The sequence below is a fragment of the Suncus etruscus genome, chromosome 16 (genome assembly GCF_024139225.1).
Source record: "Suncus etruscus isolate mSunEtr1 chromosome 16, mSunEtr1.pri.cur, whole genome shotgun sequence".
Lineage (NCBI taxonomy): Eukaryota > Metazoa > Chordata > Mammalia > Eulipotyphla > Soricidae > Suncus > Suncus etruscus.
Genome location: NC_064863.1, coordinates 63,120,416 through 63,264,594, shown reverse-complemented (window position 1 = coordinate 63,264,594; position 144,179 = coordinate 63,120,416). Strand labels below are relative to the sequence as shown.

Sequence of the window (144,179 nt, the reverse complement as noted above, 5' to 3'; positions counted from 1 at the left end):
TGATTCCTGTCCACAGAGGGGGAAGGTGTTTCTCAATGACCATTTTATACCCTGAGTCCTGAAATAAGGAAGGTTTCTTTAGAGTCCACAGTCTCTCCTAGGATTTGAAATCTGTTCTTGCCTCACCTCTGGTTAATATGCACATATCAATCATCCATGACAGCAGGGAGTTTTTGTGGTTGATCTATGACAAAGGGCATTATTTTACATATTTTAAGGAAAAATTATTTGCATATAAAAACTTGCTTATATCTCTAAGCACATCAAGAAAATTCTTTAACTGCATGAAGAAATTTAATAGTTTAAATGAAGTTTGTCCCTAGGACCCAAAATATAGTGAGAAGGAAAGAAATTGAGTAGAAGAGTAGAGTTGAATAGAGGGAGTAGAAACACAAATATGAAAAACTGAGGGATAGAGACCAAAGGGTCTCAGGTGCTTAGTGTTAAGAAAGGACAGAAATAAATATCCAAGCCAGACTCAACAACAATTAAATCATGCAACCAGAGTATCACAACCAAAATAAAAAACAGGCTTGTTATGATGGCAGGCTAAAGAGGGAAGTGGTGGTAGCATGGAATGGACTCTGGGAACAATGGTGGAGGAAAGGTGACAATGATGGTGGAACTGGTTCTGAAATATTATATGTATGAAACCCAACTATGAATAACTTTGTAAATCTCAATGGTTTAACTAAAAAAAATTCAAGTATATTTTACTTGAACATCTTAAAGGATTATTGTTTATTTTCTTGAATGTAAGAGTATATGTGATTGCAATAGGGAATTCCCTTATTTTTTTCACCTGATTAGCACATAGGATTACAATTCATAATGTCTATAGTATATTTTAAATGACTTGGCACAAATATATATAAATAAAGGTAACATGGGAAATGTAAAGAACTGCTGCTTTTAAGTGGTAAGTATACCCGTACAAATTGCATTGTGTTTTAATTTTCTCACAATAAAATATTTAGGAAAAATCCTCCCAAATGAGCAGCCATTCTCCAACAATAATATTTTCCACATAAGTAGAGGAAAAATTATTATATGGAATTTTCACAAAAGCTGTATTTACTTCGATGTGACCTTGATCAAAAAATTGTCTTCTTTAAGACTCACTTGACATAAATGTGGATTAAAGTAATTATAATAATATTTTCTAACATTGTAAATGCTCATAAATAGTAGCTTTATTATACTATTGCATCAACTTGATTTGTGAAGAGATAATAATGAATAAAAAATTTGTGCAATTCTATAGGTATAGATTCCATTATTTCCCTTAGGCTTTGGGACCTGATTAACAACTTCTAAAATAGCAAATATAGTACAAAGTCTTGTTCTATTATGTCTTAACTGAATTTCAATCTGGGTAAGATATTCAATATGTTAATAATATCTAAAACAAAAATAATTACAAATACATGACTTATATATGTATACTATGGCTAAATAATTTTATTCTTTGTGTTACTATATAATCATAGTCCCAGTTTTTATGAGTTGTGTTTTGTACGCTGTGGGTGTTGCCCACATTTGAAACATTTATGATTTTTAGTTTTGGCAGTAAGTGAAATACAATGATGGAACATATTTAACTAAATGGGTATTCTCTAAAGGTATAGCTTTTTAATTCTTAGAAATTAATTACTTATGCTTTTGTACTCTGAAATGTATAGAAAAAGCAATAGAAATTTGAGTCTAACTTTGGGAAACAAGTTTCTAAATTTACTCCTGAACAGAGAGGGCAGTGCCAAAGGTTTGGACTGAAATGTAGAATCAAGAAGATTAGCAAAGCTAGATTCTGATGAATTAAATTTCAACACATCCCCTTTACACTGGCAGATGCTAGTGTCCTGATGTCATATAGCTATGATGTAAGCTAGAAAGAGTGGTATTTTGCAAGAGGGGTTCTGGTATTCCTCCCCAGGATTGCGGGCTGCCGAATATCAATATTTACATCACAGCACAGAGAATGTTTACATTTTGCAACTCAGAGAAGTTAGATGGCTTACTCATAATATCCTGCATAAAATAGCTGTTCTATAGTCAACATTAAATACTGAAATTACTAGTGTTTGCCTTGATATTTTCCTAAGACATTTTTTTTCATTTACATATTATGAATGAAAATTTCCTTCATGTCAATAATGCAATCATATATAAGGAACTTGATTTGCATTGTGCCACAAAACACTAAAAGAGAACTGAGTTAAAATTTCATCTAGTTCAAATCTTATGAAAACATTATCAAAGATTATCTAAAAATAGCAAGTGGGAGAATAATATAAAAATAAACAAATTTAGTGTTTCAAGTAGCAAAATGAAATTATAGTGTTTGCTTCTACCTCTACCATGTTTCCAAACTCTAATAAAGTACTTGTGAAAACTGATGATCTAAGAATGTATTATCAAAGAACTAAAGGATAGACACTGAAAGGATACAACCTAAGAAACAAAGTTTCTTGGCCAGTATGCTTCAAAGATATGAAAATGTGTTGTCATTTCTTTCCTAAATGACCCACCCCATCTAATGATCCATAGATTGTCAGGTGAAAATGGAGACTTGACATATGGGTTCACTAGTAGGACTTTGTTGTTGTTGTTGTTGTTTGTTTTGCTTTTGTTTTGGGACCACACCCGGTGATGTTCAGGTGTTACACCTGGTTATGTGCTCAGAAATCGCTTCTGGCTTGGGGAACCATATGAGACACTGGGGATGGAACTGAGGCCCGTCCTGGGTCAGTTGCATGCAAGGCAAACGCCCTACTACTGCGCCATCGCTTTGGCCCCAGGACTTTTTTTTAGATCTTTAATACATACAGAATAAAGGATTTATTATTATTATTATTATTTTATTGTAGAACAGAGGTGGGAGTGATAAGTACAGGGGGTAGGGTGTTTGGCTTGAATACTGTCACCAGAGTTCAATCTCTGGCACTCTGTATGGTTCCCTGAATCCCACCAGCAATAATTCCTGAGCACAAATCCAGTATTGAGCTTTGGTCATTTCTGTGTGTAGCCAAAAATATAGTAGAATTCCTTGTATGCATTTTCTCCAACTAAGGTTAAATATATGTAAAAATGACCAGATTTGAGACTGGAGAGATAGCACAGCGGTAGGGAGTTTGCCTTGCATGCGGCCAACCAAGGACCGATGGTGTGGTTCAATTCTCAACATCCCAGGTGGTCCTCAGAGCCTGCCAGGGGCTATTTCTGAGCTCAGAGCCAGGAGTAACCCCTGAGCATCATCAGGTGTGATCCAAAAGCCATAAAAATACCAAATTTGATTCTACAGGGATGCCAACAATTTCTTCCCACAAAATTCACATAAGGACTTAAAAGATAAGGGTTGTTTTTTTTGTTTGTTTGTTTATTTTTGACAGATTCTAAAGTGATAGTTTATTGTGGGCCAGTCTTTATATTCTACACCTACAATGTCATTAAGTGGATTTCATACTGTCAATGCATATCCTTCCCCACATGGGTTAATGGGCAGTGAGGAAAGAAATTCTCCATTGGTTTTGATTTTCACTTGGTGATTAAAGAATTTTAATGATCTGATTTTTTTTCAGTTATTCTATATTTACTCTTTAGGAATATTTATATCAAGTCAATATTTATAAAATTATATGTTATCATATTTCTAGACTGCCATTTTCCTTTCTTTTGTCAGGATGCAATTCTTAGCTAAACTTTGTGTTTCTTTCTGAATTCTCCCCAAACTTTTAACACCTTTTGGAAATACTTTAGGAAGAGCATAGCTTTCAAGGTGCGGTCTGGAGTCACTGGGAGGAACCTTAACCTCCCCACTCCTTGGAATGATGTAACCCTTGCATACTGTGTGAGGGCATGCAGAAAGTGCTGATATGCAATTCCTGTGCATTAAATGACTTCTGAAGAAAAACCAAAGCAAGTGCAGTACTTTCCACTCAAAGAACAGAATATTAAGCTTTTGTTGGGAACTAGATGAAACAGTGATTTCATATTTTTAAAGGGGCTTTTAAAGAAATTGCCATTGTAGTAATATCCAGATTTGAATCACTAAACCAACCTCATAGTCAAAATTATTTTTCTTATCTACATCACAATGGGGAAAAAGACTCCACAATTTTAGTTTATGTAAAAGAAAATGTTAGTATAATTCTTTATTTAGATTTTAATTCCTTTCAACACAAATTCTTAAATTATTATATTACAAAAAAAAAAAAAGGAAAAATATACACTTTCGATAAGATCAGTGGTGTGTTTGGGACTTCCAGAAGGACTTGGGGACAGAGGTAGGGTGAAGATTAATCCTAGATCACAGATAAAAAAAACTGACAAATTTTTGAGCTGGCAGGAAAATAAAGAATAGTAAATAAACCAAGTCCAAAGAAATTCAAAGATCTGCATAAAACTACTTGAATTATATAAAAGAAATGATTTTCAAATGAGCCTAATTTCAGAATATTTACACCACTTTTAAATTTTATTCATGTACAAATATGTTACTCAAAAGTGGTAAAGAAAGTTTCCATGTCCTTTTGACTGGTGAAAAATTCCTATGTTTAACTCTTCAGTTTCTGTTTCAGGGACAATTGTAGAACTTAATGTATTAGTAGAATACTAGAATACTGACCCAAATGGCTAGTCACCCAGTAATACTACTAACACTAGGAAGAAATTATAAACATAAGAATTTGAGACCAGTGAGTGTAATGCAATATTTTATAATCCACAGAGAAACAAAAATGTTTTGCCCTCTCCATACATAATTATCCAGATAGCTTTCACTTAAGAGAAACTCTTGATCTTATTTTATATTTCACAGATACAGGATGTAGTATTTTCACAAGCTGAATATCAATTATGCTCGTCTTAGATATTGCATTTTCATTTCTCTCAGGCTTCAGGTACCTATTTTTATAATAAGAGGTGCATAACACTTAGCTATTAATATTACATTGTTGTTCTAAACACCACAAAAGCAGCATCCTTAGGCTTAGGTTCAAAATGTTGGAGGCAAACACATAAAGAACCCAAGTTTAGATTTCCTTTAACCTGTTGCTATGTTGATTGTTGTCTTGAGAATTCACATCCAATGTGGTCAAAAGTCAGTCAGAAGCTCAAAAACACAAAACTCCGAAGCACAAAAATTCAGTCTTTCTGCAGTGAGAACAATAACAACACAATAACAGTCACAAACTCAGAGACTCAGTGTAGGACTATGAACTTGACTTCTGTCACTATAGCTTGTTCGCTTGGCTTCCATAAAAGACAATGGCAGTTGAAAGATGAATGTTGAATATCTTCATCATGAGCACAAGTTCCATTATTTAAAGTCCAGTGAGTATGGAAAATTTTGGTGATTCATTTAGTTTTCATTTTTTGACCCCACTGATTGCTATAAATACCTTGTGAAGATTTACAAAGGTCTCACAGAGATCTTCCTCCAGAACAGATGTTGTAAGGTGATTTTGATTTTAAACACCTAAAACAAAGCATTGGTTTTCATATGAAACTGGCTATAATTCACACATCTTTTTTTGTTTGTTTATTTTTCGACTACACCCGATGACACTCAGGGGTTACTCCTGGCTATGCGCTCAGAAATTGCCCCTGGCTTGGGAGGTCATATGGGATGGCAGGGGATCGAACCGCTGTCCGTCCTAATGTAGTGTGCGCAAGGCAGATGCCTTACCATTTGCTCCATCGCCCTACACATCTTATTGATGATGGTACTAATGTTCTGGGGCAACAGTTGCTCTTGGGATTGAAGCAAGAATACAGAAAATGGGGTGTTTGCCTTGCATGCAAGGCATTCTGCTTTTAGGCCCAGCACCTCATAAAACATCCCTTGAGTCTGCCAGAAATTATTCCTGAATTGCAAGAGTAACCCCTGGGAACTAACAAGTGTGGCCGTCCAGTCAAGACAAAACAAAACAAAACAACAACAACAGTTGCTCTTGGAACCTCATTTAGTGGTGAACCCCTAACCTAGCAAATATTGGTAGTAATAGTAACACCATATATCCTTTCTGAGAATTGCATTGGCCAACAGGTCACTTTGCTTGAATATTCTCAGGAGATTCTATGATTCTGTCCACTGTCCTACCAGCAGTATCTTGCCACATCAGACTTGGAACTAAAGCAGATCTCTCATCTTCTTAAAACTGTGATGCCATTTATGTTCTAAATCTCTATATGGAAAGAGGCTATAACTCAGGGAAAACCCCAGCATTGTTTACTTACCCCCTGCTCTAGCTCTCTTTATATCATATTATGATTAACCTTAGAGAAACCCTTGAAGTGCAGAAGAATTTCCATTTTAGGTTCTGCTTCTAGCAACTTGACCTCAGAAAAACTGTCATACAACAAAAGATATTCCCTTTGCTTTTTTTCCTGGTCAGGATATATAATTTTGATATATAATATATGATATTGATATATCACATATAAACCTGATGTTTCTTTCTTGGCAATTGATATTATATAAATTTATGATTAATTATATATATTATTTATGTTAGCTTAACTTTATTTCTTCTAAATTGTAATTTTTTATTTGTTTGTTTGTTTGGGGGCCACACCCAGTGACACTCAGGGGTTACTCTTGGCCACGCACTCAGAAATCACTCCTGGCTTGGGGGACCATATGGGACACTGGAACATTGAACCAAGATCTGTCCTGGGAAGCCACAAGCAAGCAAATGCCCTACCACTGTGCTATCTCTCTGGCCTCAGAAGTTTTAATTATTTAGCAAACAAAATTTTTCATACATGGTAATTAGTCTTAATAAAAATAAAATGATTTGAATACTAGAATATAAGCATAAAGATAAATATATTCATAATTTTATTTAGATTGTCTTGTGTTATTTTTATCTTTTTTTCCAGGCATATGAATTTCATGAAAAATTAAATTTAAAATTTAAATTTAAATTAAATTTTATTAAAACTTAAAAATTAGTGTGAGTAAACTAAAGAATATCAATACAGACATAATTTTTACTTAGTGGAACAAATTGAATTTCTGAAAAAAATAAAAAAGGTTCAGTTTTTTTTTTGCTTTTATAAACAACTAACAGTGGTGCTACTTAACAGTATTTGCTAAATGCAGAGCCAGGAATAACTCCTGAGCACTATTGGGTGTGGCTTAAAAATTAAAACAGAACAATAAAAACAATTGTCAGTGATTAGAAAATACTTCTGACTCTGCTCTTTGGAATCACACCTAATAGTGCTCAGGGTACCCTAAGCAATGCCAGGGATCAATCTAGGTCTGAATACATGCAAGGCAAGAGCTTTATATGCTGTAGTTATCTCTCCATTCCTCCTTCTGAAATGTTTAACAGTAGGTAGTATTTTCTGACTATATCTTCAGTTGATGTCTGGTGAGAAAATGATATTATTTACATTTTCATTCACATAGCATTCACTTCTTGATTTATTCATGGAACAATTAAATACCAAGACTACTACAGGCTGGACACTGTTTTGGGTATCATTTAACTGAATATCCAAAACATCAGTCTCTATACTTTTTTTTTTTTTTTTTTTTTGGTTTTTGGGTCACACCCAGCGGTGCTCAGGGGTTATTCCTGGCTGTCTGCTCAGAAATAGTTCCTGGCAGGCACGGGGGACCATATGGGACACCAGGATTCGAACCAACCACCTTAGGTTCTGGATCGGCTGCTTGCAAGGCAAGCACCACTGTGCTATCTCTCCGGGCCCGGTCTCTATACTTTTAAGACTTCCTGTCTTCTCATTTACAGCTTAGATATGAGAGAGAAAAGGGGAAAAATTGTAAGCTGGAACTACCCTATCTCATCTTCAGGTATATTTTTACCACTTTTCTCTAATTATAAGACATAAAAACATGTATATAGATAGAGAGTTAACAGATTCACAGCTACATTTTTTGTTTTGTTTTGTTTTGGGCCACACCCAATGATTTTCAGGGGTTACTCCGAGGTATGATCTCAGAAATCGCTCCTGGTTTAGGGGACCATATGGGATGCTGGGGATAGAACAGAGGTCTGTCCTGGGTCAGCTGTGTACAAGGCAAATGCCCTACAGCTGTTCTATCGCTCAGACTCCGTACAGCCATGTTTTTACTAAAAAAAATATTATATGTAAATTCCTGGCACATCATAGGTACTCAACAAGTATTTGTCAAATAAGTTTTTAGTGATTCGAATTTTATCTTTTTTTCATACCTGTTTTTTAGGTGGCAGTACAAAGTAACAAAAAATACACTGAATAATAATCCAATGCCAATCCCAATTGATATATATTTTTCATAAGTATCCATGGCTTGTGAAGTTAAAGTCAAGTGCTCACATCTTTCTCCAGTATAACCAGTAAAACACCTTAAAAAAAAGAGAAATATGTACAATTTAGGATCTCCTGATGATGGTAATATAAGGAAATAACTAATTTCAAAGACAGAAAAAAAATAGTAGAAAGGCAACCACCAGTTTGCAAACACGCCAGTTTGTCAAAGGTATTGAGAAGCTACATATTTTACATTAGTAACTTAAACCCCTATATCAATACAGCTTCCTTCATTTAGTACAAGATAAAATGATACAATGAGTTAATCTAGAAAATTGTTAATTTACTTTTTCATAGAAGGGGCTACACTAATCAAAAACCATCAGTATTTATTATTGGATCCAGAAATGCATATATGTGAGGTATTTTTGCAATAATCTATTTCATTTTCTCCTATAATTCATCTTTAAAAACCTGGATTCATCTTTACATATTATTAAAAAATGTAGATTCTGATTCAGTAGCTCTAGGATAGGACATAAGATTCCATAAGATTCTGTATTTCTAAGAAGTCCCCAGATTATGCTGAGTCACTAATCTAATAACCATGTTTTTTGGGTATTGAAAATCAGGTAGCTTAGCAAAAGACTCCATTAGTTGTTCAACTGTCAAGTTGGTCTCCTTTCCAGATTATGTACCTTTTATACTAGATAAGTACATCTGATATATATATATGGAAATACACCTAAATATTCTATATGTGGAAATACACTTAAATATTCTATATAGGGAATTATACCTAAATATTCTATATATGGAAATATATAGTAGATATGTGGTAATATACCACAGACAAAACAATAAGCATAAATCTAACTTTTTATATTATGGACTTTGAAAATTCTTTAAAATACCTGCAGATGGCTTTTTCCAGCTCATGGTGAAATGCACAAGCACCATTGATGCAGTAACTATTATGGTCTTCCAGGCAAGGATGTGAGAAATTCAAGGCTAAGTTTCCATCTATATAATCAGCTAGAAAAAGGAGATAAAAGATCAAGTGGGCTATACTTTTATTGTAAATTTGTAATACCAGTTACAATTTTTTTATTCAATTAACAGTGATTTGTGCTGATAGAAGGCTCAAAGGTCAGGAGCACATGACTTGCATGTGAGGGCCTTGGGTTCAATGATCCCTGGGACACTGAGGAGAGCAACCTCTGAGCACTGTATTAGAAGTAGCTTCCAAGCATTACCTAGTGTGAATACCAAACAAGAACTAGTAATACTGGTATATAATATTGTGTATGTGCCAGGTGTGTATAATTTAATTCAGCATTAATACTTACTATGTTATGACCCAGAGAATTCTAATTTTCATTCATCACTATACAATGTACCCTCTTTACCAGAGTTATTTTTTGATCCTCTCTGGTGCCCACCATTTTTTCTTCATAATCAAAGTGTTCATCTTTGCTTTATTTTTTTATTCATTTGTTTTATTTTAAGTTTCAGGTAAACATCTTTGTATTTTGATATCTACACATACTACATTATAATCACTAATTAAAGTCCAATTTCCATCTATAACCAAGCATTTACTCTTATTACCCACACATCATCCTTCATCTCCTCTGGTAATACCATTTTTTTTTGTTTTTTTTTTTGGGCCACACCCGGCGGTGCTCAGGGGTTACTCCTGGCTGTCTGCTCAGAATAGCTCCTGGCAGGCACGGGGGACCATATGGGACACCGGGATTCGAACCAACCACCTTTGTTCCTGGATCGGCTGCTTGCAAGGCAAACGCCGCTGTGCTATCTCTCCGGACCCAGTAATATCATTTTTAAAACATAACATAAAGTATTTATTGGTTTTATTTCAAATTGCTAAAATAATCTTAGGAAAAAGCACAAAAATTAAAGCATCACACTTCCTGATTGATGTTAAACAGTGCTACAAAGTTATCATCACAGATATGATGTTGGACTAAAGCCAGAGACATCAATGAAACAGAATTGAAAACCCAGAAATAGACTCACACATATGGACAGTTAATTTAGGAAAAGGACTAAGAATGTAAAATGGATAAAGGAACATCTCTTTAATAAATAGTGTTGGCAAAATTAGATTGTACATACAAACAGATTAAACTAGACTACCTTTACAACATACACAATAATTAATTCAAAATATTATACCTGAATATAAATAAATAAATAGGCTTGAATATGCCTAAATATAAAACCAAACCCAAAAGATACACAAAGCCTATGAACTCTCAATATTGACCTTAGAGCTATCTTTATATAGTTGTCAACAATAACTTGACAAACAAAAGATTCATAAAAAGATAGTAAGCATTACTTTCCATTATGGAAATCAAAATCAAAAAACTATGAAGAATGACATCACACTAGTTACAGTAGAGAGCTAGTTCAGAGGGTAGGGTTGTTGCTTTGCATATAGCTGACCTGGATTCAAACTCCAGAACCCATAGGTCCCTCCAAGACCAATAAGAATAAATCCTCTATGCATAGCCAGAAGTAATCCCTGAGCATAGCTGGCTGTGCCCCCCACTCAAGGAAAAAAAGGAAGAAGAAAGATTAAGAATGATTACCTTTGAATGACTACTTTTTGAAAAGAAAATAGAGGAAAGAAAATTTGCACACTGTTGGTGGGAGTGGAAGTTGGTACGGCCTCCAACAAAAATTCAAAATAAGAATATCATGTAGTGCAGGGGCCAGAAAGGTAGCACAACAGGTAGGGCATTTTCCTTGCATGCTGCCAACACCGGTTCCATCCCAGACATCCCTTAAGGTCCCCCAAGCAAACCAGGAGTGATTCCTGAACACAGAGACAGAATTAACTCCTGAGCACTGCTGGGTGTGGACCACAAACAAACAAACAAACAAACAAAATATCATGTAGTCCAGCAATTCTTTTGCTATATGTCCAAAGAATATAAAAATACTAATTTGAAAAGATATTTGGACCTGTGTTCATTGCAGAACCATTCATAATGCCAGATAAGGAAACAACTAAGTACCTCTTGATGGATGAATGGATAATGAATATGTGTATATGCCCACATGTCCTTACTTAGTTTGTACATACATACACAGAGAGAGAGATACACACATATTGGATTTTTACTCAGCTAAAAAGTATGAATTCTTGCCAATTATAACATGATGGATGAGATGTGGCCATATGCTAAGAAAATAAGTTAAATGGAGAGAGACAAACACTAAATAACTTTACTCATGTGGTAGATAAAGAAATGAAACCTACAAGTAAAACAAAGAGACCTTTATTTTAAAGAATATATTTGGGTGTACTAACTTCTGAACTATTGATGGATTCCTTTGGCAGGTTATATTCACCAGGGTCAGGCTAGTTTCCTTTAGACAAATCATTGACTAGTTAAAATGTGGAATAAATTAATAATTATTTATTCTTTGGAAACTACATAATGAGATATAGATATATTTGCTAAATTTATTTAAATGTATAATTTAAAATTATAATTTATTGTGGTCTTAGCTTAGAATGTTTTCCAAATATGTGTCTGAATGCTAATCAGTATAAATTATGCCAGTCTTTTTCATTCTCCTATTTACATCTAAGAGAGAGAACATAGAAAAAATTGGATCTACACTTCTTAAACCATCAGTTTTATTTAATTTCCTTCCTCTCATAAGTGTGAGAAATCCCTTCATTTCACTACCATGAGCAGCTAATTTGAAAAGAGGCATTCCTGTGACAGAAACAATACATGGCTGATTTAGCAAAGTTAAGACAAGATCTTAAAATATTAATAAAAATTTTACTCAGGGAACCAGACAAATAGTGTATGATTTAAAGCACTTGCCTTGAATGTGACTGGTTTAGATTTGGTTCTCTAAGCTCCAGTAGGAGCGATCCCTGAACACAGAGGCAAGAGAAAGCAAGCCCTAAGCGGAGGGGTTATAAGAGGGAGGAAAGCAATGGATTGAAATTAGAAAACCTGTGTCTTAATTTTTATTATGTATTGGATGAATACATTGGGCAAAGCTTCTGTTAGCAGTGTTGAAAAGCTTCTCTATCAAATACTTCATTTTGAGATATTACTATGCAGCAAAAGATATATTTCCAAATGCCTGTTTTTGAATCCCTGTTATATATAATAAAATATATAATATAATATAATATATAATATAATATAATATAATATAATATAATAATATAATATAATATAATATAATATAATATAATATAATATAATATAATATAATACATATAATTATATTATAATATAAATATTATATAATATATAGAGAAATGTAGGGTGAGTTGAATGAAAGCACATATCTTGGGGAGTATTTAATTATAAATTATTGTCAAGATAAATTAATGGGTTTAAAAGTACTTTTCTTTGGAAGATTTTTGAAGAGAAGTGAAACACTCGGCAAAGCTCAGGAGTCTCTCATGACAGTACTTGAGGGACCATAAAGGATGTTAGGAAGCAAACACAGGATGGCTGCATGCAAGGCAAGCACCCTACCTACTGTACTATCACTCTGGCCTAGTGGAATTTTATTTTGTCATTGTTTTTAACATATCTCCTTAGTTATTATGATTTACTATATTTGGCATAGATTAAAATAGTCCCATTTATTTGTTTTTAGAAAGAAAAAAATTAAAAAATACATATTTTAACATTGAAAATACCTCATCTCTCAGTACTATGAAAGTTCAAGACAATATGTTGTATAACGTCATTTTGTTTGAGAACAACATAAATTGTTTTAAATTCCCATTTATTTTGTGGACTAGGTTGAATCTAATGCTCATTTTAATACTAACTCTCTGAGGCCTGTGCATTCCCCAATATCCCCAATATAAAGTATGCTAGGTTCTTCCTACTACAGAACTAAATAAGTTCAATGAAGAAGTCTGAATTAATCAAGATTTGTTCAAATAGGATGCGCTAGAGAGGTTTGTTGTTCCTTCCTCATAGTAAATGAATATTATGTGTCCATTTATGAAAGATGTCTTAAGATATAGGTGATAATAGATTATTATCATTATTATTATTAATTTGGTTTTGAGGCCATACCTGTGATGCTTGGGGGTTACTTATGGCTCTACTCTCTGAAATTACTCCTGGCAGGCTCAGAGGACCATATGGGATATCAGGATGGATCCCTATTTGGCTGCATGCAAGGCAAACACCTTACCCAATGTGCATCGCTCTGGTCCACATATTAGATTTTAAGTAAGCAAAATGTAAAAAAAACATCAAGTTCTTTGTCAATAAAATGGTAGAAACTACAGTTGTGAAATATTTATCTCCCCTTTTCCATTCTTTTGACCTAAAACTTGGAAAACAGATTTGTAGTTCACAGTAAAGAGACGAAAGAAGCGACCAGAGCAAACTGCCTGAAGTTTATCCCTGGAAAGATACTGTTTTCTAAATTTTCGACAATTTTACCTTCTAAGGAAGATGTTTCTTGTCTTTGTTCAGAAGGCATAAAGCTGACTAAAAGTAACTACAAACTCTCACTCTGATTTTATTTTGCAAATTGTTAGAATTCCTAAAGGTAAAATTGGATGACATATTTTCAGTAAATCTTTGAACATTAAAATTATTGATAAAATAGATAAAATGTTTGCCTTGCCCTTGTGCCAATCTGGCTCAGGCTATTCCCTCCATGCTGTCATATTACCACATTACCCATCAGGTGTGTGAATGTGACTTCCCTAAGAATCACAGCCAACCCAGGACAGAGGTCTGGGCTGGGTAAGCTTCCCAAGTTCACCTCTAAAAGTTCAAACAGGTTTGTAAAAACCTGATGCTCAACACCAGCCAGATCTACTCAAATAATAATAACAAGGTAGGAAAGAAAACATAACATCACCTTCAGCAAACACTCAGAACAAGCGGTTAGGAAATAGAGCACTTGATAGTATAACCACAAGAGCCCCAGCCCCGACGTCCCCACCAAAAAACAAACATGAGAAAGATCTTTCTAAAGATGAGAGAAAGTTGATGAAGGCTTCATCTTGTAACTAAATTCATTTGGCTGCAAAGCTTATAATAATCACTACTCAAAATATGATGTCACTCGTTAACAATGCTGAAATAGGGACAGACTGCCTCCAGACACGCCTGGCATATTTGGAACCAAGGAGAAAGCAAGGAGGAAAACGTGGCATGTTTTACATTCAGTAGAGCAGCTGAAGTCAGGTGTCAGCTTCTCTCAATTTACTTCCTATTCTTTTATAAAAACAGATTCATATTCTGGTTTTTCTGTAGAACATAAAAATCCTTCATTTTTCTTTTTACTAAAAAGATAAATTTGTTGACAGAATTACCTGACATTTCTTTTTTTTTTTTTGCCAAGAGTTAAACAAATAGAGATTTACAAATTTCCAACATTGCTTCCAGCACTGTCCAAATTTGTACCAGAAGTTAAAAAGTTGCAGGAAATACAAACATGCAAAGAAAATACCTTCTGTTGTGTTAAGTGTCCAATTACTTTGCAGAGCTGTGATTTGGGGTGTTATAGTCACAGCTGTCTCTTCCGCCAATGCTGTCATTGCTGTGTGAAGGAAGGAGAAAGCATCTGAACATATGCAAAACCTTTGTACAAGCCACAGGGAATTCTCACTTCTGGTCTATGTTTTAATTCATTTACATTTGAAATCCATAGTCTCAGTAATACCCTGAAAATTTCATCTCCATAGCAGTCCCTTTGCCAACACCATAATAATATAGAAAACATAAAAAAGTTAATTTTTCAGAGGATGCTATTGCTGTCAGTATGTATCAATTACTCTGATTAATATTATAAAGCACTTTAAAGATCTCCCAAGAAAAGAAGTCAAAATAGGCCTGAAGAGGAACATAGTATTACACATGAAACTAAATTAATTCATAGATTTTCTGACTCGCGTCTTCATTACAATAAGCAACTGTTAAACGTCAACTCATAATTTAGAGAAAATAAACCCCATTTATACTTTACTCATACCAAATTAACAAGATGAAAATAAATGACTTACCATTGACTAAAATGTAGACTGATATCGGAACTCCAAAAGCCATTGCCTGTAGTTGTTAATAGTACTTTCCTTTCCCTTATCCTATGAGACTGCTGGGTGGCAGGTTTATATTGCGCTGACTGAGTCTTTCTTGCATTTATATTTCATGAAGCGTCATCTGGAACTTCTTACCAATCAAAAAAATATGCACTTCTGGCAGCAGCATAAAGCCTCCAGGCTCTCACGCACTTGTTTAGGATACCTGTGTTATCTGGAAATGTGATCAAGCTTTCTTTTGAAACACGGGTTTCCTGTTACCTGTGGGCATAATCATGTATGTAAAAGTACTAAAACAACAGCAACAAAAAAGAATATAAATTCAGGAAAAGCCCCATTGGTGGAAACAGACACAGATAAGTTCAAGGATGCTAACAACCTCTTCAGTATTTAAAAAAAAAAAAAGGAATTTTGTCCTTGCCAAGTAAGTCATTGCTTATACCTGTTGACAAAAATAATATGCCTGACACAACAGTTATAATATGCCTGACACAACAGATGAACTTCCATTGCAAATCAAGATTTTATGAATTAGCAGCTAAAAATGTTATAGAAAAATAAAGGTTTACCTAAAATTCAATACAAATAATTATTTGTAATAACATAACCTTTACTTTAATGTCACTGTAACCATTTCACATACTTCTGGGTAAATCAAATATAGTACCTTGTTCTAGGATCAGCATTGCCTAAATTTGTGCCTCAATGTCATGAGAGAACCAATAAAATAGCAAAGTAATAACAACAATAATATTAACAATAAAAATCTGCATTAAGATTAAATGAACATATTTATATTTGGTATAGCTATGGTTTCTATGAATGGAAAGTTTTAAATTTAATATAATAATCACATTTTTCTCCCTGTACATCTTATTATAATTACCAAAGTATCATTTTAAAAAACAAAATATATTATTATTACTATGATTTTGTGACTGTGGAGCTTCCTATTAAGTTTTCTCTTTTCACAAATTATTATACTTTGTTATAGTTTTGCTATTTAACATTGAATTCAATTGGCTTATATTTTTATTGCACCTTGGAAATCTATTTAAGTAAACCAAAAGAGACTTTTAATTGCATCACATTCACCAATCAAATTTGTCAGAAAGTATTTTTGCTATTTAAATTTATCTTTGAAAAATCTCAGAAGAAAATAATTGTGCAATTAACAATAGGAATCATCTTTTTAATATTAATAAAACATATATAGTACTTTATTTTAAATGTAACTACAAATTTTATTTTAATTTCTGGGATTTAAAATTATTTATCAGACTACTTCCTAAATAAATAATATTTGAATCAGCTAATTTTTTGCACCATTAATATTTTTTACTTTTTTACAAGTATTTCAGTTATATTTAAGGTACATCATGTCAATGAATTAGAGCAATTCCCCATCACCAGTGTTGACCTCCCTTTACCCCTGTTCCCAGCATGCATCCCATACTTCCCCCCTTGGTCCCCTGGACTGCTAGTGGAGCTGATTCCCTTTGTATATAACTTGTTGTAGATCTTAATTCTGTTGTCATTGACTTTGTCAATTTGTCAATTCTGTTGTCATTAACTTTGGATTTGGTATTTAGGCCTGATCATTATTTATTTCCACTCAATGTTCATGTGACTGTTTGCTCCTGGTATCATTGACTCCCCCCACCCTTAATTTATTAAGCAGAACAAGATAGTTAAAATTCTGTGCTTTTGTTGGAAAAAAACTGGGAGGAGTTCATCTAGGAGCTATCAATATCAATTTAAAAAGAAATAAAAGGGGGAAAAGAGAAATAATGAATATTGAACAACAACACACACAAAAAAAGGAAGAAAAACTGGTGAGGTGAGGTTTTGTGATTTTTTCCATGGGTACAGTAAGTATTGGGGAAATTAAAAAGGGAATTTTCTTGGCCTAAGAGATACAAGGTTTCTCCATCCTTGAAGCATAGTCATGGCAACAACTACAGTCTCTGGATATCCTCATTATCGAACCCCAAGGTCTTTTATGTGCACTATTGATATTTTATGTAGAAATTGCTTCCAAATTGTTTAACTCTTAATAAGGCAGTTGTGGTTTCTATAGTGGATGCTAAGATTTACATCACATGTCTTTTTTTCTAAAACAGACATTGAACAACCATGTTGAACATCTTGGAAATAACTATTAAATAACAATTGTATATGGATTGAATCTTACAGGAATTTTTCACATATAGCTCTATACTTTGTTTACCTAACTTAGTCCAAACCAACCCAGTGCCTCACGAATATTCCATGAATTTTCTTGAATGAATAAAATGTAAATAATAGAACCAATACTTGGCCTAGTTCGCATTTCAAGTCACATGCTTTTTCTAGCAACATAGTTACATTCTTTGCTAGGACTTAGTGATGGTACAGAGGTAGTCTGCTATTTGTCTCTAACTGTAAAACTTTAAATATGTTATCTTCACCACAGAATTGAAATATAAATGCACTGTGAATTTCACAGATTTGGGAAATATAAGAATGAAAAACTTTCTCTTGAGAGTTCTGCTGTGGTGAACTGGGTCACATTATATCAAAGCTCAACTGTTACTACAGGCAAAGATCTATACCAAAGAACAGCACTAAGCCCACAGGTTTCTTATATCGTAGGATATACACCTGTGTGTCCGGCCTTCCTTCATTCCTTCTTTGCTTCCTTCCTTCCATTCTTCATTGTTTTCCTCCTTCCCTTTCTCCTTCACTCCTTTCCTTCCTCCCTCCCTCCCTCCACCTATCTCTTCCTCCTTCCTTCCTTCCTTCCTTCCTTCCTTCCTTCCTTCCTTCCTTCCTTCCTTCCTTCCTTTCTTCCTTCCTTCCTTCCTCCCTCCCTCCCTTCCTTCCTCCCTCCTTCCCTCCCTCCCTCCCTCACTCCCTTCCTTCCTCCCTCCCTCCCTCCCTCACTCCCTTCCTCCCTCCCTCCTTCCCTCCCTCCCTCCCTTCCTTCCTCCCTCCCTTCCTCCCTCCCTCCCTTCCTTCCTCCCCCCCTCCCTTCCTTCCTCCCTCCCTCCCTTCCTCCCTCCCTCCCTCCCTTCCTTCCTCCCTCCCTCCCTTCCTTCCTCCCTCCCTCCCTTCCTTCCTCCCTCCCTCCCTCCCTCCCTCCCTCCCTTCCTTCCTCCCTCCCTCCCTCCCTTCCTTCCTCCCTCCCTCCCTTCCTTCCTCCTTCCCTCCCTCCCTCCCTCCCTCCCTCCCTTCCTTCCTTCCTTCATTCCTCCCACCCTCCCTTACTCCCTCCCTCCCTCCCTCCCTTCCTCCCTCCCTTCCTTCCTCCCTCCCTCCCTCCCTTCCTCCCTCCCTCCCTCCCTCCCTTCCTTCCTTCCTTCCTTTGTTTCTTAATGTGATTTACAAAATTATTGATAATTGACTTTTCTGCATATGTTCCAACTCAAATCCCATCCGCATAGTTCACATTCCTCCAATAACCCTAGGCTTCCTATCCTTCCCCATTCTGTTTCCTAAACAGGCATAATTTTTTTTTTTATTGAATGGTTGTACTTAAATTTCATGGTTGTAGTAGTGTTAGCTCTAGTGATTTAAATTTATACAGATACCTCGCCTTTACATCAAAGGTGAGTCAAAGATCTTTGACCCTTGTCCCTGCATGTCATTCTCCCTTATTCATTTCTCTTATAGTCTATCATATTTATTTAATTTGGGAGGCCACACCAGATGATACTCAGGGGTTACTCACTATGCACTCAGAAATCGCTCTTAGCTTGGGGGACCATATGGGACACTGGTGAATCAAACCTTAGTTTGTCCTAGTCCTACATTAGCTCAAGGCAGAGATACCTTACTGCTAGCACCACTGCTCTGGCTCTTTTCTTTCTTTTTCTTTCTTTCTTTCTTTCTTTCTTTCTTTTTTCTCTTTTTTCTTTCTTTCTTTTCTTCTTCTTCTTTCTTTCTTCTTTCTTTCTTTCTTTCTTTCTTTCTTTCTTTCTTTCTTTCTTTCTTTCTTTCTTTCTTCTCTTCTTTCTTCTTCTTCTTTTTCTTTCTTTTTCTTTCTTTCTTTCTTTTCTTTCTTCTTTCTTTCTTTCTTTCTTTCTTCTTCTTCTTTCTTTCTTTTTTCTTTTCTTTCTTTTTTTTCTTTTCTTTCTTTTCTTCTTTCTTTCTTTCTTTCTTTCTTTCTTTCTTTCTTTCTTCTTTCTTTCTTTCTCTCTCTCTTTTTCTCTTTCTTTCTTTCTCTCTCTCTTTCTTTTTCTTTCTTTCTTCTTTCTTTCTTTCTTTCTTTCTTTCTTCTTTCTTTCTTCTTTCTTTCTCTTCTCTTTCTTCTTTCTTCTTTCTTTCTTTCTTCTTTCTTTCTCTCTCTCTCTTTTTCTCTCACTCTTTCTTTCTTTCTCTCTCTCTTTCTCTTTCTTTCTTTTTTCTTTCTTTCTTTCTTTCTTTTCTTTTTCTTTTTCTTTTCTTTCTTTCTTCTTTCTTTCTTTCTTTCTTTTCTTTCTTTCTTTCTTTCTTTCTTTCTTTCTTTCTTTCTTTCTTTCTTTCTTTCTTCTTTCTTTCTTTCTTTCTTTCTTCATAATTTTTGGCCACACCTGGTGATGCTCAGGGATTATTCCTGGCTACGCATTCAGAAATAGCTCCTGTCTTGGGAGACCATATGGAACACGAGGGATTGAACCGTTGTCTGTCCTGGATCAACTGCATGCAAAGCAAATGCCCTACTGCTGCACCATCGCTGTGGCCCTATTTATCTTTTTTATTTATTTTATTTCTAAAATTTTACTTTTTGCATATGGTCATCAGAAAAGTCCTTTCTCTGTTTGTGAATAATCTGGAGGGGGGATATTGTAAACTACGTAGCCTTACTGATATAGTCATTCATTACCAAGCCTATATAGCAGTTAGGATGAGGAGGGGAAGACCTAATAAGTGTTATCATTAACTTTGCTATCATTTCCACCCTCTATCCCACCACACACACCCACGATCTTATTATTGATTATTGCAAATCACTCTGGTGATTCTTGGCATCAATGTTCATAGAATCACCAAAGTCCCACCCAGCAGGTACAAGATAATGAAGTGCTAGAGGCCAAACTCAGAGTCTAGCATATCCCAATAAAATATTCTACAATTTGAGTTATCTCCCCAGGTCCCATTCTCCATCTCTTTAAATAATTCATCTCTTGCTTCAGTCTAAGCATCTCTAGAATATTTTTCTTTTTATTCCCGCTCATTTTATTTCCCCTTCTCTTTCCCTTTTCACTGGGGGAGGAGTATTTTGAAATATTTTCAATGGGTGGATTGGTGTGGGAAACAGACCATATTCTGCTATACCCAAGGATATATTGTTGGATTTTTGCTCAACAATCACTTCTTGCTCATCTCGGGGACATTTTATAGTACAGAAAATAAATTAGAGTCAGCTGCATGCAAGGTAAGGACCTTAAACCCTATACTGTCTCCCTGGTCCTCCTTTCCCTTCCTTTTACTTCTTTTCCTTAATTTACTTCCTTTTTGTTTGTCCTTTCTTTAATTCTATCTAAGAGTATCACTGCTCACTGGAAGAGAATGAGCATCAACTTTTGCTTCTCTTAAGCTTATTCTGTAATTCTCATTTGTTACACTTATTTACTTGCGCAAAAATGCTGAGTGAAAAAAAAAAAGCTGAGTGGCTGCAACTTCCATTGCATTGACCGAATACAATAGCTTCAGATCAAAACACAATTTATGCATGGGTGTTGATTTTAAAACTAAAATTCACTGATGAAAGTACATAAATAATGACAGTATTGGCTAGTGATATGCCAATAGTGCATTCAGGATGAAATTTAGTCAAACTCTCATGGCATTTTTTATGGTCAAATTAAATTTGAGTAAATCCTAAATAACCACTAGAGTTTGAATATAGAGTGATAACAAATACTATTCTAGGTTGCAGTAAAGGTATGGTAGAGGACAGAGTGGTATAAGTCAAAGGATTGAGTTCAGGTTCATATTTAACCGGCCTAGATTAACTGCAAGAATGGGTGACAGAATCCTCCCCCACATATTTCCTGAGAATCCTGAGAGAGATGAAGGAGAAAAAGAAGTAGTAGTAGTAGTAGTAGTAGTAGTAGTAGTAGTAGAAGAAGAAGAAGAAGAAGAAGAAGAAGAAGAAGAAGAAGAAGAAGAAGAAGAAGAAGAAAAAGAAGAAGAAGAAGAACACTAACAAGAAGGAAGAGGAGTAAGAGAAAAAAGAAGAAGAGGAAGAGGAGGAGAAGGAAGAAGAAAAGGAGAAGAGGAAGAAGAAAAGGAGGACAAGAAGAAGAAGAAGAAGAAGAAGAAGAAGAAGAAGAAGAAGAAGAAGAAGAAGAAGAAGAAGAAGAAGAAGAAGAAGAAGAAGAAGAAGAAGAAGAAGGAAAGTGCTATAGAGACAATTTGGGGGTGGGGAATGGAGAAGACAGGAGGGAAATGAGAAATTGGTAGTGAAATGAACACTGGTAAAGGGAAAGATGTTGGAACATTGTATGGCTGAAACACAAATATTTACAACTTCTAAACTATCTCATGTTAATTTAATAAAATTTTTAAATAAATGGATGTGGCTGGAGCAGTGTCATAAGCTGTTCGGATCACCCCTGCTTCCCATATGGTCCCCCAAGCCAGGAGTGATTTCTGAGCATATAGCCAGTAGTAACCCCTGAGTGTCATTGGTAGTGGCCCAAAAGCAAATAAATAAATAAATATACAATTGAATAAATGAACAATGATAACAACAAAAATCTATGGCTACTTTTACTGAAAATGGGGAGGTCTACTCCCAAGTAGTACTCGTGAGGGACTGGGGCAACTGCAATTCTTGGCCGATCAGGACAATGAGTCCAAGAACTAGAAGGTACAATGCTATTTTGGCCCTCTGGATACTTGATCACCCTGGTTATGTTGGGGCCCACCAGGACACATGATGGTGTTCAGTGTACCATGGTAGTACCATAAGTTGAACCATGTGTTACACACTAGGCATGTATCCTGATTCTTATATTATGCACCTGAAATATAAAATTACATACGGAAAAAGAAGACAGACATTCTTCTTCAAATTTATTTTATTATTCAGTTGAGATACTATTATTTAAACCATTTAGTCTAGTTCACATACATAAACAATGATAAAGACATGCATTAGTAAGAATTTTTATTAGTACATAAACATACTAGATCTGGAGCATGAAAAGAACAAACATATGTGGCTAGAGTAGGCTCAAAATATTCATTAGCCAAAATGTACCTGTGTTTCTAATTTAAATTTATAATTAAGATAGCATTTACTCTGAGAAGCAAAAAACTGAACAGAAGAAGGAAGAATTGTGGATGGACAATAAACCAGTAAAATTTTAGCCGTAGCCAAAGACTTTTGCTTTGACACATTCTAAGTCAAGTTTTTCCATTAGATAATTTAATTTATAAACCAGTATAACAACTCAATGAAGCCCTTACTAATACTATTTCATACTTTGGGGAGGATGAGAATCACGCTTAGTAATTACTTAGTGATTACTCCTAGCTCTGTGCTTAGGGGTCACACTGATCACACTCCTGACAGTGCTTAGGGGACCATAGAGGTGCTTGATATCAAATTGGAAACAGCAAAGAACAAGGCAACTGCCTTTTCCTTTGCTATCTCTTGGCCTTATACCATGCTTTTTGCATAGTGGCATAAAAAATCTAATACTAGTTTTGTTTATATATTTATTTATTTTGGATGTTCCATTATTCCTCAATGTAGGCACTGTCCAAATATTTCTCTGAGAACAAAGAAATTACATATATATAACAAATTATTTCATTTTTACAATGAGCATAATTGAAATTCTCATTTTCTATTCAAGTATCACTGCATTTTTTGCCTTCTCTCTATACATTAAATTTTTAAATAGAATACAATTTCTCATTAACATAATCACATAGGATGCATTCAGGACAAAAATAAGATCATGAATAATTTTTTGTTTGTTTTTAGCCTACAGTTGGCAGTGCTCAGGAGTTATTATTGGCTCAGCACTCAGGAATTTCTCCTGGTGGGTTCAGGGGAGATTTTGAGATGCCAGGAAATGAACCCAGGGTTAGCCATGTACAAGGCAAATTCTTGTCCACTGTATTGTTCTGGCCCCAGTAAATTTATTTTAATAATTCAAATGTCTTTAAGTAAGCTATTTTAGTGTACACTGTAAAATGTAAGATATATACATATTGCATATAAAAATTACATTTTATATGAATGCTCATTTGTATGTTTAAAAACATTTGTTGAAAATCGACTGTGATATTTAATTATGTCAAAATATGTTCATTTACTATTAGTCTTTTGTTGTTTTGTTGATGCTTCAGAGTATTTACAGAATAAACAAATATTAGCATATTTATTATCAAAATTGCTTTATCTTTCCCTAAAATTCAAAATCCATTCACCAGAAATGCATAAAGTTGGGTGAATCATCTGATCTGGAATGATTCACCCCCATGAAAAAATAAATATGATGTAGAAATAAATAGTTTGTAGCAAAATATAAAGGTATAACCATTTGTGAAATAAATATCATGGTTTCAATTTTCTTTATTCTTTCATGTAATCTAGTAAATAATTTTTTTGGCTGCCAACAGGGTGTTCTTCAGAAGCATCGCCACTGTCATAGGTCCTACACCTCCTGGTACTGGAGTGATAAAGCTGGCCTTCTTTTTAACAGCTGATGGAAGAAACAAAGTAGATATAATTACTTTTGATTCTCTGAAATCTTACTCCAAACATATACAACTGTTAAAAGATAAACAAAGGCAAATTAAAAATTGGAAGAGTTCATCTGAGCATTTATCTACTTGTATTAAGAAGTGCAATAATAATTTTCAGGCACAAAAGAGAAAAAAGCTGGAAGTTACAGCTCACCTCATGAAGCTCACCGCAAACAGGGATGAGTTTAGTTAGAGAAATAACTACGTTTTGAACTATCCTAATAATGAGAATGTATGAGGGAAATAGAAAGCCTGTCTAGAGTACAGGCAGGGGTTGGGTGGGGAGGAGGGAGATTTTGGACATTGGTGATGGGAATGTTGCACTGGTGATGGGTGGTGTTCTTTACATCAATTAAACCCAAATACAATCATGTATGTAGTAAAGTTGGTTAATAAAAAAAAAAAACTACAGAAATATAAGATATGGTCCACAGCAGGAGACTGAGCGGCAGCGGGTCATTAAATGGGAAAGTAAAGTGAACATGCGTGAAACTTTATCAGGAACAGTGTTGTAAATCATGAGACCTTATATAATATTAAAATATATGAAAATAAAAACAAAACAAAAATAAAAAAAAATAAGTGCCAAACAGAAAGTGGATAGGAGTGCTCCAATGCACAAGAGCTACAGTAGCAAAGTAAGATACTAATCGGATGTAGCTTAAATTACAATGGTCTGTTTGGAATTGGATCCCCTTTGATTTTGTAAAATTGATTAATTTGTAGGCTTAGATTTTTGTTTGTTTCTTTTGGAGGTACATCAGTTTAGGTTGTATAATAATAGTCAGTTTGTTATGCCCAGCCTCTGTGTTTAGATCAACAAAATACAGTAGAATTTTTTTGCTTGTTTTGGGGCCACACCCGTAACATATAGGGGTTACTCGTGGGGCTCAGAAATCTCTCCTGGCTTGGGAAAACATATGGACACCAGGGATAGAACCCAGGTTCATCCTGCTGTTCAGCTGCGTGAAAGACAAATGCCCTACCGCTGTGCTATATATATAGCTCTGGCCGCATAAATACAGTAGAATTTTTAACATCAAAATGGACTTATAAAAGTTCAAATCATTCTTAGGAAAAGTAGGCTATAAGACACACTCAAAAAAATTCACACTTAGATCAAGATTCTGTGCATATCTACTGATGATAGAAAAACATATAACGTTAGAGATCTAGGTTAAACCTCTAAAGAACTCTATTATTTGTTGAAAATCTATAACCAGTGATACATCCAACTATAGGAATGATCACTGAACAAAGAGTTTGATTGAGCACAGTTAGGTGTGGCCATAAAACAGAGGAAGGAAGGAAGGAAGGAAGGAAGGAAGGAAGGAAGGAAGGAAGGAAGGAAGGAAGGAAGGAAGGAAGGAAGGAAGGAAGGAAGGAAGGAAGGAAGGAAGGAAGGAAGGAAGGAAGGAAGGAAGGAAAGGAGGGAGGGAGGGAGGAAGGGAAAGAAAGAAAAGAAAGCAAAAGAAGAAAGAAATTAGGAGAGAAAGAAAAAGAAAAGAGAAAGCAAAAGAAAATAAAGAGAAAAGTTAAAGAAAGAAAGAAAAAGAAAGAAAGAAAGACGAAAGAAAGAAAGAAAGAAAGAAAGAAAGAAAGAAAGAAAGAAAGAAAGAAAGAAAGAAAGAAAGAAAGAAAGAAAGAAAGAAAGAAAGAAAGAAAGAAAGAAAGAAAGAAAGAAAGAAAGAAAGAAAGAAAGAAAGAAAGAAAAAGAAGAATGAAGGCTACTGAGAATTTGAGCATATTTAATAATGTTTTTGCCACACCCAGTGACCCTCAGGGGTTACTCCTGGCTATGCACTCAGAAATTGCTCCTGGCTTGGGGGACCATATGGGACGCTGGGGGATCGAACCTAGGTCCGTCCTAGGCTTGTGCCAGCAAGGCAGACGCCTTTCCTCTTCTCATAATATTTAAAAATTTAAAAATTCATTGTGTGTGTTTTTGGTTTGGGGGCCACACCTGGTGACGCTTGGGGGTTACTCCTGGCTATGTGCTCAGAAATTGCTCCTGGCTTGGGGGACCATATGGGATGCTGGGGATTGAACTGATCCATCCTGGATCATCAGCATGAAAAGCAAACGCCCTACTGCTGCGCTACCACTCTGGCCCTATTAAATATATTTTAAGAATATTTTTACACCCATAGTATTACAAATGAGTGACTCCAAGCATTAACATACATGTTTCTTGCTTATCATTAAAATAATAACAAAACAAAACTTTTCAAATAACTCAATCACATAATATAGCTTTAATCATAATCTGATGTTATTAATCACATTATATAAATGCATTGCCTTTACAAGTTTGTTTATACATACATTATAAATAGAAATCAAGCAATTCCTTTTAGCTCTTTAATATTATTTTATTACCTCTTCATTATTTAATACTATTTGTGTTGTTTAATATTATTCACCTTATTTAAAATGTACTGCAATATTTTTATAAGCAGACATAATATTTTGTTAGTTGAATAAAGTCCAATTAAGCCTTGAGATATCACATTCAGACAACCCAGTTAGAGTGTGTTATCCTCAGCATCTAACAAAAATAGATAAGGACACTGTGATTTGTAAAATAATCTAGTTTTCCAGAAAGCCCTTCTGCACATGAAGCATGTCTTCTGTTCTACTTTAAACCAACTGGATCTGTGCTGAAGAAACACTAAGCTAAGTCAATAATTATTTTTATATAGCTATGTTTGAATCATTAGTCCTTTCTTCCTTTGCCTTAGCTATCTCTTCTACCTGGAATATTTTTCCACTTTACACAAAGAAGAATCTCATTATTCTATAAAAGTCAATAAAATGGAACTTTATCAAAAACTCATTCTTCTAACAATTATGGTAATTAAATATTCCATATCTTTATTTTCAGCAACTTGTCAATTTTCTTAGACATAGACATAGATGTAAGATACCAGCATGTAGAAGGTAGGAACCAAGCCTTTGTGACGGTTGTTGCTGTCATTTTTAATATTTGTTTTAGGGCCACACCTAGCAATACTCAGGGATAACTCTTGGCTTGGCACTCAAAAAATTTTAATGAATTCTAAAATTAATCAGAGGGCCGGAGCAGTTGTGCAAGTGATAGGGCGCTTGCCTTGTATGCGCTAACCTAGGACAGACCGAGGTTTGATCCCCTAGTGTCCCAATAGTCCCCCATGCCAGGAGAGATTTCTGAGCGCATAGCCAGGAGTAACCCCTGAGAGTCACCAGTGTGGCCCAAAAGCCAAAACCAAAACAAAATAATTAAATTAAATTAATCAGATTGCCATATGAAATAAAATATACATGACTACTATTTTCACTGATAATATATAATAAAGAATTTATAAACAACTATCTTTAAAGTAATAACAAAAGATAAATAGCTATAGAATTATATGTAATTTAAGAATAAAGTACAGATTAAATCTTTAATGGAAAACGAATATTTCACTATCAAGTAGATAAAATTGGTATTATGTTGAGCAAAATGACTCAGAGGGAAAGAAATAGACAAAATGATCACAGTAATTTGTGGGATATAAATAAAATGATAGTATGGTAACAGTACCTAGAGACAATAGATACCAGGGCTAGGAGGACCAGTTTATGGTAGGAAGCTTCCCACAAATAGAGAGTGCAGTTAGGCCAGAGAAGGCACCACTATGACAATGATAATTAGAAATGATCACTCTGGACAAGAACTGGGTACTAAAAGGAAAGAAAGTAATAGGCATGATATCCCTCTCTAACAATATTGCAAACCGCAGTGTTTCAAAGAAAAAAAGGAAGTGAAAGTAAGAGAGAGACAAAGAGAAAGAAAAAAAATGTCTGCTTCATAGGCAAGGATGGGGGAGGGCCGTAGGGAAACTGGAGACATTGGTGGTGGGAAATGTGTACTGGTGAAGGTTGTTAATACATTGCTTGACCAAAACTCAATCATGAATCAGTTTGTTTCTTTGGAAAAAAAAATAACTGATTATTGGGGCCTGAGTTATGGTGCGGAGTGGTGAGGCATCTGCCTTGCCAGTGCTAGCCTAGGAAAGACCTCGGTTCGATACCCCGGGGTCCCATATGGTCCCCCAAACCGGAAGCGATTTCTGAGTGCATAGCCAGGACTAACCCCTGAGCATCACCAGGTGTGGCCCCACCAAAAACAACAACAAAAACTGATTATGAACATCTTTGTAACCATAGGGTTTCAATAAAGTACTTAAACCATTTGGTTACAACAAGCAATTCATTGAGAATAAGATTATATAACTTGGCTTTCAACTTTGTAAGGTGAAGCAATTCAAAATTATGAGTATGCAGGTAAATAGAGAAAACCATAGTGTTAACTGAGTACTTCTATGGATTTTATAAGTATACTATTGGTATTATAGTAAAACTTTAGTAATTAATATTCAATTGCCATTTTTATATCAATTGATGAGGAAAAATGTGCTCACTGAGGTTAAAAGACTTACCACTCACCAAATGGCAAAGGCATAATTCACACCTAGGTTTGAAACATTATATGATTCCATAAATTCTACCCCTTCCCAATGCAACTGTACTGCAATCAACTAAACAAGTAGAAAAAGCCCCAAGAAAAGTACATATGACAAAAATTAAGTGTTCCTCAAAGGGTTAGAATATTCTGAGAAAAAAAGAAAACAAAGAGGAAATGTTTGACATTTGTAATTATCCTACACTTCTACAATAAGTGTTCATAGCTCTACATATTTGGAATTTACATACACAAAGAACTTCAAATTATCAGTTGGTTTTAAACTATTTGAGTTGTTTCCTTCCTGAGAAAGCCAATCAAATAAACCACTACTATGATCAGTTACCATAACCTTTGTCTGTCAAATTATTTTTTTCATAACAAATGATTACTATATTATTTTGTTTCAAAGTGGGGTTTTGGGTAGAGAAAGAGGAATGGGGATAGCCATTGAACTAAATGCTTGCCTGAAATACATAGCAGATGCCTGAATTTCTGCATACTTTCCTAGTAGAATCAAACAAGTTTATTCAGCCTTGCCTATTACTTCCCAGATTATATATTATGTGATAATAATAGGTCTTAATCTGATCTGTACCTTGGTTTCTCTGGACATTCCTAAACACCAGTTGCATCAATATTTAAATTACCCACTAGGCAGAAATTCTTACAGATTATTCAAATTCTTGGTTCAAATAATTTTATAATCTCTGAAGTGAACATAGGTAAAATTGAAGCTTGGAAACATACATGAGGCAAATAGAGAGTGACCAAAAACAAACAAATATGATCTCTGTTTCTTTTCACTAGATTTTATGAGAATCTACCATGTCAAAGAAACCTGTTTACTGATAAATATATCATTTGTTTATGTACATAAAAGGTAGAAAATAAAAGTGAGTGATTTTTATTTCAAGAAAATAACAGCAACCATGTCAGATGAGATGCACTCAGATAAAAATTCTGATTTTTGTGAAAATGCCCCAAAGAGAGAAATCAGATATAAGGACCATAAACATTTATAAAGTGATAGAAAAGCTTCAAAATTTTATTGATGCCCAAAGGAGTAAGAAAATAGGTGAGAACACAATACAGACTTAAGGAATAATCCTAGCATTATTAGAATAATAAAAAACATTAGAATAAATGTTTAGAATTAGAATAAAAACATACACATGATTTTTGGCCCTAACAATGGATCTGTTATAATGTGGGGAGCTTAAAAAAAGTTCATTTAGAATTCAGGGGTCTCAAACTCGCAGCCCGCGGGACGTTTGCGGCCCTCCATACAACATTTTGTGACCCTACCCTAGAGGAATCTTTTTTTTTTGTGTTGTTTTGTTTTAGTTGTTTTAGTTGTTTGGGTCACACCCCCCAATGTTCAAGGCTTACTACTGACTTTTGCACTCAAGGATCACTCTGACTTTGCCTCCTGCGGCCCCCAGGTAAATTGAGTTTGAGATCCCTGATTTAGATAAACCACCTGGTGCAAGAGTTGGGAGACAGGGGTCTGGGGAAGTGTTCACACACAATCTGAACTCAGGTAAGAGCTCAAAAACTAAGTTGTTTCTTTGTCACCAGGGTGTCATATGAATCTATGATAGCTCAAGTTGGTGCCTCCCCCGGGACCTCCCCTGGAGGAGGGTTGATTCCTGGTGCTGGTGCAGGAAACTATGCCAGTTCTAAGGTTAGGATCTGGGGTTCGGGGTTAGACGGTTAGTGTCTGATTATTTGAGATCTAAGATGAGTCCTCATGATAAATGTTCAGGGTGGAAGGAACCCCTGTGTCATCAAATTTGTTTCCATACATAGGATTTATCCCATTTTAGTGTGCCTATGCGAAAAGGAACAATGCTATATTATATTATTGGTGTATTTGGGAGTAAAAATGACAAGCTATACAATCTCTGTGCACTGGTTTTGACCTGAGCTCTTATCTTTAGCAAAACTTTTCTACTAGAATTTCTTACTAAGCAGAACCAAAACAAGAAAAAAAAATGAGTCTAAATATATTAGCAACCCCAATAACAACCTTGCTAAGAACAGTTGCTGGTATAAAAAAAACTTTCTATTCTTTGATCTTCAGGAAGAACTTCTGGAAGGACTCAGGGAACAATATATGGTGCCAGATATCAAAATGGAGTTAGCCACATGCAAGATAAGCATATTGTACTATCTCTCCGGTCCCAGAAATGAAGCTCGGCCATCAACTGTCCAACCTGATTCACGGATCCTAACCTTAAAAACTGGCACACTCCCCTGTACCAGCACCAGGAATCAAACTCTCCCCCAGGTACCACTCTGGGTACCAACTTTTCCAGCATAGGTTTATATGACACCCTGACTTTGAAAAAAACAGCAACAACTTCATCTAAGGGCAGGTTGCCCTACCTCATTACCTAATGGTAATCTGAAATCAGGAAAATCCTCCATCTCAGGATCTGTGCAAAAACTAAGATCTCTAATTACAGAGGACTGACTTTGACAACTGTGACTGAATGGAATGTGTCCTGGAACCATAAAGAAAGATCTTGGGGTTTGACAATTAACATGTCTGGAGCCTGTAGTTGGTCTCATCAACTAAATCAATGATAGAGACACCCAGTATTTCTTAGGCCAAGGGAATTTCCTTTCTAATTTCATCAATATTTACTGCACCTATGGGAAAACAAAAACAAAAACTTACCACTTCTCCCCCCCCCCCTAATTTTTTTAAATTTATTTTTCTTTCTTCTTTTTCTTTTTTTCTTCTTTTAATTTTTTATATTTATAGTTTCTAGACAGGGTTTTTTTTTTTATAAAGAACCATTGAACATGAATCATCTTGTTCTGCCTTATATTTATGTCTTCCTACAAACTGAGAAAAGAAAATTAAAAAAAAAAAGTGGGATGAAACCCAGCGGCCAAGTGGGCCTCAGGATCATAGTGAGAATAAAAAATGATCAGACATAAATACCCAAATCAAAGTCAGTGACAATAGAATGAAGAGAACCAAATTAAAACTATACACAAAAGGGATCTGTTAAACTAGCAGTCCGGGGGGACTAAGTGTGGAGATATGGGAGGCATGCCATGTACTATGGTGGAGGGAGGTCAACACTGGTGGTGGGAATGGCCGTAATTCACTGTATGTGCCTGAAATAAAACTGTGAAAGACTTGTAATTCACACTGGTCTCAATAAAAATTAGAAAATCTAAATAAAATAAAATGTGTAGGTAATAAAAAAGGAAGAAAGTAAGGAAGGGAGGGAGGAAGGAAGGAAGGCAGGAAAAAATGAATGAAAGAAAGAGAAAGAAAGAAAATGAAAAGAAGGAAGGGAGGAGGGAATGATGAAAGAAAGATAAAAGGGAAGAGGATAAAAGGATGGAGGGAAAGAAAAAAGTGTAATGAAAGGGACATCAAGATGGAGAGAAAGGAGAAAGGAAAGAGGGAAAAAAGGAGGGAGGATGGAAGAAAAGAAGGTGATGGAAAGAATGAGGGAAGAAAAAAGGAAAGAAGGAAAGATGGTAGAGGAGAGAGTCAATAAAAGAGGAAGGAGGAAAGAAAAGAAAGAATGAAATGAAGTGTGGAAGGAGGAACAGAAGAGAAGAAAGTAACATAGAAGGAGCAAATGAAGGAGAGTAGGAAGAAATGGGGGAAAGATGAATAGAAAAAATGAGGGAAGGAAAGAAGGGATGAAAAAAGGAAAAGGGAGGGAAGGAAAAAGAGGAAAGGAGGAAAGAATGAATGGAGGGAATGAATGGAGGAAATGAAGGAGGAAAGACAAAATGGAGGAAAAATAAAAGGAAAAAGGCAAGAAAAGAAGGATGGAAGAAAGTATAGGAGGGAAAGGAATCAAGACTGAACAAAGAAGAGAAGAGTGATGAAAGAAGGAAGAAAGAAATGAAGGAAAGAGAAGGAAACATGGAAGGTAAAACAGAGAAGAAAGTCGGCATGGAAGAAGAGAAGGTATGAAGAAAGGAAAAGGCAGGAATGAAGTAGAAAGGAGGAAGGAAGGGTGGAAAGAATGGAGGGAGGAAGAAAAAGAGGGAAGACTAGAGGGACATAAGGAAGGAAATAATGAGAGTCTAGGAAGGAAGGAATGACATAGGGTAAGATTGAGAGGATGGAAGGAAGGAGAGAGGAAATAAGGAGGGAAAAGGGCGCATGGAAGAAGAAATGAAAGGAACAAAGGGGGTAGAAAGGGAGTAGGGAAGAAAAGGACAAAAGGAAAAAGAGAAGAGCAAGAAAGCAAGGATTAAAGGAAGAGAAGAGAAAGGAAGGAGAGAAAGAAGGAAGGGTGGAAGGAAGAAGAGAAGTGTAAGGCATTAGGGTGGAAGGAGGGATGGCAGGAAAAATGGAAGGAAGAATAAAAGAAAGAAAGAGGAAAAGAAAGGAAGGAAGGAAGAAAGAGAGAACAGAATAGAAGAAAATAAAACAGAATGAAGAAGTTAACATTGTTCACATGCCATGAAAAAATTGCTTGTGAAGCATACCAATGGCGACATAAGAGACATTGAATTTCCCTTTAACGACTTAGGTGAAAATAAAGGAGAAATATATCATATTTGTGTCTTAGCACCGATAACCCATGCTTTATGATGGGTGTCTAATTTTTGTGGTCTGTTTTGTTACTTCCTCTGGAAATTCCATTTTTCCTAGTAGTCAAGACTGAGCTTAAAATGCTAAACTCTTCCTAATTCTTTGTGTGCCTGTATGTTTTGCTTTGGGGGTCACACCTGGTGGTGCGCAGAGATGGTGCTGCTGCTGGTACTCCTGGTTCTGTGCTCAGAAAATACTCTTGGCAAGCTCGGGGCACCATATGGGATGCCAGGGATTAAACCCAGGTTGGCTGCAGCAAGGCAAATGCCCCCCCCCCCCCCGCTTTACTATTGCTCCTGCCCTTTTTCCTAATTCTTAGACAACTTTCTGCTTCAGTAGAATATATAGTACAGTTCAGAAATGTTGAAATTTCCCCCATATACTTAATTTTGCTAGTATAATTTGAAAGTTGTGTATTTTGGGAGAGTACAAAGTGTTATTTTATACTTTATAAATCTAAATCTATTTAGGGAGAATAAAAAATCATATCTCAAGCTTCTGTACTGTTGTTTTATATCTCTTTGCAATTGTCCAATTATTTGCTTCTAAGGAATTATGCCATATAGCCCATTTCAGATTTCTAACAAATCTACAACCTAGTATTTAAAACTAACTTCCTTCTGCAAATTTACAGGAGTGGGGGAAATCATGCTTTATGTGCAGCAAGGCAGCAAAAGAAAGTCTTATTTCTCTATGTGAATGTGAATTTAAGTCTACACATGTGTAATTGTCTAAATTAAATGCTTGGCAAATTTCCCCATGCTTCTAAATGCAGGCTATTTAGGCATGATCTCTCAAACATCCACTGTAATGAAGGGGAGTCAAGCTTCAAGAAAATGAAGTTCATGAATAACAACCAGAAAAACCTGACTAGCCTAAGACTGGAGAAATAATATGACTCAGGAGGCAATATGGAAAACATTCTATCTACTTTCTCGTATGGTTAGTATAAAAATAAAACTTAGTGTCATGATGAGCCAGGAAGAGAAAAGGGTGCTTACTCTTACCAGAATGGCTAACCATTAAACTCTATTTTTTTTTTTTTTGACTTTTGGTTTTTGGGTCACACCCAGTAGTGCTCAGGATTACTCCAGGCTCTGTGCCTGGAAATCGCTCTTGGCAGGCTCAGGGGACCATATGGGATGTCAGGATTTGAACCACCGTCCTTCTGCATGCAAGGCAAACACCTTACCTCTATGCTATCTCTCCGGCCCCACCATTAAACTCTTAAAAAGTAACAAGGTTCGTGCCCACCCAGGGAAGCCAAAAAAAAAAAAAAAAAGTAACAAGGACTCAGTTGCTTCAAAGCAACTTACTATGCTTTCTCTTGATTTAATTACTTGGTTGCTGGAGGTTTCATTTTATTTATTTATTTTTTTACAACCAGAGTGGCTATCAACGAGTAAATGTGTGATACATATTAAATATACATATCATAATATTTCTAAATCATAAAGGACTTAATTTTGCTTTGTTATTAATTATAAAATATTGGCAAGTTACAAACAGATGTATTGTTGATTTTACGTTTACATTGTTACACACCACCCTTCTTTCTTCCTTTCTTTCTTTCTTTCTCTCTTTCTCTCTTTCTTTTTCTTTTTCTTTTCTTTTCTTTTCTTTTCTTTTTTTTTTATTTTTGGGTCACACCCGGCGGTTCTCAGGGGTTACTCCTGGCTGTCTGCTCAGAAATAGCTTCTGGCAGGCACGGGGGACCATATGGGACACCTGGATTCGAACCAACCACCTTTGGTCCTGGATCGGCTGCTTGCAAGGCAAACGCCACTGTGCTATCTCTCTGGGCCCTCTTTCTTTTTCTTTCTCTCTTTCTCTCTTTCTCTCTCTCTCTCTTCTTTCTCTTTCTCTCTCTTCTTTCTTTCTTTCTTTCTTTCTTTCTTTCTTTCTTTCTTTCTTCTTCCTTCCTTCCTTCCTTCCTTCCTTCCTTCCTTCCTTCCTTCCTTCCTTCCTTCCTTCCTTTCTTCTTTCTTTCTTTCTTTCTTTCTTTCTTTCTTTCTTTCTTTCTTTTCTTTCTTTCTTTCTTTCTTTCTTTCTTTCTTTCTTTCTTTCTTTCTTTCTTTCTTTCTTTCTTTCTCTCTTCTTTCCTTCCTTCCTTCCTTCCTTCCTTCCTTCCTTCCTTCCTTCCTTCCTTTTTTCTTTCTTTTCTTTCTTGGAGGTTTTAGAAGTTTTCTCCATATATCAAGGCAATTTCATACAAATTATGCTGACTTTGAGAGATCAGTGAACTGGACTTAGAAAAGTGTTCCTTACCTGTTATGTCATCTGTCTGTTTGTGTGTAGAGGCTAAACATTTAAAATTGAGTTTACAGGGGCCGGAGAGATAACATGGAGGTAGGGCATTTGCCTTAAATGCAGAAGGATGGTAGTTCTAATCCTGACATCTCTTATAGTCCTCTGAGCCTGGCAGGAGCTTATTTCTGAGTATAGAGCCAGGAATAACCCCTAAGCACTGCCGGGTGTGACCCAAAAACCAAAAAAAAAAAAAAAAAGTTTATTACCTGTTTTATTTGCCTTTATCTCTATAGTAAATCATATTTAGATATATTGCAATAGTTTTCAGAGACAAAAGAGCGGAGGGCTGGAAGTTACAGCCCACTTCATGAACCTCAGCACAAAGAGTGATGAGTTTAGTTAGAGAAATAACTACACTGCGAACTATCCTAACAATGAGAATGTATGAAGGAAATAGAAAGCCTGTCTAGAGTACAGGTGGGGGTGGGATGGGGAGGGGAGGATCTTTGGGACCTTGGTGGTGGGAATGTTGCACTGGTGATGGGGGGTGTCCTTTTATATTACTGAAACCCAACCACAATCATGTTTGTAACCAACGTGTTTAAATAAAAAATATTATTTAAAAAAAAAGTCACCCAGATCATATCACCCAAGGCTTTTAATGGGAGCTAAAAAGAAAATCAATCATCTGGTTGCCTAGTGAAAGTATGAACTTGAACTTGTTTGCTCTCTGTAACTATGGCCAACTAGTAGAACCGCCTTTCTGACCTTGGATCTCATGTTTCTGTGTAGATAGTAATATGGGTCATTGTGCTAATTCTAGTAATGCCTAAAAAACGCATGCCTTTCAAGAGTTATTTCAGCAAAATTATTATTTATTACTGCTACCACTCAATTCTTTTTCTTCCTCAAATCTTTCTCCTTTTTGTCTCTAACCAATTAACATCCCTATTTGCATTTGTAAATCTATAGATTAAGTGGATTATCTGCTAATATATTCCAAAGCTTTTGGTAGGTACTTAATCTCAGCCATCAGCTATAATTGACCAAAATTATCAGAAATAAAATGTTCCTCCTGAAGAAATTTGTATTTTAATAAGGATCCCTGAGACATATCTATAAATAAATAAGCCTTCATTCTAAGTACAAAAGAAGAAATACTCAACGGAATGAGGTCTTCAGCTTATTCCTATGGCTGCTTATTTGAAGCTTCAACTTTCATAAAGTTACAGCATTCAAACGCAAATACTTTCTGGTAAATGATTACATTTATAAAGGTTGAACTGATTTCAAGGACTGAATTTCCCATGAGCATCTTGTGTCTATCATTGGCAACAAAGAGACTACTAGTGAGCCTCACTTGTTCTATTTGTAGAAATAATAACCTCGTTGAGGTGCTGTGATTATAGTATTATAAGGTTAATCCAAGAGAGGTTTTGTCATTTTCATCAAAATTTTCAAAATGATTAGAAGATATAACCTCTGAGCTAAAGTATAAGTTATTCAGTTTTACTAATTTCAGCTTGGGGGCTACTTTATTACAATCTATCATAAAAAGATGTTTTGAGTCATATTCACAGAAATACTTTTCTGTGGACTGAATATGTATATGTTCCACCTCCCCCAGAATCAAATGTTGAAATCCTAATAATGTTTAATGTGATGGTATTTAGGGATAGTATCTTTAGGTGGCTATTGGGGTGAGGATAGAAACTTTATTAATAGTACTAATGCCCTTATTAAAAAAAAAAGTCCAGGAGCTCTCTTGCTCCGTAAGTCATGTGTAGATACAAGAAGTTAGCTATAGTAAGCAAATGGGTCTTCACCAGGATCCAAGTATAATTACACCATGATCTTGCACTCCCAGTATCCAGAATTATAAGAAATAAATTATTGTTGTTTATACCACTCAGTCTGTTGTAATTTGTTAAAGTAGCCCAAACTAACTAAGATACATATCATCCAATTAAATGATTAACACTGAAAACTGGGAAGGCAAGGAGTCATTTTAATTTGAATGTTTATAATGTCACAGATTAATAGTCCTAGAAAAGTGCCATAGTTCAAAACTAGTTATATTACTTAGAAATTGTTAATACCTTCTTATTTTCCCATCTATACAACATGCACTTGGGAGTAATTTATGTAAAAACTACTTCCAAAGTCAGTTTATTTAAACATATAATCTTATGGCTATAAATTCCATGGGAGCAGGAACTAAACAGAGCAGACTTTGTCTATCAATGCCTGGCTATATCCCTAGTAACTTATGTATGCTGAATGAGAAATATATGCTGAAGAAATCAATGAATGATGCAATCAATGTATCATCACCGGATATGAGTTGTAGAAAAATGTGTTTGATGCTAACTTGATGGGACCTTTTGTTCCAATTAAGACGACTTTAAGGAATTGCTTCTGTAATGTAACCTTAGAGATTGTAAGTACAGAGGATAATCACACAAATGACCAATGGTATGACTAAGGAGGCTGAAACTTGACATGGGCTGAAGATACAAAAGAAATATAGGACATGAAACTTAAAGAGGCACACAGTAGTAAGAATATTTAAGTAAAAGAGCAATGTAGTATAGGATTAGGAGAAAAAAAAACTCAGGCAGACAGACCTGCCATAGTTTGGAAAAGATAGGTATAAGTCTGAATGATTAAAAGTTGTTTCATATAAATGTAAAGAAGATCATAGAGCCAGGATGATAACTTAATGGGTTGACAGACATGCTATAGATGCACTAGGTTCTGAGTTCAACCTTTGCAACATATATCAACCGCCTAGCACCACTGTGTAAAGTCCTGCTAGGATAATCATGGAGGCTCCCACTATTATTGTGTGTAAGTAGAACCCTATCTTCAGTTCCCAGCTCTGAATAATACAGTTCAGTTGGGTATCACCAAGAGAGAACCCTGAAGACTGCTTGAGAAACACTCAGATGTTTTCTACACCCCTAAAATATAAACTTATCTAAAGATATTTATGGTCAGAAGAGTAATTTGGAAGAGGATGGTAACTAAAGTATGTATTTATATGTTTATGGATTAGTATTGTATTAAACATAAAGAACAAAGATGAATAATGTACATATGAACACTATTTCTGCCAGGCATTATGCTCAGCAAGTCACATACATTAATTCATGTGAGGTGATTACTTCATTTAATCTTCATAACAACTCTATAAGACAGGTATTATTATCTCAGTTTTTCAGTTGATAAAATCGAGTCTCAGAGAGGTGAAGTGATTCGCCTCAGATCCTAATTGTTCTAAGCAACAGAGCTAACATCCAGATTCTGATTCCAAATCATAGAAAATATCCAACCTAATAGAAGAGAAAAGAAAACGCTAACTTCCAGATTACAAATGTAGAATTCTGTGTTCATACTGTACACATGGAAGCCCTTTCAGAAAAAAAAAAAAGAGAGAGAAAAGATAGATTTTTTAAATCTGGTTTAAAAGCCCAAGGAAGGGCAGGAGTACAGTGGACAGGGCAGGAGTACAGTGGACAGGGTACTTGCCTTGAATGTAGCCAATCTGTGTTTGATCCCCAGCATCCCACATGGTCTGCCAAACCCGCCAGGAGTAATTCTTGAGTGCTGAGCCAGGTGTAACCCCTGATCATTAATGAGTGTGGCCCCAACAAAAAATAAAAACAACAACCAAAATATATAAAAACAACCCCCAAAATATAAAAACAACAAACAAAAAATATAAAAACAACAACCAAAACAAAGTCACCAAAGGATTAGTCTCTCTAGTTTCTTATTTCCCTTCCAGTTTTTTTTACAGGAATAATGTTTGGCTTCTATGGGATTCCAGACACACTTGTATCTTAAGCCTTGACTACTAAACTGGGAATTTGAAGAATAATCTTGACTATGAAGCAACAGATGATAGATAGACCCTTAAATACTGCATAAACATTTCCTAAACTAGAGGATTATTATTTTTTTTAGAATAAACATCAATGGTGGTAAGGCATTTGCCTTGCATGCAGAAGGTCGATGGTTCAAATCCCAGCATCTCATATGGTCTTGTGAGCCTGCCAGGAACGATTTCTGAGTCAGGAGTAACCCCTGAGCTGTGCCGGGTGTGCCCCAAAAACAAAAACAAAAAAAAACAAAAATAAAAAAAAGAACATCAAGACACAGCTATTTGGGTTACAACTCACAATAGTCTTCAGTATCAAAAGTCTTTCTTCCAACAATTTAATACTTACTACTTATACTTACTCCTCCTTGCTTTTGATCTACTTGTTCACCTTCCCATTCTATCTTCCCACTCTCTACATACTTGGAAGAAATGCATTAATCTTTTAAGACTAATTTCAAAGTGATTTTAGAACTGACATTTGCATTATCTACTTAAAACCTCTGGAAATCATAATGGATTTTTCATATTTAAGCATATAGTTAATCATTCCAACCCTGCCTTTATATTATATCTACCACTTTTAATACTGCTTATTATCTTCTCCTAATACCACCCTGGTGTATACCCTATCTGAAGTAATTTCTAACTTAGATAGTTACAATAACCTTCTCATCGGTACCCTATTTATATACTTACCTTTCTAAAATGTATTAGTCAGAGTAACTTGCCAAAATTTAAGTCAACTATCACTTCTATGCCCCACATCCTCCAGTACCTTTCCATTGCACTTAAATACAAATGGATTTTTTTTTCCAAATCTCTACATGAAGGGATACTCTCCTATTATCTCTGAAGTGTTATTTTCTGCTACCTACCCCTTATTTGCTCTTTTTGGGTTCCAGTAGTCTTCTTGTCCTTACAAAAACAAACTGCAATACTGAGCTCTTTGCAATCATCGATCCGTGTACCTGGATGATTCTCCCCCCAAATCCATAGGTCTTTTCCTCACTTTTTGTTAGATTATCAGTGAGTCTTCTCTCTTCTCTCTCTCTAAATAACCTCACTCCACAATATTTAGAACCCCTTATCTTATTCTATATTGTGACCAACCACTACATAATATGTGAATATGCATGTGTATGTTTTAGTAACTGTCCCCTCCAACAAGAATGTAAGCTTTTTGTGGGTTCTTTGTCAATGGGGGTTACCATGCCAATACAAGTAACTTTATGACAATATCTGACATAACGATATTTCCATCCTCTAGTTTCCACAGACTTCAGCACTGAACTATGGGGTTTTTTTAGGTTTAATCCCAGGCACTGTCTGCAGAACACTAATACTATTGCCTGTGTATCATTTTTGAGCCCAAGCATGCCAACCAAAAGTTCAATCTCTAGCACACCATAACCAGCACCACCACTAGGTATATGAGCAGCACAATCAAGTATGTGACTCCTGAGTTACTACAATAACAAAAAGGAAAGGAAAGGAGGGGAAATAAAACAAATAAATGATAAAATTATTAAGGGCTGAAGAGATTGTAGAACAGGTTGTATATGAGAACAAATGGCTCCTATTATTACAAACTGAAATTTTCAACAATTGATATAGCTCCAACATTCCTCCAATGTGGCAATTGATTTTATTTCTTAAAAATAATTTTCTAAGTAGGGCCAGAGTGGTAGCGCAGCAGTAGGGCATTTGCCTTGTGCTCAGCAGACCCAGGACCAACCTTGGTTTGATTCCCGGCATCCCATATGGTCTCCCAAGTGAGGAACGATTCTGAGCACAGGGCCAGGACTCCCAGGAGTATCCCCTGAGCATCACTGGGTGTGGCCCAAAAACAAAACAAAAAACAAACAAAATAGTTCTCATAAGTATAATCTTAGATTGAGCTATCTCACTTCTTTTTTTTCTTTAATAATTTCTTTATTTAAACACGTGGTCATAGAAATGTTCATAATTGGTTATCCCATTTCTTTCTCACTTTTTCTTTCTTGTGAGTAAAGGATTTCTACAAGGACAATTTATTTCATCACTTGCTTTTACCTACATATATTTTGTTTATCTTGGCCATAGCTATAGTGAAACTTTCACCGATACTCATAAGCAGCCACAACTTCCCCATGGCAATTTGCAGTCAAATGCTACCTATATGTTAGTGACATAGGCCAAGTTAAAGTCCCTCCCTCTCAGCTGTGGAATCATCCTTCACCTCAGGTTAAGTTCTGATGAACAACCTGAAGAGCAACATGTCAAAACCTATCACTAGCCTGCAACTCAGGATGGCTGAGTCATTGCCTTGCTGGGAAGGTCTTTTTTATTCCATGTCCAGTGCTTAATTAGGGCTCAGTCTCCATGAACAAGTTAATATATCAATCAAGTCTTTTTTCTTTATAAGAAAACACATTTATTTAAAGGAATAGGGGAAAATAAATGTCAATAGTGTGAAAAAAATAAGTGGAGTACTTTTTTCAAAAATTATTATCCATAGAACAGACATTAAGCTAGAACAGGACTAAAGAACACATGACTAAGCATGCTGGGTAGATCTCCTCAAAAAGACATATTATAAGAAAGATTAAAATAATAATAATTTAAGTTGAAGCCAGCAGGTGCAAAAACCAACTCTTCAAAGTTCAGACAGAAAAAGTAAGTTAGAAATGATATAATGCAAGGAAATTTCCCATCTTGATGAAGATGGAATTGCTTTAAAAAAGATCCTGCATGCACCAACATGATAGATTAAAGTGATCCACACCAAGGACATTATCATGTTTTTATAGATCCCAGGACAAAATGTCACTCATAGTGTTTCTGGAGTGACTGACATAGGTGATCACAGGAGATACACAGCAATGAAAAAACTTCCTTGGCAGAACAGACACTTCAAACCATGGCTAGTCTGATAGTGTGAAGAGCTGTGATATGGTCATCAATGCTGTGGGTAATCTAAGACACTGTAAAAATGCAAGATTCAAAATTATGTTTTGTGTTGTTTTTAACACTTACTCAGATTTCAGAGAAAGAAATTGGAAGTTATCCTCTCCTAAAACTAAGAAATAATTATTTTTGAATTATAATAATATCTTTATTTAAGCACCATGGCTACAAAAATGTTTGTAGTTGGGTTTCAGTCATTCACCAGTGCAATCTTCCCACTGTCAATGTCCCCCATCTCACACCTCCTTCACCCCCTACCTGTCTTTGAGACAGGCATTCTATTTCTCTCACTCACTACCATTGTCAAGAATGTTGTTAGTGTAGTTCTTTCTCTAACTGCAATCACCACTCTTTGTGGTAAGCTTCATAATCGTGAGCCAGTCCTTCCAGCCCTCATCTTTATTTTCTCTGTGTATCATTACAAATTTTTCTTAAATCCCACAGATGAGTGAGACTATTCGGTGTCTATCTATCTTACTCTGAATTATTTCATTCAACATAATAGTTTTTATGTACATCCATGTAAAGGAAAATTTAATGACTTCATTATTCCTGCCAGCTGCATAGTATTCCATTGTATATATGTACCACACATTTTATAACCACTCACCTATTGTTGGGCATCTCGGCTGTTTCCAGATTTTGGCTATTGTAATAGCACTGCAATGAACATAGGCATGCAGGGAACATTTTTGTATTGTGTTTTTGTTTTCTTATAGTATATCTCTAGGAGTGGTATTGCTGAATCATATGGGAGCTCAATTTCCAGTTTTGTGAGGAACCTCTAAATTGTTTTTCAAAAAGGCTTAATTAGACACCATTCCCACCAGCAGTTCCTTTCCCCTCACATCTCTGCCACCATCACTGATCTTGTTCTTGTTTTCTGTGATATGTGCCAGTCTCTGTGATATGAAATGGTACCTCATTGTTGTTTTAATTTGAATCTACCTGATTATTAGCAATGGGGAACATTTTTTATATGACTCTTGGCCATCTGTATTTCTTCTTTGAGGAAGTGTATATTCATTTTTCTCCCTTTTTTTGATGGGGCTAGATGTGTTTATCTTTTAATTTCTATCATTACCTTGTATATCTTAGATATTAGTACCTTATGTGATGGATATTGGGTGAACAATGTCTTGTTAGGTTACACTTTATTTTATGTAAAACAAAGAACATCCCTGGTTCCTTTGTATGTTTGTTTACAACTTAGATTTACCTCACAACAGAGATTCTCTTACTTGTAAATCTGGATGGGACTGGTTCAGAATAGCCTGAGCTATCTATCCTTATACTTCCTTACTGCCCCACTCAGGAGTGGTCTCTGTCCTCAGTAAAAATGGCAGTTCTGGCAGGCTGAGGGGAGATACAGGTAGAAGACTGCCAGACTATACACTTACATCCTTAGCCTGGTTTGGATCATTTCATGTGTGACCCTGATTCAGACTCGTTCATCTGGGGGTGCAGATATGATATGTGGGGTAATTTTACAGTTTCTTCCATCCTTTGGGTGGCCTGTGTGTCCTAGTCACTATATCCTTTGAGGTGCAGAAGCTTTGTAGTTTAATTTAATTCCATTTGTTTATCTTTGCTTCCACTTGTTTAGACAGTGGAGGATTAACATCATTAAAATGGCAATACTCCCAAAACATTGTACAGATTTAATGTAATTCCTCTAAGGACACCCATGACATTCTTCAAAGAAGTGGATCAAACACTCCTGGAATTCATTTGAAACAATAAATGTCCACGAATAGCTAAAGCAACCGTTAGGGAAGATGATGGGAGGCAACACTGAAGCAGCATGGTATTGGGATAAAGACAGACTCTTGGATCAATGGAATAGATGAGCATTCAGAGACATACAATTAATTAATCTTTGATAGGGCAAGAAACACAAGATGGAGCAAGGAAATCTTCAAAAAGTGTTGATGGGACAACTGGTTAGCCACATGCCAAAAAACAAACTGGTATCTAACACCATGCATAAAGGTCAAATCCAAATGAATTAAAAACCTTGATATCAAATCCAGAATCATAAGGTATATAGAAGAAAACAGAGGTAAAACACTTCATGACATTGAGACTAAAGAAATCTTCAAATCTGTAGTTTTATAAAATCATAAAAATATGATAGTTTCAAATTTCTGTGTTTCTACAGACTCATTTAGTCCAATTCAGTTGAAATTTCAAGATGCACCAAACATCACAGCTGAAAAGAATCAATGATTGCACTGAACCTGATAACAACGCTCATGGTCATGACTATGCAAAGCTATCAGATTACAATAAAAAGAACCTCTAGAGTCTAGATAGAAGAACGTCTTCTATGGACTGAAGAGATAGCATCAAGTGTAGAATACCTGGTTTACATAAAACCAACCCAGGTTTAATCCCCAGCATACCATAACAGCCCCCTGCATACTACCAGAACTCATTCTAAAGTGCAGAGCCAGTATCCCTGAGCATCATCAGGAGTGTCTTCAAAACAAAACAAGACAAAACAGAAACTCTTTTAAAGTCTCTCAGCTTGTTATTCATTCCTGTTTATTATATATTTTGGTATCTCAGTTGTTTCCGTATGTTTATATATGTATATATATAAAACTATTATTTTAATCAGTGTTTCTCTACTGAGGGCTGCACAGCTCTATGTGGGGCTCCAATATATCCCAAGAAAGCAGAGATAAAGAACTTTTAAATCATGGTCCATGGAATTAAATTAGCAACTCATCTAGTAGGGTGGAGAGAGTCATAAGAAGAAACAAAGAAGGGGACCACAATGAGAAAAACAGTGATAAATAAACAACCCAGTGCAATCTGAGGCCTATACTTCTATGTGAGTCAGCACAGACATTCCAAATCCTTATTATTTTCAGAAAAAAAAACCTGTGGAAAAAAAGTTACGCTAAAGAAAAACTTGAATGAAAATAAATAACTTGAAACCAATGAAATATCCTTAGAGGAGAATCACAAAATGAGGTTATCAAAGGGTAATTTTGACTTACAGGAGGCCAAAGAAATGAATTGCAAACCTCCTAGATTTTTGTTTTGTTTGTTCTCAAGCCAGTTAACATACATATACTGCCTTTGCCATCCAAGAACATCTTAAATGTGTAAGGGTTTTGCAATAAACATATGTAACTATAAGGTTTTTAGAAACAAAATGGTAGGGGGAAAAATGTATAGGTTAGCCTTAAAAAGGAAATCTGCATTGCTTCAAAAGTACAAATAAGTGATTGCTATCTGACCCATTGATTGAAAAAACAAATAATAAATATAATAATAATAAAATTAATAACAATAAAGTTAATGAAACAGGTTAATGACAAACTACATACTAGCTACACATATAGTACATGTACACTACTACAAGTGCAGCTAATATTGACCCACATACTCAGAAGACTCACGTTTCACTTATTTCACCCATGTCTAAATACTGGAAACTTCAATACTGACAGGGATCCTATGAATGGCATCCTTATCGAATGGCAGTGTGCTCTGTGGAAAGGTACATCTATCTATATTTTGTTCTTGTCCACCTCTGTGAGTTCATAGTGTGTGTGTGTGTGTGTGTGTGTGTGTGTGTGTGTGTGTGTGTGTGACTAGCTTTTCATTTCCCTTATCTTTTTTTTAGTACCAGGTTCAAATTGCCAATAAAGATCTGGTCTCTCATGCATCCTGGAATCTCATCAATGTAGGAACAATACCTGATGAGACTTCCATGTGGTTTCATTTTAAGTTTAACTTAAAACTTCTAGAAAACTTGGATTATCCACCATCTGATAATCATTTCAAAGCAAAATTGCAAAATATGAATTATTTTTAAAGTAACATCATCTATTTCCTTCTATTAATCTGTAAAGGTACACTTGTAAAGGTATAACATAGTTATTGACATGACCCTAACTTTTTCTCAAAAAATATATATTCATGTCTAATATAAAATGTTTTCATTTACTTTATGATAGTCATATCTTACTAGCCACCTAAGTTTCCTATATTATACAGAAATTCTTATATTACTAGTATCTGACAGAGATACAGGTGGCAAAACTTAATTGAGGTGAGGAATCTAGAATTATATCTGTCTTAAAGGACTCAGTTTTGTTACTAATAAAAATGCTTTGGCTTATACTTGGTTAATTGAAATTATGATTACACATTGGGTGCCTAAATCCTTTTATTATCTTAATCTCTTTCATAAAAATATTGACCAAGTTCATTTTTCTGGTTTTCTTCAAAAGACAAGTAGATGTTGACTTAAATTATTTAGATAAATTTCCAGATATGAAAAATATGTAGGATTAGTAAATACACCCTAAAAGACTTCTGTGTCAGGGACTGACTGGCTGTATCTGACTTCTCATCATCACAACAACAAAAAAGAAAGGTAAGGTAGTCTGAAAAGTACTAATGGTCCTATCTATTATAATTCCTTCCTAAGATCGGAGAGAAGAAAAAAGAAGAAAGAAAGTGAAGCTTGAAAGAAAAAGAAAGAGGAAAGAAGGGAAGAAATAGATCTAATTACTTTTTTCTGTTAAAAACTTTTATTATAGTTTAGATATCATGGTTATAGTAGTTAATGCTAATGGTATTGATGTACAAAATTACTGCATTCATGTTACTTTATTTCTTTACAAAAAACCCATCTGATTAATAACATCTTTAAAATCAAAACTTTTCGTTGTACCATCTTTCTTTCCTTAATTAATTTGTTTGTTTGCTTGGAGGCCACACCTGGTAGTGCTCCAGGCTTATCCAGCTTCTATGTTAGAGATCCTTTCTGGGTAGCCAGAGGGTGCTAAGGGTCAAACAAGGGTCAGTGGCAAGCAAAGTAAGCACCCTACCCATTGCACAATTTCTCCCGGCCTTCTTTTCTTTACTTATTTTTTACATATTACTTTAGTTATAGATCATGTATTACATAGTTGCTCATAATACATTAGTTCCAAGACTAAGCCCACAACCAATGTAAAATTTCCTCCACCATTGTCCCCAGATTCTCACCCATTCCCAAACCTACTCGATTGGCAGGCATAATATAATATAATACTATATTTTTTATTGCTTGTTCAGTTTATTACCTTCAAAGTCCACATCTCCAACTAATTTTGTCTTTCCTGTCAAAGGGTCAGGGACATAATTGATGCCCACATCAATTACAGCAGCACCATCTTTAACCATATCAGATGTAATCAGCTCTGGAACACCTGAAAGAAGAAGAGTTGTAAAACACTCGACATTACTTTAACTTAAATGCACAGATTTATACATATAACATTTTATTGTTATGGCCCTTAAATATATAAACAGTTCACTGTTCCCAAGGGAGTAAGATCACTGAACTTTGATTATTTTTCTAATTAAGTAGAACAAAAGCACATGGAGATGTCTGTGGATATAATCCTGGCAGGAGTTATTCTTTCCCAGACTGCCCTCATCTCCCCTCTATTTTATTTTATTTATATTATTTTTGGATTTTGGGCCACATCTGGTAACACTCAGGGGTTACTCCTGGCTTTGCACTCAGAAATCGCTCCTGGTTTGGGGGGAGCATATGGGACGCCAGGGAATCGAACTGCAATCCATCCTGGGTCAGACGCATGCAAGGCAAACACCTTACATCTGTACCACTTCTCTGGCCTCATCTCCCCTCTAGATGTATACTTTCATGCTTTCATATTTTCACTCTGTGATGTATACTGGGATTCTTCTGCTATTGGAGAGGGCTGTGTAAATGTACTCCCTGGGACTACCTAGTGCCTACATGAACATGTCAGCCACATTTCCCCTCTTGAGATGTATGTATTCATATTTTCTACTTTAACTCTGGGACATGTACTAGGCTCATTCCACCTTTGTTGAAGTACACATTATTCTCTGTCTTATCCTCTCCCATCATCTCCTTACTCAGAGTTTCCAAAGAAAGCCTTTTTTATTTCAAGAAAAAAAGTCATTGAAAGAGAAAATGGGGACTGGATAGTATAGGGCTTAAAGTACTTCTCTTGCCCCATACATGATCCCAGGCACCTACATATGGTCACCGAGGATCACAGAACTCACAAAACCAGAAACCCTGAGCACAAACAGATGTGTTCTTAAAACATATATACATAAATGCATACATTATATAATTTTATATAAGGTAGAGTCCAGATACAATATGTAATTAAAATGTAATGTTTTCCTACTATATATTGATTTTTTTCTGGAAAATTTGGTAGTATTCCAACTGGGAATGGCTCAGAGAACATTCAGGTCATACAAAATAAGTGCCATAAAACCATAAAACTAGTTGGTTTAAAATGTTTTCTGCTGGTCTGAGACAAGATATTAAAACAAAACAAAAACAAAACAAAAAAAAAAAACAAAAAAAAAACTTGTTGCCACAATGTAAATCAATTATATCACTATTAATTTAACTATCTTAATTTCTTAAAAAATTTTTATTGAAATCAATATGAATTACAAGTTTTTCACAGTTGTATTTCAGCCACATAGTGACAGTGAATTATGGCCATTACCACCACCAGTGTTGCCCTCCCTTCACCATAGTTCCCAGCATGTATTCCATGCTTCCACCTTAAGTCCCTTGGGTTGCTAGTATAACAAGCCCGTTTTGTGTATAGCTTGTTATGGTTTGCATCTCTTGATTCTATTGTCATTAACTTTGGTTTGGGTATTTAGATTTGACCATTATTTATTGCCACTCAGTGCTCCTGAGACTGCTTCGCCCCTGGGTCCCATACACTTTGTAATTTTTCTTTTCTCAGTTTGTAGGAGGACATAGAAATATGAGGTAGAACAAAATAATTCATGTTCTGTGGTTCTGTAAAAAAAAAAAAAGGCAGGAGACCATATCTATAAGCTATAAATAAAATTAAAGGAAAAAGATGTGGGGGCAGCTGTGGCTTTTTTTTTTATTGCATAGGTGCAGTAAATGTTGGGGCAATTAGAAAGGAAATTCCCATGGCCTAGGAGATACAAGGTGTCTCTTCCCTGGAAGCATATTGTCGTAAACTGAATACAGGCTCTGGGCATGTTAGTTGTCAAACCCCAAGTTGTCAAACCCCTTTATTTTTTCCCAGGAACAATTCTGCCCAGTCACGGGTCAGTCTTCTGTAATTAGAGATCTTGGTTTTTGCGAAGATCCTAGAATGAAGCCAGGATATTATGGAGCATCTTCTGATTTCATCTCACCATTAGTTGGTAAGGTAGAGCAACCTGCTCTTTGATCAAGTTGTTGATGTTTCCTTGTCATTAGGATGTCATATTAACTTACCCTGGAGCAAGTTGATGACAGAGAAGTATTAGGGCTTCCCCTGGGAGGGACTGATTCTTGGTGCTAGTGCAGGGAATTGTATCAGTTCTAAGGTTGGGGTTTGGGGTTCGATGGTCAATGTCTGATCAATTGAGGTCTAAGTCAAGTCCCCATGACAAATATTCAGAGAGGAAGGTGCCCCTTTATTATCATAAAATGTATGGGTTCTTATCCCTATTAGATAAGAACTTGTTTCTATACATAAGAATTTCCCGTTTTAGTGTACCTATGCAAAATGGAATGATGCCATATTATATTATTGGTAAATTTGTGGGTAAAAATAATATGTTATACAATTTTCTAAGAGCCAGGTCTTCAATGAAGCTAGCAGGTGTTGATTTGCATTTGCCACAGGCTTCTAATGCTGTAGACATATCAACCTTGCCTCAATTCACCCAGAATACCACTGAAATAGAGGAATGAATGAATAAACTGACATATATCTCTAAGAAAATACATAAAAATAAATGTAAAATACAATAATTGTGATAATAATATGTTGAAATGAATAGGGAGTCAATTTATTCTACATGATTTCAGAGAGGGTATGAGAAGAAAACAAAAGGAGAGTGACAATTTTAGCTTAATATAAGGAATACTTGAAATACGATAAAATATGTCAAAGAGAGATACTTTATTATTCTTTCCTTACGCTTCACTGCAAATATTCTTATTACGGTAAGAATGGTATTTATCTGAAGTTAGTGATGCTTTACATTCCATGAGCAAAATATTTACTTTTTTTCTAATTATAATTCATTATATAATTTTATAGTCAATTCATTTATATTATTTTTAACATAATTTTTATTTTAATTGTAGTGGCATACATATCATTCACAGTAATATTCCAGGTACATATTTACATTGAATCAGGAAAATTCCCACCCACCGAATTGTCCTCCCACAACCGCTCCCATCCTGCCTCCCATATCCTCCACTCTCCCTCCCCAGGGGCTGCTAGGATGTGTGGTCCCCTCTGTGTCTAGTTAATTACTTAGTGGGCTTATAACTCTTTGGTCTTGGAGCCTCCATTATTGCCCCCTCTAGTTGGGAGGCGGGACTAGAAAGAGCAAGTTATGTGGATTTGTTTGAGGAAGAGAAAGAAAGAATAACAAAATTTTGTATTTATTAAATTTCTAACAAAATGTTTCTATTCAGGCAGGGTAAATATTAGAGTTTATATGCTTGTCTTATTCAAAAAATTACTGTAAATATAAAATTATAATACTTCAATATTTTTAAATTCTTGTAATTCAATAACTAAAAATCACATTAAAAACTATTTAAAGGGCAGGAGAGATAGTATAGCCTGAAATGTGCTTGTCTTGCATGTGGCTGACAGGGGTTAAATCCCCAACATCTCTTATAGTTTCCTGAGCACCACCAGGAGTAATCCCTGAGTGTAGAACCAGAAATAATCCCAGAGCACTGCTATATGTGGCCCCCCCCCAAAAAAAAAAACACAAAAAAACTATTTAAATATTTGGTCTAAAAAAAGCACACAAAAGTCAAATCATAATGGATTGATGGTCTTTATATTAAACCTGAAACTAAAATATACGTAGAGGAAAATAGAGGGAGAATGCTTCATGACACTGAAGCTAAAGGTATTTTCTTTATCTTTTTTTATAATGATTTTTATTTTGATCAAGGTGGATTACATATCTTTCACAGTATTATTTTAGGTACATATTGACATTGGATCAGGGGAATTCCCACCACCAAAGTTGTCCTCCCTCCACCCTTGTTCCCAGCATGCATCCCATATTCCTCTCCCTTATCCCCTGGGCTGCTAGTATAAGTGGTCCCCTCTGTGTCTATCTTGTGAAGCTAAAGGTATTTTCAAGGTGCATGTGGAAGCAGAGATAAACAAACGGGACTACATTAAACTAAGAAACTTTTCCACTTCCTAGGAAATGTGACTAGTATAAATTTATATAAATATAAATTTAATAATTAAATACAATTTTATTATTTGTTCTTTTATAAAATGAATAGAAATAAAAGGCTGTGAAAATTATATAATGAATTATAATTTGAAAAGAAAAAATTATTTTAGTCATTGAACATAAAGACTTCCCACAGAATGGGAGAAACTATTTACCCATCTGATAAGGGGTTAATATCAAAGATAGTACCTGTAGAGCTTAACAAGAAAAAAAGTCTAACCCCATCAAAAAATTTGGGAGAGAAAATGAATTGAAACTACCTCAAAAAAGAAATAGAGATGGCCAAATGTCCCATATCATTAAACATGAGGGAGATGAAAATCAAAACAACAATGAGATATTATCTCATATCCTGGAAACTGATACATATCAAAAAGAACAAAAACATCCAGTGCTGACATGGATGAAGGAGAATGGGACTCTAATTCACTACTAAGGTAAATGTAGGTAGACTGACTCAGTCTTCTGGAAAACAACGTGGACATTCCTCAAAAACCTAGAAATGGAGTTACCATATCATCCAACAATAATGCTTCTAGAAAACTTGGTTCCCGAGGAACCAAAAAAACACAATGCAGAAAAGGCAAGTGTATTGCTATGTTCATTTCACACTATTCACAATAGGCAGAATCTGAAAAAAACAGTCTGTCCAAGAACAGAAGAATGGATCAAGAAACTGTGCTACATCGTCACAATGAAATAATACACAGCTGTTAGAAAAAAACGAAGTCATGAAGTCTGTTTATATAGAGATAGATATGATCAGTATTATGCTGAACAAAATGAATCAGAGGGAGGACAGACATAGAATGATTGCACTCATTTACGGGATATTACAAAAAAACCCAACAATATGAAATTTGAATATCTAATAGTTTGAATTATTCCATCACCAAATATGTATCTAAAGCACATAATAAGAATCATTACTGGTAGAGTAAACTTTTAGATTTTACAGAAACATTTACTGTTGCAAACTACCATTTGGACATTGAATAGCTATGAAAACTCATAGTATTTGTCTAAGTTTCCAACAAAGCATATCAACTTTAAGTTCAATAAGTATGGCAGTGAATTGTTATATATTCATAATCTTTATTTAGAAATTCAAGTCTATATACAAGGAACAAGGAAATCGTGCAATTTACTGAAACCTGGTTGGAACTAAAAGTTATGTTCAGTGAAGTAAGTCAGAAGGAAAAGGACAAATATCGAATGATCTCACTTATCTGTGGTACATATAGTAAATGGATGAGGAAATAAAATGCTGTATAAGGGATTCCAGAGTATAGGGAAGAGAAGGATAGAGAAGAAAAGAAATCAAGAGAAGAAGATGAGATAGGGAAGTGATGAGGGGACTGAAGTCAGTAGCAACAGATGTACCAGTGATGTGAAAGAGTGGTATAGTTATATAATCAAAGTATAGACTCAACAACACTGAAAATATGAGATCTAAACTGAAAAACACCAAACTTTGAAGTGTACCAGTCAAGGTTGCACACAAGGTTTTGGGAGTGAGCGGTCTCAATGGATGGTAGTATGGGAGTATGGAAACATTGGTGGAGCGATGTTAACACAAATGGTGGCCTTGATGTTAGAATATTGTATGCTTAAGATTCATTTATCGAGGGTGGGAAGGTGGCGACAGAGGTAAGGTGTCTGCCTTGCAAGAGCTAGCGTAGGACAGAGAGTGGTACGATCCCCTGGTGTCCCATATGGTCCCCCCAAGCCAGGGGCAATTTCTGAGTGCATAGCCAGGAGTAACCCCTGAGCACCAAACAGGTGTGGCCCAAAAACCAAAAAAAAAAAAAAAAAAAGAAAAAAGATTCATTTATCAACAGCTGTGTAAATCATGTAAATCTAGCTTATAACTATCTTATTTATCCTAAAGCTCAAAGCTAGTATATGAAGTCATAAAGCTAATGTTTCTCTCCCCAAACAAATTAATCCATCTATTAATTAAATTCTAGCAGAAGAAAATGCTTATTATCAATGTAAATATCCAAAAAGAATTCCAAATAATTTAAATAACTTTAAATAGTAGTTTTATAAACAGTTTAAATAATAGTGTAAATAATGAAACTCCTCTCATCAAGTTTTATTGTAATACAGTAAGATACTTTATGATTTCTCTATTCTGCTAAAATTACCTCTGGTAAGTATACTAATCAATGCATAATCTTAATAGAATCACTATTCTAAGGAAGTGACTTTATAACTAAGTGATTAAAAATCTGCTGTATTATGATTTCTTATATGACATATAATGAAATAAATCACCAACATCGCCTTAGCAAAATAGTTTCTTTAGCATTATTTGCTTTGAATACAGTCATATGATGGTTAAATGGATCAGAGCTCAGTATAACTACTTTAGAATTAAGAGTACCTCAGTGTCTTACCCCAGGGATCCTCTTGCTACATAAAACAACAAAAAGTCAGTGGTAACGATCACAGAAAAAATAGGATTTCTCTGGGGCCGGAGAGATAGCATAGAGGTAAGGCATTTGCCTTTTATGCAGAAGGATGTGGTTCTAATCTCGGCATCCCATTTGGTCCCCCGAACCTGCCAGGGGCGAATTTTGAGCCTGGAGCCAGGAGTGGCCCCTGAGCACTGCTGGATGTGACCCCAAAACAAAACAAAACAAAGCAAAACAAAAAGAAAATAGGATATCTCTCCTCCTTATCTTCCTAATTTATTTGGTTCCTGAATAAATAAATGTATCAAAAGCTATGCCAATACCAAAAGTACACCCAAGGCATAATTTTATAGCCTAGGGTCTAATTTTCCTTGATGTGAAGACATAATAACCATTACTCTTTTAGCATATGTAAGACTATATTTTACTCTCATTAGCTTGAACCCAAGTTGGGGGTTCAAAGTGAAGAGATGCTAGTGTGTAAGATGCTTGCCTTGCAAGCAGTTTAATCTCTGACAAGGAGTTATCCCTGATCAAAGAGCCAAAAGTAATTTTGAGCACAGATAGGTGTGATCTCCCAAACAGGGAGAAAACCCCAGTTGGGTAATTCTATATGCCTATTTGACAATATCGGTTTGAATTTACAACAAATTAAAAAATTAATTCTTTCCCTATAATTCCTCCATATCATAGTCATCGTTAAGTCTCCATGAAATGGTTCAGTCCATGCATCCTGATAAAAAGAGAGCTCTATATTTACACATCAATTTAATTAGTAGAGTTCAAAGGACTGTGCAAACATTATCTAATTAAACTTCACACCAATTCAGTGAAGCAAGAGAAGGTTTACCCATTATCCTCATTCACAGAAGAAAGATTTTGAGGTGCTGAGAGGCTAAATGATTTCTTAGTTTCACAATGATGAGTCAGAGTTGAGGCTGGGAACAAAACCAGAATCTTATTCAGATATAAAAGTAACACCATGGAAATGCTTATTCAGGTGGATCACTCCTTCAGCTGGAAGTTGTCCTACTACATAAACAACTAGTGTAACTGAAATGGAATTTATATGAATGTATATGTGTCTAGATTAGAGAAAGTTTCCTCAGCATTATTTGCTTTGGATACAGTCAGATGATGGCTAAATGGATCAGAGCTCAGTATAAACTACTTTAGAATTAAGAGTACCTCAGTATCTTACCCCAGGGATCCTCTTGCTACATAAAACAACAAAAAGTCAGTGGTAGTGATCACAGAGAAAATAGTATTTCTCCCCTCCTTATCTTCCTAATTTCTTTGGTTCCTAAATAATTATTTGCTCTGATGCCTGTCATAAGAATCATACCTAGACCAAGGACAACCTCTATTTTTAATGATTCCTTCTAATCATCAGAGTGCCAGAAGAGTGCTAGTTTCCTAATGTCAGTAAAATCCTGCTCTTTGTCATAGCATTATTTAAGAGATGACATTCTATTATGTTCTCAGAAATACAGAAATTCTATCAGTTTTTTTTGTCTTGAACCATTTCTCTGTTAAAGTTAGCAAAACTGTGATAGAAAGGAGAAGATACATGTCTTTCCTTTTTTCCTCTCATCAACCAAAAACTGTTCTTTCCAAATAGACACTGCTACATATGTAGCATGCTTAGAGGTTAAAAGCCATTAGGAATAGGCAAGCATTCATAATAATAACTTCATGCTATATAACATGTTGAGGTTGAACTGAGTATATTTTAAACAAAATGTAACCTTTCCTTTGAAAGGGGAAATGTTTCTAAGTCTCAGTCTGTAAAATTATTAAAACAACGGTATATGCTCTAAAAAGTAAGGTTAAAATAATTCTATGTTTAATCAACAGGCTCATGAATGCACCAGAGTTCAGTCTAAAGCCCAAAGTGTCTAATTCATTTGTTGTAAAGAAGTTGTTCCTGAAGGCTAGATGGTCTAGAGATAATATAGACTAAAGAGACCTGATGTTTAGAAAACACAAACGTTTTTAAAATCCAAGACAATTCCCTTATATATCATAGTAGACTTTCCATTGTCAACTTCCTTTAAGCACTATAATAACCATTTAGAAATTTCTCTGTATTGACTCAAAAAAACAATACAGACAAGAAAGAGAAGCAGAGAATAAAGTCCACCCTAGATTTTGGACTCAAGACAAAAACTTTAGTAAGATAAGCTCAAAAAAAAAAAAAAAAACCCAAAACATGAAAAACTTACGTTAAAACATTAGAAGATTTGGAAGAAGTGGTCAAAGTGTAGATTTAAGAAGTTTCAAGGGAGAGGATGATATTAAACAAGATTTGGATGTGTGTTGGAACAATAGACAAACACACACACACACACACACACACACACACACACCACCACCACCACCACCACCACCACCACCACCACCAACAACAACAACAACAACAACAACAACTAAAAACCAATCAGGATTGATTTATGGTATCAAATCGGCCTCACCGCCTATAAAAAAGCTGAGAGAGTTGTATGGCCCTAAATAATTAAATGATTCCAGGAAGCACCTAAGCATATCCCTAAGATTCTTCCTTAGAATTTCTTTACGGAGGGGCCAGAGCTATAGAACAGCAATAGGGCATTTGCCTTGCAAGCGAATGACCAGGCCGGACCAGGGTTCTATCCCCGGCCTCCCCTATAGTCCCCCAAGCCTTCCAGGAGTAATTTCTGAGTGCAGCTGGTGTGGCCCAAAAAACAACCAAGCAAACAAAAAAAAAAAGAATTTCTTTAAGGAAAAGACAAGACTACTGGAAAAAATGCATTAGAAAGGCAAAACAAAGTTATGGCACCTTCAGAAGCTCATGTAAAATTAATTGTCCATAGACTCTATGAGACCAAAGCTAAACCCTTGGATGCCAGTGCAAAGCCTTAAGAACTATATGATCCTTGAACAAAAATTCAGGGAAGACATGAGAGTCAAATAGATATGTTTTTTTACTACTTAAGATTAACTTTAATAAGTGTATTAAATGAGAGGCTCAATAAATATGGAAGATGATGTTAACAGCATATATAAAATAATCTGCTTAATGGGACAGCAGATTATTAAAACATTTTCAGAATTAAATCTAATCAATAAATATCAAACTCTGAGAAATAAACAATTGATGTAACATTGGGGAAACCAATTAAATAGTGTTTTGGACTCTCAAGTCATTCTCTTCAGTTCACTATTCTTTGCCTGGGTCACCCAAATGGTTCTTAATATTTTCTATCCAGTTCTCTAGGGCAATCAAATGGATGGTTCACCTTTATTGTTTCCTATGTCTCAGAGATCATCTCTAAGCTGTTAGATATCTGCTGAAAATAAATGACAATATTCAGGGTTTTTCTAGGTGAAATGTAAATCTAATCTGCTGCTACAACTTTGTCATAAGCAGAAATACCATGTCTTCATTATTGTAAACACTTTTATATAATGATAGTTCATACAAGTACCTAAAACCTAGACCATTTATTAAAACCTCTGCCCATTGTACTGTAGATGCACACGAGTTTTATCTTTTCCAACTGGTAAACATTTGTTATATTTCCATTGTTCACTTCTAAAAACAAAAATACAATGACAATTTCTGTATATGTATATGAGAGTTTTCTAAAGGAAGAGGAGAGATCTCTAAGTCACATGTTGAAAATTGTTTTTATTTATATTTTTTGTTTTTTTTTTTTTTTGTTTTTTGGTTTTGTTTTTGGGCCACACCTGGCGTTGCTCAGGGGTTACTTCTGGCTGTCTGCTCAGAAATAGCTCCTGGCAGGCACGGGGGACCATATGGGACACCAGGATTCGAACCAACCACCTTTGGTCCTGGATCGGCTGCTTGCAAGGCAAGCACTGCTGTGCTAACTCTCCGGGCCCAAAAAATTATTTGTTTTAAGACCATTTTAGTTATACTGGTATGCCATTTTTCCTCACTACTAGTTTTTTTTTTTTTTTTTTAGTTTGCTGGTTGTCATTTATCATCTTTGTTAAGTGTCCAGAGTCCTTTTATCTGGGATACCCACTCCAAGGTCATCTGGTACCTAATAGGAAGCCAAGAAAGCTATATAGCATAGGATCCAGTATGGTCTGGCTCTAGAGAAGGTTGGCACTCAGGGCTTTCCTCTTCACAGGTCCATTTACAGACTTGCTCCTGCTAAGGTTCACATCCAGACTCCCATAAGGATAAATATGTTCTGCAAAAGCCCCAAACAATATGACAGAAGGTGCTGTTCTAAGATCAACTGAAAATAGAAAGTGGCACCTTCAAACAAAGTAGCCAATGTGGCCCTGAGCTATGTATGTAACTTGTGTTGCCACAAAGATGCCAGTACCTTTTTCCAAAAATTAATTTAGGTCCCAATTCTCTGCTGCCTCAGATTGACATAACAGGTCCATACTATTCTAAACCTTGCGTTGTTACTGATTGCTTTTTATTTTAGAGAAATATTCTTATGCTAGCCTACAACCTCTTTCTTGCACTTCTAGAAAAAATACACCTATACACTTTTATGTTTTTTTAAAATTTTGTTGTTTTGGGACCACACCTGGTGATGCTCAGGGTTACTCCTGGCTATGTGCTCAGAAATTGTTCCTGGTATGAGGGACCATATGGGGCCCAGGGGATAAAACCGCGGTCTGTCCTAGGTCAGTCATGTGCAAGGCAAACACCCCACCACTGCACCTCCTTTAAATGTTTTAAACAACCAGTGACGCTAAGAACTTACTCTTATCTTTGCACTCATGATTAATCCTGGTGGATTCAAGTACCATATAGGATGCCAGGGATTGAACCTGGGTCAGCTGCATTAGGCAAACACCTACATGCTGTACAATTTCTCTGGCTCACAGTACCTATCAATTTTAAAAAGATAATTTAATATATAAGTTTGGAACACATGTTTCAGCATATTCTCAGCTCACTTTGTTGACCAGAAGAACGTTTCTTTAAGTAATATATATTAAATAATACAATATATATAACAAATATTACAGATAGGAGATATAAAAGATCTTTCCTTTAAAATTTTGGAGTATGCTTTATGCCCTTCTGGGACAAACTACTATGATGAAGTAGCATTATTTCTCACCTGCCAACTAACCTTCATGCTGCTTTACTCAGAAAGCTCTAATACATTGATGAGAGTGCAGTTTAAGAATTATGTGTTGAGGCCGGAGCAGTGGTGCAGGTTGTAGGGTATTTTCCTTGCATGCACTAACCTAGGACAAACCTCGATTTGATCTCCCAGCTTCCTCAAGTCAGGGGCGATTTCTGAGCACATAGTCAGGAATAAGCCCTGAGCGTCAGAGGGTGTGATCCAACCCCCCCACTCCAAAAAAAGAACAAAGTGTTAACAGCAGCCACCATTCGTGTCATAGAGATGGCATGCCATTTCCCCATATGAATATCTTCTGTGGGAAGAAGATGATGAGTTGGTTGAACTTGAAGAGAAGATAAGAAAACTGACTAAATATGTTAAGGGGTTTGAGAACTTATTATAAGTTCAAAGGTAATTGAAAAGGAGTGTGGCATAATTAAAAAGAATGACACATGAAATCTCTAAAGTTGAGCCCTACAAAGAAATATCAAGATGGAAATATTGTCATTATTTCAACTTTTATTGAGTTAACAGCCTCTATGTGCCAGTTTCTATAGTAGGTGATGGGGAATAAGGAAATAGACATGTTGACAAAAATCTCTTCTCTAATGGGGCCTATATTTTCAGAGAAAAAAGATAATCAGTAAGCAAATAAATAATTTGTTAGATGATATAATGGCATGATAAATGCCAGAGACATGTATTCCCTCTAAATATATATCATTTCATTAGACATGAATGAAAAGAATTGTTATACAAATTCAAGTTCTCAAAGTTTGGGGTTTCTAAACTACTTTATATGATCAAAATATACTGAAGCCCCTGAGGATGGATAAATAGTATAGCTGGTAAGGTTCTTGCCTTGAATGTGTCTGACCCAGGTTTGATCCCTGGAACCCCATAAGTCTCCTGAACCTGCCAGGAATAATCCTTGAGTGCAGAGCTAGGAGCAATATCTGAGCACAGTAGGATGTGGCCCTAAAACAAAATGAAAAAATATTTCTATACTAAAGCCCAAAAGAACTTTTGACCTGTGGCTGCTATTATCTATTTTATCATGTAAACAATATAAGTTGATATTTTATTTAAATGTGTTTAAATTGGATCTAGTACATGTTAAAAGAAAAATAAATGTATATCCCCATGCCAAAGAAAATATAGTGAAAAGAAAAGCACTGTTTTGTAATTATGAAAAATTTGGGGGGGGGTCACACCCGCTCAGGGTGCACTCAGGGGTTACTTCTGGCTCTATGCTCAGAAATTGCTCCTGGCAGGCTCAAGGGACCATATGGGATGTTGGAATGTGAACCACAGTCCTTCTGCATGCAAGGCAAATGCCTTACCTCCATGCTATCTCTCCGGCCCCAATTTTTAAAATTTTTTAATGTTCAACTTTATAGAAGAAAACTGGAATTCCAAATTTGTTTCTATGATCAGTCTTACACACATAGGTACCTGGAAAAAAGAGTGATGTAATATCATACAAAGATAACCGGCTATCTTTCTTTGCATCTACACCAAAACTTGTAAGCAATAGTTTCCTAAAGGTTAGTTACAATGTGAAATTTGAAGCCAGCCATTTAAATGACCTTCCCATAGTCCATAATATTAAAGTCCAATATTGGGGCCAGAGCAGCGGTGCAAGCAGTAGAGCATTTGCCTTGCAAGTGGCTGACCTAGGACAGAACACAGTTCAATCCCATATGCCCCCCGACCAAGCGAGGAGTGATTTCTGAGCGAATAGCCAGGAGTAACCCCTGAGTGTAACAGGGTGTGGCCCAAAAACCAAAAAAAAAAAAAAGTCCAGTATTGGTCTAGCTTACACAAATTTCATTGATTTGGTAATATCCTGTATATTTATTTGGGAAATATACCATTTCACTGAATTATGAATATCTTCTGAATTCATCCCATCAATATTAAAATATGCTATTTTAATTAGATAAATATTAAGTTGTCAGAAGAAGACTTCTTTTACTTTAAAACCAAATTATAGTAAGTACAAATATATACTCATTCCAATGCACCTCTACCAGTCTACTCACTACCATTCTGTTCTTTGATATTATCTTTCCCACTATCAAAGAAGTCCACTGAGCACAATGACCCAGTCCTAAAAGGTTAACAGAAAGTTCTATTTCTACCATCAGGCAAAGATTTCACACCTAATCCATCATTCTGAAATTAGACTCATCCTATTTACAAATAGGAAAGATTGTAAAGACTGCAATGATGAATATAATAAGTGATGTCACTCTTCATTTGAGACCCAACCCCATAAGCAGGGTGTGACATTTTCTCCCACAGGCCCAACCTTAAGTGTATAATAATCATGCAACAACAATCGGTACAAATAGTAACAAGAGGTTTTCTCTGTCACACCTATCAACAAACTGAGTAGTGTGATTTCTAATTTTAGTTCTCTATAAATCAAAAACCAGATTACAAATCACTGTTTGGGATCAAATTTCACAAAGTTCACTTGATCAGGGAGTCAATCAATCAGAAAAAAATCATTTTGAAAAAAAAGAAAAAATTCCTCTCTGTATTTCAGGGATTTAATAGGTGGCTCTGTTACCTTGCCTACAAGCTTTGTTTTGGGAGAATTACTACTTGCTTATAATAGGCTTTGTAATGTTTTCTATTTGTTTGGTAGCCATAAAACTATAAGTCAACACACATATATTCATTAGGAAATACTAAGATATTCAAAGCATAAAACTCTCAAGAGGTCTGAGATAAAACATGGAAATCAAAAGAATGTGTTACTAAATCTTATTAAAATAAAAAATAAGACAAAACAATAAGACCAAATATCAAAAATGGGCAAAAGCTTGTTCTAACACATGAATAAAATTCACAATAGAAAGCTTGAGAAAGTTGGTTTTATTTATTTATTTATTTATTTTATTTATTTTTTGTTTTTTTTTGGTCACACCTGGCAGTGCTCAGGAGTTACTCCTGGCTCCATGCTCAGAAATCCCTCCTGGCAGGCTTGGGGGGACCATATGGGATGCCAGGATTCGAACCAATGACCTTCTGTATAAAAGGCAAATGCCTTACCTCCATGCTATCTCTCCAGCCCCTGCTTGAGAAAGTTTAAGAATTTTTTTCTCAAATATACCAAAAATCTTTTACACTATTGTTTTATTGCCATAAAATGCCTACTATAGCCAAATACAAATGTAATAAGACTATATACTGGCATTTCATGCAAGGATAATTGATAAAAATCCTTACCCCAGGAAACTCAAACACAATACAGTGAAGATGATTGATAAAACTTCAAATAAACTAATTAAAAAGATAGTACATCTATATAAGGTACATATTTAAAACTGATGTAAAAAATAAAAGAGGGTACCAAGACCAAACAGTCATCTGAACATCAAGTGGAAATAAAAAATGATCAGACTTAAACACCAAATCCAAAGCTAACGACAACAGAATTGATACCCAATTTACAACAAGCTAGACACAGAGGGGACCACTTACACTAGCAATTCAGGGGGCAAAGGAGAGGGATATGGGATGCATGCTGGGAACAGGGGTGGAAGGAGGACATCACTGGTGGTGGGAATACCCCTGATTCAATGTCACTATGTACCTAAAATATTATTGTGAAAGATTTGTAATCCTCTTTGGTCAAAATAAAAATTATTTAATTAAAAAAAAGAAAAAAATACTTCTCATATATAAAAAATATAAAGTAAAACTGGGAAAGTCTTCTTGCTTATTGTTAGTAAAGTGTCTAACAGTATATCAACCAAAATGTCACCATCTCAGAGAGACTTTCTATGGCTACACAAATCTTAACTGAATATTGGAGATTTTGTTCAATATAAAACAGTTCCTATTTGTTCTATCAATTTTCAAAGTATGCCATTACATTTGCATATATTTATTTGACTAATATTCAATATAAATATTATTCTATACATTAATATAAATTTAAAATTAGATAAAAATTTTTAAGGAACAAAATTGGAATTTGTCCTTGATCAAATAATATAGAATATATTAGTTAATCTGAGTGGCACTAGGATACTAAGATAATAAGAATGTGCTTTGGTGGCAAGGAAAATGAGGTTATAAGGACTCTATATTTCATATAAACTCTACAAGATACACATGAGCAGAAATTCAATATTTTTGCATAGTCAGTACTGAACACAGTTCCTAGAGCTATAATTATTCACTAAAAGGGTTCAACAAATATAGATGTAGCTATAAACTATATTAATATTCAGTCTATAAAAATGGTGAATCATTTATGAGAAGATCAGCAGAAAAATTCCCAGTAGAAAAGAAAAAAGTCAACTAGGAAAATCATATATACTTTAACAGTGAAAGGAAGTTCATGAAAAACAAGGATCATTTAAAATATTTTACAAATAAATTCTTTAAATAAATCACTGTGAAATACAGTTACTAAGTTGTTCATGACAGTTTCATTCTTACAGTGTCCAACACACAAAACCAATCCAAAAGGTAACAAAAGCAAGAGTCTGTTTTTTTCAAAAGGTAAACAAGATTGATAAAACATTATTAGTAAGACTCACAAAAAAAGAAAGAGATAATAAACTAAAATAAACTTATATAAATAAACCTTCTATAAACAATAGATTTGTATAGTAATGTGGCATGGTACAAAATTAACACCCAAATGTTCATGATATATTACATACAAATAATTAAAGAAGAAAAAGACATTACAAAAAGAAAACATTCACAATTGTGCCTCAGATAATCAAGTTCCTTAGAGTCAACTTAACTAAAGAGGTGAATGGCCTATGCAAAGAAAACTATAAAATACTACTTCAATAAATAAAAGAGGACACACAGAAATGGAAAAATTTACCCTATTCATGGATTTGGAGGAATAACATCATTAAAATGCAATACTTCTTGGAGCCAGAGCAATAACACAGTGGTAAGGTGTTTGTCTTCCACGTGGCTAACACATGAAAGACCCTGGTTTGAATCCTGGCCTCCCATATGGTTTCCTGAGCCTGCCAGGAGCGACTTCTGAGCATAGAGCCAGGAGTAACCCCTGAGTGCCACCAGGTGTGACCCCAAAACAAAACAAAAATGCAATACTTCCAAAGCATTGTACATATTTAATGAATCCTTCTAAGTATACCCATGATATTTTTAAAGAAGTGGATCAAACACTCAAGAAATTTGTTTGGAATAATAAATGCCCATGAATATCTAAAGTAATCTTTTTCAGAAAGAAGATGGGAGACATAAGTTTTCCCAACTTTAAACTGTACTATGAAACAATAGTAATTAAAACAGCTCAATAGGGCCGGTGTGGTGGCGCTAGCGGTAAGGTGTCTTGCCTTGCCAGCGCTAATCTAGGATGGACCGCGGTTTGATCCACCGGTGTCCCATATGGTCCCCCAAGCCAGGAGTGACTTCTGAACGCATAGCCAGGAGTAACTCCTGAGTGTCACTGGGTGTAGCCCAAAAACCAAAACCAAAAAACAAAAACAAAAAAGCACAGTATTGCAATAATGATAGACCCTCAGATCAATGGAATCGAGACGTATTCTGAGACTGACTCCCAGGTATACAGCCAATTAATCTTTGACAAAGGGGCAACAAATACAATAAATAGTGTTGGGAAAACTGGTCAATTATGGAAAAGGTGAACTCAGATTTCTCTTTAACAACATGCATAAAAGTAAAATCAAATTGGTTAAAGATCTTGATATCATGACCTGAAAACGTAAGTACATAGAGGAAAGCAAAGGCAAAACACTCCCATGACATTGAGCCTAAAGGAATCTTCAGTGAGGAAACGCACTGGAAGTAGTAATATACAAATAGGACTACATTAAATTGAGACGCCTCTGTGTTTAAAAGAAAGCTGTAACTAGAACACAAAGGCTACCTATGGAATGGGAAAAACTATTCACCCAATATCCATCTGATTAAAAGCTAATATCTAAGTTATATAAGGTACTGAAATAACTGAACAAGAAAAAAATCTAACCCCATCAGAATAGCAAACATTATATTCATAGGAAAAAAAACTAAAAGCTTTTTTCCTAAGATATGGCACAAGGCAAGGTTGCCCACTCTGACCACTTCTATTCAATATAGAAATAAAAGTTCTTGCCATAGCAATTAGGCAACAAAAATATATCAAGGGTATCCAGGTTGAAAAGGAAAAAGTCTAGTTCTCGCTATGGATGACATACTATATTTAGCAAATCCTTGTATAATATTGTATTATATAGTAAAGTGTCAGTCTATTGAATTAATATGCAAAGTCTATGGCTTTCCAAATATAAATGTTAAAAGAGAAGAGATATTTTAAAAAATTCCCATTCTAATTGTGCCTCAGAAAATAAAGTACCTTGTACCTTAGAAGATAAGAGGAATCACTTTCCCACTTACAAATTGTAATACAAAACAGTCATCATTAAAACAACATGATATTAAAATAAAGACAAATAGAATAAACTTGAATATCCTGACAGACCCTTAGGATCAATTAATCTTTAATAAAGGGGCAAGAAATACAAAGTGGAGCAAGGAAATGCTTTTCAACCAAGTGTTGGGAAAACTGGTCATCTATATGCAAAACATGAACTCAGACCTCTCTTTAATATTGTATAAAAAGTCAAATAAAAATACATAGAAAACTTTAATGTCATACCTGAAACCATAAGGTACATAGTGAGAAAGTCAGGTAGAACTTCCATGATATTGTAGCTAAAGTTAACTTCCAGGGTGAAACACCACTGACCAAACAGAAGCAAAGATAAACAAATCGGACTGCATTAAACTAAGAAACTTCTGTACCTAAAAGGAAATAGAGGCCAGTATACAAACACTACCCATGGAATGGGATAAACTGTTCAAATAATAGTCATCTGATAAGGGGTTAATATCTAAGCTATATAAGGCACTGGTACGACTTAACAAAAATAATCTAACTCCATTCAAAAATGGAGAAAAGAAATGAACAGAAACTACCTCAAAGAAGAAATATAGATGGATAAAATGCGGATGAAAAAAGTCTTCATATCAATAATCATCAGGGAGATGCAAATCAAAACAATAATGAGATATAAGCTCACGACAGTGTCTGGCATACATCAAAAAGAACAACTAGTGCTGGAGTAGATGCAAGGAAAAAGAGACTCATTCACTGTGGAACTGTAAATTGGTCCAACCTTTTTGGAAAACAATATGGACATTTATCAAAAAACAACTAGAACTAAACTCCCAAATTAACCAGCAATACTGCTCTTGAGAATAGACCCTTGGATCAAATAAACACAATGCAGAATAGGAATATGCACTTCTATGTTCATTGCAGCACTATTTATAATAGCCTAAGTCTGGAAACAATCCAAGTATCCAAGAATATATGAGTGGATAAATAAACTGTGATATCTATACAATGAAATACTAGGCAGCTGTGTGGAAAAATGAAGTCATTAAAATTATTTATACGTTGATATATATGGAGTGTATTATGCAGAATGAAATGAGTCAGAAGGTCATACAATGATCGCACTCATCTATAATATATATAAAAAAGATAGTATGATAAAAAATATCTAAAGACTACAGTAGAGATGAGGTCCATCCATGGTAGGAAGCTTGCCACAAATAGCAAGGGACTGTAATTAGGGCAGAGAAGGACCACTTTGACAATGCTAGTCTGAAATGATCATTTTGGACAAAAGCTGGGTGCTGAAAGGAGGTAATGTGGTATGCATAACACACCTCAAGTAACAATATTGCAAAACACAGTGTATAAAACGAAAAAGGAAGAGGGAGACAGGAAAAGTGTCTTCCTTCGAGACAGACAGGGGAGAGGGTAGAAATAAGGACATTGATAGAAATGTACACTAATGAAGGGATGAGTTTTGGACACCGTATGGTTGAAACTCAGCTGAACAACTTCACAAATGTACCTCACAATTACTTACAGCACAGAGTACTAATCACATCCGATCATGCCACCTCACAATTATTCAATATAATTAATTTTATTTAAGTAAACAAATACAAATGAAAGCAAGAGAAATGAAGTACACCAGAGTAATAACATAGTATGTAGGGTGCTGCCTTGTACTTGGCTAACCCAGATTTAATCTGGGGCCACACACAGCATGTATCCCCTGAGCCACTCCAGGAGTGATCTCATATCATAGAGCTAAAGTAATTCCTGAGTACACTGAACACAGTGTGGCCCCAAAATAAAATAAATGTCTCGATGACAAAAGGAATTGGAGATGAAGGGATAATATTTGTGTCTTTGCATAGATAGACAGTGAATTCCCAAAGAATGTGAGCATCATTTTCTGGATGTCTACTCCATCACTATTCACATTGAAAGGGACACATGTGTCAGGTTGTATTTTGTGAAAGCAGAATTGTAGTAAGATGCAGTAGATCTCTACTCAGAAGATGAAATGCATTTACTTACTTACATGCTATTGAAATACATAGAAGTAAAGTGTTATTTATTGATAATGTTATATACTGACAATTTATTGGAATTTTAGTCACAACTCTGCAAGTCTTGCAGTGTTTTTTCTCCTAAAAGATGGCCTTAGTTTCTAGTAATAACTATTAGTAATAAAATATAAAATATTTTGAATATTATTAGAAATTATTAATAAAGTTATGCATGTCTGATAGCTGACCTATCAATTAAGTCAACTAAAGATGAAGAAACAAGGAATCAAAAGCCAGAGCACTAGCACACCAGGTAAGGCATTTATTTGCCTTGCACATGGCCTACCCAAGTTTGATCCCCAAAGCAACTGCCAGGAATGAACCCTGTGTATAGATCAATGAGTAACCCCTGAGCATCTTGGATATAGCTCCAAAACAAAAGAAACAAGGAAGGGGGGGGGGCATTGGTGGTGGGAATGTTTCACTGGTAAAGGAGGGTGTTCTGTTTATGACTGTAACCCAACTACAATCATGCTTGTAATTATGATGCTAAAATAAAGATTTTTATATATTAGAGAACAAAAAGAAACAGAAACAAAAAGCCTTATACTCTCTAAACTCATGGCAAAGATTAAGTGAAGAAAATGCACTCTGTAAAATATGGCAGTAACAGAAAAAGAAAATGAATCAAGAACAGGGGTCTGAAAGATCATGCAGCAGGTACCGTATTTTCTGGCGTATAAGAAGACCGGGTGTGTAAGACGACCCCTAATTTTAGATAAGAGCCTCTCTGACTCTGGCCAATCTGAGCAAACATTTTACAGTGTAGATTCGGTACAAAACATTGTCTAATTCGCATGCATCAAAAGCCTGCTTGGATTGGCTGAGTTAGAAAGGCGGTCCGAGCAGCCTTGCAGTGATTGGTGCAGGATCGTGTTGGAAAATTCGTTTCGTGGCAATATCCAGACGATTTTTGTTTAGTGGCATATCGAAACGTTTTTAGGGATATACTCGGCTTATAGAAGACCCCTGATTTTCGGTTGACCTTTTCCTTTCAAATGTCGTCTTATACGCCGAAAAAATATGGTAGGATGCTTGCCTTGCACACAGCTGTCCCTGGATTAGTCTCCAGTGCGGAATATGCTCTCCTAAGTACCAACAGGAATGATTCCTTGTAACACTTCCCTCAAATTATTTTTTTCCTTAACCTCTTATTTGTTATGTAAAAGTCCACCTGTATTACAGAACCCCCATCCCCCACCCAGATGGGTGAGGTTCTGGATAATAAAGAGAGGTGTCTGGCTTTGGGAAAGAGAGAAAGCACATGGCATTGGCAGCACATGGCAGAGGCTCCATATGACAGAGAAAGGCCGTGAGGCAAAAAGCAGACTAACTCAATGAAACTCCCTGGATTGGTGTCTTATTTTTCCACTGCTATCTTGCTTTATCAAACCTGTCGATGTGAGGGGTTAGAAAGACGGTGCCTCGGGTGGTCTCACCCAACTCGTGGATATATTTTTATTTTTATTTTACAATACCTAAACACAGTACTAGAAAAAAGCCATGATTCTGACTCCCCACTTCCCCAAAAAGTCAAGATCATGGGTTTTATTGTAATACATCCATTCTCATCTTGATTCATTCATTTATATATCCTGGGCAAATCAAATCAAATTAAGTCTCAAAATTCTCCACTAATACTAGATTAAATAAGGAAAACAGGTAGAACTAATAGTACAGTGGATAAGGCAAATGGATAAGGCAAATCTCCATTACCTCATATGGTTCTCTATGCCCCACCAGGAGAGATCCAAGATAAACTCCCAACCTAGTTTGGGGTCTTTTGTGACCAAAATCATTTTGAGAGAGCGAGAGAGAGAGAGAGAGAGAGAGAGAGAGAGAGAGAGACAGAGACAGAGACAGATAGAGACAGAGACAGAGAGACAGAGAAACAGAGAGAGAACCATACTGACCTTATAATTATGTGTAAGCTTAAAATAATGTATTTTAGGATATTCAGCAATAATTAGTAATTACTATAATAAATACCATGAATTCTGTTGTTTAATAAAATAAAATTAATAAATGCCTATAAAATGATATATTCAAAGGTATTTTTACATTTGATCTTAGCCAAAAGGCCGAGAAGCGATCAAAGGTATTTTTTAAAAATATTTGATGAAACTACTAAATTTCTATAGAGTAATACTAATGGTTCTCAAAAGATGATGTTTTTGTCATTTAATCATACAAAATTAAAGCAAAATTTAAATGTCCAGGCATATGTATTTTGTTTGTTTGTTTGTTTTTGTTTTGGGGCCACACCTGGTGACACTCAGGGGTTACTCCTGGCTATGCATTCAGAAATCACTTTTGGCTTGGGGGACCGTATGGGACGCTAGGGACTGAACTGAGGTCCATCCTGGGTCAGCTGTGTGCAAGGCAAATACCCTACTGCTGCGCCATCACTCTGGCCCCTCATGCATTTTTTTAAGAAATATTAAGGACTGGCTTGTGCTCAAGTAGAAGAGATGAATGATGGAATACATTTGAAACTAGATTTTACTAGGCTTTTACTAATACTGATATAGGGATTAAAAAAGGATATTCTATTAATTACAAAGCTAGCTATTGTTAAAATCTGTATTTGCCCTTGACTGACAAGGTATTGATAGCATTTGAGTAACACTATGGGTTGGAAGTAAGAGGAAAAAGCTGCCACAGCAAGAAAAAAAAAAAAAAATTCAAGAGAGAATGAAAAAGGCAGAATCAGGGACTCAAATAAGAGTATACAGAAGTTTTCTATTGCTTCCTTTTATTTTTGCTCATTTTCTTGCTGTACTCCTTACCTTTTAGCATATTTGGGAACAAGACAACTTCACACAACTATTTATTTGTAAAAACCTTCAAGTTTGCATTCTGAAATTTTTCTATGTCCCTTCTAATTTTTATATAAACTTTATATATACAACCATTTAATCCTCATCTACTTCCATTTCTCTTTAATCTCAAGCACAACCACTTAATCAATATATTAGGCATTTGATAGGCATCTGACCATGTTGGACTAGAGTAGTGTGTCCATAGGTCTCTATATTAAAATGGTAACAGCAGACTCCCAGCACCCAGGGCCACCACCTTTCCTTCTTGCACCTGATAACTGGGATGCAACTGCGGGTGGTAGCGGGGTGTAAAGGGAGCTAGCCGATAGGCCCCCTGAAATAAACCCTATAGCAGGGGTATGGGACAGCCAGGCCAGGCCTTTACAGTATGGCTGGACAGGTGGGTCCGGGGGGTTATGGGGGAAAGGATCACCTAACTCCTCCCACTGGGTATAAACAAGGCTGTGCAGGCGAACTTCTTGCACCTGGGGTCCTTTCTCATCAGTCCTCATTTCCCAAAACCCGAGGGCACTATCGCACCTGCATGACAACTGTATTTAGTTTACCATGATACCACAATGCTCCTAATTTTAGATTGATTTTAGGAAAGGAAACGGAATGCTCAAGACCCGCTGGATAAGACTCTATGTGCTTAACTCCTCACAAAGCAGAACATCTTCCCCACCCCAGCCAGATGCCAACCAGTCCTCAAAGTGAAAAGATAGATTCTCTACATGGTAAGAAACCGACACTCAACTGCTATTGATTCGCTCTCAGCAGCCCCTCTTACATCACCTCCCTCTACCTTGCTACCAGATTCGGTGGCTGAGAAGTCTTCCACTTGAGGATACTTTATGATGTGTGACTGCTGGGAGCCATCTTCCCTAGACCCCACAAAACCAACTCACAGGTTGAAGCTAGCTTCCAGATCTTACCCCTTCCCCACCTATTTCAAAAGACTTAAAAATGACATATAAATCTCCTTGGTTACATTCCTTTAATAAGCATAACGATGATCAAATATCTTCTCATTTAGCATCAATTCCCCCCATTCTCAGGATCCGTTAATATGGAATTCTAGTAGACAAGTCTTTGTTTAAAGGCCATGTAAGAAAAGGTTATGGGGATTATTGTTCTTGATACTTCAACCCCCATATGCATCAGTAATACCTTGTGGCATTGTTCCTTTTTGCATAGGCACATTAAAATGAGAAAAGATTACATATTCAAACAAGTTCTTATCTAATAGAGATAGGAACACAGCATTTTAACCTGCAATGGGACCTTATATCCTGAATACCTGGCAGAGTGACTTGGATTAGACTTCATTGGAAGTCAATTCAATTGTCTAATGGTCACTGGACATTGATCATTCACCTCTGAACCGTGGACATCATCTGCGAAAACAAATATGGTTTCCTACACCATCACCAGAAATAAGAACTTTAACAAGGAAGGCTCCATTACTGCCAATGACACTAACTTACTCCAAAGATGGTATTTATGACACCATGACAACCTAGAAACAGCAATAGTCTGCTTTTAGGATAGGATTCTCTGCAATGCTACATAATGGTGAGATGAAACCAGAACATGCTATATACCACCTGGCCTTTGACATAGGACCTGTGACAGAAACCAGGATCTGTAACTACAGAAACTCAACAGCAACAACTGTAATAGTGGAGAACTGTTACTGGGACCACAGAGAATATCTAAGGGGTTGGACAACCTAGTAGGTCTGGAGCCTGGAGTTGGTCTTTTGCCAAAATACTTCAAGGGTGAGGTCTCCCTGTTTTTTAGGCCAAATGTTTCTCCTTCCAATTTCTCCCATATTTTGCTGTGCCTATGCAAATAACAACTGCCACACACACATTTCTTTTTATAGTGCATCTACTATCTTAAAAAAAGTGTACTAAAGCTTTTGCTATTATATGACAGTATATATATATATATTATATTATATATATTATATATAGTATATATAGTATATATATTATATATAATCATATATCATTTACATCAAATATATTTACAAGTTTTTCCTAATGTTGTGCCATGGTATATTTATGTTTTGAATTTCCTAAGCTGTGCTAAAAATCAGCATCATAAAGTAGAAAGAAGATCTCTTCTAATAAAGTTTTTAGATTTTCTAAAACTACATCTGAGATTAAATCTTGAAAAAAATTTCATTCATTTTCACATAGTATAACACATGGTTTTTAGGATGTTTTTTTGACTTTGGGGCCATACCTGGCAGCACTCAGGGATTATTCCTGGATCTGTTCTCAGAAATTATTCCTGGCAGGCTGAAGAGGTTATATGGGATGTCAGGGATCTAAACTGAGTCAGCCGCATGCAAGGCAAATCTCTCTGGTCCTTATATTTACAAATTCCTTGACCAACTATCTCTGAAAAGATGCTTGTTATGTTCCTTTTAACTTAGTGTGTGTATGCACATTTTCTAGAGGCAAGAAAATTCCCCAGTTATCTTTAAAACAAGTCTGAATTATGCAACACACAATAAAAATCCAATAGAAACATCACTGAAAAGTACCTGTTGTTTTTGTAATGTAATATCTGATCCTGATATTCATTATTAATTTAAAGTATTGGGCATAGATTATTAAGACTCTAAGAGGGAACAGATTGGATTTTAATCTGCACACTCACAGAAGAACTATGACTTCTGAATGTGTTCCAACCACAGTCATAAAGCCCACACAGGTATTAACACTCATTAATCCTCAAGTTTTGTAATAATGGTAAGTCATTCTGAACTAAGTAAATATTAATTAAACAAATCAGAAATAAATGTGAAGAAAATACGCCTGGGTGAAAGATACAGAGCCAATAACCTTTCTCTCTTATATAAATGGGTAGAAAGGAAGGTCTTTCATAGAAAGTTACATGAAGAAACATAAGCCAACATAGTGATTTTTTTTCCTTTCTCATGACTTTTCTTCAGAACCAAAGCCACACCTACATCAGGTAGCCTAGAGCCCAGTGAGACTCTCCATGATGCCATTCACCCACTGCCTCTCAAAGGATTATTACACAGGTGTTGATGTGTAATATTTTGATCCCTAATTTTTTAGTTTTCAATTTTCCTGAATTTTAAAGAGATGTGGAGATGCTAGTGCAAAGCCACACTGAATGATGACTCACTCCAGGTCAAATGGAATCATTTTACTTTATGCCCTTCAATACATGTTTGAAAGATCTTCAACAATACCAATGCTCAGAACATACCACAGGTATGATGACTTCACTTAAGAGCTCAGATTCCTACCCACACTAGAAAGCAAAGCAATGGCATTTTCTCATTCTTTTATTGAAGACACTCATCATTTCTCAACTGTTTCTCTGTCTCCTCCCTACCTTACCTGTGAACTCTGCAGGTGCAAACTCTGAGTCAAAAGTGCTGATGAAATGTCATATTAAATATTAAATAGTCATGAAGTGGAACAACTCTAAACAAGGTATAGGGGTCTTAAAGTAGATATCACTGACCCCTATGATAAGTCTTCCTCAACTTCTGAAAGTGACAGGTAGGAACTTAAACTAAGACAACTTAAACCTGATTTCTAATGGATTTCTTCAGCATTGACTTCCTATTCTACAGTCCAGGTTTTTCACTAGATAACTAGAAATACACATGTAATAATATTGGAAGATGGGTTATAATTACTGAGGGTCACAGAATAGTGGGTATCGAAAAAAAGAATAGTGAGCATCACTTGAATGCTTCAGTGTGGCCAAATTTATACTGTCCCAGTGTCTTACTGTTCGCTACTCATCCCATAGAGCTCACCAAGATCCTCAATAACTCAGACACTCCATGTTTCCTCATGTTAGCATGACAAATTAAAAATTCCCAATCTACTACTAGATATTTTGCTCTTTCAATAGTCTTGCCAGTTTTTAATAGCCATAAACTATTATTTGGTAAAGTCTCATACAAAGTAATGTCAACAATAATAATGAACTAGAGGGTTTGGGGAGATAGCTCAAATAATGAGGATGTGCAAGGAGCTGAGTTTGATTCCTAATACAGATACTCCAAAAGCAATTGGGTGTGGGCTCTATTATGCAATTAATGGGGCGAGAGAAATAGTACAGTGGGTACGTTGCATGATCAGGATTCAAGTTTCAGCACCCCATTTGATCCTCTAAACACAGATTCAGGAATAAGTCCTGAGCACTGACAGGAGTGACCCAAAACACACCTAAGAAATAAATTAAAACAAGGTAATTGCACTCAAGGAATAACAAGAAAAAAAAAATTTTAACTTCCTCCTATGTGTAATCAAGTAGCAATTATTAGAGTAGCTTGTTAAAGTGACTCCTAATATTAAAAGTATATAGCCCTGTGAAACTTTTGTTTTTACATATTAGTGTTTTGCTTTGTTTTTACATCATATGAAGTGGTGTTCAAGGTTAGTCCTGCCTCTGCACTTTCTGATCACTTTTGGGAGTCCTTGGGGATTATATGGAATCCCAGGGTTCAAAAGCCAGGTCAAGCTGTATAAAGGGCAAATGTGATATCTCCTGTACTTTTTCCTGTACCATGTATTGTTTTTTTTAAATCAGAAGAAAAAGTAAGTCAAAAGATATTTCAGACAAATTTAGGGAGTCTGAGTTCAAAAATATAAAAAAAAAGCAACCTCCAAATAATCAGATTACAGAGAACTGAAGCAACGATTTATTTTTATGAATTAAGTATGAATAAAAGTATGAAAGAAGTTAAATAATAAGATAAATTAAAATAAAATGAGAAATACTAAAATCAAGCTCTCCAGGATGGAAAAAGTTTATAATGATCTGATTATTATCTTTAAGGAGGACTTGAAGAGAAAGACAGAGAGTTAAGGCATGAAATGTAAGCTTGGGAGGTGAGTCAGTTGAGTAGCAGGCCAACACAGAATGAAATTAAATATCTAGTACAGAAAAGTAACCTGGGCAGAAATGACAAATGTAACACAGGTCAGAAATGAAAGTATAACCTGAAAATAAAGGCTACAAGGAACATTTATTAAGGAGGTTTGCACTTATATATTTAAAATTTTCCACATTTATAATGGTAAAATAATCATTTTTGTTTTAGGATGCATTTTCTCTCTGAACCATACATTTGTATTGGTTTATCAAAGATATTTTATCACACAAATGATGCTTCCAGGGGCTAAAGAGAGAACTCAAGGGTCTAGAACCCATGCTTGATCCCCAGAGCACTTCTGGTAACTACCAATAAGCACCAAGTTGGTCTTGCCCCAAGCATACATTGGTATAAGCAGCCCCCAAAAATGTTTTTCAAAAATGATTAATGGTCAGTCTACCCAGTACAATAATTATGAGTCAATATAGCTTTAGGAAAATGTCAACTGTTCTGATACATTCAAGGTGAATGCTGCATAAAAAAATAGGACATTTTTTGGGGTAGAGGCACTGGTGATACAGATGCAAAAAAGAAATACTGTGGCACTTAATCGATCTATATGCTTCGAATATGCCAGCATTGGTCTGCTAAATCTACACAGTACAAACAAATATCTTCTGGATGGTTTTATCCAGGCCTCAATGACCATTTATGCCAACCACTTCCAAATCTGTCAGATTAAAGAGCTCCACAAACCCTAATACTTCTTATCTCAACAAACCTGAATGAATTTTCCACAATGCTTCAAACTCAGCAAGTTAAAATTGAATTCATTATCTCCTCCTGCTTATGTTAAAGTCCCAAATCCTGCTTCCTTTGAACATGTTGTCACTTGTTAATGGAAACTCCATATACCCTGAACTAATGCCAGTTCTTTTCTGTTCAATGAATTAATTTCTGTACATTCTGCAAGATGGGACACAGCATGAAGATCTTATTCTAAATAATGACCAGCTGTCACTATCTCTTAAGTATTTATCTTTGCCACTCTGTTTTTCTGTCTGTAACTGTCTCTTTTTTTGTATCTCTGTTATTCTGTTTATTCTCTCTCTCTCTCTCACTCAGTAAAGCTGAACAAAATATTAATCCACCTATCAACAGCTCCAACTGACCAGTCAGAGTCATCTCTAGAAGGAGACGAACCCCGCTCAAGGTCATGAATTGGATTATATAAGGAGGGGATATATGGCCGTTCTAGCTTTTTTTGATAATCTTTAAAATGATTGGCTGTTATTGAGGGGTACCTTCCTACTGCTCTCTTGTGTTCTTCCTTAGTAGGCTACCTGGTATGACCAGGGAAATAGGATTGAGAATGCATAACACGTGGTCCTTAATAAAAGGCTTCCCTCCTTGTTCAGAACCCAGGACCCCACATTCTCTCCTTATGGACCTGAGTCAGGTCTTTGACTCTCCTTGTGGTTCCTCGTCTTCGTCCCTACTTATGGGCACATACTGGGACCTTAGCACAAACATCTTAACTGCACCTATGTGTGCCTGAATAAAGTGAGTGAGGAAATTAATTATGCAAGAGCCTATTAAGAGCATCACAAAAAGAATAAACAGTGGCCTGGACAGGACAGTTATACCAAGCGTGACTGAGTGAAACATAGTTCATACCAGAAGATAGAATCTTTCTGCTCCTGCTGCATACTGGCCTCCCACTGTTCAGCATCCCCAATACGACTCCTTATCTGTTCTCTTTGAGCATACAGTCCACCTTGTTTCTAGGTCCAAATTCCTCCTGTTCTGTAAGTCCATTCTATTAGGGAGTCCAGAGAGTGCTCTAGATATATATTTATTTGGCAATTTCTGGGCAAGTCTGATCCTAGGCTCTCTTCTCCTCCATGCTTGATGATGGAGTTTACCCTGGCATCTTAAGGCAGTGTTGAACAGTGGTTCCCTCCTCCTTATTTACCTTAAATGATGCTTCCCTAATAGGATGTTAATCTGGGCACATTCTTTTAAAAGCCCTACTGATATTTGAGCCAGATGGCTCTGGTTAATAACATTCCCAAAATTGCCTGAGACCTCCAGCTTAGCCTCAAGGTCTGGTTCCCTCTATGCTGCCAGGTGGCTTCCCTGCCACATTCCTATACTCTGCAGAGAAAAGCCCCTTTCCCCCTCATTTTGGGGAATTCCACTCTGGACAAGCATAAAATAAGACTGCTTCTCAGGGCAACTTTCCTAGTCTTGGACTCAAATCCATAGGTTGGTACCCATTTCTTTTTTATTTTTTTTGGTAACACTTATGGCTCAGTAATGGGAGATCTAAAAATTAGAAAGATAGATGCTAAAGACACACACACACACACACACACACACATCCTGCCTATAATATTGCACTAGCAGACTCATTTATTTGTACATTTTTCTACTCTGCTACACTTAGAACTTCTAAAGAACTGGAACTGATCTTATTTGTTTGTTTTCTTATGTCTGACATAAGGCCTAGTCTATTCAAATAATGAATGAATCCAAAAGGACATGAAAAGATAATAATATCACTTACATGTGGTATTTAGAATCAATGCATGAAGAAATGTAATAATCTAAATGGGAGTTACCTCAAACATCCTTGACCCCAGAGTATAGTGAGAAGGAAAGAAATTGAATAAAAGAGTAGAAATATGAAATATGAATACTTCACAAATATGAAAGGATGGAGACCAGTGGCCAAGTGTCTCAGGTACATTGGTGGAGGAAAAAAAAAGAAAAGAAAAAAATTCAAGCCAAAGTCAACAATAAGGTAATCAAAACATCCAAACTCTAACAACCTAAACTTTAGATGGGCCTATTATACTGGAAGTCTTTGGGGCAAAGGGTGGTCATTGGGATACACACTGGACCATGGTTGAGGGAGGTTGACACTGGTGGTGGGATTGGCCCCAATTCATTGTATGTGTAAAACCCAACTATGAAAGACTAAATCCCAATGGTTTCAATAAAAATAAAATTTAATTTAAAAAATAAAATGAGAAAAATAGAATTATTCCAAACTTTATCTATCTAAGTTTTGATAATGTCATTTGACTTTCAGTTGTTACAATCTATATGAGGTAAATTTGACCCTGCATGGAGGCAGGCCGAGGTGATGTGTTGTAAATTGGGGACGTTGGTGAAGGGAAGGTCAACTTGTAGAATTTTTTGAATATTTTATGGATAAAATGATTACATTATGAACAAAAATTGCTTTATGTCTTAAAGTACTGTGCAAAACAGCAATATGTTATAGTTTGTCAACATAATATCAATATATCATGATAGCAACCTAAAATGGATATTCAATTAGTTGAATATTTTATCAATAATACTCCATGTAGATGCAAGGGGAATCCTCATTTTTTTCTAATTTGTATTAGAACTCTGTGATTTATCAAGTTGTTTAAAATACAGTCATTTCAGGCAATGAAAGTTCAAACACCAACCCCAGTAACATTGTGACCATCCCTTCATTAGTGTCCCCTATTTCCCACCCACCAACGTAGCTTGCCTCCATGCAGGTATAATCTAATTTACTTCATATTCTTGCAACATTAAGACAACTGAAAGTATCAAATCTTAGATCGACACAAGTTAAGTTGAAATTATTGTTATATCTCTCTATGGTATTAATATCAGTGTCTAAGGGTTTCCTGCCTGCGATTTGGTACTAGTTGAACCTTCTATGCTATTGCCTAGGCTCACTGAAGTGAATAAAGTACTATGTAATTTCCATCAAATTTCCTGTGATGACACTACTGGGATGACACTACCAGATATTGAGATGTCACACAGCCACTTGCACCTGTGCATTGCACTTAAAGATCTAAAACTAATTTGGTGGCTTGGAAATTTGATAAACTTACATTGCAAAACTGGGCCCTTTTAGTTGGAGGTTTAGGGAATGCTGTTGGGCTGCTGAAGTTTATGCACAAAGAGAAATCTACCCCCTCTTTCCCAAGAATGTCACAGTAATATCAGCCCATATCAAACTGCCTGAGAAGTATCTAGCAGCCATTATTTTCTTCTACTCCTTGACTTTTACTCCTTTTATTTAAATAATTTTTTTATTGAATCACCATGAAATACAGTTACAAAGTTGTTCGTGATTGAATTTGAGTCATACATATGCTTCACCAGAGCATATTTCCCATCACCAATGTCCCCAGTTTCTCCTCCTGTCCTCCCACACTTCCTTCTATACTCCCCTTGCCTATCTCTAAGGCAGACATTCATTTATCTCTCTCTTTCTCTCTCTCTCTTTCCTAGACACTGTAGTTTGTAATATTGCTACTGATGAGGTATCATCCATATCACGTTACCTTCTTTTAGTACCCAGTTCTTATCAGAGTGATTATATCCAACTATTATTATCATTGACATAGGAGTCCCTATGCCCTAAGTGCAGTCCCCTACTCTTAGGGGCAAGTTTCCTCCCATGGATCAGTCCTCCTGACTCTCATCTCTACTTTATTTTTCCTCCATTTTTTTTAGAAAAGACAATTTTCGGAAATTAACATGTATTGAAGATATACAGAACATTCCGTGTTGACAAATCTGTGTAATGCATATATACATGCTGATATTGTTCTTACTTTTATATATAGTTTAAGTATTTCATAAAATGTTTTTAATATCTGACTATAAAATACAGAAAGTAAGCATGCCAATGGCTTGAGAATTCTCAAGAGTCCTCCCTTTGATTTACATTTACATTACCAAGTGGAGTTATGTATATATAATATAATCATTAGGGGCTGGAGAGGTGGCATTAGAGGTAAGGTGTCTGCCTTGCAAGTAGCTAGCCAAGGAAGGACCGCAGTTCGATCCCCTGGCGTCCCATATGGTCCCCCCAAGCCAGGGGCGATTTCTGAGTGCTTATCCTGGAGTAACCTCTGAGCTTCAAACGGGTGTGGTCCAAAAACCAATATATATATAATTATTAAACATTTTAAAATATATTATAAAGGTTGTCTCTGTTTCTCCTTATCTGTCATTGGGAAGTCCTTTTAGGTATTTTTTGTTATTTTAAAAATCATGATTTATTGTTGATTACATGGTTCCATGCACACAATAATCTAATAACACATCCTCTATAGTGTCTCTGCCCCTCAACTCACTCAACCTCTTACCCCCAACAATGGTATGTTTGTTTTATAGACCAGTTCTCAGGTTCTGTTGTCTTTGGTTTTTATTATTTTTATAATAATTTTATTCTGATCAAAGTGGATTACAAATCTTTCACAGTTATACTCTAGGTACTTTAAGATATTTCTATGGATACTTGTTTCACTGTTGAATATTGAGAAATAGAAGTATATTTAAAAGAAAAGAACCTCCAAAGAAAAAGATCAATATCTATTTGACCATGTACTAATATCAACAAAGAAAAATAGTTGGAAATAAAAAGATTCAAGTCTATGTAATTATAACAACTAAAGAGAAAAAAGATCAGACAAGTTTTAAAAAATTGGTAAAGTGTTGAGTATAAATAAGTAAAAATTAAATTAAGTAAAAATAAGTAAGAATACCTGCTTTCTCATGTATTTAGTTTAAGAGGAATGTTTTACTTGAGACTAGAATGGATTAAATAAAAATATAGGAGTAAAAATACACATACTTCTTTTCCAGTCCTTATATCAAATGATCAGCTATTTAAATATCTTTGGTGCTATTTAAATGTCTAATTATATGTCTTTTCTGCTACATGGTGAAGTATCATATATTTTCTTTAGAGCACATTTTCTTTTTATGTCTAGGTAGGATCACAACAGTACCAAAATGAGAACAAAGAACAGCACCCATTAAGTGCTAGGCACTTAATTTTTTTAAATTTTAATAAACACCTGATAGCAAGAACTTAAGATTAATATGAGGGGCCAGAACAATAGCACAGCAGTAGGGCATTTGCCTTGCATGCAGCTGACCCAGAACAGACCTAGGTTCAATTCCCAGCACCCCATATGGTCCACTGAGCCAGGAGTGATTTCTGAACGCAGAAACAGGAGTAACTCGTGAGCACAGCTGAGTGTGGCCCAAAAACAAACAAACAAACAAACAAAAAGATTAACATGATAATGCTAATTATCAGAAATTTGCTCAGAAATCTCCTGGCAGGCTTGGAGGGCCATATTGAATGCCGGAGATTAAGCCCAGGTCAGCCATATACAAGATACATGCTATCGCTCAGGCCACATATCACAGGTTTCTTGTGCTGATACTTTTGGGTGTTCATAAAGACAGTTATAGTTGGTTACTGCAATCTAAATGTCTAGCAATCAGTAATTAAACAAGAAAATTATTATAGGTGGGCCAGAGAGATAGACCATTAGGTAAGGTACTTATATACTCAACCAAGCCAGGTTTGATCCCCGGTCTGCATGTGGTCCCCTAAATACATTAGTAGCCATTTCTGAGAACAGAGCCAACAGTAACCCTCGAATATCACCAGTTGTATCTCCACTCAAAATAGAAAGTATATCCATGGCTTGCAATACTATAGTTTCACTAGATCATGGTTTAGGGGCTGGTGAGGTAATATAAAGGTTAGGATACTTCCCTTGCTCACAGCAAACCAGGGTTTGATCGTAGGCTCTTCATTTGGTCCTCATAGCCGTGACTACAGTGATTCCAGGACACAGAGCCAAGGAGTTAACCCTGAATATCACTGGCTATGGGCCCAAACAAAAACACAAACAAAAAAAATCATTTTAGAAGAATGAATGAACTTTATGAGGAAACACATAGACCATGAGGAGTTATAAAAGTTAAAGAATTTATGCAATAGTGAATTAAAGCTTACATATAAAATAGCAGGCCAAACATAAAATTGTTAATGATAGTTGACTTAGACTAGAATTTTGATTAATTCCTTTCCTCTTTTCTTTTTTGTCTATATTTTGCAGAATTTTTATTTTAAAGGGTATATTACCAAGAGAAGGCGAGGTGGTACAAATTTATGACTCGATAGTCAATCCCCTCAGGTATATTGGTAAAAGTTACTGTATGATCAAGAAGGCTAATACTATGAATAAGGCCTATATGGTATCTTGGGCTTTGTCTAAAGACAAATTATGAAAATTAGAATGGGATGGAGAGGGGAGTTAAGAAGAAAGAATGGCTGGGAGGATAAGTAATGGTCTGAGAGTTTAAGTACTTTTACCTTAGTATCCAACCTCACAAACTCTCTAAAAAGTCAGATTGCTCCAAAAATGGTAGCAGTGGCTACCATTGAGCCCATGTCAGTAAACAGAATGTAGGTTTTTTTCCCCAAATGTGCCATTCTAAAAGGCCACAAATATTAAGCAAAAAATAAGCTTTCATAAAATTTTAAGTGCAAATCATTGCATAGGTCTATTATCTTTATTTATGAGGTCTATTCAATTCTAATATGCTATTATAAGAAGTAAACAAAAAGGAGCTAAAGCAGTGGCAAAAGTGGTAGGGTGTTTGCCTTACACACACTAACCTAGGATGGATCACAGTTGATACCCTGGCATCCCATATGGTCCCCCCAAGCCGGGTACGATTTCTGAGTGCGTAGCCAGGAGTAACTCCTGAGCATCACCGGCTGTGGCTCAAAAAGCAAAAAAGAAAAAAAAAGTATTTCTTTAGCTATATTGAAGTTATAATTTATCATTTATTTAATCAGAGGAATGCAGATCAAAATCACAATGAGATATCACTTAACCAAAATGAGAATGTCCTATTTCAGAAAAGATTTGAAACAGCAAATATTGGCTGGGATGAGAGAAAATCAAGCCTTGGAGCACTGTAGCTTGGATTGTAAATTGGCACAAATTTTGTGAGACACAGCAGGGAATTTCCACTAAAATTCCACTGAATATGGAAGCACTCCATCACCTAAGGATGCCACTCCTTGGACACTTATATGAAAATTATGCAAACACTAATTCAAAAAAAATCTTTGTACCACTAGGTTCATAGCAGCATTATTCACAAAAGTCACAACACAGAATCAACCCAAATACTATCAGAATACAATGAAATGAAAAAGTTGTTGCATATATAATATAATACTCTCTCATTTAAAAAAGTAAATTATTAAATCATTTCTTTTTTTCTTAGATGAATAGAACTTTAACTGTTAAGTAAAATAAGTAGAAAAGTAAAAGATAATATAAATAACTAAAATGAATGAATTGCCAAGAAAACAGAATAACAGCAATAAAACTAACTCTTAGAATCCATTAAAATTATGGCAGTTATCAGAAGGAAAGTAAGATGTTGAGGGAAAAAGACAAAGAATCTTTAGGTGATCAGATGGCTCTATAATATTTTGGTTGTGCATTATAAGTGAAAAGATACACTATTCCCCTGAAAATATATAGTATTGTAAATCAATGACAATGCGATATGGGGGGGAGGGGGAAATGAGTAGTATGTGTGTTACAACCCAAGCCTGGCCCCAGCACTGGCAACTCGAACCCTGGGGGCGGTTGGAGAAGGGAAACCCCTCCCCTTTCAATTTTCAAACTGGAGAGGGAGCTAGCAGTTGGACCCAGCAGAGCACACATGCCAGGAAAGCCATCCCTCTTTTTTTCTGGTATGTCAGGGTCGCTGGTCAGACAGCGGGCCACAGATCTCCTGGACGGAACACTTGGTCCAGGAGACTGGGACCCCCTATGCCAGGCGGGTCTTCATGGCCGGCCCTGGCAACTTAGGCCCTGAGGGGCAGGCGGAGGAGGGAAACCCCTCCCCTATGTAAATTGGACCCACTGTTTTGTTTGCTAGTAATATTATTTTTCTAAACCGCGCGGGGGCAAATGCGCCCACGAGACAAATATACTTTTTAAAGCATTATTCAAAAACGTTCCTGATCCTAGACTGTTCCTAGGAATAGAATCAGGATGCCCAAGATTTTGATAAAACACTCAAATTGACCTTTATTGTCTAGTCTTTTATATATTGCCTCTACCCCCACCCCTATGTCTCTCTTACCTCCTCATACCCAAACCTGAACCATTATCTTCCCCTTATTCAACCCTCATTATCCTCAGTTCCTAATTGAGTAGACACCAAGACTGACCTTCTGCCCCAACACCACCATCCAGCTCCTCATTGAAAGACACCCTGGCGGTCCCCAGCTCATGCCTCTACAAATAACTACAACCAACACACCTGTTGACCCATGCTTGGTGGCCCCTCATGCCCCCATCAAACTATGGACTATTGCATGATACCAGAATCAGCTTCAGCAAAACTCCTAGTTCAAGGACAATATAGGGTTCCATAATGCCGCAAAACATGTCTCAAACTCAACTATCACCTGTTGTCTTCAAATACCCTTGTTTTCTTTCTTTTTTTCTTTTTAAAACATAAAAGGGTCACATGTATCTCTTTTGTATATCTCAGATGTATTCCCTTAACATCTATAACTCTTTTCGAATATCTTCATATAGTGACAATTTTGCCCACTAGATTAGTTATTTGATTGTTTGATTTTCCCCCTGTGAGATCTGTCTTATAAGCAATACTGGTATAAGAGTAACTCTGTATAGATTTCACGTTTATACCAAGTTACGGGAAATGTTGGACTTTATTCTTCGGCCCCCAGATGCACCAACAATATCTGTGGCATTGCTTCTCTTTTGCATAGGCACATTAAAATGGGAAAATAATACATATGGAAACAAGTTCTTATCTAATAGAGATGGGAACACAAATTTGGTAATGTAGTTAGGCCTTTACCCTGAACATTGGCATAATGATTTGGCTCAGGTCTCAGAAGAATGGGCATCGCCCACACATACCTGAACAATGGATACCATCTATGGAAACAACCACAATTGTCTTTAACATTACCAGGATCCAAGCCTCTACCAGGGAAGACCTACCACTGCTTTGGCATTGACTTACTCCAAAGAGTGCTCCCAACACCCAGGCGACTCAGCAACAGTGTGCATGCAGGGCAGATTGCTCCGCATTTAATGATATGCTGAAACTAGAGGATGCTCCATATCAGCCTGACATTGATGAAAGAAATGCACAGAATCCAGAGTCATTAAATATGAGTCTGATACCAACAATAGCTAAAGTGTGAAAAAGTTTCACCTGGAACTTGAGAATGACTGGAGTTGGATAGACTGGTATACCTGGAACCCAGAGTCTGTCTTATGCCAATAAACTTCTGGGGTGAGGCCTTTTTGTAATCAGGTCAAGGATTTTTTTTTTCCATTTTCTCAATTTTTCTGGACCTATGCAAACATTGGTGATTGCCACTATCACACCTTTACTATATTTTTTTACTCTTATCCTTTAAGGAAAAAAATACAACTTACTGAACTTAAAAACAAATTACTGTAGTAGAATGCCTGTCTCGAATACAGGCAAGGGATGGGAAGGGGGTAGGGGGTAATGTTGCACTGGTGAAGGGGGGTGTTCTAGTTATGACTGTAACCCAAATATGATCATGTTACTTAAATAAAAAATATATTAAAAAAAAGAAAAAGAAACAAACCAAGGGAACAGACAATATCCATGTTATAAAACAACTAGACTCTCATTACAGAACTCAATCTAGGGACTGGAGTTAAAGCACAGGGAATAGGACGTTTTGCCTTGTACAGGCCAATCCGGTTTGATCCCCGGCATCCACATAGTTCCCAAGCCTGCCAGGAGCTCCAAAAGCCAAAAAAATAAAGAGAACTGAATCTATCAAGGAAGGGAGAAAGTGGGATAAAAGGGCTCAGTGATCTATGGTAAGGAGATACAGGCACCTTGGTGATAGGGCTGACACTGCACATTTAAAACATTTACATTCTGCAAACTTGTATTATCTAAATAAAAATTAAATTTAAAAAAATCAAATGAAAAACAACCAAATTGACGCCGGAGAGATAGCACAGTGGTAGTGTATTTTCCTTGCACAAGGCCAATCCAAGACAAACCTGGGTTCGATTTACAGCATCCTATATGGTCCCAGAGCCTGCCAGAAAAGATTTCTGAGCACAAAGCTAGGAGTAACCCATGAGCAGTGCCAGGTGTGACCCAGAAAACAAAAAAAAAAAAATATTATTTAAATATTCATATGCAATGTCTTAAGGCAAGCTAAGATATGTTGATGTTGAATAGCCTATAACATGGGACGGGAGAGATAGCACAGAGGTAGGGCATTTGTCTTGCACGCAGACAGATGGTGGTTCGAATCCGGCCTCCCATATGGTCCCCTGAGCCTGCCAGGAGCAATTTTTGAGCACAGAGCCAGGAGTAACCCCTGAGCTTTGCCGGGTGTGACCCAGAAACCAAAAAAAAAAAAAAAAATGAATAGCCTATAACAGTTGTTGATTATCAGCAATATGCCAGAAACTGTGATGTGTTCTTTACATGTATTGGATTGAATACAATAATATATGCTTATTATTTTCAATGAAATATTATTTATAATAAATGCATTATAAAATATTTATATTATATATAGAGATCTATTATAAATTAGTGTTTAATGGTTAATTTTAATAGTTATTAAATATGAATTTTTTTTTTGGTTTTTGGGCCACACCCGTTTGACGCTCAGGGGTTACTCCTGGCTATGCACTCAGAAATCACTCCTGGCTTGGGGGGACCATATGGGACCCCAGGGGATCGAACCGCGGCCCGTCCTACGCTAGCGCTTGCAACGCAGACACCTTACCTCTAGCGCCACTTTCCCAGCCCCTAAATATGAATATTTAATGTTATTAATATTTCTCATTAAAGATGAAAATTGACAAAATTTACATAATCCACAAGAAGTAGAGTTGGAATTTGAAATTTGGAATTCTTATTCAAATAGGGTCTGTGCATTTACATGATTCTGTACCATTGTAAATAATTTGCAACATTGAGATTAAGGACAAATTTAGGAAAGCTTAAAGCAATTGCATATAGAGAAGCAGAGGCAACCTAAAGATGCCAAACTAGAGAATAAGAAATAGGATATGGAAAGAACAATAGCATTAGTCAAACCACAAAATGTGCATCTACTGAGAAGGCTCCCAGGGCTTAAGTAAACAAGTTTCACTCCCAAAACGAATGGGTCACAGATGGTGGAATAGACTACATACCATGCTCTGCCCCCAAATGTCTCAGTGTTCAGCCATCTAAAAATTATTGGCCCTGCTACAAGGAAGAGAAGTTCAGCAGAGGAAAAGCTCTATTTAGAACCTAAGATGATGTTTGATAACAGTACATTTAAAACTTTATAATACAATGCAGGTGGTAGTGAAAAGAATTTCTTTGTTTACTTCATGTTTTATGACTAGTTAAGTATAAATATTCAAGTCACTCTACTGAATAATACATTTATTCCATTTTATATTAAAGTATCTATCATTACAAATGTAATAGAGACACTGGAATTACAACTATCAAGGTTCATTTATCATGCTGGAGGGGAATGCTTAGTGGAAAAACCACCAGCTTTCACTAATTATAACACTCCATATCCAGAGGTTAATGTACATGTGGTATTAACTCAGCAGCTCATCTTTCTGAATGAAACAAGTTCTACAGAGTTTATTCAGATGGGTGGGAGGCTATTTGAACAATGGTTAGGTTGAAAAAAATGTTCCTACCTGTCTAGATTCTTGGAGATTTTTACAAACTTGGAATTTTCTTCTACTTTCCTGGAAGTTCCCTATGTTATCATAGAATTAAAGAACCTCTAAAATAATTTTAGAAGTGCTGTGTAATTCTAGAAAGCTTTCCCTTCTTGATCTTTATTAGTCTTAGACAAGTCTTCCCCAGTTCTTTTCATTCAACTCCATCTTAGATGTCTATAATAAACGTGTTAGCTTCCTTGCCCTTATCATAATTTCTTAACCTTAGTGATTATATTCAAGTCAGTACATCACCCATTATCAAATGCGCTACTCTTCTGAACAAATCTTTCACGTTCATGAATTTGTCAATTATACTAACAAGAAATGTTTAATAGTTTGCAAAAATAAAGCTACCACATGTAACTCACCCACAAAACTATTCATCTTCATAAAATGAGCTTACATTTTTGGAGTTTTGGTTTTGAGTCTGAGCCACCCCTGACTTTGTTCAAAGCTTACTCCATGCTCTTTATTCAGAGAAAATTCCTGGCAGTCTCCAGGGACCATATTGGACACCAGGAATCAAACCCTGATTGGTCATGTGCAAAGCAAAAAGATTCTTATCTGCTATATTAACAGCTCACTTCTTACATTTTTTAAGCTTTATTTATAAAAGTTTTAAGAAATCTTTGTTTCAGTCATAATCACATAATTTTAATACACATTTACTAAATATCCACTATGTGTCAGTTATTTTTTATTTTTATTTTTTTATTTTTTATTTTTTGGTTTTTGGGCCATACCCGGCAGTGCTCAGGGATCACTCCTGGCTGTTTGCTCAGAAGTAGCTCCTGGCAGGCACGGGGGACCATATGGGACACCGGGATTTGAACCAACCACCTTTGGTCCTGGATCGGCTGCTTGCAAGGCAAACGCCTCTGTGCTATCTCTCTGGGCCCTGTGTCAGTTATTTTTTAAGAACTCCCTACCACGCTATAAAAACTTAAATACATAACAATATATATCTACTATATAATATAATAAAAAGGACTGGCAAACAGGAAATGATGTTATGTGCTATATACATGGACCATACTTTAAAGAGAAACCAATTCTGGAACTCAGAAAGGTATCTTAGTGTAGAGACCCAAAGCCTCATTTCTAAATGCATCATTTTATAATGCCTGATTGTCATATGTAAGCTTCTAAAGTAGTCTAAATCTATTTTTCAGGGAGATGTTTAAAATGAAGTGATAGACAAATTGGAAAAACTGAGGAGATCAGATTAAAATTAATATAATTTTATTTTATTCATGCCCCACAATTGTCACACAATTTTTTCCTCCTTTACTTTACAAGATTTCATCACCATATTCTTTCCTGTCATCTCTCTGACATGATCAATAATTCTGAAACTTCTCACAGCTCATCCTTCTACTCTTCCTGACTTCTAAATGGCACTGCTTCCATATATGCTGACATTCCAGTTACAACAATGAGCCAACCCACCCTGTTCAGCTACCACTGCCATTAGATCACTATCTCTTCTTTAATACTCTCTGTTAATTGTATTTGTTTCTTTCCCACACGTTGCCTAACGTGGCTTTTTTTTTTTCATCCTGATTGTCTGCTTATGTAGAATTTCATTTCTTATTTACATAGTTCTTATATATTCTTTCACTTCATTTTCATATTTTATCCTTAAATTCTCAGGGTGATTTTTTGTTTGTTTTTGCTACATCCTGCTGCACTCAGGGGTTACTCCTGGCTCTGTGCTTAGAAATCACTCCTGGCAGGCTTGGGGACCACATGGAATGCCTGGGTTTGCACCCAGGTTGGCCACGTGCAAGGAAAACGCCCTACCTACTATGCAAACTCTCTGCCCCCCAACGTGATTATTTAAAGGGGGAAAATATAACAACCGTTCCTATTTCTTGTTAATCCTCAAAGTTCATCATCGAAATGTTCTTTCTCTAAATACTTATGCCCTCAGGACTACTTCAGGGCAAATAACAAGGCTGTATTCCAGCATTTAGCACACGATTTTATCTAATTAGAGGTATCAGAGCCAGATAAGAGGCAAAGAACAAAAGGCAACTGGACTCACTCTGAGGTCTTCCAGCCGGCACTCTTTAGGCTGGTATACGGACAACTGGCTATAAAAAACAGCGGCATATTCGTTGGCGCCCTCTTGTGTTTGGAAGAAACACAACATAAATGGCTTCAATACTGTGGGTGTGTGTGTGTGGGTGTGTGTGTGTATACATATATATGTATATATATACATATATATAATCTAGGTGAGAGAGCAATTCTGTCTTAAGAAGGTATCAAGAAATAAATAAAGTAAATATCAGGTATCATGTATTCTGGGTCTAAGAAAAATGCCTTATACTAGAATAAGAAATTGAATTAAATTATATTTAAAGTTAATTTAAATTATTCTTATTCTCTTCATCATAGCCAATTCTTGACATTTTATTCTTCCTTCACAGTTTTTACAGTCAGAAATGAAAGTGTAAAGTTAAAAATTAATAACATAATTGCTAAGCAAAAATGAAGCCGGAACTTATTCTTATCAAATCTTAGCTATAGCACTTGAAGTCACAATTATTTGCAATGAATGCAAGGATATCTATAAGACAAAATCACAGGTAAAATTAAAGGATGGCTTTTTATGTTTGAATATAAAACAAATTAGAAAAAAGTAAAAGATCCATGAGGTGCAATACTGTTTATTTTCTTTTTATCCATCTGCCTTTCTAATCAATTTCCCTTGATATTCAATGTTTCAGCTCATAACCAGATCAGATCAGATCAGGTCAGCATCCTACTGGACCATATGATGATTGCCAAGTGACAGTATAAAGCTGATGTAAGTTACATAAACTAAATTATTCTAAAAAGCTACGTAAACCAACTCCTTTAAAAAGCTAGCTGTTCATGAGGCTGGAGCAATGGCACAGTGGTAGGATATTTTCCTTGCACATGGCTGACCCAGGATGGACTGCAGTTCACCCCAACATCCCATATGGTCCCCCAAGCCAGGAGAGATTTCTGAACACATAGCCAGGTTAATCCCTGAGTGTCACCGGGTGTGCCCCCCCCCAAAATAAACCAGCTGTTTTTATAGATTTACCAGTAGTTAAAATTGGAATTCTTCTATTTATGACTTTTTTCCAAATACAATCCACTAAGGACTTACCTGCAGCTACGATGATAACATCAGCCAGCTGAGTATGTATCTTCAGCTGTTCTTTAGGGGTGTATCTGTGAGCTATTGTTACAGTTGCATCACCTGGAATGCAGAAGAACTACCATTATATAATTACTAAAAATTTCAAACACCCAAATCAAGAGGAAATTCTGTAACATCATAAGAATTAGAAAACAGCATTGAAGTTTTTAAATCATTTTGAAGCAAAAACTAGAGAATGCCTGATGACTCCCAAACATTGCATGCTTCATTTGACCAAATACCAAATCAATTGAAGGGGTCAAGAATAGTATACTAAGTTAAACTGCTTGTCTTGTACAAGCTCAGCCTAGCTCCTACTCCTGGAACAGTATATAGTCCCCCCACCCAAGTCCTTATAGGAATGATACCTGAGCACAAAACTAGGAGTAAACTCTGAGCACAACCTGTATAATCCAGTACCCACACAATCAGGAAAATTAAATTAAATTAAATGAAACCAAACAAGGTTAAGTATTGGTCATTATATTAGTAAATAGAATTCCCATATTTGAAAATTCTATATTAACTGATTAATATACAGGGGCAAAACACTGTGGAGTGCAAATGAGAAATCAATTCTGTCTTAAGAAGATATCAGTGGGTTGGAGTTATTTATAATAACACAGCAGATAGGGCATTTGCCTTGCATGCGGCTGACCCAGGCTCAAAATTCAGGTTCCCTACTCACCAGGAGTGATCCCTGAGCATCACTGAGGGTAGCCCCAAAACAAAACAAAACAAATATCAAAATAAATTTCTAAAGAAAGCTGTTTTTCAGGTTTTAAAATATGAGTAAGAGTATACTAATTAATGGAGGAATAAAAAGAAAATGCAGGCTAAAAGATAAAAAGCAAATAAAACATGAGATGACTATAAAAGTACACATTTAGAAAATAAAGATAAAATTTGCATATACAGGAACCCTTTCCATATACTTTAATAAAAGGACAAGTGAATGTATGTAACTAGAGCACAACTGGGAGGCACTTTTTTTTTTTAATAGAGGTAGGTTTTTATACCTATTGCTTTGTAATACAGTTTAAAATTAGGTTAAGTAATGCCTCCCATATTCCTTTTCCCAAAGATTGCTTTAGCTATTCATGGATATTTATTGTTTCAAACATTTGCTGTAGCTACACAAAATCTCATTGTAAACACAATTTATATTACATTCTACATCTGTGTGTTTACATAATAGCTACTTCTAAGTATAGGCAAAATTAATTCCTATTATAATTTTAGTTCAATACAGAAGTGATAATTTCAATAAAAGGACATTTTTGTCAACTAAAGGCCAACATCCCCATAAATAGGATCTCATTATTCTTTGTAAAATAAAAACCAATTTGAACTTTAGTCAGTAACATAGGTTATGAGGTTAATGAAATAAATCTACAATTTTACATGTTTTATGTTTGGAAGCTTCATCTAGCAGTGCTCAAGGGCTTACACTTGGCTCTGTGCTCAAGAATCAGTGTTAGTTGTTCTTGAGGGACCACATGTGGTACAGAAAATTGAACACTAGTCATCCACATGCATTATATATGCATTTTATAGTGTATGATCTCTCTAGCCCAAGATTTTAATTACTAAATTATACTTGTGGTTTATAATTGACTTAAAAAAAACTGAAGTTTATATGTGCTATTGACATTCAAAATGTATCAAGAAACAGGAGTCAGTACAGCAAACAGGCACTTTGTTCAATCCTCTGCACCCTATATGGTCCCCAGAGTCTGCCAGGAATAATCCTTGAGTGCAGAGTCAGAAGTAAGCCCTGAGCACCACTGGGTATAGTAATTTCCCCCTCAAAAAATAAATAATTAAATTTAAATATTTTAAAAACTTAATAATCCAATTCTAAAAACTTTTGTGTGCCTTGATACTTATTCAATAAACATGATTTTAATATAGATCACTGTAGCTAATCACCTTAGGTGATTATAACACACCCTGTTTTAACATACAAAATACACACCCTGCTTTCCCTAATCCCCTTACCTTGTCTTTACTAAGCACAGAAGTATAAACTCTATTGTAATCCCCTCTCACATTCTATCTAATTGGCTGGCAGAATCCACATTTCACTCTTCCCCTTACTCTCTCCTAATATAAGTATCCATTTCCCATCTACAATAAATGGACTTATTCTCCCAAAGTGGCTTGTGGATGCTTCTTTGTGGAAATCCAATGTCACCAGTGACTTCAACATCCAGTGACTCTGACCTCACCAGTGACTTTTCCATCTTGGGATCTGACCTTACTGGTTTCATTTACAACTGGCATTTGAACAAGAAGGTCCCAACAATGATGAGTGACTTGACCCCCTGGTAGAAAATCACTATGATAGCTCTGTCGAGCTGGACTGAATGTGCCTTTCCCTTCGCTGGAACACTGATGTACATAGTTCCCATTATAAACAGCTTTATGGAGCTCTGGTCCATCTACGTTCATTTCTTGCTCTGGACTGTACATGGCAGGCTCCTTAGAGATTCTCTCATGCACATGCACCAAGAGAAGAAGGATGCCTTTCCAGTGGTGACAAGTTCTCAATCTAAAGGCCTTCCCAGGGCTGATAATTTATCATTCACTACTGGCACTAAATAAGAAAGGACCCTCACCCCAATCTCCCAAGGATGAAGTCTCTGCTACAGGCTCTGCAAACTCAGAGTCTGAAAATGGCTTGATCAGAGGTATAGTGCCCCAAACCAGGAGTCAGAGGGTCTAGCCAATGCTGGCAATCCAAGTTGTGTGCACTGTCAAACGGTTCAAAGTCTGGAAAGGTTACAGATTTATCAACAGAAATGACACCAAAGAAGATGTCTTTGTTCATTAAATAGCTATTAAGATAAACAATCCTAGGAAGTTTCTGTATAGTGTTGGAGATGGGGAGACTGTAAAGTTTGATATTATGAAAGGAAAGAGGGGTCTAAAAGTACAAATGTTTCTCGACATGACGAGTGAAAATGGTCAATATTCTCCCAATAGACGTATGTTCTGCAAATTCATCTCCTGGCCTTGCTCAGTTGCACCATCACCTATACTGGCAGAGGTCACCTCAGGAGTAACAGAAGGAGGCAGTGAAGAGGGGAGACCTGAAAACTCTGAGCAGTATCCCAGATGCCAACACCCACTGACTTTCTTCTACCAAAGGTGCTTTGTATGAGGACTTTGACTCCCCAAAATGTAGCAGCTTATGGAGGTCACTGACGGGATAGAAGCTAAAGAGAAAGCTTCATTTGAGGAGGACCAACAGCAGAGAATTGAGTGGGTTCCTTCACCCAAATTCTGGCCCAGGAACCAAAGGCCTTTCCAATTCCAGAAGATCTCAGTTCCTAATACAAAAGAAGATGGAGGAGAAAAATGGAGGATCCAAGTTCATTCGAAGCACAACTTGAGAAACTGCTTTCAGAACCTCCTGCAACTTTCTTCTAGATTAAGCTCTTGGTCCTATTTGCATTAGCCATTATATTGCTAGTTAAACTGTATTCTACTTAAACATTTACCTGTGTGTGTATCCATATATATATATATATATATATATATATATATATATATATATATATATATATATATATATAAATGCAATATGTGTGTGTGTATTTTTTTTTTTTTTGGGATTTTTCAGCCACACTCAGTGACGCTCAAGGGTTACTCTTGGCTCAGAAAGTGTTCCTGACTTGAGGGACCATATGAGAAGCAGGGGATCTAACCGCAGTCTGTCCTAAGCTAGTGTGCACAAGGCAGATGCCTTACTACATGCGCCACCACTCTGGCCCCTACCTGTATAAATTTTAATGCCACTCTGTTGAGTAATTGTTGTAATATTGTTTTTGCCTGTCATCCCACCTGGATCTTCCAGGTGGGGGTGATTAAGGAATGAAATAAAAAGCTTGTTGGGGAGGCATAGGGAGCTCTTTTGCCAGAACTGACTGCTGGTTCAGTTTGCCTTTTGGAGCTGGCTGCAACTGACAAAAGACTTTCTTTGCTGAACCTTTGGTCCCCTATTCTTTTGCATTCGTTGATTATTTACTCCGGACATTATTATCAAAGTCTCCCCCAAAAGGGGGGACGGAAGAATGGGATTCAATTTATCTTTTTGGGAATCATTCTTTGACTTGGAGACCATCAACAAGGGGTTTGACCTCCCCCCACATTTGGCGCCCGAACAGGGACATTTGGCGCCCGGAACAGGTGAATCTGGACCCTCTGGAACTGTAAGTGACATGTTTTATTGGAAATCACCTCTGGAGATCCTTGGCTGGTTATTATGGATACTCACGCTCACTATGCCATCTGTTATTAAATACATCGGTTCGGCATTACTCAAGTGCATTGCTCTGCTTGGATATAAACCACTTGGTTTGATACTAGTAAATATCATTGTCGTTGGATGGTTGCTGCTTACAATTCAATCAAATATTTCTACTCCAATATTTGCATTGCTTGAGTGGTCTCCATTAGTCATAGTTTGTGGAATTTCTGTGTTGGCTAATATGACTACCATATGCATAGTCATTGGCTGGTGGTTAGGAAATAGACAATGTGGAAATTGTAAAGTGATGACCAGTATGGACAATAAAAAAATTTTTCCTACGAAAATTCAGACTAAGATAGAGGCTGATAAATCTGACACTGGCAGCAAAAAAATTGCCGGTAAAAAATCAACTCGGACACGTAATTTAGATACTCATAATCCAAATCAAGATCTTGACACTGATGATCAGCCTCCAGTGCTAAGTCCACAAGAGAGTCCTGATTCTGTTCACAGTATGGACTCACATGTTAATGCCAACTCAGACAATGAACCACATTCTAGTATTCCACACCTCAGGCATCAGAGTCCTGTGCAAGGTACTTCTGCTAATCCAGCCTCAACTCCATTTCAAAAAGTATATGTTTCAAATTATGAACCTCTTGAAATGGAGGATGTAGAACGGTTTAAGAAAGCATGTAAAGAATATGGGGCTACCTCTCCATATTGTCAGGAGGTGCTAAGCATGTGGTGTCAAAAATCAATTTGGACTCTGCATGACTTTAAAAAACTTGCTGAAATATGCCTGCCATCTAAACAGCGAACTGAATGGGAAATGTTATATGCAGAGGGTGTGAAATCCAAACTATATAGTCCAGATGGAACCAAAAAACGAGTGGCAGGGGTTAATCTCTCATATGAATTATTAATGGGAGAAAATCAATATTCAGATATACAGACATAAGCAGCTTTACCAAAGGAAATCTCAAAAATAATTAAAGACATTGCATTATCTGCATGGGAAAGAATTGATACTAACAGTACTGGTGAGGGAACCTTTCTAAGAATCATCCAAGGTCCCCAAGAGCCTTATGTAGAATTTGTGGCTAAACTCAAAGATGCTTTAAAAATACAAGTTAAAAATGATGAGGTGAGGAAATTTCTAGAAAAATGTTTGGCTTATCATAATGCTAATTCAGCTTGCAAATTGGTATTGGCTCCATTGCAGGAAAAAGCTGATTTAAATGAATTTTTATATGCATGTAGGAATGTTTATGATATACCCCATTCATTAGTAAATTCAGATCAGGTGCAAACCTTTGCAATTACTAAAGGAAATATACCTCTTTACCAAAGGGGACAAAAACTTGCCCGAAAACCAGGTCTCTGCCCAAAATGTAATAAGGGTTACCACTGGGCAAAAGACTGTAGATCTGGAAATCCCCATAGTAATAACATAGGAAGAACTTTTAATACAAACCCTAGGAGACAATTTTCCTGTTACCATTGTGGAAAACAAGGGCATATTAAAAGGAATTGCCATCTTTTGTTAAATTCAGTTCCTCCAGGATCTACAATTAAAAAACAGGGAAACGGCTACAGGGCCAATCCCCAGGCCCTTACAAATCAGGGGCAAAGTCATCAAACCATAATTCTCCCCAGCCCAGCCCAAGAAGATTAATTTCAATCAGTGAATTAACACATGCCACTGTGGGCAGTGCTCGGCTTGATATAACTTGCCCAGTGGACATTACAATTTACCCAGGAGAATGCCCTTATATGCTACACACAGGCATAGTGGGACCATCACCCCCAGATACAATGGGTTTGATTCTGGGCAGAAGTTCCCTTAATGTAAAAGGTATATCAGTAATCACAGGTGTTATTGATTCAGACTCAAAGAGAGAAATTATTGTAGTTATCAATGTGCCTGTTACTTGGACTTTCAAAAAAGGGGAGACAATTGTCCAAATAGTAATAATACCTTATGTTAAATTTGGGACTTCTGATAAGATAAGAACTGGAGGTTTTGGAAGCACAGATCCAGGGGCTGCCAAAAACCCATTAGTGGCTCTGATTACTAAATGTAAAGATGAAAATCCAATGATTAAACTTAATATAGAAGGGCAAGCCTTTAATGGCATGATAGACACAGGTGCTCAGATCACTGTAATTTCTGATAAAGAATGGCCAAAAAATTGGTCTCTGCAAGAAATTCCATATTCATTAAAAGGAATAGGAGGCCTGAGTTCTTGCTTGTTAAGCACAAGAACCATGGTATTTTATGGCCCAGAAAACCAAAAGGCTATAATCAGACCTCATGTGGGCCCATTTTCACCATCCCTGTGGGGCCGTGATTTGCATAAACAATGGAAGGCAGAATTCCGTATTCCATTAGCTCAAGGTGAGCCTGAACCTTCTTCTGAATTAAAAACCAAAAATTTTTGGTAGGGGCCACTGCCAGAAAAACCCCAGCACCAATAAAAATAAAATGGAAATCTGATGAACCAATTTGGATAGGCCAGTGGCCCCTTAAAACTGATAAATTAAAGGTGCTGACAGAATTAGTGGAAGAACAGCTAAAATTAGGACATATTGAGCCTTCGTTTTCTCAATGGAATTCACCTGTATTTACCATAAAAAAGAAATCTGGTAAATGGAGATTGTTAATGGATCTGAGAGCAGTGAATTTATCTATGGTACCTATGGGAAAATTACAGACAGGTTTACCATCACCTGTAGTAATCCCTAAGGAATGGCCACTAATTATAATTGACCTAAAAGATTGCTTCTATCATATTCCTATTCACCCAGATGATAAACACCGTTTTGCATTCTCAGTTCCTTCTATTAATAATACTCACCCTTGCAGGCGTTTTCAATGGACTGTTCTCCCTCAGGGCATGCTAAATTCACCAACTATGTGTCAATATTTTGTGGACAAAATTTTGAGCCCTGCTCGTGAAAGATTTCCCCAAGCTATAATTTATCATTACACCGATGATATTTTAATTACAATGAATAATGAAACAGATTTACAGAAATTATATGCTTATGTGATCAATTGTTTGCAAATGGCAGGACTGAAAATAGCTTTAGAAAAAATACAGACCATGCCACCATATCAATACTTGGGCTTTATTTTGGACAGAACATCAATACGTCCTCAAAAAATTTCCATAAAAAAAGAAAACCTTAAAACGCTTAATGACTTTCAGAAACTTTTGGGTGATGTAAATTGGCTCCGCCCAGCACTAAGAATCTCAAATGCAGAGCTGTTTAATCTGTTTAAAACTTTGGAAGGTAATCCTGCATTAGATAGTCCCAGAAATTTAACACAAGCTGCTAAAAATGAATTGGACATTTTCTTGAACAGACTACAAAAATCATTTCTCTTAAGATTTATCCCTGGAGAGAAGGTATTTTTATTAATTTTCCCTACAAAAGAAACACCTACTGCGGCTTTAATGCAACAGGCTGGTCCTTTGGAATGGGTGTATTTACATAACAAACAGCCTCAGTCTGTGATATCTTACCTGCAACTAATCTCAGAATTGATTATTAAAGCAAGACTCAGATCAATATCTTTGTTAGGTTTTGATCCAGATATAATAGTATTGCCAATACCAAAAAAGGAAATTGAGTCAATATTGCCTCTTAATGAATCTCTACAAAGGGCTCTCTCAGATTTTACAGGAGAGATTTCTTCTCACTATCCAAAAGGAAAGACCTGGGACTTTTTGAAAAAGACTCAGTTTGTTATCTCTTCAATTGTGAGGGATTCTCCTATTCCCAATGCAAAAGTTTTTTATGTAGATGGATCAAGTGGGGGACGGGGCGGAATAACCGGAGAAAATATGAACATAACAATAGAAACCAAATATAAGTCTGCACAGAAAGTTGAATTAGCAACGTTAATTTATCTATTAGAAAATGTATCTGAAGCCATGAATGTCGTTTCTGATTCTTTATATGTTGTAAATTTATGCCCGGTGATAGCCACTGCCTCCCTCAATTCTCATAGTCCTATTATACAGAATTTATTAAAAAAGTTACAACACATTATTCAAAAAAGAACTGAACCTATCTTCATCACACATATTAGAGCTCATTCAGGCCTTCCAGGGCCAATGGCTCAAGGAAATAAAACTGCTGATTTGTTAGCAATGCCTATATTTAAATCACCTGTAGAGGAACATTCAGCCTTACACACAAATGCTCGTCGTTTACATGTAAATTATCAAATTCCATGGAGGCAAGCGAGAGAAATTATAAAAAGATGTAACATATGTGCCCCGCTAGCACAAAAGACCCATATAGCAGGAGCAAATCCAAGAGGCTTGCAGTCTAACGAATTGTGGCAAATGGATGTAACTCAAACAGACTTATTTCCCAAAAAACCATACCTTCATGTGGTAGTGGATACATATTCTCGATTTATTTGGGCAATTCCTATGTCTTCCCAAAAATCTAAGGCAGTTTGCAGTTTTCTTTTACAATGTTTTTCTGTTATGGGTATTCCGTATTCTATTAAGACTGATAATGGACCCTCTTATATAAGTAAAACTTTTGAATTTTTTTGTAATGAATGGCAGATAAAGCATATTAAAGGAATTCCCCACAATTGTCAAGGACAGGCAATTGTGGAAAGAGCCCATAGAACTCTGAAAACTCAATTGCAAAAGAATAGAAAAAGAGGTTTGATGCCAATGGAGCTGTTATCTTTGACTCTCATTACACTAAATTATCTAAATTTACCTCAGGGAGAGAGCTATACAGCAGGGGAAAAACATTTTAAAGAAGATAATCAGAGACAAGAAACAACAAATATTCCAATTTGGATAAAAGAGGATAAAAAATGGATTGCTGGTTATCTCCTCTTGAGAGGGAGGGGTTATGCTTATGTTTCTACAAATGACAACCCTCCTAAGAAATTTTGGGTCCCCTTGCGTCTCGTTAGAAATCGGACTGGCACTGATGATCAAGGTCAGGTTGCTGGGACTATAGATTCCTCCCCACATCAAGTACAGAGTGCTCAAGATATTGACAGTTGTGGTGCTGCTGAGGTGACTGGGAAAGTAAGTGAGGGATTAACTTTCATACCTCATATTCTCAGTGAATCTGACAAAAGTGAAAAATCCTTACAGTCTGGACTACAAACAGAAAAACGGAAACCTGTTTTCACTGGATTACAAAATTTGGGTAACTCATGTTACATGAATTCAATATTGCAATGCTTGTATAATATTACAGACTTGACTCAGTATTTTTATCAAGATCATTATAAAAAAGATATTAATAGAGAAAATCCAAAGGGACATAAAGGTAAATTAGCAGATGAATTTGGTCATCTTATCAAAATCATGGGAAATGGATGCCATAAGTATTTCAATCCTGAAAATTTCAAAGCAACAATAAGTTTACTCAATGACCAATTTGCTGGACACAACCAACAGGATCCTCACGAATTATTAATGTTTCTTATAGAAGGACTACATCAAGATTTGCTTAAAAATTCAATAACAGATGAAACTGTACACTTGATAGACAATGATAAATATGAACAATTTAGAGTTTGCAAATCTATTATCTATGATACCTTTCAAGGACAGTTTAAATCTATACTACAGTGTCTTACATGTTACCAAAAGTCTGAGGTTTATGAAACATTTGTTCAGTTGTCCCTGGCTGTCAAGTCTGCAGATAAATGTACTTTACAGGAATGCCTTGTTGAATTTTTTAAAGAAGAAGATTTGAGAGATAACAATAGAATTCACTGCAATAATTGCAACACTAAAAGAGATTTTTCAAAGAAAACATATTTATGGAAAATACCTCCTGTATTGATAATTCATTTGAAACGTTTTGCTTTTGATGGAAAACAGATTAAAAAATTATACACTTATGTGGATTTTCCTTTGGAAGACCTCAATTTAGCAGAATTCACTCAAGAAGATAATAACAAGATTGAAAAATATAATTTATCATCAGTATCAAATCATTTTGGTCAAGTTCATTATGGACATTGTACTTCATATTGTAAAATTGCCACAGAACAGTATTGGATCAATTTTGATGATAAGAAGATCAAGAAAATCCCTATTGCATCGGTAAAATCTACAGCAGCATATATCTTGTTTTATATTTCTCAGAGATCTACTATGAAGACTTAATGATCATTTCCTTTATTTGTCAATTATCATTGATGTTTTACTGGTCATTTTTTAGGTATGATTTCTTAATAGGAATGAATACGATGAATCCCTATTGTGGTTGTTTGTATGATGTATTTATGCCTTAATTTCAGTATTGTTTTAGGTCACTATTAATTAGAAGATTTTGCAATATATTGATGTTACTTAAGACCTATATGAAAGAAAGATTCTTAATCATTTTAATGTTGCTTTATGATTGTGTATCGATATATGTTCATTTGGCAACTTTTGACTTTTCATTGTAACATCAGTGTTTTATTGCTCTCAACATAGATTTTGATATGAAGGTATAAACATAGTTTCGATATAACCATAATTTTGGGTAGACTGTTCACAGTGCTCATTATTGATGACTGATTATACTATATTTATTGTTTCATATTTGCATTATGGAATTTTATGGTCATGTTGCACATGAAATTCTTGATCATTTAGATTTATTCGACTTTGATTTAAAAAGTTTTTTTTTGTTACTATAATTTTTTGTTATTTTGAAATATTCATTTAAACAGTTTTTTTATTATTATATTTTTAAAGTGTTTTTTCTTTTTTCTTTTTGATTTAATTCAAATTTTTCTTTGGCTTTATTTTGATTTTTGTTTAATAGATATTTCTGGCAATTATAAATGAGTGTTATTCCCATAATTTTGTATAGTATGTATTTGCATGTTTATCGGTTTTGTAATTTTTGTTTATGGTTTTTTCTTTTTTTTCCTGATACTTTATGCCTTAATTTATTATTTCTTACAATTTATCTTTTTTTCCTAGTTCTTAACGTTTTATTTGTAGGAATCTCATCACAATTGCAAGCCTCCTGATATCGAACTGAGGAATACATCATTAACTGTTCCAGTGCTGTGTTCTATATCAAGTTACAACTCGTCTTTCCTGATTCATCAAATGTCTTTGATTGGACTTTTAGGAGTTCTATACTCCTTATTTTTTGAGAGTAACTTTGAACCTAGTAAAAAAATTTTAACTTATATATTTGTATTTTTTATGACTAAAATTTTTTAAAGTATATTTAATTTATGATTAGTGTAATTAAATGTTTTTAATTAATTGAAATTAATGTTTTTCGCAGAATGGTCTCACACATTTATGGGTTTTAAGAAAAATGAAAGACATTCTTGCAATAATAACTTTCAGACACAAAAGAGAAAAGAGCTGGAGGTTCCAGCTCACCTCAGGAAGCTCATCACAAAGAGTGATGAGTTTAGTTGGATAAATAACTACATTTTGAACTGTCCTAATAATGAGAATGTATGAGGGAAATTGAGAACCTGTTTAGAGTACAGGCAGGGGTCGGGTGGGGAGGAGGGAGACTTGAGACATTGGTGATGGGAATATTGCACTGGTGATGGGTGGTGTTAAAAAAAAACAAAAAACAAAAAAAAAGAACACTTGGCACATATTAAGCATCAGATATTCTTATGTGTGGAAAACTGGATTTAAAATGAAGATAAACTATACATAGATTTCTCCCAGAAAAAAAAAGATAAAAAAAAAAAGAAATTAATGTTTTTAATTTATAGTATTTAATATTTCATTAAAGTTTTGTAATTGTAATTATGTAGTGTTGTATTGTATATTATAATTGTATTGTATTGTATACTATTATTATTTGCTTACAAAAAAGGGGGAATTGTTGAGTAATTGTTGTAATATTGTTTTTGCCTGTCATCCCACCTGGATCTTCCAGGTGGGGGTGATTAAGGAATGAAATAAAAAGCTTGTTGGGGAGGCATAGGGAGCTCTTTTGCCAGAACTGACTGCTGGTTCGGTTTGCCTTTTGGAGCTGGCTGCAACTGACAAAAGACTTTCTTTGCTGAACCTTTGGTCCCCTATTCTTTTGCATTCGTTGATTATTTACTCCGGACATTATTATCAAAGTCTCCCCCAAAAGGGGGGACGGAAGAATGGGATTCAATTTATCTTTTTGGAAATCATTCTTTGACTTGGAGACCATCAACAAGGGGTTTGACCTCCCCCCACACTACTCTTTTGTTCTATGCCCCACTGCAAACGTAATTTTGTATCCAACTTTAGTGGTTTAATAATAGTTTGCACTTTAGTTCTGGGAAAATGAATAATGTTGTTAGATTTTAATAACTCTCAGCTATCCTACTGAATGTTTTTTAATTACTGTGATATTAGATTGTGCGTATATTATTTAGCAACTTGTTCTCAAAATTATGTCTGCCAAGATATTCTAATGTCTTTGTTCACAGAAGTCAATGGAAAAGGAACTTGGATACTATATTACAGTGCTTATTAGAAGAATGTTTTAGCTAATTTATTTTCAAACTATATATATCTGCAGAAATGTTCTTGTGATTTTTGTCTAGAGAATTTTATGAAAAGGAGCTCAGATGTTTTAGACTCATATTACAATGTTCAGTGTAAGAATGTTTAAGAATTTTCAAATTAAGTGTATGTACAGAATGGTTCTAATGTTTATGTTCAGAGAAGTTCATGAAAAAATTGTGACATGTTTAAGAGAAGGATATGGAAAAAGCTGTTTATTTTCAGAATGATGTATGCAAAATCTAACAGCCAAGTCTACCCTCACTAGGAGTGATTCCTAGAAATAAGCTACAACAGTAACTGACTTAAAATCTCCTCATTACCTTACTTGCAGATAAAAGTTTTTATCCTTTTTAATCCTAACTTTTGCTGTGCCTATGAAAAAACCACCACCTCATTTTATCTCTTAGATAGAGACATCTGCCTTTATCATAGAGTCTTCAGGCATGAATTACTTTGGTTTACATTATATTTCTGCATTTTTCTATAAAGTTAAGAAGGGGGAGATGTAGTTAATCACCTTAAGCACATACCTTGTTTGTTTCATTTATTTATTTATTTATTTTTGGGTTTGCGGTCACACCCGGCAGCGCTCGGGTTACTCCTGGCTCTAAACTCAGAAATTGCCCCTGGCAGGCACAGGGGACCGTATGGGATGCTGGGATTCTAACCACAGTCCTTCTGCATGAAAGGCAAATGCCTTACCTCTTTATCTCTGGCCCCAACATAACATCCAGAGCACACACCCTGCTTTCCCTAATCCCCTTACTCTGTCTTTCCTAAACACAGAAGCACACACCCTCATATAATCCCTCTCACATCCTACCTGATTGGCTGACAGAGTCAACACCTTAATCTCCACCTTACTCTCCCCTAATTTAAATATCCCTTTCACACCTGCAATAAACAGAGTTATTCTCCTAAAGTGGCTGATGAACTCTTCTCTGTGAGTGCTCTAGATCCGACCTCTCCAGTGACGTCTACATCTTGGGATCTGACTTTACTGGCTTCCTTGACAGATCACCAAAATACAATTAGCCAGAATTTTATATCTAAATCCTACCTGCTATTTCAGACAAATAATAACATATTTAAGCATATCTAAATAAGCATATTTAAGTTCTGACGATCCCACCAAATGTTTTTAATAAATAAACTTAAAAACTGAAGCTATACTGTTGTGTATGTAAACATTTTATGGAATTATTATGTTACTGACCCTACCCTGATCGGTGATTGTGCCCTACCCTAGGATGGTACCTGGCATCCTGTCCCCACCATAGGGTGGTACCTGATTCTGCTTCCACCATTGGGTGGTATCTGATCCCACCATTGGGTGGTACCTGATTCTGGAGAATAAAAACAAGGGTCTGTGGAAGGCGAGGGGCTTTTTGGCTGGAATTGATGCTGAGGCTATGGACTTCAGTCTTATCCACCAAATAAAACTAATATATCCACAAGCCTTACTATCTGCGAGCTGTTTACCCGCCGCTTCACCTCAGAACCGCTGGATGAACAGGGTTGCAGACGCATGCTCCAAGCTGGAGGGGAAAGACCTCATCCTCCATCCCTCCTTCAGTCAACCTCTTCAGGGGCTGACTTACAACACTATACTAAACTGAATAAGCAACAACATTGCTAGGAAACAGATGTATTATACAATCACTGGGATCTATCTGACCTCATGCTCATTAATTCCCTGAAGGGAAATTGCTATTATTTTGTGTGCATACTTTTCTATCATTTTTTTTCAGACAGAACTAATGTCACCTCTTTTTTTTCAGAGATATAATATATAATACATGCTATATATAATCAAATAATTGATATTTCATCTTAACAAAGTAATCAAAAGCCAATTACCAAAATTTAGGAACTTACACAAAGACAAGTCATTTCCAAAATAAGAAACTGAACACTTAAATTTACACTATTATCAAATTTAAAATTTTATACTAGTTTTCTACCACTTAAGATCAAAGCTAACAACAAAGATCTATTAAGTTAGAGATAGAGAAGGGTTTGAGATGCTCTGTAAGGCTCCACTTGCTATAATTCAATCCCTGGAGAATTTCTCTAAAGTAGGGTCACTGCAAGAATTAATAAACCAAGTTGTCATAAAGGAGAAAAACATCAAGTCAGGGGAGCTTCCAGGCTTGTGGTCCTAGAGCCCATTAAATCAACCTCTTCTGCAATCTTTACTGACCAGCTCATTCCACAATGAGGAGATAATGGGTTCAGTGACAGCCATTAGTACCTATCTGAAACTAATCAAGTCTACAGGAGCCTTTTACAGGTCAAAAGGAATAGGTGAAAGTAGAGAAAGCTGGGGCGAGTCTTTGTTTTCTGTAAAGCAGGGTGTAGTCCAATAATGCTAGCTTTGCATTTGTGATACCCAGGTTCCATCCAGTTCTAAGTATCTGAAACTGAATGATGGCAGCACAGACTGTTATTTTCTGGAAAGACAGGACTAAGTCTTCTTGCCACTGTTTTCCATGCTACTTCACAGAAAACAAGTACTGAATAAATACTGCCTGAAAACACACTAGAATATGCTTATAACTAAACTCAGCTGGTTGTTGGACTTTTTAAACTTTTATTTTTAGTGTTTGGGGCCACACCTGGCAGTGTTCAGGGTTTACTTCTGGATCTATGCCAATGAATCACTATTGGTAGTGCTTGGGAGACTACAAGGGTTGTTAGAGATTGATCCTAGGTTAGCCACATACAGGAAAAATGCCTAACCTGATGCTTCAATTCTAAACTAAAACTAATTACTTTGACCCTATTGCTGCTATTGTTTTAGCCCTAAACTAATCTTAAAAAAAAAAAAAAAAGGCCAGGGTCAGAGTAATAGGACAGTGGTAAGGCACCTGCCTTATGCAGCAAACCCTGGTGTGTGTACTGCATATGGTTTACAGCCAGAAGTAAGTCCTGAGTACATCTGGGTGGTCAAAAAAAAAAATCTGGTGAGGGCAGTATTAATGCAATGATCCTACATTTTAAAGAAGAAACATACAAAGTGTTGAGGCATTTTTGGGAGCAAGTTAGATTTGATATTCTAAAGTATATAAAATATGAAAAATATATTTACTCTAAAATATTTGAATTAAATCAGATTCTGTATTCTCTTGATAGCAATTACTAGTCAAACCAATGTTATCTTCAAGGGGAAAAATAACTTCTTTTAGAGACAGACATTTATAAGCTTCTCTCTTGCTTTCTCACATTAGAGTCAAAAAGAAAAAAATGTGCTAAAGCCAATGGCATTTACTTTGAATGAAGGAGAAACTGAGTAGGTTATTACATCAGTATAAATTAAAACAATATATAGTGATCTAATGGTGAGCACAGTGGCATTCAAACATCCTAATAAGCTTTGGGGCTCATGACATGAGATTCTCCACTCCATCCACCGTGAGCTTCCTTTAAGCAAGTATTCCATTAGCTTAAGGATGCCAACTTAGTTTGTGCTACTGAATAGTGACCATTTAAATCACCATACCTGTGTATAATGCCTCTTTTGTAACCCCACCCCCACCAAAATTATAACTTCTCGCACAGAAAACAACTACTGCCTACTCACTATACACTACATAGTGTGACTCAGATGCCTTGTCCTCTATATAGCAGGTTCCTGTCTTAACATTCCCAGCAAAAAAAAGATCTCCCTGCAGCCTACTGCTGAATACAAAAGTAACTGCTTTACTACAAGATTTTAACACCTTCTCAATGCCCTAAATAATTAGGAAATAAAAAATCCCAGATCTAGGTACTAGATAAAAAAAATCAAGACTAAATGCTAGCCAGGAGTAAATACAAATTAATCAAGCTAAATTACAATATGAATATTGTCCATAGATTGCTATTATATTTGTCTTTCTAATATGCACTATTAGGTCTCTAAATCTCCCTTGGTAGTTGAGATGAATGCCCAGTATCAGCTAGTCAGAACAAGCTCTAAAGCTAGGAATTTGCTAGGTTAATCTCCTCCATTATATTCATTAACTAAAACCACATGTAATCACTTCACATATTACTGCTCTAAAGACATGGACATTGGAAATATTAACTCTCCCACATGTTCTAAGCCTTCAGTAATCAATTGTCAACAATTTAATATGTCACATTATTGCTATCACACATGATATTTGGCTTTACCATGTGGCAAATTGTCCGGCACCGCCCCCTTCAGGGGGCTACCCAATCAATGCTTAACCCTTAGCCAGTTAGGCCAGATCACACAATGCCAGCAACCAAAAACTTGGCCCATCAGTGCTCAGGAAACCATGCAGTGCTAGAAAAATTCAGGCATCTATCTGACCCCATAGATATCCCCTTGATCCCAAAATCATTTTTAATATAATTTATTACCTTCATTCACTGTAATTATAATAACACAAAGGTACTCATGTAAGAATATGTAAATTTGACTATGTGATGGTAACCAGTATTATAACTAATTCTACCTTCCTTCAATTTTAACATAAATCAAAAAAAATTTTATAATACAAAGTATAAAATAATTTAAAAGTTAATGTTTTATGCCATAATATACAAGTTAAAATTATATTAAAGTATAATTAAATTTTCTTAATTTATATTTTCTTTTTTTCTCATATTTTAATTTATTTATTTTTAATTATGTGAACAATGATGTAAAGAAAGAGGACAAGGTAAAGTTACAGTGGAAGGACATTCACTCAAAAACAGAGTTCTCAGAAGAAATTCCCCCTGCTTCCACCTTAATTTTAAAATTACTATCAAAGAAAGATAAAACAGAACCCATGTACAATTACTTTGTCCCTCAAGACCCCAGATTATAGTACATCATAAAATTTTTTAGTGGTACACAGAGCAATCTAAAGCCATAAAATTTATGTTAACTCCTTAAACTTGAAGACATAATAGTATTTTACATTTTCATGCACATGCATATTAGTTTAAGTTACCCTCAAAAGTTTAAGTGGGTTTTTTTTTAAGGTTTAGAGTCAAAGGAGCACAGTAAAAACGGTGTTAGAGTGGAAATTATCATTTGCATAGTCCCACCAAAGTATGGGGGACATGGAAAGGAAAAGCCTTGGCCTAAATACAAGGAGACCCTACCCCTGAAGTTTCCTGACATAAGACCAATAAGTCCAGGATTCAGCACCCTCCTCCCGACTATTTCTAATGACATAAAAGTGACATGCATATCTCCTTTGAATATTGTAGACATATTCCCTCAATTGCTATAACTATTATTGAATATCCCCTTAAATGGTGACAATTGTGCCCACTTAAGTTAGATTGTTTATTTTCCCCACTTTTTATCTTTTCTTCTCTTTGTAAAATGTTCAATAAGGAATTTTGGTGAAAGAGTCCCTCAGTTTAATACTTATGTTTGAGCCAAGTCTCGAGGATTGTTGGACTTGTTCTTGCAGCCCCCTTATGCACTGATAACACCACGTGGCATTATTTCTTGTTAGCAGAGGCACATTAAAATGAAAAATACTCCCGGAAAGATAGCACAGTGGTGTTTGCTTTGCAAGCAGCCGATCCAGGACCTAAGGTGGTTGGTTCAAATCCCAGTGTCCCATATAGTCCCCGGCCTGCCAGGAGCTATTTCTGAGCAGACAGCCAGGAGTAACCTCTAAGCACTGCTGGGTGTGGCCCAAAAACAAAAACAAACAAACAAAAAAACTTAAAAAAATGAAAAATACTATACATACAAATAAGTTCTTATCTAATAAAGATAGGAACACACAAATCTTGTAGTGCAATGGGACCTTACACCCTGAACATTGACATGATGACCTGGCACAGGCCTCAGAAGTATGGGCATTCTCCATTCACCCCTGAACCAGGGAAGCCATCTATGAAACATCCAATGTTCTCTATGGCATCACCTGAAAGCAATCCTCTACCAGGAAAGACCCTACTGCTGCTCTGACATTGATCTACTCAAAAGAGTCTTCCTTTAACACTGAGAAGACTTAAACAACAACAACGACCTGCGTACTGGATAGGGCTTTCTGCATTGCCCTTTAATTGTGAGTTGAAATTAGAGGACACTCCGCACCATCCTGACTATTCAGATTCCAGGATCTTCAATACAGAAACATGATACCAACAACAGAGACTGTGTGAAAAATAAAACTGTATTGGCACTACAGACAATGACGTGGATTGGACACACTAGTTTGCCTGGAGCCTAGAATTGGTCTTATGTCATTAAATTTTTTAATTTATAAAGAAATAAACATATAAACAAATAAATAATTAAAATTTATATCCAGCAATAATATACAATATATTGGTACCTATAAGAAAAAGTAGAACTTGGGACCAAAGCAATATCACAGTGGGTAGAGCATTTGCCTTGAATATGGCTGGCCGACCTGAGTTCAATCCCTGGCATTCCATATAGTCAGTCCCCAAAGCTTGACAAGAACAAGTTCTGAGCACAGAGCCAGGAGTAACTCCTGAACACTGACAGGTATGGCCACCCCCCCCAAATTAAAATTAAAATTAAATTCCAACTTAATTACACTTTAGAGTAGTTATGAAGTCATATTTCAAAAATCATGCCTGAGTGAAAGCATAGTGGGTATGGAGCTTGCCTTGCTCACAGCTGACCAGGGTTTGGTGCCCAACATCCTATATGGTCCTTTGAGCCTGCCATGAGTGATTCCTAAACTCAAAGCCAGGTGTAACCTCTGAGAATTGCCAGTTGAGTCCAAAAATCCAAAAAACTCATAGAAGCTTTATAAATTCTATGATTATGTGAATTACATAGGCTAGGTTTAATTCCCCAAAGTAAAAAATAAAAGTAGATTCAAATAAAAATAAACAAGACTTCAATTTCCTGAGTTATGTTATTCTAAATCTTACAGCTAATTTGATAGTTTATACATGATAATGAAAACAATAATAATTATCACAGCTCACATGTATAAAGGGATGCATGTGTCAAGCTACTAATTAGTCTTTTATGCATATCACTTAATTCCACAGTAACTCAGTGAAGAAGGCATTCTTTCTAATTGCAGATAGGGAAAGCAGAGACTTGCACAGAATCACTGACTTTTCTAAAGAATACAAGGGACCAGTAGAGGGGTCAGAATCCCAGTCTTTGCTTCTAACTATAGAGTCAGCTCCCATCTTCCAAGCCATTATCTTCTACTTCTTTGTGTGGCCTTGAGAAAGTGATCTGTAAGTCTGTCATTTCCTTTAACCCTACAATCTGAATTATATTACTGAATGCCCAAATTGTTCAGAACTAGGTGTATGAAAAAGTAGTCTGAGATCAATTGTATCACGTTATGATATTTATTATGTTACTGATGAGACAAAGAAATAAGATATTGAAATTGGGGAGGTTGCATAACAAGATCTAGAAAGATAGTTAAAAATCTATGAAAGATATCTATAAAGATAGTTCAAAATACATGTTTTACATGTATAAGGGCCCTGAGTTTCATCTCTGGTAATATATGCCTACACCCAAGCATCCCCAGGTATAGACATGATGAGCACCACAGTGGTGCTCAGAGGCAACTCTTGACACTATGCTATCTATGCTCAGGGCATAGTGGAAGTGGTAGTGTGGGGCACTCAAACCAAAGTTATGTTCACTACAGCTACAAGGTAAGTATTCTACGTACCGCACAATGTCTAAAGGTCCAAAGCTAAGGTTTTTCTAGAGTTATCTGCATGACTCTTAGTCCCCAATTTACTATTATATCTAGTATATTTGTACAATATTTACTTCCCTAAACCTAGGAAAGAGAAATAATAATCAAAGACTTTAATTTATATATGTGATATGATCATCAGGCTTATTTTTCCTTAGATTTTTGTGACTTAAAAAATATTTTCAAATTCATTATATCAATCAAGGTCTTAATCAAAATCTTTAAAAAATCTGAATCAAAAAACTGAAATTCACCAAGGTTAATGCTGATAAATATGGGCCAAAGTAATAGCACAGTGGGAAGGGTGTTTGCCTTGCATGTGACTAACCCATATTCGATCCTTGGCATCCCATATGGTCCTCCGAACCTGCCAGGAATGATTTCTAAGTGCAGAGCCAGGAGTAACACCTGAGAGCTGCTGGATGTTATAAAACAAAACAAAAACTTACAAATAGGTATGTGCATGCAGACATCCATTTACTGATTTTTTTCAACTTTTTTAAATATCTACAAAATTAGTGATTTAAAAATACATAAAAAACAAGAGAAACACCTATTTTTAATAATCCCCTTACTTTTAAGGTAGTTATACCATTAGGTGAAGAATAAAGGAAACTTTAATAAAAGCCCACAATAACTTTTAATAAAAGTCTAGAGATATAGCACAGTGTGAAGGTCACTTGCTTCGCACACAGACCAGTTCAACCCTTGGCACCCTATATGGTTCTTCAAGCCCTACTAGTAACAAGTCCTGAGCACCACAAGGTATGGACAGAAAAAAAAAGAAAGAAAAAATCATATATAAGTCATATTTTCAAACATTGTTTTTTTATAATTAAAAAAGAAGAAAATTTTATGAATATAAAAGACTTTCAAGGATCCTACTTACCTCCTGGTCGTTCGTGTTCTCCATCAGTATGTAAAAGCATGGCAATGGGCATCCCTACATTCTTGGATCTTCCAGCCACAACCACATTTTTCCCAAATGTTTCAATGCCTTAACACACAGAATTAAATATGAATGAAAAATCAACCTGTATCAACTTAAACATTTAAACAGCAACTAAAACATTCTTTAAAAATGTATCATTACATATGGATTATAAAGTAGTGTGTCTCTAAAGTGCTCAATTCATTATTTATAAATATTTCTCTTTATGCTTCTTGTGTTTCTGATTTCTTTTATAATTATATTATCATTAAAAAACACACATATTTTCAAGTTGCCATTAAATAACTTTTAAACTGAGATACACAGAGTAGTACAGAGACTTAAAATAGATTATATACCAATTATAAAGTAAGAAGATTATAACAAGTGCACATTTAACTGGTACTTAAATTTTAAACAAGTGTTAAATCAAATGAACGAATTTTCTAAAATGTATTCTTCATATAACTCGTGCACTTTTTTCCACAGAAGAGAAGTATACTATTTTAAATATTCCAAGTATTTACAAGGTATGAGAAGCAAAGCTTGCAGACACAACCCAGTTTACCTATTTGGGGCATATTCTTTCCCTAAATAAACTTAAGTTGTTAGAATTAAGATTGTTCTCAGTACTAATTTTTGAAGGGTATGATTCCAGGATCATATTTTCTTTGAGATTTTCTCTCCATTAGAAAATAGTTCACTAGAAAGATAATGCTTCCAAAAACAGAAGTGGCTATGAGGGGAGCAAGACCACCATTTAAAGGAATAGGCAATCAGAAATCAACCAATGATGCAGAAATAAGCATCTCTTAAAAACACAGTGTGTGGGGCAGTCTCATCACTAGTGGATTTTTATTGTACAACTGGTGCTAGAACAGTGACTCAGGACCCAAGCACCCAAAAGACTCCCAACAATAATGAGTGAGTGCCTTGATCTTCTGGTGGATAATCACCCTCATGACCTCTCTTGAACTGGACTAAATGTGCAGTGCCCTTCACTAGAACATCGGTGCACATGGCACCTATTCTGAACATGGCAGAGGCCCATTCAGGTGGAACAGAAGCAAGAAGTGAAGGAGAAAGAGGTGAAGACTCTGAGCAGCCTCCCAGAGGCTGGGACCCACTGCCTTCTTCTACATTAGGTGCTTTGTGAGAGGATCTTGACTCCCAACCTGCAGAAGCTTATAGAGGCAACTGATGGGGAACAAGCCTAAGAGAAAACTAAATTGGAGAGGAACCAGCAGCAAGCAGATGAGCAGATTCCCCCAATCCAGACTCTGGCTCAGGAACCAAAGGCCTTTCCATCCCAGATGAAGTCAGTAGCCTAAACACAGAAGTTGAACAAGGTATTTCCCCAAACTTCCTCTTCCCAGTAATCCCACCAAGAGACTCCAAGCCAAGCCGAAGCTCAATTGAGGAGAAACTATTTTTCAGAACCTCCTGCACCTGGTTTATCTAAAAAAAAAAAAACAAACAAAAAAAAACGACAACTTTCTTCTATGCTAATTTCTTCACTCCATTTGCACCAGTCACTATATTGCTGGCTAAATTTTGTTTTAATTGTATGAATCTTTTTCTTTCTGTTTTTTCTGCAAACAGAAAATTTTGTATCCAGCTTTAGTGGTGTAATAATAGTTTGCACAATTCTGGGGAAATGAATAGTGTAGTTAAAAGCTTTAAAAGTTTTCAGCTATCCTAGTGAATGTTTTTCAATTGCTATAATTTTTGTTTGTGTATATTTTGTAACAACGTACTCTCAAATTATGTCTGCAAAAACGCTCTAATCTCTTTGTACACAGAAGTCAATGGAAAGAAACTCAAATGTTCTAAACTCATATTACAGTGCTCAGTGTAAGAATTTAAAAATTTTTTCAAATTAAGTGTATCTGCAGAAAGGTTTTAATATTTATGTTCAGAGAAGTTTATGAAAAAATGTGTGATATGTAAAAAATATGGAAAAAGCTGATTGTTTTGAGAATGATGTATACAATTTAAACTTTCATGCTTTAAGTTCTGATCTGGAGTTCCAGCCTGTAGCAAAAATAAAGTAAAATAAATCTTTTGTAACTTTTCTCATTTATTTTTGTTTTATTTAAAACAGAAAAGGGTTAGACCTTTACCCCAGTTTACTACTATTCCCTTCTTCAAACAAAACCATGTAACTTGAACTAGCTAATCCTGCCCCCCAGTTAGAGGGGGAAATAAGGGAGGCACCAGAACCAAACAGGTGCAAGACTACTAAGCATTAGGCTAGATACAGAGGGAACAACATATTCTGGCAGCCCTAGGGGTGAGGGAAGAGCCTATGGGAGGTAGGACAAAAATGGAGGTGTAGGGAGGACAAATTGGTGATGGAAATCCCCCCCTGATTTTATGTAAATATGTACCTAAAATATTATTGTCAACAATATGTAAGCCACTATGATCAAAATAAAAATTAAATTAAAAAAAGAAAAGTAAAAAAATAAATAAATAAAATAAAACAGAAAAGGTGAAAATGTAAGGTGAATTTAGCTAAAACCCTTATCAGAGGTGTTTCCCCAACTTCCTCTACCCAGTAGCCTCTTCCTTTGATATATATAAAAGCCCATTGGATAGTTACTTTTGTATTTGAATTAACCTTCCCCCACCAGGTATTAGAAGTTGGTTTGAATAAAGAAAGCAGTCTGGCTTTGGGTAAGCAGAGAGAGCACATAGCAGAAAGGCCTGAGGCAAAAATCAGGATGGCTCCAATGAGTATCTTTCCTCACTGTTTAGTTTTATTTCTTCCTTGCTACCCTGGTTCATCAGATCTGTCTGCCCAAGGGGTTAGAAAACAGTGCCTGGGTTGATCTCACTAACTTGTGTATATTTTTTTATTTTAAGCAGCATATTTTGGAATTTATTTTAATTAATTTTGTGGTCTTGAGGCCACTTCTGGTAGGGCAGTGCTCAGGAGTTGTTACTCTTGGCTTTGCATTCAGGAATTACTCCTGGAAAGGTTAGAGGAAACCATAGAGTATCAGGGATCTAATTTGCATCAGACACATGCAAGGCAAGCTCCCTACCTGTTATTTCCAGTCCATATTTGTTTTATAAATAAGGTAAAATAGGGCACCAGAGAAATATTACAGTAAAGAAGCACTTGCCTTGCATGCAGCCAACCAAAGTTTATCCCCACATTCTACCTATGTGTCATATTAAAATACATTAACTTTCTTGAATATAAATAGTGAGATAAACATATGTTTTGAAAAAAAATCACTTGCGACAAGATATATCTGCAGCTGATGGAAATATGGCATGTATCCCTCATTTTATTTTAATTTAAGTTTTATGACTATATCTCTATAGATTAAACTTTTACGAATTATATTTTCTTTCCCTAATCAAACTGAGGTGATGCCATCAAGGCAATACTCGCTTTCGTACTTAGCACACATGTCCTATAAATCACAATTACCAACCTGTTCTTTTAATTATTTCCCAAACAGCACTGGCAGTGGCAGGTATAAGGCAATGTTGATCAAGGCACAGTCTTCCAATATTGATAATATGAAAACCATCAACATCTTTTTCAGGGGCAATTCCATTGCATACTGCTCGTTCGTCCACATGGTCTAAAAAGCAAATAAGATTGCTCTGATTTTACAATTGTTAATTATCAGAAAATAAAATCTAAAGATCTCATAGCCAGAACACTTATATGTCAGCTTCAATAAATGTACCAAATCATTACTTTGTTCCCTGTCTTGTCACCAAAATAGTAGGCTTAAGTGCTAAGATTTGTTGGTTATGATGAACTGCCAAAAAGGTACATGCAATCAAGGGCCAAATTAGCTGAGCTAGCTGTTTAAAGAAGAAAACTTGTGAAATAATGTATTATCAGTTAGACCTAACACCTACTAGATAGTGTCTTTGCCTCAATAACTTCACATACATAGAAGATTTCAACCTATCATTTTCCTATATAAGACATTTCCACGAAAATGTTCTGTTAAGTATTTCTATCATCTTAGATTAAGAAGACAATGCAAATTCTAAAATAGTCACCATTCATGCCTAGATCCTACCAAAAAATTGTAAATATATATGTATGTATATATAATTTATACATATTACAATTGAAATATAAAATATTAGTTTTCTATTTGAAAGGAAAAGACCACAACTTGAGCAGTAAATTAAGCAAATTAAAGGTAGATGCTAATTATCTCATTTTGAAAAGAAATAACTATAAAATATAAAATAAAATTTGCACTCTATGCTCTCAGTAAATTAGATCACCCTAAACCTAATTAACTTATGTGCTAAATGTTAAACTATATTTGCTACATAAAATCTTCCATGTCCATTGTACTATAAAAGTCACTTAGATATAATTTCTTAAGTATTATCAAAATACAACTCAAACTTGTTGTTAACAATCTGATTCTTGGATGTTCTGTGTTTTAAAACGAATATTATTACCATCTAACTTCAAATAGATTTGATTCCTCATTAGATCACCAAATAATTTATATGTATAAAAGTAGTCATCTGGGAAAATAGTACACCCTGTAAGCATTTGCTTTGCACACAGCTGACCCAAGTTCAATCCCTTTTACTCCATATGATCTCCTGAGCATAGATCCAGGAGTAATCCTCAAGCATAATAAACAGGTCTTGGCCCCTAAAAATTTAGTCATTTCAACAATATTCAAAAATAAATTGGATCTTAATAATGTACCTTCAAGCAATCCTTTTTCCACTATGAATAATTATATTTTAATGTTTTCTCTAACTAGAAGATGATGGATGATTTAGAGCTTATTAAAACTTTAAGTTATTGGAACTAGAGAGATAATAAGCTGGTCGGGTTCTTGTCTTCCATGCACTTGACTCAGGTTCAACCCCCTGCCTCCCAAATGGTCCACTGAGCACCACTAAGGATAAGTGACCCCTGAGTGACCCCTGAGTATTGCCAGGTATAACCCAAAAAGAAATAAACAAACAAATAAAAACCTTGAAAAGGTATATGCAATTGCTTGAGGAGGTGTTTCTGCTGATATACCCAGGTCACTCCAGAAGAGCTAGGGATCTCCAAAGCTATCTCTGGTAATGTTGTTTGGTAGATCACGGGGTGCCAGGAATCAAATCCAGGGCAGGAACACACATACATGTGTCCTAACAGATATTCTCTATCCTGGCACCTTGATACTTTTAATGAGCAAAATACTTTAATGGGTCCAATATAAAGGAACGTAATCAAATGGGCAATACTCATGCGAAAAGAAACACAATAGTGGTTACTTGAAGGTGAAGATGGAAGGTAGAACAGGGATTAACTGGGAGAGGTGTGAGAAAGTCTCAGCTGATAAAAAATTATCCAATATTTTGCTGTGTTTAAGTTACAAGGGGATTTATATGTTTCAAAATTTGTAAAATGAGCAAATTTAACATACATGAATTTCAATGCATTTGTCAAAAAGTTACAGTTGGTATCATAAATTTCAAATAAAAATATAAATATGGGGGCTGGAGAGATAGAATGGAGGTAGGGCATTTGCCTTGCATGCAGAAGGATTATGGTTCAAATCCCGGCATCCCATACGGTTCCCCCAGCCTGCCAGGAGCAATTTCTAAGCATAGAGACAGGAGCAACCCCTGAGCACTGCCAGGTGTGACCCCCCAAAATATATATATAAATATTATATATTATATATAACATAAATAATTACATATATTATATCATATTAGTAATTTTATATATAATATATATAAATATTATGTTCTCTTATCAATGTAAAAAATTTGTCTGACTTTCATTGATTTATTCCTTTCAGGACTTGAAAATTAGAATGTCAGGTCATTTGTATGCTAATATTTTGCTTCACACTTTGAGCATAAATATAAAAACCCTTGAAAGTCACTCATTAGGTTATGGCATTATAGATCTTAAATTCAATCCCTATCACTGGAAAAAGAAACTCATTTATTTACGATAAGAAATATTTACTGAGTGTTTACCACCTACTCGGTGGAACTAATTAATAAAATTATTTCTTTCTGCAGCTTACATCCTAATGTTTTGTCTAATCAAATTATTTAACTACGACATCCAAGTCAGTTTATTTTTCAGAAAGTTAAGGAGAGAGATAATTTTGAAAATTTTGTTCACAGTTCTCAGGTCAATAAATAGATCTAGTTAAGCAAAAATACACCCCCTTGGTTCTTTATCAACTTTTTAAGATTAAAAAAAAAAATCTTTTCAGTTGATTACTGCTTACCCAATATCTTTTACTACTTGTTGTACCATTAAGAAGAGAATGAAAAAAAAAAAAAAAAAGGAATTTAAAGCAACATTTACTTTTACAAAAATCCTCAATCCCCAAATGAAGACACTGGAGTTGTGAGGTGGAACTGGAGATGCTAGGCCACACTTCTTTCTTTCCCTTGCCTCTATCTTCCAGAGCCACAGAAACAGACCAGCAAGAACTCAGAGGCTTTCTTCAACAAGGCATTAAAAAATACCAATGGTTGGTGCCAGAACAATAGTACAATGGGTAGAGCATTTGCCTTGCACACAGGGAATACTTGCTGGATCCCAAGCATGCCATATGGTCCCCAGAGAAGGCAGGAGTAATTTCTGAGTGTAGAGCAAGGATTAAGCCCTGAGAATTGCTGGCTGCCTCCAACACAAAACAACAACAACAACAACAATAAGTATATTAGTGGTGCTGAAGACATAGTAAATATGTGAATGAATCACGCTCTTTCCTGCAACTGATCCTGCCTTGTTTCTATTCTTGGCACTGCAGGTGGTCCTCTAAACACTGCCAGGGCTCACTCTTTAGCACAGAGCCAGAAATAGCTCTGAGCACCACTGATTGTGGCCTAAGCTTTCTTTCCCTACCCCTGAACACACTTGCAAAATAAAATAAAACAATGGAGTTTAATCTTACACCATGTAATCTTTTCCCTCATGTGATTTTTTTGAATAATTTAAAAATTATATGGAGAGCCAAATAATATCTTACTCTTCAGAAGGTTTTGAAAACATTGTAATTTATTCAGTGGTCTATTTCTTTTGCATTATTCACAGCAACTTATAAGTCACTGCACTTGAGAAAATGTGTATTTCATTGAGTATAACACTCCAATCGGAATCATATGCATTATAATAAGCTTTTACATTAATTCAAAAACAAGATGTGGTGTTTCCTGAGCCCTGTTTTCAAACTTTTTAAAGACAATTCTTTTCAAATGGTTTCTTAATGTATTCCTTCCCCACCACCACCAACAACTAGAGTCTGATATAGAATTCTATATAGACTGAATCATCAAGGATGATGCAGCGTATGAAAATCAATTGACCATAATACACCATATTAATAAAATGAAAGATAAGAACCATATGATCAGATCAATTGATGCAGAGAAAGCTTTTGACAAAATCCAACATCCACTCATGCAAAATCCTTCAGCAAAATAAGAGTGAAAGGAACTTTGCTCAATTAGTAATTCCATCTATAACAAACTTAGTAGTATTCTTAATAATAAAAAACTAAAACTATTTCTCTGATCAGGCACAAGACAAAGATGTCCACTGTCTCCACTTTTATTCAATCTAGTACTAAACATCATGGCTACAACAATCAGGCAAGAAAAGTGTATCAAAGGGATCCAAATCGGAAAATAAGTCAAATTACCACTATTTCAAGATGACATAATATACATAGAAGACCCTTAAGTGTCCACAAAGAAAGCTCCTATAAACAATAAATCAACACAGCAACATAGCAGACATCAAATGAATACACAAATATTGGTGTATTCATATATACAAAAATGAATCAGAAAGAAAGAGATCAAGGATTGTATCCCATTTTAAAGAGTACCCAGAAACATCAAATATCTAGGAATCAACTTATTCAAAGATGAGGGAGATCTATTCCATAATAACTTTAAATAACTTAAGAAAGAAAAACAGGAAATAGAAATATATTTATGACTATGAATTGGAAGAATAATTATTGTTAAAAGACTATCCTACCTAAGTTACTATATAGAGTCAATGAAATCTCCATCCAAATTAAGGTGATATTCTTCAAGAACCTTGATAAGTTAGTAATAAAGTTTGTTTGAAAATAGAAAAGATCATGAATAGCCAAAGCCATATTGAAAAATAAGAAAAGTGAAGATATCTCATTACCTAATTTGTAAAGCTAGAGCAATTAAAACTGCCTAGTACTGGAGGGGCCGGGCGGTGGCGCTGGAGGTAACGTGCCTGCCTTACCTGCGCTAGCCTAGGAGACGGACCGCGGTTCGATCCCCCGGCGTCCCATATGGTCCCCCAAGCCAGGAGCGACTTCTGAGCGCATAGCCTGGAGTAACCCCTGAGCGTTACCGGGTGTGGCCCAAAAACCAAAAAAAAAAAAAAAAAAAAAACTGCCTAGTACTGGAATAATGACAGGGTCTCTGATCACTTGGTCAGAATCAAATATCCAATGACAAAATCCAACAAAGGTATGGATAGTTAATTTTTGATAAAGGAGCTGAGAACATGAAATGGAGTAAAAATAACCTCTTCAACAAATAGTCCCAGGCAAACTGGGTAACTACATGTAATAAATTAAAACTCAATCCATATATGACTCCTTACACAAAAGTCAATTCAAAGTGAATAAAAAATCTAGAGATGTGACCAGAAACTCTGGGTTACATTGATAAAAAAAAAAAAAAAAAAAACATAGGCAGAAAACTCCAAGATTTGAAATTTAAGGGCATCTTCCATGATCTGATACCACTGACAAAGGCAACAAAATCAAGAAAATAAAAAAAGGAGACTACATCAAATCAAAGAGTTTCTGAATGGCAAAAGAAGCAAGGGTTAAAACTAAAAGATAGCTAACTGAATGGAAAAAAAATTCACATTCTACACCTCAAATAAGGGCCTAATATTCCAGGGTATATAGAATATTAACAAAGATCATGAAAAACAAATTCCAAAAGCCTATCAAAAATGGGGAGACAAAATGAACAGACACTTCTCAGAAGACAAGGAGGTTGCCAATAGGCATATGAAAAAGTGCTTAGCATCTTTTATCATTAGAGAAATCCAACTCAAATCAGTAATAAGATTGCATTTCATACAACTGAGAAAGGCACATATCAAACATAGTTAGGAACAATCTATGCTGGCAGGGATGTGGCAAAAAAGGAACTCTCATCCATTGTTGGTGGAAATGTTATCTGATTTATTCCCTGTGGAAAACAGTATGGAGAGTCCTCAGTAAACTTAGAATTGAGTTGCCATATGAACCAACAGCTCCACTTTTGGGTATCTATATAGCCCAGGATTTAAAAACATTCTAAAAGATGTATGCAATTATTAATTGATGCATTAAGTACAATGGCTAAGATATGAAATCAACTTAGATGGATAGATGAATGGAAGAAATGGTATATGTACACAATGAAATGCAGTTGTGAGGAAGAATGAAATCATTCAATTTTCTACAGTCATTTAATGCTTGTGACTAACTCTCAGTATTGGTCCAATTATAATTAAATTTGAAGTAGCTAATCACTCACTTTTCAAAATAAAATAGGTATATAAAAATTCGACACACAAAACTACAGTTAACTGAATATAACTTACCTCCTACCCATCAACTACATTTTGGCAGCCATGTAATGTAAACTTCTGTATTCTGAACTAAACATGTCCTTGAATTCTTTTATTATTTTGAGTGCATATATTTTTAAAAACTGTTCTTTCTCAGAGCATCCAGATAATGGCTATTCTCATGGGCCCTTTGGTTTTGCACTTCTCATCCTCAGAAATCAAAGCAGCTTTCAGGTATAAATAAACTATCACTGCCATCTACTGGCTGATATTAATGAATTCACCAAATGAGGAATACTCAGAAAAGGGTAAGATTTCTCCAAAGATAATTTACTTTGCATGCAAAATTCCTGGTCTCAATCCCTATACTTCTTTTTTTTTTTTTTTTTTTTTTTTTTTGGTTTTTAGGCCACACCCGTTTGACGCTCAGGGGTTACTCCTGGCTATGTGCTCAGAAATCGCCCTTGGCTTGGGGGGACCATATGGGACGCCGGGGGATCGAACCGCGGTCCTTCCTTGGCTAGCGCTTGCAAGGCAGACACCTTACCTCCAGCGCCACCTACCCGGCCCCAATCCCTATACTTCTAAGTATCCTAATTGTTTCTGGGGCAAGTTTCAACTTTATATAAATTTTTCCCCATGAGCCAAAAATTGGGGGTTGGGATATCTGTGATATTTATGATCTATATCTCTTATAGATCTTAATTTCCAAATCTAAAATGGGGATATTGCATGTTGAATTCCTTTTCTATGCCTAGAAGTAAGTGATAAATAACTATACAAAAATTTTTGGTTTGATTTGGGAGCATTTTAGTTTGTTTTATTTTTGCAGTGCCAGGCATCCAACCAACCCAGGTCCTCAACATATAAGCATGCACTCTTCTACTATGCCACATCCCTGGTCCATTATACCCCTTTTAACATGATGAAGGGGTAGTACATTAACTAGAAATATTTTTTAGTAAGAAACTGAAAATTCTAAAATATTTTCTAATTGTAATTCTTTAATGTATTCAGGTAAAAAGAAAATATGTAGAACTGTAAATTTTGAAATCAGAGAGACAGCACAAGGGCTAAGGCATTTGCCTTGCACAAGGCTGAACCCAATTCAGTTTCCAACACTGCATAAGCACTGCCAGAAGTGATGCTTGAACACAGAGCTATGGGTAAGTCCTGAGCATTCCAACCCCCCTAAAAAACTAAAATACAAATCTGGCTATAATTTAAATGGCAAGCAAGTTAGACACATACCAAAATGTTATTATATTATTGATAATATTAAAATCATATATGTTTTATACTTCCCATTAATCAAACTTTAGCCCCCAAATAAAACCTTACAGAAGAACTCAAAACTACTGCAATTTATGCTAAATAAGCAATCTGCTTTGCCATACAGAAATACTTCACACATTTTCAGAGTCGTGATGTAATTCAACAATACCAGCAACACAAATTTCATATACCATAAAACTCTAAATAATTATATAAGATTCTCTGGTCTCCATATCACTACATAAATAATAGACAGTTAAGCACAGTCATCAGTGACCAACAAGTCACTTCTCTCAAAGTCCCTGAATGGCTGACCTCTGCAACTATTGCAGTTAATAGAAGAATAGTTTATAGAGATAAAAATGCAGCAAAGAAACAAGACCTGATGAAGTTGGAGTAAAACTGGATAAAAGATAAAAAAGATCTAAGAATAGTGACAGCAAAGCAAAGAGAGTCCGAAAATAACACATAGGAAGGTAAAAATCTTTTAGAGAATATTACAGACAAGATAAATGGTTTGGAGAGGGCCAGAGGGATATCACCGTGGATAGGCTCTTGCTTTGCATGCAACCAACCTTTGTTTGATTTCTGGTACTATATAAAATTTCTCAGAACTTTCAGAAATGATCCCTGAGCACAGAGCCAGGAGTATGTCTCACTGGAAATGATCACTTAAAAACCTATTGCAATGAGATGAAAGTGGCTTATAACTGCAGTAGCTAATCTGAAATATTCATACTGTGAAAAGTTGCTAGCTCCATATCACAAGCCAAATGTTAAGAAGGTAGTATTATCAAACTTTTCTTGACAAGTGTTTTGAAAGGAAAAAAAGTTGTTTTTGTTTTGGGGCCATACCCATCAATGCTCAGGGATTACTTTTGGCTCAGCACTGACATATAACTCGTGGTGGAATTGGGGAACCATATGGGATGCCAGGGTCCAAACAAGATCAGCCAGGTGCAAGGTAAATGCCCTACTTGCTATACTATCTGCCTGTGCCTTATCAAATTGGTTTTTTAATTTTCAATGTGTCTAACTTTTTCTCTGCATTTGCCTCTATATTTTAGTCCAAAGTAAAAAGAGTTTTTGAGATAATATTTTAAAGGTCACAGAACAATTTTTTATTTTTTCATTGACTATTAATTTTGCTTTGCCCAGTTTCTGCTTGTATAGTCATTTCTATAATCCTGCAATATTGTACAAGGCAAGAATTGCAAGTGTTGCAAATGCCTAAATTTTCTTTCCTAAATTTCATTATAAATATGTCATTTAAATGTTTTTTCTTATAACATGGCAGGATAATAGCTAGTCTTCTTTGTTTTAAAACCATTTTCAGGATCATGATATAATGTTGAAAGACCCCTTTCTCCTAACAAAACAAAACAAATACTAGGGCATTATCTACCTGGCAGCGGTAACTGAACTAATATACCACTGACTCTTGGATCCATGTTCAATTGATCAGTAATATCCAAAAGTTCTTCTTGAAGAACATCCTTGGGTTTTAGAATAATCTCACTATAGATTCCTGGAAGAAAGAACAAACACAGAAAATCACTCCACTAATAAAGATACCATATGTCATAGATGGTAACCCACCATAAGGAAAGGCCTTTCTACAAAATTATGGTGAATGCACCATCAGGAGGAATTTCTCAGATAATTTAAATATGTTCTTTTGATTCACATGCATTCCTTGGCATGGTAGACTCTGTGACAAGATACAATTATGTGTGATAAGCTGCTGTTAGTGTATTTGAAGAATAAAATACTAATTCCACCACCACCATCATTATTAGGTCAATTCTGACAGTGAATTAGCCAAGTTTATTATATGATTAAAGCATATGCAACAAAAGTGAGCCCTTTATACATGAAATGTTCCGTACACATCTTACCATAGTATCTGAAATCATGCTGAATTGAGTCTCTAAGAAATATAAGGAAGAGTAAGAAAAAATTATGTTTTGGTATGTAATCAATAATAATAATGTTATTTAAATAGCATTTACCTGATGACTATCTTTCAAAATTGTCTTATTTTGAAATATAATCTGAAATAAGATTTAGTAACAAGTATTACTCAAACACATCCTCACCTACAGAAGAGGCAGCTGTGATCTTCTTCCTGACATATGTATGACTTGCAGGGTTATCTCCCACTAAAATGATACTGAGGTGAGGTCTTCTGTTCCCAAGGGAAACCCAGGATTCCACCCCTCGCTGTATCTCCTTTTGTATTTGCTTGGCCATTTCAGTTCCTGAGATAATAATGGCATCATGTCTATGAAAAATAAAAGAGCAAACTGTAATTAATAGTGGAAACTCAATAACATCAATTTAACATGAGTAAGCTAAACATCTATGATTTTTCATATAATCAACAAAGTTTGCATTTTTTCAAATGTATCTGATGTCCATTTTCTAGGTTTATAAATACAATTATATTTTTATAAATATTCTATTTTTTCATTTATTATAATCTGTGCATTTTATATATTCATTTGTAATAATCATATCATATAGTATACATATATTATAAAACCACACAGAGAAGAGGCAGATGAGCACAATAAAGTTGACCGTGTTGGAAAATGAGTTCTTCAGTTAAATTCTGCTTTTGAGACTTTACTAACTTGTCACTAAAAATTTGATAGATTTGAAGAGTGTAGTTCATGGTAAATTTAGTGTACTAATCTTTATTATAGAACTATTTTATATAGCTCTATTAAGGTATAGTTAGTATAAACTTATGCAAAATATAAAATTAAATGCTTGGACATGTCTTTAACTTTCAAAGGATATTGTCTTATTTCAAGTTATACTAACTACAATTATATATGCATGCCTTGTATGAATATATGCTTTCATTTCCTCTGGACAAATAACTCTGAGTATAATGGCTATATCATATGGTAGGTTATTTTAAATTTATAAAAAAATTTCCTTTCCAAAGAAGTTATACTACCTTACTCACTTACAAATAGTCTCATTTACTCCAGATATACTATCACTTGGCAATATCAACTATTTACATTTTAGGCATTCTAATGCCTTTATGATGGTATCCCATTAAAAGATGATGATTAACATTCATGATTGTTTTTACTTCTACCTAACTTGTTTGATTAATTGTATAATTTAATCTTGCATATTTGATTATTAAATTATTTCATTTTATATTGTTTGTCTTATTGTACTTTTAATAACATGGATACAACAGTGCTAACATTTATGCTTTTAGTATTCAAAATTACTGTGTCTCCACCACCATTAGAGTGCCAAGACCTTCTTTTTTTTAGGTGTTGTTGTGTTTTGACATTTTGTAATATATTTTATATGTAAAGCTTTTATCATAAATGTGATTTAAAATAGTTTCTTTCCATCTATATTTCAATCACTTCCCTTTATGACTCTTTTCTGTGTCTAAGAAACTCTTGTTGAATTCAAGTCACAAGGTTTGCATTGGTTTCGAGAAGTTTTATGGGTTTAGTTTACATGTTCAGTTCTAATTTTTAATTTTGTTTTATTTTATTTAAGTAGCTGTATTATAATTTTCAGTTATGTATTTCGAAATATATGTGTATATACCACATTAAGTTCACACCCACCTAAAGTTTTCTATTCTTCACCATGATTTTTCACTTTATCTCATCTACATATATGTATATTTCTGCACATGTATATTTCATGTCTCAGTTGATGTACAAATATGCAGTATCTTGCTAGGGTATGCTGTCAGAAATAAAATCACTTAATTATAGGTGCATGTGTGTGCTTACAATTAATGGCAATTTAATTTTCAAAGTTTCACTAAATCTCCATCAATTATATTTATATGTTGAGTATAAGTTAGAGTTTTCTTATCAGATATTTTAGTTATTTTGGATAAAAACTTAGTATAAAATGCAGCCATTGTTGCTTCTGGACTTTTGTAACTTTCCATTTAGGTCCACACTAAGCAGTGCTCAAGGATCCTTCCTGGCCATGCTCAGCAGAACATATGCAGTGCTGGGGAACAAACTAGAATCCACAGCATGCAATATAAGTCCCCTACACTGTGTCATCTCTTCAGGCCACTTTTATATATGTATATATTTTGGCCATACCTGGTAGTGCTCACTCCTGGCTTACTCCTGGCTCTACACTCAGATCATTCCTGATAAGCTTAGGGATCATATTAGGTGTCAGTGATTTGAACTCAGGCAAGCACCCTACCCATTGTATTGTCATTCTGGCCACTCCAGCCCATTTTTTTCTCTTAAGAAAACCTCCATTTCTAACAAAGATGTCACAAAGCACAAAAAGGCACGCAATTAATGTAATAAAATGGCTAAAAAAATTGCCGTTGAAGACCTCTTTAGGCTAGATCTAAAAGTCCCAATGTTTTATTAGAAGAGCTAAAGTGGTACTGCTGAGATCCTATTAGATTCCATCATTTTAAGTTTCATGAGTCTCAAGTCAGAATTCTAGATATCAGTAACTTTGTCATCTGGTTCAATACCAATAAGAAGTCAGCTACTTCAATATATGGAAGCCTATGAAGCATATGTTCTCAAAACTTCATGGTACGGTACACACTATCTATACTGTATGAACACAAGTTACAATTTTCCATAAATTTTCCAGAATAACAGAATACCACTAGTTGTAGCCAACAAAAATAAAGGATAATCTATAAATAAAGGAACAAATAGTTGCTTTATTTGGTGAAATACATGTAACAAATATTTTAAACTAGTAATAAAAACTATTGTGATGAAACTCATTAAAATTAAAATGAAGGTTTATGAAAATGATAAAGGTCTAGAATATGGCTCACTGATAGAGCACGCACTTTGCATGTGGAGGACCTGGTTTAATACCTGGCACTAGAAAAAAAAACATATAATTTTAAAATATGTATTAGTCTAAAAAGCCTACCATTGCATCTGGTTTGCTATCTGTTGAAAACTGTTAATCAACAAATAAACCTGAAAGTGTTTCAGAATGGAAACTTTTAGTTAACATAATTACTAAAATCAAAGCTTACAGAAATTACACTTTCCAACACAAGGGAAAAGCTAAAGCAAAGTCATTGCCCAAACAAACATACAGAAAAAGTACCATTTATTGTTAAGTTTGGGGGCTTTTTTTTTTTTTTTTGATATTTGGGCTACATCCTGGTGCTCACAGCGATCACTCCTACCAGTGCTTAAGAAACCAAGTGAGTGGGTGCTGAGGACTGAACACCACACACAGGCAAAATATTGCTCCAGCCCAAGAAAAAGCACTTTTTTTTTTTAATTTGTAAGTCAAAGTGTGTCTCCCAATACATTTGAATCCCATTCCCTGTTACCAAGTGAGTAGGATATTATTTGGAAAGACTGTTTGAAGATGATTTAAATCTAAGATGAGGTCCTACTGCAAAAGAGCACAGCTTCTGTTCTTATGAGAAGAGCCACTGACAGAATATCTGAGAGAAGGTACAAGTGATGACAGAGGAAAACGTCATGACCAGAAGCAGGAACTGCCAGCAGAAAGAAGATTGGATAATATAGCTCCTGGCTCATTGATTTTGAACTACTAGGCTACAAGTCAGGATTAATTTTTTTGTTTTAAGATATTGTCTGTGCTACTTTATGATGAGCTTAAGAAATGAATCTATCAGGGCCAGAGAGATAGCATGAATGTAGGGCATTTGCCTTACATTCAGTAGGACTGTGGTTCAAATCCCAGCATCCCATATGGTCCCCCATGCCTGCCAGGGGCGATTTCTGAGTGCAGAGCCAGGAGTAACCCCTGAGCACTGCCGGGTGTGACCCCCCCATAAAATAACAAAAAATGGAATTAATCCATATCTCTCTCTCTATATATATCATATAATCAATGTAAAATATCCCAGTTGATGGAGAAAATATTTTATAATATTGCATAATTGCAACATATTTCACTTATCTAAATCTAGCAAAATATTTTAAAAGTATGATTTAAAACAAGTATAAGGCAATGGCTTTTTAAGGATTTGCACAGAACTTAATTTAAAAATTAATATTTAATTAGGCTATTTTTAAGAAAATTATCAGTATAAAGATACTAAGGAAAGATAGGGCCAAAAAACCAATTCAAGTACAATGAAATTGGCATGCTATTCTCCACCAATAGGGATCTTTTAAATTTAGATTGTAGTAAAGATTCATTTCTGTGTTTGCAAGAAACATAAACTGAGAAAGACATCATTGTATTCATGTATGAAAGATGAAGGAATCATATATATTAGTAGAAAGGGTACTACTATTTTGACCAACCCAGTAAATTTTGAGTAAGAGGAGACATTAGAACTGGGGACAAAATTCAGAGAGCTGGAACACATGTTTTGCTGAGGAAACCCCGTCTGGATGTAAACTCCAAAGCACAGGAGATATTAAAGTAGTTAAAATTTCATATTGGAATATTGACTTATAACTGTATTAAAATTGATAATGACTATTCTTATACATTAAACAGATGAACATTTCATATTAGTTTCTTATGATAAATTTTGTGCTACATAATAAAGTTATTCTAAAAAGGTACATAGCACACCTCTGAAAATATTTTAAGCTTTAATATCTTCACATAATAGTTCACAAAATAGTGACTTGCATACTTAGCAATATAGTTCTATATGTAGGTCTCAAGTTTAATTACAACTTTAATTAGAGCTGCAATAAATTATTACTTGATCTGTAAATGAAAAGTTCTAATACGAACAATAGCAATTAAATATACTTTGGAGATGTTAATATATTTGGGGCTTGTGCTTTGTCTTAGAAAACTTGGAGATTATGACATAAAATGATAAAAGGAAAACTCAAAGAAATCAGGAAAAAATATGTATGTCAGAAATAAAATTGCCAGTACTATGAAACTTTTTAAAGAGTACACTGTGACTATTAAGTTTATGATCATTTTTGAAACATTTCATTTTACATCCTTACATGAAATAATTTTATCAAAATTGCAAAAACAATTTTCATAAGTCGAAAAAACAACTTCTCAGTATGATTATGTTAAATCACATAAATCAATATCCTTTACTAACTTTGAAAATGGTTATTGATTTAACACTAGCCTAGCTGCAAGAATTTAAATGCTATTGGCAGTGACCCTTAAAGAAAAGTAAAGCTTCCCCAAAAGCTGGTTTCTAGTATTCAACTTGTGAAAAAAGGTACTATCAAAAGAAAAAATAAAATAAAAACATGTAAAGATGCTCAGGATATCAAGTTAGTTTATGAAAATTAGTACTTAAGGTAGAATGATTTAAATCAGGATCTGTAAAAAAAAAAATCCCTATTGGAGGATACCTCAAATATGCTTTGAGCTTGGCTTTGCAATAGGCTAAAAGATTCAAGACTTGCTTTTCAAGTTTCTATCCTTCCTGAAACACGTTTCCTTCTTGTATCTAGGGCTCTTTGCTTACTTACTTGTTCCTTAGTTGCTCATTCAACTTGTGTTTTCTCGTAAACATTCTTGAACATGTTTACCTTTCCCTCTTCCCCAATCTTTCTAAGTAAGTTTCATTCAATAAAAACTTTCTTGCTTTATAAAATAAAATATTTTTCAATAGACTGCTCATAATCCAATAACATTTTGATTTCTAAACTCATCACACATTATGTAAGAATTTAATTACTAAGAAATATTTTCACGTCAAGAAACAAGCTATAACAAATAAAAGGGCTTTTTTAATTTCTTTTATTTTTTTCTTCAAAACAAAAAAATGTAATTTATTTTTATTTTTTTGTTTAAAATTTTTGGGGTCACACCCAGCAATGATCAAGTTATTCATGACTCTGCATTCAGATACTCCTGGGGGTGCTTTGAGAATCATATAGGATGCTAAGGGAATCAATCTCCAGGTACCTTATCCGTTATCTCTCCAGCCCTCCAAAGATCTAATTCTTATAACAAAAGAGAAACAACAAATTAAAAAAATATTCTAAGTGACTTTTCAAAAAAGATGCCTTTCAACAGATGAATGTCTAAAGAAACAGTGGTACATATGAACAATGGAATATTATGCAGCTGTCAGGAGAGATGAAGTCATGAAACTTTCCTATACATGGATATACATGGAATCTATCATGCTGAGTAAAATAAGTCAGAGGGAGAGAGAGATGCAGAATAGTCTCACTCATCTATGGGTTTTAAGAAAAATAAAAGTCATTTTTGCAACAATCCTCAGAGACAAAGAGAGGAGGACTGGAATTTCCAGCTCACTTCATGAAGCTCACCACAAAGAGTGGTGAGTGCAGTTATAGAAATAACTACAGTGAGAACTACCATAACCATGTGAATAAATGAGGGAACTGGAAAGCCTGTCTAGAGTACAGGTGGGGGTGGGGTGGGATGGAGGGAGATTTGGGACACTGGTGGTGGGAATGTTGCACTGGTGAAGGGGAGTGTTCTTTACATGACTGAAACCTAATCACAATCATATTTGTAATCAAGACGTTTAAATAAAGATATTATTTTAAAAAAAGTGTACCTTTGAAATTCTGCCCAACACTATTTCTCAAATTTTCACTTAAAATATTCTGCTTAAAAAATGTTTTATCATTATATGTGTAACCATAAATATATATACTTTTAATAATCAAAAATACTTTTTCCATTTTCCCATCTGGCTCTATATAGCTCAGAAATGAATCATAATGCTGTAGATTTCAAACAGCAAATTTTGAGTAAAGAGTTTATCATACTCAAAGACAGTAATTCAGTATATAGACTATTCTAAGTGTAACTCTTAACACTAAGATTCAAATTTCAAGTCAAGAGTGATCATGTCAGATTAAAATCGCATTCACTGTGAAGAACTAGACAGCCAGTGTGTCACTCTAGATTTTAAAAAGATGACTGAGGCTGGGGACAAGTGGGGAGGTAGACAGTGGCGACCTCTGGAAGATGGGATCTCTTCTCTCTGCTGGTCCTAAAAGAGAAAAGAGACACCAATAAGCATCAACACACTGTCCATATTCCTCCCAGCCCCAAGACCGGCCAGTCTGCTGGTGTTTCTCAGTCTTTAAGAGACCTCACCCTCCAGATACAGCATTGTGTATGTGGGGTTCACCAAACACAAACCCTGTGACCTCAGTGCTGCTTTTAAAAAAGAAAAATTATAAAAAGAGAGGCCAAGAAATAGGTCAGTGGGAAAAATGATAGCCTTGTATCTTGATGAACCCGATTTGAATCCTTAGAACCACATACGTTTTTCTAAAGATGACCAGGAGTGATCCCTGGGTGTAGCCAGTGTGTTTCCCCAAAATCTATAAAATAGTATTAGCTAATTTCATACAGTGATCTATATCAAATGGGGATGGAAACAATTGAGTAGGTAATACTTATCTATATTAAGAACAGCTTCCCAAAAGTTCAAAATTTCCCTATTTTAAAGTTAAAAAGATCATTAAATGATTTTTTGATAAAGCTCTAAAGCTTTATCGAGTGATAAAGCTGTCCCCAAATTAGCAGTGTTTTACAGCACCGAGCTTCACTAAATGATGTTTTAAAGTTATAAAAAATATCCATGATTCATTGTGTGTGTGTTGTGTGTATGTGTGTGTGCGCGTACGTGTGCGCACGCAATGCAAAATGCTACAACCATAAAATTGTAACTCAAACTGCAGATAGTCCCATTTCCACAGACCTGAAGTGGTGCTGATTATGACCAAGAGAAAGAAAATGCACAATTTGGGGGGAAAATTATCTGCATACTGGGGGTGGGGCCTAAACTCAAAACATAATGTCCTAACAGAGGAACTATAGTGGTATAAAAGGATCTATAGTAGGCAAAGTCCTCAATTTTGCAACACAAAGAGAGTCCCACAGATTATCCTTTTCCTTGGAAACTTACTGGCAGAATATTTTTCAGACACTGGAACTGATTCCAGTTACTTTCTCACATATCCTAGTGATAAAGAAGTCCAGCTAACTAGAAATTTTAAACTCTATAGTAAGTATTTCATAATTTTTAAGACTAAACTCAAATATATATTTAATACGGAGTTAATTTTTGGGTTTTGTTTGTTGTTGTTAATTGATTTTGGCTTTTAGGCCACACCTAGGGATGCTCAGGGGTTACCCTGGCTCTACACTCTGGAATCAAGTCTGCCAGGTGATATGCTGCAAGGACCATATGAGATGCTCGGAACTGAACCCAGGTCAAGCACTTGCAAGGCAAACGCACTACCCCTGCGCTATCTTACTTTAACCCAACAAGCAGATAACTTAAAGTAAATAAGCAGTAGCTATGTTTCCCCATTAGGGCACATTACTCATTACATCCAGATACTGTGCTGGGCCTGGGGGAAAACAACAGCAGGACAAAATTAAAGTCTATGGCCACAGAAAACAGCAACGAAAGCGCATAACTGAAGTCTCTTCTAGACTCCTTAGTTCTAGGTCTAAGTACTATGATTTTCGCTCTCGGATTTGTCTGCAAGAGAGACAAGAGAAACGGGGGCAATGGAAACAACCCATTGCAACATACAGAACACAACCATGCTTGCAACACAGATACAAATTGCCAGCCAACAATAGAATCCAAAAGAAAGCAACAATTCACACACTGATCAGTACAATTTTAGATTGAAGATTTTCCAGGGAGCAACATAGAGTCAACAAAATGAAACAATCTAACCGAAGTCATGATTACAAGGTGCTTTTAAAGCCAAGTAAGACTGCTTGAAAGTCAACAATAAATTCGACGAGTCAAATACCAGTCAACCGCTTGGACAAAGCCCACTTCTTTGTTTACGAAACACACACACACACACACACACACACACACAATCTTCGCAACTTGGACACACAGCGCTTTTATGGCAACCGTCCAATATACGTTGAGTTTTCCTAAATCACACAATAGCATGTCCGCAGCCCTGCAACGATGCAACTAAGCACAAAGTGCAGGGAGCCTAGAGGCGAGCACTACTCCCAAGGGGCCAGGCTCGAGACCCACGCGATCTGCCAGGAGCCTCGCCCTGAACCCCATCAGGCCCGGTGCCACCCCAGCCTTGGGCGCGCGCGTCCAGCAGAGCCAGCGGAGACGTCACACCCAGGGGCGCCCGCGCCCCTGCAGACCGCGCTAGGGAAGGAGCTCGTACCGCACGCCGCTGTTCCGAAAGCCCCGAAGGGCTCGTCCCACGGCTCCAGGAGCCCCAAAACGCGGCGAGGCGCTCCCGCCTAGAGCCGACACTCGGCCTACAAGGTAGCCGAGCAGGGACCAGCCACGGATCGGTAGCGCCATGGACTCGGATCCCAGGATTGCGCAAGGGCCCTCGCAGAAGCGCTGCAGGCCCGGCTCCGCCCCAAGTGAAGGCGGGTGTGCCCGTCCCACCAGTAGCGGGGTTCTGGGGCTCCGGTCAGGGGCGGAGCCAGGCTCGAACTCCTTGTCCCCTGGCCAAGACTGGACAGTGCTAGCAAGAGGGGCCTGTGGATCTCCGACAAGCGAGGGGCCGAAGGAACAATTGGGCGGCCTGGAAGCGGAGCCAAGACGGTGGCACTGTGTTCTGGGCAACAAGCACCAAGTTTTGGGAGGTTCCAAGCTAGAACTTTGTGCCCAGGCTTGGGGACTGTCCTAGCAGGCACTCCTCTGACCTTGTCTCAGCGAGCCCTAGGAGAGGGGTTTGAAATTATCAGTTCGTTCATGTATATCCCCATCCAGAATTTACAAAGCTATGTGGAAGCAGTTACTGATTCTTTTTGTGTCTCACTCCTTTCTTTGGTGTGACCTTGGGAGATCAGGAGCTGGTGCAAAACCTGAGTGTAAAGAGAAAGAAAAGGACCTAACTTGTGAACAGGGCCTGGATCTTAAAATTTCTGTAACTACTTTTGAAGGGAAAATAAATGATCATTGGTTGTCATTTTTTGTAACTCTGTGTTCAAACCTAGGAACCTGCATTGGCAGTAGTAAAAAAATTAAAAAAAAAAAAATGCCTGCTCCCTTTAAAAGAAGGCCTGAGAGTTTACCTTGCAAGTGGCAGACCCAGGTTTGATCCCTGGCATTCCATAAGGTCCACTGAGCCCATCTAGATGGAGTGATTCCTGAGTGCAGAGCCAAGAGTATCTCCTGAGCATTGCAAGGTGTGATTCAAAAATAAAATAAGAGTCTAAATAAGGTCTGGAATATTAATACAGTGTGCAGGGCACTTGCCTTACACAAAGCTGATCCATGCTTCTCCCAACGCCCCACTTCTGGACCCCTGAGTCATACCCGAAGTGATCCCTGAATGCAAAGCCAGGAGTAAACCCTGAAAAGCTTTGGGTATGGGCCCAAAGGAAGTAAACTAAATAAAAAAAAAAAACAAAAACAAAAACAAAAACAAAAACAAAAAAAAACAGACTGATCATTATTCATTATATATATCATTATTCATTATGCTAATATATGTGATGATCAGATAAAATGAGGAACTTAATTTGGGGCCGGAGCCGTGGCACAAAGGGTAAGGCATCTGCCTTGCCCACACTAGCCTAAGACTGATCACGGTTAGATCCCCTGGCGTCTCATATGGTCCCGAAAGCCAGAAGCCATTTCTGAGTGCACAGCCAGGAGTAACCCCTGAACGTCACCGGGTGTGGCCCAAAAACAAAACAAAACAAAACAAAACAAAAAATAAGACTTAATTATATGAACTAATCTTTCTCTAAAACCAAATTGCATCTGTGAATACTGTTAAGCACAATTTTTCTTTTTCTTTTTCTCAACACAACTTTTCTTAAAAAGAAATCCTGTTCTCTAAAATCACACTGTCAGTAATTGTGCTGTTTAAAATCATATCAAGGACTCCCATGGGACTCAGTGGCAGAATGAATGTCCTTAATGTAAAACCTTGGGTTCCAGACTCTGCATTGAGAAACAAAAATCTTATAGTAAGAATGAAATATTTTAATTTTACTCTCAACCTCAGTCAAGTTGACACTAAGAAATACTTTCTTTCTAAACTCTGTACTGAAATTCCTATTTTTGATAATATTGGACATAATAATATTGGACTTCCTATTTCTGATAATATTGGACATTTGCTTTTGTTAATTGCAAAGAAATAAAGTTGGAGCTATCTGGCTTTGAATGGTTCAAAGTATTGCTTCACTTAAATCTCCTCAAGTTGTATGCTTCCGTTTCCTGTAAATAACATATAACTTCCAAGGCTTTCTTAAGTCTTGAGTTCCTTTATTTTGCATTTTCTCTCAATATATAAAGAACCAGTGTGTGTGTGTGTGTGTGTGTGTGTGTGTGTGTGTGTGTGTGTGTGTGTGTGTGTGTGTTATGCTTACCCATGCATGCGTGAGTGCAAACCACCAGGTGTGACCTTTTCCCAAATTAAGAATGGACCAATTCTGGAGGCAATTGAATCCTTTGTATCTTTGTGTATTTTTTACAGCATGGTGTGGGATTAAAAATAATGATTGTTGTTTTTATAAAATCAATTAAGTAAATCACTTTCTATAGACTTAGTTTTGTTCCTCCTGAAGTTCATATATTGATGTTTGAAGCATGGCTTTGTTTGCTTATTTTGGGGTTTTTTTTGGGGGGGGGCACACTCAGCACTAATTAGGGTTTACTCCTGGCTCTACCCAATAATCATGACTGGCAGAATTTAGAGACTTGTATATTCTCTAAGATGCCAAGGAAGAAATCTAGGTCAAGCACCCTATCTAGTGTGCTAGCTCATCAGCCCTAGGAGCTTGGCTAGTTAATGTATCTAAGTTAAAAGGAGAAGGTTAGGTTCATCTTGATCTACTTTAGCTCTTATTCTTATGAGAAAATAAAATGAGAGCACATTTATATATACTAAAACACCTCATTTATATATACTTAGGAGATGGTAATATATAAACTGATGAAGATAGTCTCAGAATAAACTGTTAGATATATAGACATCTATATATATATATTTAGTTAGAAAACTGACAATCTAAGGAGAGGTGCAGAAAAGACGCATAGGGATCTTTAATTACTAATTACAGGAATGCTGTAATTTATCTGTCTCTTCTGCAAGAAGACAGTCTAGAGACTTTTGCATTAGCTTTACCAGGTCCCTTTGAACTGTAAAAACATAACCAGATTAGATTAGCATAGATAGGCAACTGTGTGTTAATATTTGCCCTTTGTTCACTGTTTACTGCCTCTAAAAACTAGATACTGTACTTAGTTCACCCAAGTCTAATCTCAACTATAAACTACCCCTAGGAACACCTTGATCTTAAAGTTTTCACGTCCAGAAGTAGGATAAAATTCATTTTCTGTTTTATGTCATACTTTGTTTCAGCAACTCAAGCAAATTAATAGAAGCCCAGTGATATTGTCTACAGTGATAGGTAGCCAATAAGGTATGATTGATTGAAGAGAACAGTCTTGGATCTGGAAAACTAATTGTGAAGTTATGTCAAAGGTCTAATTGAAAGTCGTAATATAAACAATTGCACAGGGAAATAATAAGAAAAATTGATTCGTGTGAGACATCATAATACTTCCATTTTTGAGGCTATGAGAAGATAAAAATTACATTGATAAAATGAGACAGATTCATTATTTTCAGGCACAAGCCAGGATGCAGGAAACAAGCATGGTATCCACTAGGAGATATAATTGTCTGATAGAAAACAATGGAAACACTAGCTCCCATATTGCTCTTTCAAAATGTCTCTATGAGCTTATATTTCTATGAGATAAGGTACAGATGTTAGCTTACAACAACCCAACAAAATACTTTCTAATAGAATCTAGTTAGCATCTGAATCATTAGAAGGGACTCTCCCAAGCCTGACCTTGCTTGCCTGAGTTGCATTAATAATGAGACTCCCACAGTTCAGGAGAAGGAAGTAGCCCAACATAGTTACTTCTCTTGGTGAAACACACCCTCAATCTGAACAAACATTTGTTTGTTCCAGTTTATGTAATGGAAACAGTTTAACATGTTTAACATACACTATCACATGCTGCAATGCTCTGTACTTTCTGTGCCATGCACTCACTACCTTCTATTCAAATTCTCTCCAGGCTAAAACCAATCTCTCCGTACCTAGCTCACCACTGGTTCCCAGGAGTCCAGATCAGTGAAAATGAAAGTATGGCTTGTAGGTCTCTTGGCCCAAACAGCAGCTAAGAAAGATAAAAGACTTTGAAGACCTTCATCTGATACCTCTGACCAGTTGTCCTCACTTATAGACTGTGACTTAGCTATTGTGTCTGTGCTAGAAAATCTCTCTCTCTCTCTCTCTCTCTCTCTCTCTCTCTCTCTCTCTCTCTCTCTCTCTCTCTCTCTCTCTCTCTCTCTCTCTCTCTCCCTCTCCCTCCTTTATAGCTCTCTTCTCTCTCTCCCCTTTCTAACTCTCTTCTCTCTTCTCTCTATCTCTCTTCTCTCTCTCTCATCCAATAAATTGTATCTAAATCTGAACGAAGGACAACACTAGGTATTCTGCTGGAGTAAAAGCTCATTTTCCCCTTCTCTTCAAACCTCCTGATTTCCTAATGAACTTTTGTTCTACTTGGATTCTCGCAGTGAATTATTTCACAACAAATCTGTGCACCGACTCACCACACCCAAGACAAACTCCACTAAGGATATGGAAATGTCTGATAAGACTAGAACTCAGAGTGGAGGGAAGTTGACACTTGGAATTGGTGGTGGGACATTGTATGCCTGAATCTCAACTATAAATAACTTTCTAAAACCATAGTGCCTTACTTAAAAAGAAAAAAAAAAAACACTAGAATCCAGCTAGATAAAGAAACAAGAGAGAATCAGTTTTGATGAAACCCAAACCCTTGGTTTATGCTGCTGAGTGAATTGTTTATAAAGAAAAATGGGAAAATTATGGTACAGAGGATTTCCCATGTGAACTTTGAAGAAAACTAAATGACTACAGTGATTATATGCTGAAACTGGTAGCAAGGAAAATTCACAGAAGAAATTATTCAGATTAAGATTGTAGTACTTCTTGACCTAGGGAAGGGAGAATGGCAGGACTGGCAAGGAGCTGCAGTCAGGATATCTGATACATTACTGTGTCATGAGAAAGAAATGCACCTCACCCAGATATATAGGGGGGCTTTTTCTGAAAGGTTTATATTTGAACATTTCATAGAGATTCGGTGTACCTAGGGAGAAATTGCTTCTACTAACAGAAGCAGAAACAGAAGAAAATGGAGAGAACAATCATGGCATCAATCCTCTGCTCTGCTATTAACAAACTTTACAGCACTGGACAAATCAATTAGCTGCTTTTCGCCTAATTTTGTATAACTAAAAAATTATATTGAAAACTAAATGACTGTTATCTCTTAGCCTGTAATCCAATGAATATTTAGAGGATTAGGGAAAAAGCCTCCTGAAAGAGGTGATTGATAAACTAAAACCTGAAGAATAAGTAAAAATGAACCAGATGAAAGAAGGAAATGGGAAGGAAAGGAAAGATATTCCAGTTATTGGGAACAGGTTCTGAAAAATCCTATGCCAAAATGAAAGATATATGGTTCTTTCAGATAATTGTATGTAAATAAAGTATATTGTGCCATAGAATGAACTGACAAGACCAAAATTGCACTAAATTAAATAATTTGATAGAGGTCACAAAACTAATAAGGCCATGACTAAAACTTATTGGCACTAAAGTCCTCTTTTTTATTTTTTAAATTAAAGAACTGTGGCTTCCAACGTTATTTATAGTTGAGTTTTAGGAGTCTGTGCTTTGGATATATAGCACTACCACTTTCCCAGTTCCCCAAAATAACCAGCACAACTCTCTATTTTTCATTATTTCCTTTTCTTGCTTTCTTCCTTTCTATCTTGATTTCTTTTATTTTCTATTTCCTCCCTAGGCTCTGGGGTAAAGGATAATCAAGAAATCCCCCTTTTATGACAATACATTTCATAATACAATTATTTTATACACCACAAATAAATAAGAGTATCCTGTTGTCTTTTTTTCTTCTGGCTTACTTCAACATGGTATCTTCGGCTCCAATCAAGTTGTAGCAAACTGCATGGTTTCATTCTTCCTTGCAATTGCATAGTATTTCATTGTACAAATGTACCTCATCTTCATAACCCATTCATCTGTCTTTGGACAACTAGATTTATTTTATATCTTAACCATTTTACTCACTGCAGCAATGAATAATAATGTGCATATGTCCTTTGAATGAATGTTTTAAGTCTTAGGGATAGATACCCAAAAGTGGAATATCTGGGTCATATGGCAACTCCATTCTAAGTTTACTGAGGACTCTCCATATTGTTTTTCACAAGGGTTGAACTAGACAATATTCCCATCAGGAGGATGAGAGTTTTTAATGTCATTGTTTCCCTGCCAGCACAGATTATTACTATTACTTTTGCTATGTGCCATTCTCATTGGCATGAGATGCTATCTCATTGTTGTCTTAATAAGTGATGTTGAGTAATTTTTCATGTGCTTACTGGCAATTCAGTTGTCTTCCTCTGAGAAGTGTCTGTTCATTTCCTTTCTTCATTTTTCAATATGATTTTGGAATTTGTTTTGTAGGTCTTTGTTAATACTTTATATATCCTTAATATTAAGCCTTTATCTAATTGAATGCGAATATTTTTTCTATTCAGTTACTGTCTTTTGGTTTTAACCCATGTTTCATTTGACATGCAGAAACTCTTCAATGTGATGTAAAACAACTTCTTTATTTTTTATTTTGTTGATTTTTGCCAGGCATTAGATCAGTAAAGATGCCTTTAAGATTCAAATCTTGACCCTTTTGTACTTTTATAAAGTACATTTAAAAATGTGCTTTATAATTTCTGGTTATTATCTGTAAGTCTTTGATTCACTTTGAATTGATTTTTGTATAAGATGTGAGATATGGATCAATTTTTAATTTTCACCTGTAATTATCTAATTTCCCAAAGGCTTTTCTTTAAATTATTTATTTCATATAATCTCCCTGCAATGTCATACAAATTGAAGAAGAAATATTCCAATAATAATATGGGCATAGTATTTCTTCATATAGTTCATTTCTTGGTATATCTTGAAGGTTATAGAGAAAATATTCATTTGAAACTAAATATAAAATTCACAGCAGGGGTCAGAATGACAGTACAACCAACAGGTAGGTGTTTGCCTTGCTTGTGATTGGCCTGGGTTCAATCCCAGCATTCTATATGGCCCCCTGCATCATTCCCTAGCTTAGAGCCAGGAGTAATTCCTGATTATCATTGAGAGTGGCTCAAAAACAAAAAGTAAAACAAAAAATCAGAGCATGACCATCAAAACAAGAGTCACTAAGTATATTGAATTAGTCCACAAAACCTAATTCAATAATGACATACTGATTATTGTCTCTACTCTAGACTAGAGTATCTTATGTTATCCAAAATAAAATGGATTTTGAAAACAAAACTAAATTTTGATTATTTCTCTATTGTAAATGTACTAAAACTTAATAAATAAAATATTAACTCTGAAAATCTACAGCAACTCTACAAAAATGAATATCTAACTCTACAAAAATGAAAATCTACAGCAACTTCTACAAAAATAAATAAAAATTCATATACAGATCACTCCAGTTTTTTAAAGGACTTAATAAATTATATGTATTATCCAAAAAATGTTCAGCAGGTTGTCTCTCTTTCCTAAAACATTGACCCAGAGAATAAACCAATTTTAAGATCTCTTGTTCTCATGCTCTAATGTTTTACTACTCCTCATAGTAGTAAAAAATAAAGAAAAGCCAAGGAGTAGAATTGCTTTTGCTTTCCCTGCATGTGATAAGTTTGGGTTCATTAATTTGAAGCCTGTTTTTATTCTGTGTCCATACAGGCAGAGCTCAGGACTTAACATTGCACTCAAGCAGTATTCACAAGGCCATACACAGTTCTAGGAATTTACTCTGGATCAGAGACTTACCCTGGTTTATCAATGGTCTTTCTCTAACAGAAGTAACCAAGGAAGAGCTGATGATATTCCAGTGGGTAACTTGCATCACAGTACACATTTTACTAGTGATATTCCCAGTTCAGTATTGTTTCTGTCCACTTCTTGGTTGTTCTTTCCTGAATCTGCCTGCTGGAACATGCTTTTCAATCCTTTTCTTGAAGTTTACCCTTGTTATTCCCTTCTATCCACATTTTTGTCAGGTTGGCAAATATTTTGCTACTGTTGAAGCTAAAATTTTCTTTCCACCTCAAAAGGAAACAAGTTTTATGTCCTTTATATGTTTATATTTTATATTAATAAGGTAAATGTGTTGACCTGCATGAAACAACTTGAACCCATTTAAACTTTTACTTTAAGAGAAATATTAATAATAGTTCATGCCATGTTACATTTTGAACTATGAACACTAGTCAATGCAATATAGTTTTATTTAGTTTTCGTTCAAAAATCAATCAACTAGACTTTTTCCATTCTGAAGAAGCCTGTGTTCTCTTTAAAGCACATTACCCCTCCCTCACACTTCTATAAGTAACTTTTTTTTAATAAGACAATTTTGCTTCAATAAAAATCTATTTAAGAAAAAGTATCTTTTTGCCTAATGACCCCCTCATCTGTATTGCACTAAAATCATTTTTATATTGGTCAGTGAATTAACTTGCAATCTTTCAAGTGAAACTTTTCTCTGAAAAAAGACTATTTTTTAAACTGAAAAAGAAAGAAAATTATAAAATTTAAAAATGGCTCATTGGAAAAAAAATGGCTCATTGGGGGAGACTGAATAACAGAATTCTGTAGTGAAACACTTGTTTTATGTAGAACTTGAGTTAGATCCTTGGCACCACATGTTCCCCTGGCATCTTTAGAAGTGATGTCAGATAACTACTGGGCATGGACCCTCAACAAAATTTAAAGTTGCTCATTGGAAATTCTGAGTATATTTTTAGTTATTTGATGGGTCTTGAAAACCAACTCTAAAACACATATTTTAAAATAAATTTGTCTCAAACATCACATTAATCACATAATTTGGATTATGTAATATAGCTCAGGTACATTGTAGCACCTATTTTTATCATTGACTATAAATAGTATCAGTTAAAATGCAAGAAATTGCCTTGTAAACAATAAACCAATTAGAATTAATTTTTAATATTTATGCTCTAAGTACACAATATAGGTGGTCCAGTGCACAAACTTCTGTCAGATTGAATAAATCTATGCAGGTATCTCCCAGGCTTTCAACACAGAATCTTTACTGCACACTGTATACACTGTTTAACATCTTATCCCTAGCAGCATTTTTGGTCATTTCTCAGTGTATTCTGATTTTAGAATCTTCTTGACATTGCTTTAACAATGAGTTGGGAAAGCACATATTATCCAAATCATGTTTGTGTTAATTATTTGATTTAATTAATTCTGGAAATTTTTAGCTGTAATTTATAGATATTTCAACTTTATAGAGATTCCTCAGATTAATTTTTTTTGCTATAGTTTGAACAAAGGGGAAATCCATTATTAAAGAATAATTTACAGAGTGTGTTTGGTTTTGTGATTTGTTTTATTTGGGAGATACACTTGACTCTGCTCAGTCGCTGCTCCAGATTTTATGCTCCAGATGGTGCTTAGTTCTTACATTGCTGGGGTATTAACTTAGGCCTACTGCACTCAAATCAGACACTAAAGCCTGCTGGGTTTTTAGGGTATTTGGGGGTTTCACTTGGCAGTTTTCTGAGGTTACTCCTGGCTCTGTGCTGGGATGTGGTTCACTAAGCTTGATGTGTTTGTAGAACTATAACTCTTAGAGAAGCAACAGGAATAGGTTTTATGCAATATAAATGCATAAAATTTATCTACTTCTCACAGAAACCAAAATCTCTCTTATGAGAGCATTTAAAACTTACGATTTAAGAGAATAGGCAAAAAGAATAAAACTCCACAGAGGATCCACA

At 35.7% G+C, this 144,179-nt stretch overlaps 2 protein-coding genes across 3 annotated transcripts; both read right to left on the bottom strand.

The window, feature by feature from the left end:
• Window positions 1-5,421: 5,421 nt before the first annotated feature.
• On the bottom strand, window positions 5,422-15,353 carry EPGN (epithelial mitogen). Its single transcript, XM_049789868.1, has 5 exons — window positions 15,311-15,353; window positions 14,758-14,847; window positions 9,177-9,297; window positions 8,205-8,357; window positions 5,422-5,476 (listed from the first exon to the last, which is right to left on the bottom strand). The coding sequence occupies exons 1-5, from the start codon at window positions 15,351-15,353 to the stop codon at window positions 5,422-5,424; spliced, it is 462 nt and encodes a 153-aa protein (XP_049645825.1).
• Window positions 15,354-23,680: 8,327 nt separating this feature from the next.
• Window positions 23,681-134,592, bottom strand: MTHFD2L (methylenetetrahydrofolate dehydrogenase (NADP+ dependent) 2 like). Of its 2 annotated transcripts, XM_049789919.1 has the most exons (8): window positions 134,415-134,592; window positions 125,388-125,572; window positions 124,694-124,816; window positions 115,871-116,023; window positions 112,380-112,487; window positions 91,005-91,097; window positions 47,317-47,442; window positions 23,681-24,033 (listed from the first exon to the last, which is right to left on the bottom strand). In XM_049789919.1, exons 1-8 carry the CDS (start codon window positions 134,555-134,557, stop codon window positions 23,921-23,923), a joined length of 1,044 nt encoding a protein of 347 aa, XP_049645876.1. In that variant the 5' UTR covers window positions 134,558-134,592; the 3' UTR covers window positions 23,681-23,920. The 2 variants fall into 2 exon arrangements, with proteins under 2 accessions (XP_049645876.1, XP_049645877.1); XM_049789920.1 differs by lacking the exons at window positions 23,681-24,033; window positions 47,317-47,442; window positions 91,005-91,097; ... (2 more) ...; window positions 124,694-124,816; window positions 125,388-125,572 and adding an exon at window positions 132,116-132,238.
• Between the last annotated feature and the right edge of the window lie 9,587 nt (window positions 134,593-144,179).

Excerpts from the sequence above, each read along its gene's own strand:
- EPGN (XM_049789868.1), bottom strand. The coding sequence starts at position 15,353 with ATGGCTTTTGGAGTTCCGATATCAGTCTACATTTTAGTCAATG. Across the intron at positions 9,298-14,757 it reads GACACTTAACACAACAGAAG|CTGATTATATAGATGGAAAC; the intron begins GTATTTTCTTTG and ends TCCTTTTTCTAG. Across the intron at positions 8,358-9,176 it reads CTGGAAAAAGCCATCTGCAG|GTGTTTTACTGGTTATACTG; the intron begins GTATTTTAAAGA and ends CTTTTTTTTAAG.
- MTHFD2L (XM_049789919.1), bottom strand. The coding sequence starts at position 134,557 with ATGGCGCTACCGATCCGTGGCTGGTCCCTGCTCGGCTACCTTGTAGGC. Across the intron at positions 125,573-134,414 it reads TTTCGGAACAGCGGCGTGCG|ACATGATGCCATTATTATCT; the intron begins GTACGAGCTCCT and ends TATTTTTCATAG. Across the intron at positions 116,024-124,693 it reads AGTTCAGTTACCGCTGCCAG|ACCATGTGGACGAACGAGCA; the intron begins GTAGATAATGCC and ends TTTGCTTTTTAG.